Source organism: Apus apus, chromosome 1 (assembly GCF_020740795.1).
Source record: "Apus apus isolate bApuApu2 chromosome 1, bApuApu2.pri.cur, whole genome shotgun sequence".
In the NCBI taxonomy this organism is placed as follows: Eukaryota; Metazoa; Chordata; class Aves; order Apodiformes; family Apodidae; genus Apus; species Apus apus.
This window is the reverse complement of record NC_067282.1, coordinates 183,548,226-183,692,404: the sequence shown is the minus strand read 5'-3', so window position 1 is coordinate 183,692,404 and position 144,179 is coordinate 183,548,226. Positions and strand designations below refer to the sequence as shown.

Here is a 144,179-nt window from a genome sequence, read left to right as displayed (position 1 = left end):
CAAGTACACCAACCAAAATCAAAGAAGGGGAGAGATGGGAGTCCTTCTCTCCCTCTCTCACTAAAAATCTAGTTGTAGAAGACGTGCCTGTCTGAGACTGGTATCCCAGCTGTTGTCCTGAATTTCAACAGCTCAGCTGTCTGAGGAGAGCAAGGGAGATTGAGACAGGGAGGGCAGAAAGATAATAGTTTCCTATGAAAGTTGGCTAGTGTTTACTAGTATTTATGCTTCTAAGAGAAATGGGAGTGTTTGGGGTAAGGACAAATCCCTGTGCAATATTTATTGATGGTCTGCAGAAGCACATGAAGAGATAATGCAGTTCAGCTCTTGTCTCTTTGGTACAGACGCTTTCTTGCCTATCTTTTGAAACTGGTAAGGAAAATGTTAAGATTATGGTCTCTAGTAAAGCTGCATTTAGAGTCAGAACTAGGATGATGTTACTGTAATTGCAGCACTGCAGGCAAAAGAACTGATCAGCACAGACTAGAAGAAGCAATTATCCTTGCAAGGAGCAGCACCTATATGGATGGGAAGGGGGCTGGGGGAATTAAATACAGTAAACATAGTCTAAAAATTCTCCAAGATACATTACAGAGCTCACTGAAAGTGCCTGAACCTCATAGCTAGGTCTCAGCTTTAGATTTCTTGAAAACTTCCTGTGTGCTTCTGTAGTCACTGCAGGTCCCAGCCTGATCTCACATACTACTATCGCTGGAATTTATTTGAACATGAAGCAGGTGCAGCGAGGATGCAAAACTTATCTTCCATATTATGCAGGAATACATTACACCAATTTTCTAGCTTTAAATGAGAAGGAAGTTTAAACTATCTGTGTGATGAATAAAAGAAAATAATTCATCTGCAGTATCTTCCCATCTAATAAACCTGCATTCTTCCAGAAATGCAACTTTTCCTGCTCCACCTCCCAAGCAAGAACTGGTGGCCAAAATCACCAAAACTGTCACAGGTTTTGATTTTGCATATTTCCTTTCTTGTGGCTAATACTGGAAGAAAGGCAATAAAATTTGAATGCAACTTTAATTAAACTCCACTTTAAAAATAAATCTATTACTTGTAACAGTCCTAGAGATTAAATACAAAAGTAAAATAATCTTAAAGTACATCAAAGGATCCTACTCAAAGTAAGCCCTTTGGTGAACATCTATATTAACCTTTCAGATATATTCAGATTCAATATATTCAGATTAGTACTCAATCACAGTATGTACCCTTTGAGTTCTTCCAAACCAAAATTTTGTTCTGCAGTTTTTAGCGACACACTAGAAAGTACCTGGACACCTGATTTTATCAAATATTTAGGCAGACCCATTGAATTTAGAATTTGGTTTTGTATCTTGTTTTGCTAGAAGAATGATAGTTCTAACAGGTGCAAAAGGTTTTTCATTTCAAGACCACTGGACAGAGCTTAAATTTTCAGTTCAGACTCTGCTTCTCAAACAAAAGAGACTACACTACAGAAAAGGTAAAAGAGAAGAAGAGGTCCTGAAAATCAAAGTTGCTGCTCTTCATCTTGTGTGTGGGAGGACTGCCAAGTGAATGCAATTCAATAGTCCATTTGCATCAGTCTGGCTTATATATCCGCTGAGGGAGGCAGGAGTTTAGCAAGCTGTGTCAGCGGGTTACCTTGCCATTATGAAAAAGCAAAGCAACAACATGCTAGGCATAATGAGACAAATGTTGTGCATTCAGCTTTCTACAGCCTTTTCTTGCTAAAAGAGAAGAAAAGGATGGCCTGCATTAACAGTCTCGATACGCTTCTGGCTTACACAGTCTTGTCAGTTCAGTTCTTCTCATTGAGGTGTTAAAGGTGCATTTGTGAATGTGTTAAATCTGATCTATGAAAGAGACAAAGTCTTATTTCTTGCATAGTTTATGTCACAGAAAATAACATTTTAAGAGTGTGAGTGACCATTGCCTATGATTCATACAGTGGCTGGAGCAAAAGCAGCTTAGTTCACTGAATGGAAATCAGCTTGAACTTGCTGCCGATCTCATACTGCGAATATGAAGAGGCCAGGAAACAGAAGTGACATGGAGGCAGAGGTGAATGACACAGAAACACCTTGGTTGTGCAGCGCAAGCTATTCCACATCAAAAGAGGATCACCTGAGCAGGAAAAAAAAAAAAAAAAGGCAAATGGTGAATTCTGCAAACTATGAATCTGTGAGCCATCTTCCTAAAAGTCTGGAGCAGTCCCTAAGAGTTGCTACAGGCAGCAAAGCAGAGGCACAAGAGTGGCCTGAAGAGTACCTCAGAGAAGAGGACAAGGGTGTGACACAAGGAGGAAATACATTCAACCCCAACAGCCTCCTGCTGCTGCTGTCACCACTTATGAAGAGGGTTGGCATGGTGCACAGCAGCATCTGACAAGGCCAGGGAGGAGGAAAAGAAAGACAGTGGACAGAGTACATAGTGTGACACTACAGGTCTGTTTCAGTGAAATAATCTGAACCCTCTCCCTTCTAAAAGGGAGGTTCAGACTGTACTTTTGCACTGGTACATTGACAATAGCTGTCAGTGTCTGAAGGCAACTGACAGTAATCTCAGTATTTTATTTACCATTAGCACTGGTTTCTCCAACAGCTGTAAGTAGTCTTATGTCCCTTCCTCTGTTACAGCTGATAGAGTAGCCCTAAGGCTGATAAAAATTGCTGCTCTCCAGAGTTGTCATGGCAACAGGGACTGGCTGAGCAGCCCAGGCATTTTATCTTTTCCTTGAACATATTCTGAATGCTACATTCAGAACAGTGACTGCACTTAAGCCAGAGGCTTCCCTTCTCCTGTAAAGCATCCTCAGGTGCCCAGCTAAATTAGCCTCCTGCTTGCTCTACAGCACATGAGAGGCAGATCTCTGTCAAAATGGCTTCCAGAACCTGCTGCATGATTTTTGTGGTCAGAACTGTCATTCTACACTTGGTATATTGACACAAAGATTATATTTCAAAATATTGCTTCACTGCAACTTGCTAAATAACTTTTGGAATTTTAGAAGTACTCCCTCTGCTAAAACTTCAACTAATGTTTTGAATGACCATATTGTGTTTACCCTCCGGAAGTATTCAAATTACTCACTTACTAAAAGAAAGTTTTAAAGGATGAGGAATAATAAGCAACGGGCAGGAAAAGGAAACCTTCTGGCAAGAATAAAATAATAAAAAAAATCTTCAACCTCATTTCTGTAACCTCTTCTTCACACCACAGAGACATTCAACAACTTCAGTGTTGTTTCTTAATGTTGCACAACTTGTACGTTCCTTCACTTGGAATTTGTCTGCCCTGAAGGATACTCTGGTTACCCTGAAGGTACTCAGAGAGTAAGGAAAGATGAGCATAGTCATCCAGTTTTTTTAGATACCAGGTTTTGATCTTAGAATGGAACTAATCTTGACAAAGGGAGAACAGAGAGCTCTTTATCTTGGCCACCAGGTACTACTTAAAGAGTAAGGAGGTGCCAATGGCTTTGCCTTGTGTTCTTCATGTTGTAGCTCAAAAGGCATTAATGTTTTCTGGAAGAATTGCATGGATGAGGTTCTGCTGATATGTGCTGGATGTGTCTTTAGAGTCTGAATTGATCAATGAACAATTAATTTTTTGCCACTTAACAGGGTCAATGAGACAGATGGCACAGACCTAAATGGCACATGGCTGTCAGCTACTGGAGTATCACCTACACAGTCCTGCTCCACAATCAGATCTGGTAGCTAAGATACTTGATGCCTGAAGTGGATGAATGGAGAAGAGTCATACATGATGCTACCCAAATTACAATTTTTAAAGTGTCAAGGAGTTGGAGCTTATTATGGACAGGCTGCACAAGTCACTTTTACACAATAAACCTAATTCATTGAGAAACAGGTTTGGTTGCACAGTAGGATTTGCTTCTATCATCACGTACAGTATTTGTAATATTAGTTATTTCTTCATTCAGCTCCATGTTCAAGGATTTGAATATGCAAGTACTTTCAAATAAAAGAGTAATTATCTAAGGAAATCACCTCACAGGTTATTTTTCTCCCTTATACTACTATCAAGCATAGAATCATGGAATGGTTTGGGTTGGAAGAGACCTTAAAGATTATCTAGTTCAAACAGCCTGCTTGGGCAGGGACACCTCCTACTAGACCAGGTGGCTCAGAGTCCCATCCAACCTGGCCTTGAACACTTCCAGGGATGGGGCTTCCACAACTTTTCTGGGCAATCTGTTCCAGTGTCTCATTACCCTCACACTAAAGAATTTCCTCCTAATGTCTAACCTAAATCTCCCCTCTTTCAGTTTAAAACCATTGCCTCTTATCCTCTCACTACAAGACTTTGTAGAAAGCCCCTCCCCAGCTTTTCTGTAGGCCCCTTCAGGTACTGGAAGGCCACTATAAGGTCTCCCCGGAGCCTTCTTTTCTCCAGGCTGAACAGCCCCAACTCTCTCAGTCTGTCTTCATAGCAGAGGTGCTCCAGCCCTCGGATCATCTTCATGGCCCTCCTCTGGACACACTCATGGGAGTGGATTAAGGGTGGAGAATCACCTCCCTTGACCTGCCGGCCACACTTCTTTTGATGCAGCGCAGGATGCAGTTGGCTTTCGGGGCTGCAAACAGATATTGCTGGGTCATGTTGAGCTAATATAATAGCCTTTAGTTAAGTAACGAAGCCTTTGGTTAGTGTTCCAGCAATAGCTTTGTTTCAGAAGGACTCTCCTCACAACACATGGTCAACTATCATTGTTGCTATCAAAATCAAAATAGTCACAAAGATTCTCAGGGAAAATGAAGGAATATTAACATTCTTTATATTACTGGAGCACTAAGACTCATTTGTCAAGCATGTACCTAAAATAAACCCAGAATAGCCAGAAAACATTTGGAATTTAAGCACTAAGCAAATCAATTTAGTTAGGAACATCAAAGAGCAAGGATAAAATGCAGGTTTACAGTTTAGGGGCACAAACTTTGTCATTCTCATTCCTCTGTACTAAATATCTGAAAATATTTTAAGCTTACACATCAAGAATCGTCTGTAGAGAGTGCCAATGAATATTCTCCAAGGGAAAAAAAAAAAACCAAGAAAATTTCAAGCTCCTTGAAAAAAAACTGTTAAACCAAAATGCAAGTGATTAATATTATATGTATAGCCCTTCCAGAGGGAGGAGGTGGAGGAGGAATCACATAAACATATTTTCACCATCTAATCTCATAACTCTGGTAGCAGGAAAAGGAAATGTCATTACTCACACTTACTTTCCTTCAGAAAGCTCACTCTCCTAACTAAGCACGACAACCCTTTATTTTTGTGTGCACGAGGAATGGTATTGTCAGATCTCTGCTGTGCAGAAAGTTCTAGCAGTGTAGATGTTTTTACTGTTTTTTGGGGAGGCCAGTTTGATTAGTTGTGCAGTGATTTATTAAATGACAAAATCATGTCTTCCTAGGTTTTTTTCATAATGAAATAAAGAATAATTGTCACTTAAAGCCAACTTGTAAGTGGCTTACTTATAGACTGAAATGCAAATTCTAATTTGTTCATCCATCTGAAAGCTGTCCATTTTCTCTCTAGTCCTTTAATAAAGAAAATAGCAGGTTATCTATTGACCATGTGATGATTGCCATTTCTCTTGTTTTTCCTGTAATTTGAGACATCCAGGCTTTCTAATGCAGCAGTCTACAATGTAAAAAAGTCTTCTATAAAGTGCCATAAAAAACATGTCTTGTCACAGTCTGTTGGGGACTTACTTGAAGATCCTTCTGGTAAGAGACAAGAAGAGCTTCCAAGAGGGTACACAGCAGAAGGAGGAATCTTTTTTTTTCTTCTTTCCTGATCAGGAAAAGATATACACTAGGTGCTCATACAGCATGCAACATACTCATGCTCAAAGATACACATGTATTTGAATTCATATATTATTTACATATGTGTATATATATGCATACATATCAGGTCCTAATTTATCTTTACCCAAACTAAATTAGATGTGAGGGAAATTTTGGAGCAGTCTTCATTCTCATACTTAGTGAAGTGAAACACTTTGTAATACAGCAACCTGGAAGAGTTTCTGCTGATTATATTCTTCAACCTTGCAAATTTAAGAAAAAAGAAGCTTTATTTGCTCAATTCTAACATTGAAAAAATTAAATTGGTGTGTGTGTTCTTCCATGTAATTCTACAGTTAATTTTTCTGTGTGAGTATTTAGCATGTAAAGCTCTCCTGATTCCAAGTGGTTTTCTGGGGTTATTTGACATCTAAATGTTTATCTCTGCATCCCAGAGACCACAGGACTAAGGCCTGACACATCCTCAGGTGAGGTGACAGCTCCCAAAGACAGTTGTCTGATAGTCCATCAGTTTATTTTCCAACTTTTTTTTTTTTTTTTTTTTTTTTTTTAAGATGGTCTCTGAATCAATAGAGACAAGGCTTTGGGGTGGCAGCCTGTTACTGGAGATTTTCCTACTTGCCTATTTCAAAACTTTCTTTAGGTAGTAACTCGCAGGCCTGATTCATAATCCAGATACTTCTTTAACTTGGAAACAAAGATAAATGCTCCTGAAAGCCAATTTCAGTAGTTTCCAATTAGTGGGCTACTTTTTTATTTGATTTTTATTCTGTTTATAATTATGCTATGCTTGAAATTTGACAATGAGAAAAGGTTAAGCAATAACTTAAATGGCTGTTAGACTCATCTGTTTTTCTGTTCTTCTCTGAGAAATCCTCAAAGTTGGTGTTAAGAGTGTTTTACTCTGACCTCAGTAAGCTTTGAAACTTGTTTTTTCTGTAATCTCTTTAATATGTCTTGAATATTCTTGGAAACACAAACAAAATCTTCCAGTTCCTATCTCAGTACCCTACCTCCACTGTTGCAGAGGCAGTATATTGCCCAGTGAATAGTTGTACAAAAACTGGACAGGCTGAGCTACTAGGTCAGGATGATGAAGCATCTACATAATGTTTTGGATATTGGAGACATATGTTCAAATACTTAGTCTCAATGTCAAGCAAGAAGATAAATCTGGATCCTAATACTATGCTTGTGTCTGTGAACTAGTGTTCCCCACAGATTCCAGACTGGATTTTGAGAAACTTTTCTCAAATAATAAAAAAAAGATAAAAAGACCCCCAAAAAAATGTTTCTTTCAAATATTTTCAAAAGGATTCCGTAGCCAGGAACTATAATGACAAGAAAAACTATAGTCCACAGGGAAAAAATATAGCAAGATTTTCTATGCTGTTTCTGAAACCTCTCTTCTGCTTACACACATCTGACTTCTTCAACTCTGCTGGCTCTGTGACACACAGAATATTCAATTTCCTGCAATCTTACTAGTAGCTCTGCAGACTGGAAAGGTAGCTAGGCAATGGAGTTGAAGCAGAATTTTCTCCTACAGGTGTATTTACTGGATTTAGTTTCACGATACAGAGGAAAACTCAATATCATGATGGCTCTGCTTCCATTTGAAATCAAAAGAATTTATGCTACTAATTTTTGCTGGAGCACATTCTAAACCCAAAATTTACATTTTCCTTAAAATTATTTTATTTCTGACATATTTCAGTATCAGGATTGAAACCGACAGTTAACCAAAACTGCAGCTTCCTATGCCTCCTAGTCCACATGAATGCTCAGGTCTCAGCCTGAAAAAGTTCAGTGCACGCGTACAGACAGAGCTCTCATAACAGCTCAGTGGAAAGGAACTATCAATCTCCCAGAAAGCCTGTCACAGCTGTTCACTGCCCAGGAACATCAAGGACCTGGAAAGAACATCTTAATGCAGCAGCAGTAGAACAGCTACTTTTAAGTGTAGCTCTCCAACCATCTCCCCTTACCATACCAAATTTCTGTAACTGTTTGGGCTGGAGTAGCACAGAGCCAACAAATTAATTGTGAGGCTGGAAAGGAGGAATAAAAATAAGACTGTACGTAGAATATCCATCAACAAGGGTGAAACAACCACCCCTGATGGAGCCATTTGGATATCCTTTGAGCTAGCACTGCACGGAGGTAATTTTAAAAAAACAAACAATAGAATGACATTTCTTTATGAGTCTTCTGGGTACACTGGAGATACAAAATCTAAGCTCACTGGTACTTTAAGCATCAAAGCTGAAATACTTCTAATTATCAGAAGCCTCAATTAGTTATTTTTATTACACTGTTTTAATTCATAATAATTGTAACCCTATTTACATACAGAATATCAAAAGAAATAGGCCATTGTAAATCAACATGTATACTCTTTAATTGGCAAAATTCTTCTGAACTCTGAGTTTTAAAATGCAACTAGAGCTATTTTTTTAGATTATCTGTTTTCTTATTTTCTTATTTCTAGAATAGAATGGGAAATCTCTAGGATCAGTTATTTTAAGCAGCAGTTTCTGACAGGTTGTGAATTAATTTAGATAGTGAAGACACCTTGAAAAGCTCATCTCACTAGTTTATATCAAAAGAAATACAGAATTAAATACTCTGTGGGGGAAATGGTGCTTTCAGTAATTCTTTCATCAATATGGCCATTAGAAACCTCTGGATTTCTTACACCTTGTTGTATGGACATACCCTTCCTCTCCCATCCTCTTCAAAACCTCACGGAGCAGTATGGATTAACTGGGTAGGATTCTCCTGTATAAAGATCATTGTCTAGAGAACCTACACAGGGCTGGCAAATAGCTCCTGCAAGATGCACATCCCCCTGGTGAGCCATCTGGAATCCAGGCACAGTGCTTTGAGCTTTCTAAAATGTCACTAGATACTGTGTTCAGTCATCTGAATCCTGCCAATTTGTGTTGAAAATAGAGCTGACTGCACCATTCAAAAAATTTATTTGTACTTCACTTACAAGTTTAACTGCAAGGCTCAAGCAAACAATTTATTTGAATTGCACTCGCAGATGTAATACACCACTGTACACCTAGTGTGTAAGAACACACCACCATAGCCTATGAAGATTCATGGAACACACAATTATGATATAAGAAGATTCACAGAACACGCTATTACATCATATAAAGATTCACAAACTGTTACAACATATGGAGATTCACATACAAACTTACAGCATGCAAGATATTCTCTTCCTCCTTCAGGTAAAGGCTCTCATTCCTAGGGAAGTAACCTTGGCTGGTGTCCTGCTCAAGGAGAGAAGGGTCTCCACGCAGGCCAGGGGCACAGGTGGAGAAGCAGCTCCCCATTTCCAACCCAAACCTTAAGGTTTTTATCTCCTGATTTACATGACGGTGTGCAGGACTGAGCCTGAGTGGATTATACCATTATCTTTGGGCACCCTGGTGGTTTCCTCTTATTGTTCTTTATTCATCTACAGGGAGGTTCACTCCCTTCAGTTTGCTCTACTTTTTATTCCTGATTTTGTGATCATCTGGATACGCAAAGTTGTCAGCTGAAGCTGGAACAAAGACCCCCATATTCTCTTCACCTTACTTTCTCAGGCAACAGAATAGGGGTTTGGATTGAGATTCAGGGCATATTATAAAATGAAGGATTTCAAGGTTCAGTCAGGTTTTGAGTCTTTGAATGACGCAACACCACCCTGTTTGGTCTCTGGTGTATGGGCAACTCTGGACTGAGCTATCTACACAGCTCCCCATAGGTCATCTCCACAGAGATAGGGCCTCAAGGCAATCCAAAACTGGGTCACTTTTAGAACTCCCTGAGTCACCTGTGTACACTAGAAATACTGAAACTAGTCTACAGACAATGAGATGGACTACCCATACACCAGTATCTTGCTAAATAATGCTCTGTTCCTGCATACCTCTCACTACCTTCCAGATGCAGACTTTGGCAACAGTAGCTGTTATGATTGTGACATTGTGGGAAACTGTTCTTTTCTTCCCCACATAAGTCTACAGACATAGAGATGAAAATGAGAATGATGTGAAATTTCTGCAGCAGTTTCCCAAGCAAACTGAAGTGGCTAGATGTAACTTCCCTGCATGAAATCTTGGTGAGTAGAAGAGGTGACATAGAAAATAAAAGCCGACAAATGGAAAACAGTCACGTGTGTATATGTATATATACATGTAAATAAAACAAAATCTCCAAGTCACTTGAACAAAGTAGATGAATCACATCTTATCTGATGCATTCAGTCAACATTTAAGTTCAAATAGTTACTCCACTGTGTTCAGTATATGGAAAAAAATACAACGGTCAAATAGCTATCTCTTTTTAGAATACAGTCTCACAGAATCAGTTTAATACAGCAGTGAAAATTTTAAATCAACATAATATGTAAGACAAAACCAAATAAACATAAATTATTTGGTTTCACAAAAGTTCTCACCTTTAAGAAAATTTCCATATACATATAAATAATAATTAAAAAATCAGTCTGCAGTGCTGTATGCATTTAGTGGATGTAATACAAAAATAGAGATTGAGATAATGAAATTTCAAATTCAGCATCTAAAGTCTCTTTGATGTTCTGAAAGATACCGTTGTAACATACTTTTTGTATGTTACATACCCACATTGACTACTTTGTGTATAAATAAATACACTGAGTCAGCACATACTTATTGTATTCTGAAAATTCCAGTTAAAAGTATGCATATGCTGAATAAGTGTCAAAATAAATTTATTGAGAGAGTTTGAATTTAGGACAGAGGGGAGAAGTTGAGTGGGCAAAAGAAGAAAAAAGAGCTAGTTTTTGTTGGGGGATTTTTGAAAGCATTCCATTTTGAATGCACTCGTCTTGAAGTTGATGATAAAACTCTTATGGATTTTGATGACAAAAAGGCTAGTTCCCACACCTTTAGAAAATTTTTTCCCATTCATATAAGTTTCTTCCTACTGAAGTGTTGCTTCTGTGACTTCACACTTAACTGAACAGAAGAAAATGTTATTCTTCTGAAACTGCAAGAAAGGAGGATGAATGAGTGAAAGAATAATATCAGAGCAATAAATAAAGAGCTAGACTTTCTGTTACTGTGTAGCTGAAGCCAATGGAGCAATGCCTGAGATGTAAGGAGGAAACCTGGAAAGTTTGGTAATAATATATGGATTATCTACTAGGTAGTCTGGAAACACGTGCATCGTATTATTTTGTCGCTACTGCCCTCATTGTATAGTGGATCCAAAAGTATCATTAAAAAATAAGAAAAAAACCCATACACACAAAGAGGCACTCAGTTCTTTACGTTTTCTTGCTCAGGCTACAAGAAGAGTTGAATCATTGCTGTAGCTGCTGCTTTTAGATAAAAAAGGCTGATGCAGTTATTCCCAAAGAATGGTGTAGTGGGTTTGGGATACAAAAAGGTATCTTAGCTGTTTTTATCACTCTGCTATTACTGTGATACTAAAATGAATTGTAACTTTCTATTTTTTAATACAGTGTAGTGAAAATTACAGTCTGAAAATAAAGTCTTCTAATCATGTATACAGGATATAATTCTCACCAGTCCTACAGCTTCTGTAAGGACTTTTAAAGTAAATAGTCTTTTGCTTAAGCTTTCTAATTAACAGTTAAAAGGAAGATGGATGAATACAATATAAACTCAATTACTTGTATATCTCAACATGTAAGTATCTCTTTTCCAGAACTGTCTTATCCCTTGGGGTCTAAATGTCCCACTGGTGTTGATGCTTTCTGTGTCTTTCACACCTGTGCTGAAGGTTTTCTCTTTCCCTCAAACCTTAGCTACATCAAAACTAAGTAGCAAAAACTAGCAACACTTTTGGTGGGTCTTTGCAATTTTACAGTCTTTTTTGGTTCAAAAATAAGGAATCATGTCTAGGCACCATAGAATCAATAAATGTGGTCAGCAAATCCATAGGCAAACACAGATAACCAAACCCAGTTTTAGAGTGATGGAAGTCCCCTGGTCAATGTTGTTGTATGATGCCACAGTGGTTTAGACACCTTCATTGGCCTACTGCTCCCATTACACCATGACAAAACATTCAGTCACCTTAACAATTAAAGGTTAGACCAATGAGTCATTTGGAAAGTCCCATTATCAACTTACAGTTAATTTTTCAGCATGAGCACTGATCAAAACCTGGGGAATTTTATGAGAAAAACTAGAAAATTCAGCCTGGTGATGCATTTTTGTGGTGTCCTTTTTAAAAAAGTCCCTTTATCTATCTTTTAGGCTTAATATAATCTTATAGCCAAAAGAAAAACCAAAACCAACAACTACAATTTAGGCTTACTTCATGCTTGAATGTCACAGAAAATTTCTTTTAAAAATTTTAAAATTTTTACTTTTCTGTGTTGCTGTATTGTTTCCATTTTTCTGTATTTGAATGATCAAGTTCCTTTATCATGTACTAGTACAACTATTTCAAATTTGCACAGAATAACCCGGGAGATCTTAAGATTTTGCTTCTGGCTCTGTCCTTACCAGCACTAATGCAAGTTTTCAAATATTGTATTTATGCAATTATAACACAGCAGGGTTTTTTTGATAGACATCTGAGGTATGGCAACAATTCCCTATACTTAAAAACTCAAAATAATTACTCTCTTATACTTTTATAACTTCTAGCCCAGTGTACATTGATTTTAATAGCTACTATATAATAACTGCAATTTACAAAAGAAGTACTTACCACAAAATGGTATATATTAACAACTTTGAGTGCCAGAAATACAGCTGCATGTGGTTTTGTTTTGTAACAGAGAATGGCAATGTTAATATGAACACAGCTGTTGAAAACAACAGCCTTCCCAAGACAAAAATTACTTCACTATTACTATGTTCAGTAAGGCTGGCAGGGGTCTTTCAGTGTAAGTGCTTACATTTAATTAATAGCTGGAAATATTGCAAACTTGGACACTTTGTCTTTACTGAAATGCTGTTTCCCATCATCATCTCACCTGTCACAAAAGATCTTACTTTAGCAATGCAGGTCATCATTGTCCAGATTCTGTCACATAAAAGGGATATGCAGAATGAATTGGACATTCCCATTGGGAGTAACTTTAAAAAAAAAAAAAAAAGTCTGCAGTGTCATGTCTTTATTTCTGGAAGTCCCATCTTAAAACTGAGCAAAGTATATGCAGTGATTAGTCCAGAAACCAACAGGATAACCAACAGGACACAATAAACATGCAGACTACTTTTCTTGAAGGTTGCCCCAGCTGATGTGGGGAAACCTAAGGACCAATGTAGTTTCAATCAAGCAAGAAAGGATGACTGTGGGAGTCCTGGCAGATGCTGTGAATTCCTTGGGAGATTTGGAGTCCAACCTCATCTTGGGGTGACAGAATAGTGGTGCTTTCTCTTTTTCCTCAATGAGCATGCTTGTTCATTTGTGACAGCTGATTGTTAAACTATGGTGGTGATTCTTCTGTATCTCCAGCAGTTTTGGGAAAGCTAACCTAGAGCATGTTCAGACCATCTTACTATTGAGGAGTCAGATATTTACAGGGAGGTGCCTGCCATGTGGATAAAAGGAGATTCTGGGTAGTTGAACTGTGTGTACTAAATTAAGTTTTGTTCTCTCTGTGTGTTATGTTTGGGTTTTTTTTCTTGAAAAGCAGCTCTCTGAGAAGAACCATCCAAGCATTTACTCTTACAGTTAAAGGCAGATCGTAGATTTAAAAGCACAGTATATGCTAACTTTGACAGGAAGAAAAGTACAGATCAGTCAGCAATCAATAGAAGAGTCTAGTCTTCATTTGAATCCTGTAAGGCACTGTTGCCAGAAGCAGCTCCCTGGATTATTTTTAAAACACCTCCTTCCCTCTCTTCCTTCTTCCTTTGAAGTGAATTTCTTTCGCCTACCATTACTGCTGTCAGCGCTAAATTAAACATGTCCTTGTGTTTTAAAAATTGTGTATCAGCCACAGTATCCAGGTACCACTTTCTTCTGTGGCTTGCAGCTGTATCCAACTTGTGTTTTCAAAGCTATTCTGCCCCCTTGAGTGCTTCGCTGCCCTTCTACTACGTAACCTCCAAAAAAAAAAGGAATATCCTATATTCCATTCCAGCACTGCAGTATTAACCCCCTGTAAGTCTTCCACAATACAAAGATTTTCCATAGTCCAAGATCAGCTTTAGAAAAATCAATCAATGCATAGTTACACTGCAAAATTAGGCCTATCTCCTGGATCATTTGAATTTGCTGGAATATGGAGCTTCTCTCAGGCAGTCATAAGGTTCTTCACTAGCTGAGGTCCCAATCATATAAAACACTGGGGGGGGGGGAAATAAAAAAAAATAAAAAGAAAGAGTGAAGATTATGCTGAACTTGAAAGGAAGGGGCCTAAATATGATCTCAAAGTAACCAGCTAAAATCTATGGTAAATGCAGTGAAGTTTTGGCTTTATAAGATGGCAATGAACAGCCCCACAGTCTTAGAAAAATAAAAGTTTTTATATTCTCTAGTAGTTCACATCATAATGCAGTCAACACAACAATAAGATTTGGAAAAATTCAATGTTTGTTTGTCTATAATAATATAATTAAATCTTAAAACAAGATAAAGGAAATATGTTTCTCTTTTCTCCGAGAGGGTAATGGACTCAGTCTTATGCTGAAACCAACCAGAAAATTTTTTTAGCAATTCTTTCTATATTGTGGCAGTTTTCCTCTTCAAAGCTAAGCAACTAAATATAAAGGCACTTCAGGGTATAAGATGAGTCTGAAGCCCGTTAGAGGTGGATTATTGGAAACTAGGCAACTCAAAGTTCTTTGAAAAGAGGAGATTAAATGAGCACTGTCAATACCCATTTACAGATCTGGTACTAAGGACCCAAAAAGCCACTTTATTGCAAAAACGTAGCAATGCATCTTCTTACCAAATCCAGATTCCACCAAAATCAGTAAGAGTTTTTGTGTTGTCCTAAGTGGGCTTTATATCAGGCCCAAAGTTAAAGAAGAGGGCACTCAGAACAGCCATCAGTGCAAAATGTTCTTATGTTGAAGAAAGTGTTCTTTTGGGTCCACAGACTGTATTAGCATCCAGCAATACTGGCAAAATGGATGTAGCCATTTCTAAAAGACAGTCATAGTTCAGCTGAATAAAACTGGCTTTTTCTCTGCTGACTTCCCAGAGGAAAAGAGAAATACATCTTTCTTCACTTGCAAATTGTCAGTCATGCTGCAATGAACACAGACATCATGAGTCACTCTTCTTTGAGCTCTAATCTCTGCTTATAGTGACAAATGAACCTCAAGAATCAATCCCCTTCTGAATCCTCAAATCTTTTGGGAGTTATATTTTTAGGAAGGAAAAATGAAGTATATTGAGTATATTGCATGCATAAGGTACTGAATCAGAGGATGTAAAATTGTGAGTACATTTATAAGAAATGTCAAAGAGCCTTCTCCTGAAATGGTCTTGTAGTCTTGTAATGAAAATGAAAGCTAACTCCCAAACATTTGGAGCCTTTTTTAGGTTACCCTTGCAGGCTTACAGCAGCCTAGCTCTTGCCTTTTGTAGGCTACAACAAGCTGCAAAGGAGCACAGTGCATACTACAAGTCACCAGAAGATGTATTAACTATAAATGGCTTGAACTATAGAAAAAGTATCTACAATCAATAACCGGATGTGCAATTCCTTCCCAAAAGGGCTGCTGTCTTCCTACATTCATACTATTATCATTCAAGACGTGCTAAACAAAAATATTAGCTAACTTGTTTATCATCTGCATACCTGTTTCTCTAAGTACTTCCTTGGCCACGAGTTTTTGTGGTAATATTTAGCTATTCCACTAACTTTCTTGGTCTGAAGCTTTCCTCAAAAAGAGTAAAAAGTGGTCTGTCAGGATAGAACCTACCTTCCAGAGTGTGTGTCAGAAGCAGACATTTGAAAGAAATTAATATTTCACATTCTAACAGATTTCCTTGCTTAGTATCAGAAGAAATATTTTTTCTGTAGCTGCGTCTGTCATGCAATCCACCATACTTTGCAACAATATTATCCATTTTCAGTTTTGCTTATATTTTCAACAAAACCTTAAATCACTACCAACTGACAAACTTTCCTCCTGAAAATTTTCACTGATAATTTTACAAGTAACACTGGACAATGTTGTAACAGAAAAATACTAGTCTTACTTAACTTGCAGATTTGCTACTATTTTGGCTAAGGATAAAACTTCGCTTAACAATGCAAATAGTTACATCATCAAAATTGGCACAACTCCTTCTTTGTGAAAAGCTGTATCAGAAGAAGAGCATTCCTGTAAAAGAATTCCTCCTCTTGCTGCCTTTTACAGTGAGTTCAGTGTACACTTAGCAGATAAATTGCACAACTTTTGCCACTACAGTCACAGTGGTACAACTGGTATATGAAAAGATCTTAGAAAAAACAATGTGGTTTTTCTCGATTCTTGTCCTAGCCTTGCTACTTGAATTTGTTTATTTTATAGCATGGCTTTATTTCTCTTCCATATGGTCATTCACCTACATAGTAAGAAAGAATAATTAGTTCTAAAATAATATTTAATTGATGAAAAAGCATCAGTTTTCATCCAAAAGTACTACTGATATGTCCAGTACTAAAAGCTGTTTTCAAATTCCCTCTGGATTTGCCCAGCCTTCTATTGCATAACAATTATTTCAAACAAGCCATAGAAATTAAGAACAAGCTAGTGAAATCTAGCTGTTACAATGAGTGCAAGTGTGGGGTTTATATTTAAGAGAGGTAATAGCAGCATTCATTAACTGGAAGAGATGTGTGATGAGAATGCTACAACCCTTGTAATTACAAGGCTCGATACTGTAAAACCTGCCAAAAATCCCTCTACTTGTTAATTGCCCTGCAAGATATTTCTAGTTTGGGCAAAGGGAAGAAAGTGAGTAGGGAAAATAGTAAGGTGCTACAATGTGCTTGCATCAGGGCTTAAAATACAGGAGGTCATAACTTTGTCCTATGCTGAGAAGGCTCTTCAGAAAATCACAGGAAACTTCACTATCCAGTAGAATAAATTATATGGTTGTGCAATTACAAGGAGATTGATATAACATTGTTTAAGACACTGCAAGAGGATGTGTCAGCACAAATATGAAAACCATAAGTAATAAAAGCCTCAAATAATAATATATGCACTCTCTCTGTCATCATTATGCACCATCATTTATGGAGGGGGAGCACCTGCGTTCTTGCTGAATTCTCTGGCATGTGTCCATTGGGCCCATTTATTGTCAAGTAGGTATTCTCCTTTGCAGTAGATATGAGCCTTTCATTGCTACTCAGAGAAACCTACAGAAAGACCAAAGCTAATGAATTTTTTTGAAAATAACTGCAAAAATAATCCTAAGAAGAAAGACAATTAAAATTAAGTCTTTTTTAGCTTCTTCCTAAATTAATTTCAAAGTCTGGAATGCAAGCTTGGACTTTCATTTCACGATATCAGAAAACAGTAGCTGTGGGAAACTGTTCTTTTCTTCCCCACATAAGTCTAAACAAAATGCCTTTTAAGCCAGCAAAGGCCTCTCCTGATTAGCCCCAGCTAACGGACTAAAACAGACTTGCTTCTCAAAGACAACGGCACCCAAAACAACAGATGTGGTCCGGGACAGAAAGGATGGGTGACAAGTCATCCTGTGCCCTGGCAGTCACCGCCCTAACCTGGGGCTCATGGACGCTCATTGGCTCCGGACAGTGACACTGACTGGACCGGTGGGTCAGGGGGTATCAAAGGCGGCGAGTGCAGCAGGTGGGCCCTTCCCTCCTCCCTGAGGCCCATTCGGACGCTTTCTGCGTGGGACACCCCCCTGCTGCGGACACTGGTGCTGGGACCCTGCCTGCCTGCCTGCCCCGGGTCCAGCCTGAGCCTCAGCGCTGAGCAAACAGAGCAAAGCTGAAACCTATAATCACAGTACAGATTCAGGGTGTATGATAGTAAATTGGGGAAATACATGTGAGTGTGGGAGTGTTGTGAGAACATGGCTTGAATTGAGGTGGATAACCTCCTGTAAAATCAATACAGAGCATACAGTAGTTAAGTTCTTCATTCAGTGCTTTAACTTCCTCTCTAAACATGCCCAACTTTTAATGTTATGAGATACTTTTCTCTGTTCAGTTGCTTGAGAGGGAGCAAAAGTGCCAAAGTAGTGTGTGTGAATCTCCAGCCTTTGCCTCTAATATATAACACAGGTGTGAAAAGCTTCTAAGTACATCCACAGAAGCATAATACAAAGAGGAGAGGTTGTAGGACAAAACTGCTATTGTATACCACTGCTACACTCTTTGCAAAGTGAATAATCCACAGAGCAGAATTGCTATAAAATGACTGGTACTGGTTTAGAACACAAGAACATTTATAATTTTATAAATCTCCATTAAAAATAAACATGTTTCTGTATCAGAAGAGCACACACATGCAAACACACACATGCAATCACACACATACTTTCAATTTTGAAATTCAGACCTAAAGTGACTTTCAGTGTAATCCAAGCTGATTGACAAATTCAGTGAGAGCTATTGACAGGCTGATCACATGAACTAATTAATTTTCATACAGGCACAAGAAGTTTTCTTAAAATAGATGAAAAAAACAATCCTGTCATACCGAGCAATCTTTGGAGGTCTAAAGTTCTTCAAGCACTGTGTCAATGTGAGAATTCTCCAGTGTATTATTCATTCACTCTCAATAACATTATGATGAATGATATAAAGTAACATAATCTATATTTTATGATCCCTCCATCTAGGTTTGACCCGCATGTAAAGGTTATTTCTTTTTTAAGTGGAAAACTAAGATCCAGCATTAGATATAAAATAATTATTTTTTCAAATGCTTTCCAAGCTACATAACTGTCTCCTTAAAATTTGAACTTCATGTTTGTACACTGTTGTGGTCACAGCTTATACTAAAGAAGTGTGAATCAATGCTGTGCACAGAGATTCAGTCTCTTCACAAACTCTGCTAATAAGATTTCTGGATTCATTCTGCCTAACTTTGCCTGTCTTAAAGTTAGATGTCTAGTCTAACCTCATTATCCATCTTTCCTGCACAGTCAATACAGCAAGAGACAAAGGGATACCTTCACAGGCACATTTATCTCACTTGCCACCATCGGCTGTCTGAGGTGGCTTATGTCAGGAGAAGTGAAGCCCACCTGCTTAGCAGTTGTCAGGGGTGTCAGTGAAACACACTTGGTCTGACAGCCATGCAGCTCTGCAGAGCCCAGCTACACCGCCTCCCCCTCCAGCCTCATGCCACCGAACCTGGGAGCACAGAGAAAAAGGTTTGGAGTGAATTTTTTACTTGCTTTTCATCCTTGCAGCTCCATATAACCTAACTAAAGGGCAAATTCTAGCCTGTTCAGGAATGTTTGGAAAATCTAGAAGATGGAAGAAGAGAGTTTAAAATATAAGATTAGAACCAGCAAAATCTGAAACTATAGTTCATATACTAAACTGTTAGTCAGATTTACAGCAATAAAATACATATTTTTACCTGCTTTAAAAAATATTTAATAAGCCTTAGTAAAAAACAAATGGAAAACATTCTTAATGTTTTTTTCTAAGGCTTTCCTATGCAATTTTTTCAAATGCCAGCACCATGGTTTATTAAAACAGCTCCATCTTCTGGTAGCTGATAAGGAGCAGATCCTTCACAGATGTAGAAAAAAGGCTTAAAATAATTTGTAGAATTTAATGAAAAATTGATCCTGACTAGTCAACGTCTGCAGCTGCAATCAACAAAAATGTCATTACATTTTTATTTTAGTGTAATTGGCTACTTGTTAACCTTGATTTCTAACTTTTTTGGCAGGAATCTTAGTAGTTATAAAATTAAAAAACAAAGGCAACATACGAGAAAAATCCTGAAAAAGGTAAGTAAATGTATATGTTGATAGCAACATAATCACAGAAAGACAACATGCTACCTCATTCTGTGTCAGGTTAAAAAAAAAAAAAAGGCAGAAAAAAAAAAAAAAGGCACTGAAAATTTAGTTCAGATTTTCTGAAAGAGCAGAATAAGTATAAGAAGTACATGCTTTCACATTTTGTCTGCCTGCCCTCCCAGTACCTCAATATTTAAAAATGACAGTCAGTACCAAAGAAGAAAGATGATATCCTGCTTTTTATAATTTTAAGTACTTATATCTTCCATGAGTTTATTACTAAGGGGCTTAGCCTCACTTAGTTTGCTTTTTTTAAGGGGGAGTGTGGCACAAAATGTAAGCTGAATCCCCAGGCCCTTCTCCCATATTCTGCCAAAGATGGCACATCTGCTTGGTGTTACAGCATCACAGAACTGAGGAAAAAGCAACTCAGAAGATTCATCTCTCTTCTTTACTGTGTTTATAAACAGAATAGTAAGAGTCTGTTTCATTAAAAGGTGAACGTTTGCTATACTGAGAAGTCTTCACATAAAGAACAACTGAAATGGTGACTAAAGTAATAACTTCCATTTTTTTTAATCAGTCCTATGTGAAAAGAGAAAATTGAGAGAGGTCTGAGTGCAGAATCAGTTCTTCAGAGACCTCTGAAACACTGATCTTGCATAATGACTTCCAAATGAAAGGTTTTAAGCTTAAAATGGAATATATGGGTTATTTCACCTTGCAGGGAAATGCAAAAACAAGCAATGAATTAGAAATGCTCTTTGTCAGTTCATCATTAGTAATTACATGTGGTACCGACAAAACGTATGAAAATTGTGTTTCAGTGAAATAATTATTGAATATTGAACATGCAATAATATTAGAAAAACAGACAGGGAAAAAATATAATTAATCAGATTTTCTTGTTTATATTTTACTCGGATTTTATTAGTCTCTGAAGCTGTACTTAGAAGATTTATTTTTTTAAATCAGCCATTTTCCAGTGACACCTCTAAAATCATATTTAGACATATCACTTTATTGCCAATAAACTGACCATAAACAAAACTAAGTTGGAATTCAGAGGAAGGTTTTAAAAATCCAAGCAATAAAGTCTTTTAGTCATTGACGTGGTTAAAATATCTCACAATTTCTAATTTCTGCATTATTATATTTGCAGACCCACATGAAGGTTATTTAAAGTAGTCTTGCTGAAACTTATTTAGCAAAAAAACCACTTATTGCTACTGCTGAGAAGTGCTTTCCTTTTACACTGTTTGTAACAAGTTCATGGAAAGAACTGTAACACCTGAAGCCTCCAGGCTTTTTCTGCAGAGGTCATCTGCTCGTGGCTTGACCCAGACCATCCTTGTAAAATGTAACATTTTATCACTCAAACCTGATGGGACTGATAATAGGAGATTGCCTAAAAGTACAAACTGTTTTAAATCATCAATAATCAAAGTACATCCTTGTCACTATTATTATCTATACAGAGCTTTCCTGGCTACATATAGAATATTCATTAAAAGCTCTCTGAAGACTGAAGGAGCTCTTGTCATCCTGAGTTTTATCGAGAATACTGGATAAATCAGAAGCAATGAAATTCTGACCTCAATTTGGTTTGGGATTACAACTACCTTCAGGAGTCCACATTTATTCTGATCAGTTATCCTCACCCAGGGCTCATCTTAAGTCCATTTCCAGATATAGTGTGTCTACTGCATAGAAGAAAAAAAGCAGAAAACACGAATAGAGTCGCAAATTATTCATTGTAGCATTCTGTAGTAGCCAGTTATCTCTTCTTCTTCCTCTTTGTGCTGAAAAATTTCTTTTCACCCACCAGTGAACTTCATAAAAATGAATTTGAGTAAAAGTGACTTGGTCACTGTACTCATCGAAGATGGAGAGAAAAATAGACACATTCTTTCATATATTTAAAGTCTTGCAGGCAAAACAAGTGTGTTTAAGGAAAAGGGATATTATACAGGGGCATCTGTCTCAGATATTGGCTGTGTTCTTTTCCAAAATAAATTTATTTTGGTTTCAGGATGTTATGAAGGTCTGAAAACTGAGTATTAGTGAAGTATGTAATCATCTGGAAAATGCATGTGTAATGAAGAAAAGATACATGGTTCTAATAAAAACTTAGGGCCACAGCAGATACAGCATGTAAGAAAGATCATTTCAGGAAAGCTAGATTCCAGTCTCTGTTGGGTGATCATAGGCATGTATTTAATTTTCCTCCTCCAATTTCTCCCCCTGAAAAATGGTGATAACATAAATTCTGTCTCTAAAGAGACTTCTGCTTAAAAAAAAGTTAGAACTTTTTACTGCTTCAATGGAAAGCCAAGCCTGCAGGAAACACACCAGAGATAATGGCTCAACTTGATAACTAGGATATTTCGCAGACTATCTGAAATTTGACCATCATTCCTTTCTTGAACCTCTGCTGCTGTAGGGTTTCTACCTGCTCTCCTCCAGCCTGTTCACATTGCCCTTGACACAGACATTTTTAATTGTAATATTGAATGGTGGCTAATACTATGGAGCCACCTGGGTGTGGAGTGAGCTGCTTTATATTAATTGCAATTCAAATAATGGATCACAATTTAAAAAATCTCCCATGAAATATCAATTGTATAGACAGACAGAAGAATGGAGGAGTTTCAGTGTTCACAGGGGTAAAAATCAGAGAAGATTACATCTTACGCTACACCTAAAAATGCCAAATGCATGAGAAACCTAGTTTCAGGGAAAATTATGTTGTTACAGCATAAAGAAGTAAGAGATAAAGATACAAATTTTGGTCATAAATCACATTTCATTAGATGTGGTTTTAACTGTATATAAAAATACTTTCAGAGACAGAGAGAACAGCAAGGTCTCAATCTATTAAATACACTCATTTTTCACACAAATTATCTCTGTAAAATATTGTGCTGTGTCTTAACATCTCATATCAGTTCAAAATCAGCTTTGCTTCTAAATTGGAAAATTGCTGTGGAAATGTCTGTTCTCATTTTCCCATAATAGACTTGTTTAATCCATTTCTGCTACTGATTCCTCTGCATGGAGCTGTTAAGGTGTCAGGGCAGAGCTGATGAAGTGCCAGGACAGAGGAGACCTCTCCCAAGGCAATCCCATGAAGGTGAAGTTCTGCTCCACTGCTGTGCCCCAGCTAGAACCTGGGAACCATCGGGCCATCACACACAGAGATTAAACAGCTGGGGTTACATGTCCCTCAGATATGATCAACAAGGAATAACATAGAAAAATAATACAATCCTTCCATGACTCTACAGGTGCTTTCTCAAGCCTGCTGTGCCCAACATAGGGCAAGTTTCCCTATAGAATAAACAGGCTAAATGGGCAGTTAGGGTCAGTTTATAAAGATTCACAAATCTTTAAATCAAAACAGGTTTTTCCAGGTTTTTCTGTTGCACTTGGGTGTTACTCTGGCTACTTGAGAGTCTTAAAAAAACATATGTGAGTATCCTCAGCAGATGGGAAAAACTGTGTCACAAAGGATTAAGAATTGGAAGTTTAAAAAACTACCATATTTTCCAGAGCTGCAGTACTATGGCTTCCTACAGAAATAGCTTCTGATTTGTGTATCTTTGGTTAAATCAGTATGAAATCCTAGCAAGGGACTGATGTGGCTGTGGTTTACACTACTTCTCTGAAGCTTTCTGTCACCACATCCAATCTCCTTTTGCAAGGTGCTGCCAATAACATGTGTAGAGCTCTAAACATTCAGGATCAAAGCTGAAAGAGGACAAGAAAATGGTATGAAGAATGGAAAAAAATACAAAGGGAATAAATTGTACAGCAGAGGGAAGCCCCTCAGACAAATCATACAATACATAAAACCTGCTCTGAGAAAACCACCCCAGCCAAAAAGACAAAGAAACCATCACCCTCCATAGTCATTACAGAGCAACACCTCTCTGCATGACTGGAAGCACACATACTCCTGCATGCTTCAGAAACAATATCATAGGGCCACCTACCAAAATTCAGCACCTCTTTTCCATATTATTGATATGATTTCTATTACTAAAGCAGCATAATAAGGGCAGTTTAATCATAGAAGCTCCAGGGACTTATTTCACAGTATATCAAGCAATTATATATCGAAGGTGATGAAACAATGGTATCTTTGATGTAACTTTCCACATAGGACTTGCAAAAGAAACTACTAGAACCCAAAAATTAAGAGAGAAAAAATAATTATAAAGGAACAGCCAACACTACAATGCTCTAATGTTATTTTTTTTCATCAAGAGGTTAAAACGGTTTGAAAAAAAACTAACAAAGATCAGTCAGAAAGGAGGAATGAGGGCAAGAGGGTTATAATTTTTATAAAACAGGAAAGTCTTATTAACCCTACTGTTCATTATGCATATAAAAATATTCATGGATAATATAACTTAACTCATTTTAGATTTCCATTCTTTTTCTATCACTCTGAGACAGGGGCTATATACTGAAGATAAACTGATTAGAAGTACACAGATGTTGCAAATAAAATGTTTCATATCTGAACAAAATAAACATAAGGCTGATGACAAGAGAAAATATTAATTTCTCAGTAAATGTGTAATTTTAACTCGCCACAGATTTGGCGAGGAGACAAAAACACATTCACACAGAGGAATTCCATGCCAGAAAATAAAGAAACTAAACTGAAGAAGATAAATTACACCCCATCAACAAGCTGGCTAGCTGTAGCATCATCTTGTGCTCTCTGGCTAGCAGGAACTCAGGGCCAGACCACAGATTTGTTCTATTTTTGACAATGGCCCATCCCTCAAGGAAATAAGAATACAATAAATAAGTAAATAGATACGTAAATAACTAAACAAACAAACATATTAGAGTTACAGTCAGAAAACAAAGTTCTGGCATTTTTTTAAAAGGAATAACTTTTTCCTGGATCTGTAAAACATACTTAGCAGAAGATAGACCTGTCGCTGTCTTGCACAGCCTTGACAGATCTTTATAGTGCTTTAAATATCAAACAATTTCAGGGGAAAAAGATATTACTTATTTATCATGACAAAATTGCAGCCACACTGCCTCTTATCAATGGCTACACACGGGAGGCACAGTGAAGGATGGTACTGCTGTCTATCTATTGACTTTTGCGAGTTCTAAGATTTCAAGCCCACAGGGGACCAAGGGCGTTGCTTTCAAAATCCAGACAGCACTCAGTAGGAACACAGGTGTTACCCTCATCTCAGAGATGAGGGATCATGGCCCAAGAGGCAAGTATATCATCAGCTCTTGGTATTGAGACCAAAGTTTTGCAGGAAAAGCAAAATATAACTACAGGGATGCAAATTTTCTCTTAAGTATGGATGTCTTCCAATTACTTTCCTTCTCTATGTTGACAAGATTACCCCTAAAACCACACGGGCATTTTCTGCTTTGTTTGTGGTAGTATCTAATCTATCCTTAGTCATAGCTAGGTACTTTCTGTGTGGGACAAGGCTGACTTTTGTGCCATGCACATCCATACTCATCACTCAAAAGTGCAGAAAGCAAACAGAATGAAAAAAAAAAAAAGGTCAAAACAGGAGAATAATCACAACCACCCACAGTAAACTACTGAACCGTAGCTATCCAGTGTCATTACATGGGTTTCTGAGGGATATAGTGTGATGTGGTGCCCTACACTACCTTCTAAACTTCCATGTAATATTAGACGCAGGAACTCTCTGAAATACTAGGACATTCCATAAAAGAACTTTATTTTCTCTAACAGTGATCTAGGAAGTTAGCATTTATCTTGCCACCAGGCATCGTAACTGGTAAAAGGAAGCCTCAGGATCTTTTTAATGGATCAGTCCACTGCAAAACCAGTAATGAATGTTCTACTTTTAAGTGTGAAGAGTAATGTACAGTATTAGAATATGAGTTAATTTTTATAAAGATGCTGTGTTAACTTTGTCTAGCAATGTAGTTAACTTCTGCCACTGTTGTATTAGCAAAGCACAGGATTCATTCATAGTTTGCATTTTCACCAGAAATATCAAGCACAGTGCAGGTCAGAAAGGGTAAAACTGTTTGTATGGTGTATTGATACTGATTTTGTCTGGACAACTCAATAAGGGTTACTTCTGGTTTGTGACTATGATGGCCACAGGAGAGAGAGCCACTATCAAGCCTCAGGAGTCTACTGGCTCCTATCAGGATACACACTGCTGTGCACTGTAATATATGCTGAATACAGCCAAGTAAGACAGGAGACCTAGGTACTATGAGGAGGTATCAGAAGCCAAATGATCCTTCCTCTGTACCAGGAGAGAATGTTCGAATGATCTGCCTACAGGAAAATAAAAATGAACTTATATGAATTTTTAACATATTTTCCAGCTGCCTCAGACACAAGATCAAGTAAATTTACAGCAAGTGTAATGTGCCACATGGAAAATATTTGAGCTAAACCAGGTTAGTGATTGAATTTATTGGAAAAAAATTTCATTAAAGAAAAAAAATCCATAGCTGAAGTTGTTAATCCTGCAGTGAAACTATTTCAGCTTGCATATTTCATTGTAGAATTGAGGACAAAGTTATAACTTCATTTTGTACATACTCTAAATTTAGGGAACCATAGAAGATTTGAATTTTTTTCTTCACCACAAAACTTTCAACTATAACAATACATTAAAAGTAGCACAGTTTTCTCCAGTGTCTGATAAGAAAATGATACATAATCCACTGTTGTCTTCTGTACGTTAGACTATGCTAACTTTAAATAAAGTTTTTATTAGCTTTGTGAGTTATGATAGACATAAATCTGCCAGCTTCATTGTGGCTACCTTGGTTCAGTTCTTTCATTTTTTCCTCCTTAGAGTAAAACTACACATTTGAGTATGGTATTTTACACCAATATCCTCCTGATAAATGAAACCAATACAAACTGTTTCTTAGATAAAACTCTTTCAGTACAGGGATGATAAAGAAAATGGAGTAAAGATAGCAAAAATATTTGCCATTTACTTAACTGGAAGTAATATCTAGCAAGTCTGGTGACCTCCTCTTCCTGTAAGTCCCCTTTATTATTTCAACAAGTGGTTTAGTTTTTTACTTGGAGTAAAGTTATACTCTTGGAAATAATAATAAAACCATTCCAATTGGAAAAGACCTTTAAGATCAAGTCCAACCTTTAACCTAGCACACTGACAAATCATGCACACCACTAAATAATGCAAAATTTACATTGAAGTTTGTACAAGTATTAGTACCTGTTTTAAATCCTTCAAGTATTCCCAGAGCCTCCTCTCCAGAGTCTGCAAGGACCCGGTATGTCTTCAGGCATAGTAAAAGTGGGGGATCCAATTGTGTCTCTGTAAAAACAAGGCAGTTTGCCCCAGTGAAGACATGACAAGAAACTACTCATCATGCAAACATACAAATACAGGATTTACACTTTGGGAGAAGCAAGCTCCAGTGACCTTCTTGCAACAATTCTGCCCAGGTATTGGCTCTCAGTTCTAGTGTTGAGAAGCAGAGGCTGCTTGAGAGATGTGTTGAGCAAGGGCATACATGATTCTCTCCTACGATGGCCTCCATGACAGTATGAAATACACTCAGAAGCTCTGGGCCAATTTTCTGCCGGGAAGCAAGGACAATGTGCTTTGTGGCAGCTCTTTCCCTTCTTGGACCACAAGGCTGGCTTCTACTGCCACCAACAGTGTCTGAATCTGGCTTTCTATTTTCTACATTAACAATACATGAAAAAGTAAAAGGATTAAGATCTGCTCCTAAAGCATTTGCTATATATAGACTTCTCACTCACAGTTGTACTGATAGGTAGCATAGAGCCTTCCCTTCCAAATGTCTCTGGTGTCCCCTGTGCTTCCCACATGATTCATCAGGATCCCAGCCTACTCATGTTTAACATTTTCATCCAGTCATTGCCAAACTTCTCTTCATAGAAAATGCTTCCACTCTTCATTCACTGGTGTACTGATCTTCTTTCATGAATTTAAAATTCCCTTGCAGAACATAAATAATAGTTATCAGTCTCAGGAGTAGCTTTTAAGCAGCCTCTGCTCTGAGTCCTTCTGCTAGTTTTATCGTTTGATATTGCATGCTTACCAGATTGTACAGTGAACATTTAAAATGTCAGAAGTTAATCACAGTTACCATTAAATGATATAATTCCAGAAAGGCTAAATATTGGATAAAGGCCATTTGTATTCAACACACATTATTTAGTTCTAAAATTAAAAACTGAGGACTTGAGATACAAGAGGAACTGGGAGAGGAAAGGGTAACGTGTTTGAATGGGAACAGGAAAGGGGTTATACTGTTTTGCAGTTAGCTGGAATCTACTGGCATTTACAGTCAGTCTACCTAAATGTTTCAAACATAGATGCCATTTTTCATTTCGTAGCAGTCTAATTTGTTTTCATACTGTCTGGTTCCCCTCGCGACTGCTACTTGATATTAATTCAGAGCAAAATTGCATGTCACTCTACTGCCTATTCCTAGATGCTGTATGCCAGTCTGAATATGCTTGTATTCTTGTGGTGGGTGAATAAATCCTATTTACCTATATCTCCATGGATTTGTGATACCTAATTACTGCTTGAAAAGCTCTCTGAGATCACTGATTTTTTTAAAAAGCCCTTCAGCCATTCCAGGAATCATAATACAGTGCTTCTAATAATACCTTCAGTATGAAAGTGATGTAATGCATTTTGTCCAAAGAGAGAGAAGTTATCATGTCTGCTTTTGTTCCTTTTTGACATCTGATCAGTCAATTCAACCGTCATAGTAAAATATATCAGGTCAACTCCAAAAAAGTCCTAACACTCCAGAACCATTATCTTCCACACAAAGTATTCAGTCAGTTCCTCATGATACCAGTCTGTTACCATGATCAAAATAGGTCTTTGACAGAAAACGTGTTCTGAATATGAAGTCTACATATGGAATCTAGAAGCACTTAAGAGTCATTGCAGTTTGCCTCTTGACAAACAGAAGACAGGCATTGGTATTTAGTATTTTTCATTTTCCATACTGAAACATCTATGCAGCAGGGACTCAGAAAAGAAAATCCTAAATCAACTCAAGTGAATTAAGAAGAAATCCAAAATTAAATTTTGGTTCTAGAGCTTCTTCAGTGCTCTAATGCTGGACCTCATAGACAACTAATATGGTTAGGAAGGACTTATAAAATGAGAGATATCTAGTGGGCTGCTGGAGAAGGAGTGGAAGGAAAGACAGAAAAAATCCTCGGGACTTCCTAGGGACTATCAGAAATAGGTGTGCTGTCATAAGAAAAACAAATAATGCTGTGTATCTCTAGAACTCTCTGTATGGATGGAATGAAGCTAAGACACAAAGGTGCAATTTTGGCAATATTGACATCACAACTGCTACAGACACTGGTATGTTGAGGGAATCTTGAGCTGCTCTGTAAAAGATCTTTCCAGTCTTTCCATCAAGTCCTCAGCTGCTATTTTTGAGAAGCACACACAACTTCACTTTATACATTTCCAAATTCACCAACAGGAGATTTATTTTATGTATCTCCAGAACCATGAACAGTCGTTCAGCTTTTCTTTATTAAAAATTAAAATTAAAAATTAAAATTAAAAAATATTCTTTATTTTCTTTATTAAAAAATCAGTTTGTTCCTATAACTTGCAATCCTGTGTATTATTCTAGACTATTATGATTTATATTTTAATGTCTCACATTGGCAGAAACAGAATGCAGGCATTTACTAGCACATCTGCCATTTGTTCCTATTTAAAGGCATATTCCATGTCTTATTAAAGAAACTGGCTACTTACCTTCAAAAATTTGGAGCCAAAAATCCTAATATAAAGATATTTTTCCCCAAAAGTATTTAGAAAAAAGTAAAATCAGATTCTTTGTCCTAAATGAAAGCTGACTTCAATCAATAGCAATAAAAGTAGGATATTTCCTTTTTCAAAATCAATGTCTATGTCTTGTTCTCCTATATATACAGTCATATGTATAAAATAATTACAATTTTGACAATTCAGTTACGAAAGAGTTAATTTATTTTCTAGTCTGTCATTTCACTTTCTGCAGCACCTCTTTATCAGAAGCATTAAGTTGTTTTTTTCTTGACTACATCCCATGGTGACTTCCACAATCGGTGATTTCCCACACTTTCCAGTTTTCCTGGCTGCTAAAGTCTTTTTCTTAATGTCTAACCTATGCTTTTCCTTTCCTATTTCAGGCCATCACTTCTTGTCGTGCCATCTGAGACAGTGGAATTCCCTTAATTCATTTTTATTGTTACCTTGATGGTGTTTATAGACTGTGATCATGTTCCTCTTGAGTCTTCTCTTTCATAGACTGTAAAATGTTTTTATTTCCCTTATGCTTATCCTTGGACTGGATTATTCTTGTTTAATCTCATTGTATTTTCTGACTCCCTCCCTGCATGCTCCCATTCTTCAGTATCAGAGGTGCCCAGCGGCACATCAAGCTCTTTCGTGTCATTATGGAGCTTCATAACAATGCATGAGTATTTTGTTTTTTAAAAAAATAAATAAAATCTGTAGGAGTTTATAATATTCAGTTGTATTCTCACTTGCTATTCCCAGGGTGGGCAGGACAGGACATGGCAGCCAGAGTTCATTTGCAGGTAGGAGGGGCTCTGCCTTTGAGGGCTTCCTTGTCTGTCCCCAGCCAGGAGCAGGGCAAATCAGAGGGGCAGCAAGTGGCAGCCCCAGCCCCGGGCATTGGGCACCTCCCTTGGGACAGGGACAAGCCCTGACAGGCTATGGGCTTCTTACCTTCTTGCCCTAAAATTAACTTGTTTATAAGTCTTGGCAGTGCATTTTTTACTTTTTTAGTATGGTTATTTTGCAACCAGCTTTTGTGTCTCAGTAGCTTTCCCACCCAGTTAGTATTGTAATTCAGCAAATCCTTCCATTTTGCTGGAAAAAAATGTCAGGGGACTGTGGAAGGGACACAAAACTCAGACACTAAGTATTGAATTGTGCTAAGCTGGAAACCTTGGTCTCTCAAGTCAAAAGAAGCACTTCCAAAAACATTATTATGGAAGATGTAAACAGGAATTATGTATCAGATTATAATATATCCTCCAACAGATACATTAAAAAAATAACTTTTTACAAAAGCTCCACATCTATCAAATTATATTCTTCAAGTAAAAAGAGCTTAAGTTAAAAAAATTTATTCATTCTGCTTAAGAGTAGTAAACTAGTGGAAAAAAGACACAGCAAGCATCGCATAACTGTAAAACAAATTATGGCTTACTAGGTATTTCTGATGTCATAATCATTAGGACTACAGCATGATATGGTCATCTAAACTAATTTGAAGGAATGAGAAATTAATACTGAAGGTGAGCAAGAAGCGGGCATGTTTCTGAGCATTGTGCTATCATTCTACCAGAACAGATGCTATCTGTAGACATGATCATTATTTAAGTGACACTTTATTCTACAGAAGTGCAATTCTTTTCACTTCAGTAATCCTATTCCCCTTCCTACCCTATTAGGTTAGTATTTTGGTCCAGCTGCTATGCATCATACAATACGCTATTCTACAACTGGTAGATGGAATGTTTTTGCTGAATGCACTTTACAAGATAAATCAGGATATTGAGGGGAAGGCACTGATTTCATTTGGCAAAATCTCCTTAGTGGACCTATCTAGCTCATTAGCTGCCGTTTGCCAAATATGGTCTCTTTTCCAAGAAAGGTTAAGGTAAATGGTCATGTGCTGGGCCTTAATGCAGTGCTGGGGAGCCCAGTGCCTGTGTGCCATATAGTGCCGGTGGCACATTCGCAAAACCTTCCCCACCTACTCACCATGTCTCTTTTTTTTTTTTTTTTTTTTTTTTTTGTATAGTCAGTTGGTAAGGGGTTAACGCAGCTAACACAGAAAACGTGGATTTTTCTGAACAGAATAAACGATTAAGCTGGTAATCTTTTTGTATATTTGTCTGTGTGTGTGCCCTATCAAGGTGGATTTGCTGGGGGAAGGAGAAATAAGGATTACACAGTGCAACCACATAGCCCTGTGAAGAACAGGATCACATTCAGCAGTGTGTGTGTATGTATATGGCCGTTTACTTTTGGGTTTATTAAAACATATATATACACACACACAGACTTTTTAGTATATATATTTCAATTCTAATAATGGGAAGAAAGGAAAAGACACAATTCCATTCCATACCTGTCACTTCAGTAATACAACCAGCACATGCCTTTTCCTTCCCCCCATTGGAATATGGAACAAGGCAGAGGAAAACACATTTCCACACTGCCATCCACTGCTTAACTCACTAGGACAGTTATTAGCCAGACTGCATTTGCAACCCATGTGATGTGCTGCTGGGAGAGCTGACAGCCAGAAGAATAATGGTAAGGGGTCAAATACTGTTACCCAGGAGTAACCCTCAAAATAACTCCACAGACTTTGAAATCAAAGAGTAAGCAGGTTGCCACAAAATTCCAACATGCAGCAGAACACAATGTAATTACTGAACAGAACACTGAAAACATTTACGAAGATGCTCTCATCTCCAGTTGTCAGGCAAGCTCCGGTGTTTATTGAAGTCCACAATAAGAGTCCTCCAAGAGGCCAGCTTGAACTTTCTCAGCTATCTGTTCTTATGCTGAACACTTTCAAATGCTTCTCTCATTATCTCACTGACTTCAGTCTAGTTCTACAAATAGTTACCAGTCTTACTATGATAGCTGAAGAAGGAACAAAATTATGGCATTGTTGTTGTATAAAAGAAAGTGGGTCAAAAGAAGAAAACTGCAAGCCAGGGTCTGGATCAGTTCCACCAAAGCTGCTCTTAGCTCTGATCTTTTGAAGTTCTTTCCTCTGTTCATTCATTTTTTGCACCATTTCAAACATAAAAAAATAAAAATGAAAATTCTCTTTTTAGTAAAAATCTCATTTATAGAGTATCCGTGTATATGTTTGTGTCTCTACATTTTCTTTCCAATAATTTTTACTTATTCAGCCTAAGACTACCTGTTTTAATACTTTGGTTTAAAACAGCAGCAAAACCAGCCCACTTTGTTATCCTGCATTTCTAGTAGAGTGTTGGTTTTTTTTGCATTTATAGTCAATTTTTGTTCTATTCCAAGATTTATCTACAGTACTGCTTGCAACTTGTTATTATGAGCAAACATCAACATCCCTGGTGGGGTAGCGTTGTATTGAAGATCAAGAAATTCCATTTCAAGGATGAGTTAGGGGCGTGAAGGAATGGTATTAGCACCACATTTTACTTTTAAAACTCCTCCTCTGTCAGTCAAAGGAAATCAACCAATGTTACGTTTTGTTCCAAAACTGTATAAAAATTAACTGTAAGTAAAGCATATTTTTAACAAAAGAATACCCAGTGGATTTAAGTATGAGGAAAGACTGTGACACAGAATAAATATGACAATATATTCAGACTTTTTATGTATCTTTCATCCACCAGAGATTGCTGAGGTGACCCCACTACATCTGAGGAGTCAGAAATTTGACTTCTAATGTAATCACAGAAATTAGTACATAGTGTCTGAATTTTTACACACCAGGCAGAAGAGTTTGTAAAACAGTCTACTGAGGAAAAAAAAAAAAAAAACACACACAAAAAAAACCAAAAAAAAACAAACCCAGATAGAATTAGAGAAATCCTGCAGAGCTGATTCTGCACATGCAATGGACCATTGCCTCCAAGTGGCTCAGCTTCCTGACTTGTGGTAGGATCAGTAAATGCTGGGTGTCAAACCTAGGTTTAGTATTTTTTCAGAAAGAGTTGTTGAAACCCTGATTTATTTAATTTTCATCAAAATCAAAATACTGATTTGGAAGACAACATAAAATCACCCACAGTGTTTCTCTGTGGGAGAAAGAGTGCCATTAAGCACTCTTCGTTTGGATAGGAGGTGCTAGCAAGGGGTAAATGCCTTCTTACTGTCTCTTTGTTTTATTATTTCCTCCAACTTACAAGGTCAGTTTTCAGTTAGTGGAAAAAATATGACTGAATGTAACATTTATAATAGAATTTAAAAAAAAATAATCCCTTATTATCTGAATGTGATAACAAATCCTAGCATTCTGTTGTGTATTATGAGTGTGATCAGCCACTCCTACTCCGTGTTGCTATTTTGAATAAAAGAGCCTGGACAGGAGCAAGTGTGTATTATAAATACATTTTAAAGTCTTACAGTTTAAGGGAAATTGCAACAGATGTGGACATAAAAGAGCTATTCCACCTATTTTCTCACTATCATGTAATATATGACTTTATAGCCATCTCTTAATTTTTTTGTAGGCTACCTGCTTTATGTGGAGAGATGTTGGAATGCTACAATGCTAATGCCATTTCTGACTAATTAACAATCTCTTAAGTCTTATTATCAACTAGCATTGATAATTTCAGGCCCAAGGTTAAACTGTGCTGCACAAAATCTCGTACAGATCAGGCTCAGAAATCAGAGAGAGAAAACAGGATCCTCCTGTCTTCCCTCTTTATCTCCTTCTGAATGCAGTGGAGAGAAAGGATCAAGAGACCTAAACCAAAATGGTGTGTCATTAGCTAAGATTTCTTCTCTGTTCTCACCTGTTTCAAAGCATTGCTGTTCTTTCAGCTTCTGCTTCTCACTGGGAAAGGACTGAATGTGGCATCATTTAGGGTGTATTTTGATGGGTTTTTTTCTTCTGCAGTTGAAAGTGGGTATAATGAAATTATCTCCATGGCTAAAATGTTACCTGCTTTGAAGTTAATGGAATGGATTTCATCACCTGACTGCAAGTGGGGACATGCTGCTCAGTACTTGCCAGTGCAGAAATTCTGTATCTCTTCTCCATTATTAAGCAGATTCAATTCATAGCAGTTGTGGATCCTGTTTTCTGTTTAACATAAGACAGAATTTCATTTTCAGTGGTCTTTAAATAAATATTCATAAAACAATTTAAATAAAGTGTTGTGGTGAACAAATATCTCAGGACAATATATATATATGAATTCAAAGTCATTTTGGAATGTCAGTTAATGAAGTTAAAAATTCATCCTCTTCTTAGTTTAACCAAGTGTGAGTTTTGTTCATTTAGTGATAGGATTTATTTCACTTAACTATGTGTCTAGTCTGAGCTTGTCATTGTTCTGTAACCTGTGGAGAGAAATTAACACATCCAGAGAGAAAATAATCCCATTCTGTATTAGAAATCTATTTCTAGCTATAATGACCCACACTCTTAAAATCTCTCCCACTGACTAGAAGCCATCTAGGCAACACCTTAGGCTACACATGTAATTTTCATATAACTAAAGTTAGGTGAGATATATCCTATTAAACTGTCAATGAAGTTAGCTTCATACCATTTTGCAGGGTAATAGAAAATGGTTATCCACAAAATTCACATGCACAAATCTGTGTTATCAACAAATACCAGGTTTTTAATCAATGCTTTCACTATCTGTCAAGGAACTTTCAAGCCACCGACTTTCATGCAAGCATCCATTTTGAAATCATTCAGTCCTCCATCAACAATAGCCATTGCTTTGTAGCTATAGCAAATTTATAAAAAAGTACTGCTCTGGATTCTTAAAATGTAAGCTATAAAGTGAAGAATTCTGCTGAACAACATCTGAATTTCTGAAGGAGAGAAGGTTCCATATTCTGTTGTTAAAGGCAGACTGTAATTACATTCTTGTACCTCCTTTTGTACAGTCATTATGGATAAAGGCTAAAATACTTGATTTCAGAAATGTAAGCTGGGCAAAATTAAACTCTTAATTTTCCCTTTAGTTCACTTTAGTATTTGTAGAAGTACTAAATACAATACAAATATATTGACTATTAAATAAATTAATTTATTCTGCCACTAAATCTTCCAAGTACCATACAGTAATTTCTAGCTCTTAAGAAAATCCAGATTTTTATTTTTTTTTTCAAATGTCATGCAGTTTTGTATGCAAGCAGTGTGTGACAGTAGTTCAAGGTACTTTGTTCTTACTGCAAGACACAGAACAAGTTTCTTAAACTTCCTTCAACCTGATTTTATACAGAATATCCTCTTAAATGGGCCTAACAGTATCTGAGACACATTTACACTTATACTGAAAGATTAAAGAAGCAATTCATAAGCCAAAAGATTTTTTTGAAATTATCTTATATGGTGTTTTCCAAAACCATCCCAGAGAGACCATGATGATATTTTTACGCCAGTCCCTCTGTCAAATCGTTTGCACTGTCACTATGAGATTTGCTGCCAAAAAGAAAGGCAGCAAATACAGTACTTTTTTGTAGGAGACAGCCACATCACAAACCTGCTTCTTGGCTATGAAATGCAAAATGTGAAATGTTTGTTATGTTATTGGCATGAATGCAAAAGTCAACACAGTTCTGCAAAGATAATGACACATGCTATAAATAATTTCTTTTTTCTGTTATGTTTTCTTGTTACCCACTGGGCAATGTATATTAGGTATTGCTTTCTGTGCCTTATCTCCACAGTATTTAGATTTGTTACAGCAGACAGTTAAGATCAAGTTGTATCATGACCACAAGTCTGGAAATTCTCAGCTTGGTTTTCAGTGCATCAGAGTTATGGCTATAACAACACTGAGGAAGGAAAGGACCAAGAAGTGAGGTTTTGAAATGCTTGGGATGAGATTTTGCAACAAGATGGTACTTCTTAATATTTTGGAGCTGCAAATCCCACTGGTTGGATAGTTAGTGTTCCCTTCTGTGTCTACTTGCACACTGTATAAAAGGCTTACTGTTGTGAGAAAATAGACCAAGGGCTGAAAATCTCTTCTTGCTCTTATAACCTGATGTACCTCATAAAATACTTACTTTGTTAATTCCAGAAGGCTGAAGACTCAAAGGAATGCTCATGCATATTTCAAGCCTCATGCTGTCAAGAGATGCTTCCTACCTTCTGAAATTTTATTTGCCCTGAGCTACATAAGTGCAATTTCCATGTAGTTTGTCTGAGGCATGTCAAAATGGCATAAAACTTTGTAATGCAGAACTGGCATGCACCCTATTTCATAGATTCTTCCCTTTCATAGAAAACCAACAAACAGTAAATGTTTTTGTGTTGACTTGGGATAGTGGGAGCAAATTAGATGGCATAAATACAGACCTGAAAGAAGCTTCTTCAGTTATTTCCTTTTTCTTTTGTCTCCTGCTCATTATGCAACAAGCAAATATACCACACCAATGAGCACAGTGTGGATTCTTATATTAATAGGTTTTACTCAGAGTATATTTTGAAAACATTAATTTGCTCAAATTACCTGTGCATAGGGTAAATCAGTTCAACAAACTAAAATCTTACAGACTTTGACTCAAAATCCTATCACAAGTCATGTTCACAACAGTTTTAAAAGGGATACGAACATCTAATACCTGCTGAGGAATGAGAGGTCTTAAATTAGTTTTGATGGATATGGCATACCTATTCATTAACAAATAAGAACAGAAAGACACCCAAGTGGAAGTCCTTCTCTAGAGAGGATAAAGGAGACCGAAGATGCTTCATAAGTCTTTTTAATGGCTGCAATTAGAACAATGCCACCATTTTAAACACCTTTAGTGGAGGAGTCTCTGCTTATTAGAATGTTATGGCAGTAGCATTTTCTACAAAGTTGCATTGTTTATTTGTACCCATTTGATGCAGGTACCAAGGAGTCTGATACAGATTACAATTTACTATTTACAGTTTACAAACTACTATGTGTTGAAGTAAGGAGGGTCATCAGCAAAACCTCTACTCCAGAAGGCTGACTTTGGTCTCTTCAGGAGGCTGGTTGGGAGAGTCCCTTGGGAAGCAGCCCTCAAAAACAAAGGAGCTCAGGAAGGCTGGGCTTGCTTTAAGAATGAAATGATGAAGGTGCAGGAGCTGCTGTCCCTGTGTGCCAAAAAAGGAGCCGATGGGGAAGAAGACCAGCCTGGTTGAGTGGGGAACTATTACAAGAACTCAAAAATTAAAAAAGAGTGTATCAACTTTGCAAAAAGGGGCACATGAATCAGGAAGTATTTAAGGATATTACAAAGTCATGCAAGAAGAGAATCAGAGATGCAAAGGCTCAGCTAGAACTTAAACTAGCCATCTCTCTAAAGGATAATAAAGAACGCTTTTATAAATACATTAATAACAAAAGGAGGGTCAGGGAAAATCTTCATTCCTTATTGGATGAGGGGGGGAAACTTAGTAACAGAGGACAAGGAAAAGGCTGAGGTGCTTAACACCTTCTTTGCCTCATTCTTTAACAAAAAGAATAGCTACCTTCAGGACAACTGGGCTCCTGAGTTGGCAGACAGGGATGGGGAGCAAAAACCCCCTCCTGTAGCCCAGGTGGAAGTAGTTAGGGACCTGCAGTGCCACTTAGATCCCAACAAGTCCGTGGGTCTGGATGGGATTCATCCTGGGGTGCTGAGGGAGCTGTTGGAAGAACTGGCTAAGCCACTGTCAATCATTTATCACCAATCCTGGCTGACAGAGGAGGTCCCAGATGACGAGGTTGGCCAATGTGATGCCCATCCACAAGAAGGGCCAGAAGGAGGATCTGGGGAACTATAAGCTTGCCAGCCTGACCTCGGTGCCTGGCAAGATTATGGAACAGATCATCCTGAGTGCAATCAAGCAGCATGTAGAAGACAACCAGGGGATCAGGTCCAGCCAACATGGGTTTAGGAAAGGAAGGTCCTGCCTGACTAATCTCATCTCCTTCCATGACCGGGTGACCTGCCTACTGGATGAGGGGAAGGCTGTGGTCTACCTTGACTTCAGCAAGGCCTTTGACACAGTCTCCCACAGCATCCTCCTGGAGAAGCCAACAATCCACGGCTTCGACAGGTGCACCCTTCACTGGGTTAAAAACTGGTTGGATGATCAGGCCCAGAGATTGATGGTGAATGGAGCTGCATCCAGCTGGCGTCTGGTGACCAGCGGTCTCCCCCAGGGATCAGTACTGGGCCCAGTCCTATTTAACATCTTTAATGATGACCTGGATGTGGAGATTGAGTCCACCCTCAGTAAGTTTGCATATGACACAAGCTGTGGGGGGAGTGTGAATCTGCCAGAGGGTGGGAAGAAGCTGCAGGAGGACCTGGATAGGCTGGGTCAATGGGCCGAGGCCAAAGGCATGCAACTCAACAAGACCAAGTGCAGGGTCCTGCACTTTGGCCACAATAACCCCGGGCAGCGCTACAGACTCAGGGAAGAGTGGCTGGAGAGCAGCCCAGCAGAGAGGGACCTGGGAGTACTGGTTGACAACTGGTTGAACATGAGCCAGCAGTGAGCCTGGGTAGCCTGGAAGGCCAATGGCATCCTGGCTTGTATCAGGAATAGTGTGGCCAGCAGGAGCAGGGGTGTGATTCTCCCCCTGTACACAGCACTGGTGAGGCCTCATCTCGAGCACTGTGTCCAGTTCTGGGCCTCTCACTTCAAGAAAGATATTGAGGTGCTGGAGCTGGTCTAGAGGAGAAAACAAGGCTGGTGAAGGGACAAGAGGGAAAGTCTTTTGAGGAGAGGCTGAGGGAGCTGGGGTTGTTTAGCCTGGAGAAGAGGAGACTCAGGGGGGACCTTATCACTCTCTTCAACTACCCACAGGGAGGTTATAGTCAGGTTGGGGCTGGGCTCTTTTTCCAGGCAGCTAGCAACAAGATAAGAGGGCATAGCTGCTCCAGCTGCTCCAGGGGAGGTTTTGGTTGGATATTAGGAAGTACTTCATCTCAGAGAGGGTGATTAGACATCGGAATGGACTTCCCAGGGAAGTGGTAGAGGCACCGTCCCGGGATGTGTTCAAGGAAAGGCTGGATGTGGTACTTGGTGCCATGGTCTGGCTGATGTGGCGGTGTTAGGTTACAGGCTAGACTTGATGATCTTAAAGGTCTTTTCCAGCCTTGGTGATTCAGTGTGATTCTGTGATTTAAAGAACCATGCTTTCTTTTAGTGTTTACATGCCACATAAATTTTAGTCCATAGATATTATGAGTATCTGAATATGAAATGGTTTTGTCACTGTATCAGATCAGGTACATTTATAATGTGATGTGAGCTCCAGTCTTTTGCAGCAAACAGAGAAACTGATCATTGTAACAGAACCTAAAGAAAAGGTAAAGAAAGCTACAACCTCTGGGAAGCACTGAAACGTTTTTACTATGTGCCTTCATGTTAAAGCAGAGAAATGTACTAAAAAATAGCTTTTCTATTTGTTTTGAAGAAATTCCTGTAAGCTTTAGCTACTTTTCAGATATATTTTATTTAAAGATCAACACACTACTTAGAAGAGAAAAATGCAGATGTGGATGTAAAATGTTATCAACTTTTAAAATTAATTTTTACATTAATTTAGACATACCTTAAATATATTAAATACTTTAATGAAATGACTGTCAGTGAGAACAAGAACTTGGACTTGCCAGAGGGGAAGCCTGTATCTTGAAAGCGGAGAATGTGTATGAAACCTCCTAAATTTCACCATAGCTGATGGTCAGCTTGTCATTCCTAAATTACAGTCACAGCAATCTATACAAAAGGTAAAGAAAAAAGGCTTAAAAATAATCTCAATTGGACTCGATGATCTTCAGAGGTCTGTTCCAGCCCCTATGATTCTATGATCTGTAGACTGAAAGAAATCTAGATAGGAGATCAGGAAGCATCACATGCACTTCTGTTAATGCACTTGGAAGAAATGTATCTATGAGAGTGAATCTTCATATTTAGAAATAATTGATGAGCCTGTCACTCTAATGATTTTAAAATTGCTTGTTTCTTGCCATGACCGAGGTGTAGATGATGGGGCTGAAGAGAAAGGTAACTATAATAGGTATCCTGACTGTCCTTTACACTGCAGTGAAAGACTGACAGTGTCCCATGGGAAGAGTGCATGGAGGATTACACAGATCTGCAGAAGAGGCTTACAGAAGTGCAGACCAAGAAGTTTTTTCTGGAGAAGTGAGGACAGGATAATGTAAATGAAAAGGTGCTTCAACCATGCAAAAATCTGCAGATGTCTTAGCACTGGGAGAATTTATTTAAGGATTAATTCTCTCAGCTGATGAATTCTGCTTAAGTTGCTTGGAAAATACATAGATAAAACAGTCTATTGCTAAATTACTGAAGAAAGTTGTAAGATATAATTTAATGTTCATGCCTGATTCCAGTACAATGAAAAGAGAAATTCAGGCAATCAAAGACACAAGAAAGAGAAGGAGGAAAATGCTAAGATTTATAGGAAAAAAAGCCACTAGGAACACAACTGTTAATAGAATGAAACTTAATTTGTTTAGGAAATTCGGTGAGGGCAGTGAAAATCTCAGAAAGCTTGTGCACTGTTGCAAGGAACAGAACAGAAGAATCTGAATTACTGCCATAGGACACAAAAAAGCATATTTTACAAGCAGCAGACAAGGCAAGAATAATAAAAGGTAGTTCCTGAAAGATATCTGTTCTTACAGATAGCTAGAAATAAAAGTGCTGAGAAAACATGAAGTAAATAGTGTTACAGGGAGAAGTGATAGAACAGATAAAAGTGAGTAAAGCACTGGATAATAGTATGGAGGCAATTGTTTCAAGGTCCAGAATCAACTTTAAATACTGATGCACTCTCAAATCCTATGACTAGCTATTAATTTATATTATGCAGAAGATAGAAATAGTCCTGAGAACACAGGCTGGAACCCATTCTAGGTGCCAAAGAAACCTCTCTGATACTTACCTAGCCGCAGCAACATTTTTAAAACAGTTTGTTCAGACCTTCAGTTTCACAAATCTCTTTTGGTCACAGCAGAGACATTTCTTTTGGGTGACATTTTCTCTTACTGGTAGGTATGAAGAAAGCCAGAATTAATTTTACTTTCAGGTACTGTTCCTGTAAGGCAATCTGCACTGCTTGTGGAGAGGAAGAGTTCAAGGCAGAAGGAAAACAAAAGAAATCAAATGAGTAGTAGCACATTTTATTAGAAATAGTCAGACAGATTAAGGAACTGGGTCCTGCTCCCTAAATACCCAACCTTTCTACTCCTGGTTAATTGCTAATGGAACACTAATTATTTATTTTTCAAACCATAGATAAGGAAGACATACATTTATGAATGTCATGCTCCCTTCTAAATTCATTTACAAGTGTGTCTATACAAATTTGCAGATGTGTAAACAACTGCATGTTTACCTGAGATGAAGCTAATAATTGTTTAATGCATTCTAAAGCAAAATAACCTTTTCAAACCAGTGCCACAGCTGAGCCTAATGCTTGCTGACAGACTATTTTGGCAGTTTTTTTAAAGGTCTGTTTCTCTTCATTTTATTAGTGCATGATAAACTCAAGCCCTAAGGCATCCAATTTCTGAGTTAAATGATGAAATACAGAAGCTACTGAAGAGGACTAAATTAAAGAGACAGAAATTATGTTAAAAAAAAACCCCAAACGCAATAATCAACCAACCACACAAAAACCAAACACACAAACAAAAAACTAATGAAAGAATCTACATGCAGAGTGATTTTTTAGAAACTTGGGCTCTTATGAACTATTCAGTATAAAGTGACAGTATTTTATTTACACCCCATGCTTTATAGTTCAGTTTCTATGCCTTTCAGTTGTATGAGACAGTAAAGTACATGTTGTAACTGAATGCAAGACAGAACATTAACCCCTTTGACTTTGGGCTGTTTAGAGTCAGTTGGTTGTTAACAGACATGGTAGGAAAGGTAGCGACAAAACTCCTGAGAAAGGCAACTAGCTGCCAAAACAGCACTGGCTTCGTCAAGGTTGAGAGGACATATATTGTCAATTAAGAGCCTCCTCGTTTTGGATTTACAGTGATAGAGATAAAAATGTGAAGACAAGCTATTATTTCAAAACATACCTTTTTCTTCAACAAAAAAGCATAAAATAACTGAACTAATCTCAAAGCCATGTTTCACCAATTGTCCACACATTTCTAACACCAGGGGAAAAGGATTTAAAACAGAACACTGTTTCACCTTCTTAGGATTGGTTATTTACATTTTACGGAGAAGTCTTCAAATTGAATGTGTGTATAGATGTAAAGAAAATTTGACCTACATCTTTTTTTGGATACATGAAATACATTACAGTGTCATCAGGAAACTAGCAATCAGTACACGTAAAAATCTTCTGAATTGTGGATGTGAGAAACAGGCCTGAGACAGGAGCAATGACACTAGCTTACAAAAGCTATTTAAAACAGCACCTAGTAGCAGCATTGCAGCATGACTACTAAATGGCCTGTGAGTCAAATAAATGCTGCCTTTAGGGAAAAGTTTATTGATTACCTTGACCTTTATGGACAAGTATTATTGTTTGTTAGTGGTGTACTGGAAATAATGAGAAGCACAGGAGATGGGAAGCATCTGACCATGTGTAAATTCCTTCACTGTCCATACATAAGCTAGTAATTTAGACTCATTTTATAATCAGTGATGAAAAAATAGGAATTATAGATTGTGGTAGTAGTCATGTTAGAGAACATATCTTAAAATAAATCAGATTAATAATTCTTGTGTTTTCCTTTGATAGTAATGAGGTACTTGCTGTGGATATCTACATTACAAGTGTACCTAAAAGGAATGAGATAAATTCTAACTCAAAATACAAAAGCAAATAGTGGTATGAGCATATACATGTGTTGACAAAGCAAGAAATAGAAAACATAGGAAAAACATTTTCATCACATGAACACTGGCTCGTGCAGAGTGACTGATTTTCTGCAATTCCATTAACATGAATATATTTTTTAAAAGACATGCTACTTTGTTGTCAATTTCTAGCACCTCTTTTTTCAAGTAAACAGAAGTATTAACTTCCAAAACATGTGAATTAAGCCTTCCAGTTTGTTCAGTCATGAAAATAATTCAGCCATAGTGTGCTGTTCTGGTTTGAGCACTGTGCTTCAAAAAAAAGATGCAGGGCAGCCAAGAAATGAGAGGAGAATAATGAGAATGTCTAGAAACATGCCACATCTGAAGGACATAGGATTGCTTAGATTAAAAATAACTAAAGGGGTAAAAAAGGAAGACACATACTTGCAGTCTTTAAACATAAAACACTCTTGAGAAGAGTAAGGAAGTTTGTTTCTGTTACTACAGTGGATAGGAATAAAGGGCTTCAGTTGGATTATGAAGTACTGCCAATGTAAGCTAAGGTGTCTTTCTTCACTAGAGGTTTTTAAGTGGTCAGTAGCAAATAGATTACATGGCCTCAGTCCTGTCAGGTAAATTATCTATGAGGCATAGCTGCTGGACTCCACATACCACTTTGCAGAATCAAGAATAATTTACCACTCAGAAATAGCTCATTGTTTTTCATCTTCTGACAGTCCAGCAATTAAACTGTCATCAACAAGGACAGACTGTGAATGTACTTTAACAAAAATAAATAATCTGTTTGAAGAAGAAATAGAATTTGACTTATCAGTCATAGAATTGTAACATAATTTGGTTGGAAAGAACCCCTGGATATTATCTAGTCTCCTCCAAGCAGTTACGTATGTGCACCAGAAGGCTCTAACTGCCCTGATGACTTGGTACAAAAATGCACTGCTGGCTCATGGTCAGCTTGTTTGTCACCCAGACCCCAATGGCTTTATCTGCAGAACTGTTTTCCAGTTGGTCAATGCCTATGTGTACCAGTTCATGGTTATCCCTCTTCAGATACAGGTCTTTGTAACTCCCTTTTCTGAACTTCATGAGATACCTCTCAGCAAAATTCTCCAGCATGCCCAGGTCTCTCCGAATAGCAGTACAATCATCTGGTGTATCAGCCCTTCCTCCCAGTTTTGGAACATACTCAAACTTACTAAGAGTGCACTCTGTTCCATCATCCAAGTCATTAAAGAAGACATTAAACAGTATTGGTTCAATATCAACCCCTGAGGTACATCACTTGTGATTTTCCTCCAAATGGATCTTGTGCCACTGATCACAACCCTCTGGGCCAGGTTGTTCAGCAAGTTTTTAATCCACCTCACTTGCTCACTTAAACCATATTTTGTCAGCTAATCTATGAGGATGTTATGGAAGAAGGTGTCAAAAACTTTACTAAAGTCAAGATAAACAATACTCACTGCTCTTCCTCAACCACCAAAATAGTTTCCTCATTGTATAATGCTATCAAGTTGGTTAAGCATGATTTCCTTTTCATAAATCTATGTTGTCTACTCCTGATCACCTTCTTATCCTTCACCTTTGTAATTCTAGTGATTGAGCTCTTGTAGCTGCAACCCATCAGGAATAATGGATTTCAGTACATTCAGTTTGTTTAAGTTCTCCCTAACATGGTCCTCCTCCAACAATTCTTCCTTATTCCAGACTCCTCTGCTCTCTTCAATTCCTGAAGGCTGCTCTTATCAGTAAAGACAAGGCACTGAATACCTTGATCTTTTCCAGATCCTTTGTCAGCAGTTCCCCTTCCCTATTCAGCATTTGGGACAGGTTTTCCCCAGTCTTCCTTTTGTTGTTTATGCACTTGTATAATCCTTTCTTTTCGTCCTTCATATCCCTTGCCAGATTCAATTCCAGGTCAACCTTGGCTTTCTTAACCCCATCCCTGCATGATCAGACAGCAACTCTTGCAGAGCAGCCTGCTCATGCTGCTCTCTGGCACAGAGCTAGCTTCCAGGGCTCTAGCAGGTTGCTCAAGGACTTGCCCAATTGAGATTCTGGAGCCTTTCTGTGCAACCTGTGCTTAACTGCTCTTACTGCTCAGACATTTTAGTGCAACTCCAAGAATTGTCTAGCTTCATCTTCTCTAACCTCTCTTTAGTAGGGAAAGACCCTCTTAGCCTAAACAAATACAGCTTAGCAGCCCCTATTTGCATGTTATATGCTTCAGGTCTATAAAGACTTTTAAATCCCTCTACTGGATTCTCTCCTGTTTGTTGATGTTTCACTAGTACTCAGACCCCTATTGGGCAGTCATGACTATTTAATGACAAAACATTTAAATTTATGGTCAGCTTCAAAATTTTCTCCTCCTCTGAGTAATTATTTTTATTAAAGGAAGAAACTTTTGACATTATTATAGGAAAAATCATGCTGACATACAATAACAAAAAATTTAAAAATCTGATTTTTCTAAATAGCCATCCTCATCCCCATAGGGCTGGCATGAGATGGCTTGAGAAGGATATTTAAGGAACAACAGACTGAGGAAACTGAAACAACAGTTTTTAGAAACTGAAACCTGTTAATTGTATTAGGGCAAGGTTGAGAAATTCTCCTTTTTCAAACATCCTCTCTGTCCCCTCCGACTGTGAAATACTTGCACATCTGTTTTGTTCATTCTCTGCTTTTCAACTACCAAAGAAAGCAATAGACTGCAGTGATTTGATTTTTCAAGATGCCTTCAGTCAATGCTATAGGTTTCAGAGTAAGAGTTTCTATTTCTTTCAGAAAAAAAACCCCAATAATCTACCACAACCTTCTTTTTAAATGATCCCTCTGAAAATTCAGACTGAGAATTATAAGCTGATTGCTAAGCTCACAGAAAAGGATCAGTAACATAATTAAGGAAGCAAACCCACGTCATTTACTCATACAAAAATGGCTGACAACGTTATTGGTAATGTTCTAAGTTATAGAAGTAAAAATCAAATGAAGTCATAAAAATATATGTTTAAATAACATGTAAAGCTTTAGCTGACCCTCATAAGCCAGATGATGGCAGCTTTCACATATTTTCTTCTAATGTCTTTTTTTGTAGTAATGTTACTATTACATTCCCAAACAGGAGCTGCAATATTTTAAGCTGTAATAGTCAAAGTCTATAATAAAATGGTTAAAGAATGGAGTTTAAAATGTTAATTTTGTATTTTCATGCTTTGTGTGAAGTGGGCCCCTATGTGCAATATGCTTATGATGAGAGAGTTTCCTGACAAGAAATATTTGCCTTTTTTTTTTTCAGAGTTAATTAAGAGACAAAGCGACAATCTAACAACATTAGTACCATGCGGTATCTCCAGCTCCTAGTCTGATGAGAGCTACTTCTCTCAAAATATAATTATTAGTAATGATTAATCATTCTCCCATACAGCCTGACTAGGATCATTGATTCACTTCAGAACTTTTCAGTTTATTGTCTCAAAGGAAGATATTGAAGCTAACAGCAAGAGGTAATGATGCTGAGAAATTATGTTAAAATATTTAAACCTAGAGGGTTGAAACAGAAAAATATAACCAAAGCAAAAGGACAACATGCAAAATTTACATATTTGTTCTCACCTTGCAATGAAGAAATGTGATACAACACCTGAAAGTCTACTTGCTCCTTCCATTAGCTTTGCCCGTTATATTTTATCTTTTAAAAACAGCTCTGCTGAAGGATGACTCCATGCTTAGTTTTTATGCTGTGCAATTTTTGTCAAACTACAGAAATTATTGCACATAGACACTGTAGTTAAAGGATACATATATACATTCACCCTTGCACTTTTCCCATCCAAATTAAGGTCCTTCAGATCATGGGCAGATTATTCAGAACTCTGTTTCAGCCCCCCTCTGTGCTACCGCTGCCATCCGGTTGACCACCAGATCACATTACTACTAGTATAGATGAAGTCTTGAAAAGCAGACAGAACTTTAGCTTATGTTCCCATTGAAACAACAGGTATTTATCACTGATGATAGTGGGTGTTAACTTGATACTGAAGCTGCTTTTTTTGTGGTTAAGATAAATAATTTAGTAATGATAAATCACAGAACTAATAGGCCATTGGAACAGAATTCAGCAGGTTTTTCATCTTCAAATGAAATGACAGAAGTAGAACTTGGGAGGTGTTCTGTGTCCAAATCCCTCAGCCTTCATTATATGGTTGAACAGTGAACTGGCAACACAGCTGCTCTGGGAGCACGAGCAGGTCTTCTAGGGTGTTGTAGGCTGTGCAACCTGTTGAATTCAGCTTCATGAGATTGGAATAGCCACTGATTTTACAAAGGTCGCCAAGACTAAGTCCCATTTCTTGCCAAAACTATTGCTGGGGAGCAGCAAGAAACAGGCTGCTCCCCGGGGAGGGCAAACCACAGCTACGGTTAACCTCAGCACCAGTGTCCTCACCAGCAGGGTGCGGACCCACAGTATCTGAGGAGGATGAGCAGAGCAGGGATGCCCATCACAACAGGTCCCACGCACAGTCCAATGGACCAGGCAAAGCTGAGGTAATAAATCGTGTCTAATGTCAGTCCATCTAATCAACAGCTCTGGAAATACAGTAGGCTGCTGGAGAGAAGCAGATAAGGCATAGCCTAAGGGACCAGGCTTGAAGTGAAATGGGGCTGCTGGCCATGGACAGGGTGAGTGGCTGGAGGTCTAGGAAAGGCTTGTCAGGGCACTAGGGCTATTTCCCAAAGGGATTCAGGAGCCTCAGCAAAAGAGGTTTTCTCTGCTCACAAGAGGAATATGCTCTCAGCAGGCCCTCTATAAGCTGTCCTACTGCTGTAGCAAAACATCCCAGTCTCATTAGAGTTAGAATTACCTTGGGTAACCGAGTGTGAAGGAAAAGTAAATGACTGTAGACAGACCCATAAAAACTGAAGAAATAATTAAATGGGTCCTTGTGGGTAAGTAGCATTCCAGAGAACAGAGCAACGGTTGAGCTTATTTATTATTTTGTAGATGGTGTTCTGACTTTATGGGAAGAATTAAAGTTGCTTATTACTTCTCCTGTTTTCAGTATTGATCCCAGTATTGTAAAAAATAGTGCTTGGATTATTAAGCCAACTGGTTCCTGAGAAGATAGAAAGTACAGAAACCACATATTTCACATTTCCCTCCCAATGCAACAGCATCGCTCATCCTGCCTGTTTCACCCATGATTAGTGCTAGTTAAATTTAAAATGAATAAAAGTCTAGAATATATTAAAAAATACTTTCTTGCTTTTTGATTCTATCCCCTTGCTATACGGTCTATAATACAATATGTAAATGACTAAGCTTGGTGATTTTGCTGTCACTGTTATTTTTCAAAGGCTCCAAGCTATTTCTTTGCATACCCTGTAGTCAGGATGTGCAATTGTTAACACTAGTGTGCTTTTAATCATGTTCCTGACAGCTTTGAAGAAGAAATGGCTAGTTTTATGACTGACAGAATCAAGTTACTTATTCTATCAATAAAAGTTGATCAATTATTCTTCTTCACTGAATCCATAAGTGGAAGAAGAAAGACCATTAGATAACTGATAAGTAAACAAGGTCTCATCCTGCAAGGCAGGGATGGATCAGTGCTGTTTTCTCTGAAATATCACTGAGCCTCTTTCAAAAGCATTTATCAAACAAGTTGAATGAATGGTCTGATCAGAATTAACAGCTTCACTTGACATCCATATAGCACTGAAGTGTTGCAAATAGTTGTGGTAGAGGGAGTCTCCATCTGACAAAAAATCAAGATAGCTCAAGCTATGTGGTGAGATTTTTCTATCAGTTTTCTTCATTCTCTCTCTCCCTTCCCCCACCTTTCATAGTCTGTGGCAGAGACATGCTAATACTTGCCCAATATTGAAATAACATTAAATGAATCCTCTTTCCTCCAGCTGTGCTGATAATCTGATAATTGCCACTCTCTACCGTATATTTAATTCATTTTTATACTACTGTGGCTACAACAGTACTACTGATGTTGAAAGGTCACTAGATCAGCCTTAGTACTGGCAAAACAACAGTTTGAATGCTGAAGTAGCAGATTTGCTGTGTAAAATTGGACAAACTCAAGTTACTCTTATTCATAAGAAAAGCTGAAGTGGCTACTGGCTTACCAGGGTGACAGAAACAGAAATCTGGCTGTGAGCATAGTTCACCAGAACCCAAGGGAAGCTGTTTGGGCTCATACAATTACTCATTCATCTTATCTTACTGTCTGAGTGTTATTTAATACATCTATACAGAATTTTTAAAAAGTAAACATCCCAAGGAGAAAGGATAGGTTCTTCTATTTCAATTGCCAGCTTTCATTTCAGATGTTGTAAGCAGGATCCATATCTCTCTGAACACCTGCCAATTACTTTTCCATCAGGAAATCTGGTACAAAAAAAAAACAAAAACAAACAAACACTAGGCTGCCCAGAAGGGCTTGCAATAACTTACCTCTGCTCCTTAATAAAGGATTTCCCCTGGAGGGAAACCAAAATTTTACAGCACAAGAATCTATAAATTACATTTTTAAAACCTGAGGTAAATTTCTGAGGTGATGGTTCTTTCTTTCTCATATGAACTTCACTGGAAGAGAGAAGCCAAACTTGCAACTGCCTTTTAAGAAAGTCAACCCTCACTTTTTTTGTCTTGGTCATGACAATTTTTTTTTCTAAGTCTGCTTCATCTGACTATGGAAAGTTTTTTTAAAAAACATTTTATTTTACTTCTATGTAATGCTGTTGCAAATACTGCTAATTGTCCTTAATATCAGCAATTGTGAGATGTCCTATGATTTCACAAGGACTAGTTTTATCAGTAATATTAAATGCATATATCTATGACCACAGAGAGTTTAAAATAACGTAGTACATTAATTACTGCATGTCTTTCAGCAATTCTGCAGTTAATTTTATGTGTTTCTTGCATTTCATGAGGTTTTGTTGCATATTGAATGTACAGAAAAATCTACCAATTGCTTTTTCAAAGCTTCAGTATATGGACTGTTGTGGTTTGTGAAGGGCACAAGTATTAAATCCCTAGAACCAGACAGTTGCAGAAAAAAGTTTGAACATTCCTGCTGTCTAGATACACTCTGTTGGTATCCAGTTCGAAAAAAATGTATGCAAGGAAAACAGCTGGATTAGACAAATAAAACTCTTCCCATGCAGCTCCAACCAAATTCAAACTGCCTTGAAATATTTAGCTACATTTGCTACTTGCAGCTGAGCTGCTGTATCATGCCTAGCCTCTGGAAGGTATTTTGATGACCTCAGCCTCAGGAACCTTATTGCAGGAGACTACCAAAAACTCCTTCTTGGTAACAGAAAATAGAGAATGCTATAGCTCTTGTTGCCCCAAACCAGCCATGATCCCCTCCTGTAGCTTTTTTTCACATTATTATCAGAGTGAACACTGTCTCAAAGCACAAGAAGTTTTTGAAGGTTTTGTGAACAAACCACTTCACAAATTGCAGGCTGAAACAAATGTCTTGGGCCCAAAGGAAGTTAAAAACCATGCTCATCCTGAAGCATTTTTCATCTCAAGGACAGAGCATCAGCTTTTGGGAATTTACAAACCTGTCAGGTGAAACAGTCAGATTTATTTCCAGAAAAGTCTTTTGAGTAAGAGTGGTTCAATTTGTCAAATTTGGTAGCTCTCTCTGCTGATGGAGAATATGTCAGGTGTGGTTGCACAAATCAAAGTACCTCAAGTAATGTTTGCATGCAGGTAGGAAGAACAAAAGGATTTTGTTATTACCTTGAGCTCCCTGACATATAACTGCCACAGCAGAGCCCAACATGTGGGTTAGTGCTGAGACTGTGAGGCAGAAGCAATTGTATAAAAGATTGAAAGTCACATTTCCATCCCTGCTTGTGCCATAAATCCTCCAAGGACTTTTGTGATTTTGTGAGTATCAGGTACACATCTCTGCCTACACATTCAAGTAATCTTGAGCTCATACTTCTGCCAACAACTGAAAGAGTACTGCTGCTTTGGCTAGCACTGAAAGATCACTTCTTGTTCTCTGAAGCAATGCCATGTATGTTGCTCAGCTAAGCAACAAACCTGCTTTATCTTTGTTCAGAGTCTGCTGTTGTTACTAAGAAAAAGCCAATGCAGCTCCCAAAAAGCTGAACTAATTTCTCCAGTTCAAGCAAGAGATTAAAACAGAAAGCAGTACAAAAATCGAATCCCTCAAAATTTCTACATCACATCGTGCAATGCTACTGAGAACAGGCTATGTCATTTGATGCAGTACAATGAGAGGAATGAAACTTAATTCCAGCTTAGAACTCCATACAGTCAGAATTGTTTTTTAAATTTGTATTTTTATTTTTCATCCTCTCTCTGTTTTCTGCCAGTAATTGATATAGTTTTGCTTCTTTTAACTTGTGGCATCTGTTAAAACATGGCAAAAATCAATTTACCTTAAATAACACAAGTCACATGTGTGAAAAGGAAGCAGGAGAGAATGCTTTTAAGGACTAACTTACCTTTTCTTGTTTTACTGCCATATGTATTGTAACAGCCTAATACCCTGCTCTTCTTTTAAATAGGGAAATAAAAATAGCAAACACTGTTAAGTGAAAAAACTTCTTTGTAAACACAACTTTAAAAGGATAACAATGTTTGAGGAATGCAGGACTCAAGTTCTTTATTCAGCTAGCAAAATCAGTGGGATTTTTGCTTGTCCAAGTGTTTAAAGGTTGAGTCCTCATTTTTATAACACACACTCTAAAAAGCTTACAAATATGGACCAAATACTTCCTCAAGGGAAGCACTTTTTCCTAGACCAGTGAGATTTTTCTGAAATAAATCTTTGCTGCATGGCAGACTCTCAGATATTTTTACATTATTTTTAATTAAGCCCTCCTGCTACCTTACTAGCTCCTTTCTTTTCTTGAGATTTAAAATTATCTTAAACTATTTCTAAATTAGTCACACTTGAAGCAATCACCAAGGGTTTCTTTGCAGGTCTCTCAGAATTGGTTGAGTCACAGAAATGTTGACTTTGTGAACTGTGAAAAGATTGGAGAAACTGACAAATTTGTCAAGCCTGAACTGGAATGTAAAGATAGCTTGTTTGATGCAGTAAATCATGTGAAAGCTATTTCCGTGGAGCTTTTTGACAAGCTGTCAGGACGTTGGCTGGACAAGCAGTAGGTAGCACTACTCAAGAGTGAAAGTGACAGTGGAGGAGAAACTCATGTCATCTGAGCTCTGTATTTCACTTCTTGAGAACCAGTTGCCATATGATAGAAAACATCCTTCCTATAAGACTGATTTTATGTGCTAGAGCTCTACAAGCTGGCTGCTTAAAAGGTGCACAGTCACAAAATGCAACTTTGGGCACAAAAGCCCAAACTATGTAGGTTCCTCCTTTCTCAGCCAGTGGTGAGAGACAGGTTCTTCCACAGACTCCTTCAGAGATCATAGGTAAGGCTCCTTTCATGATTTCACTCTACAATGACTTACCTCCTGGGTTCTTTTTGGCCCACTTCTCTAGCCTGTTGAGGTCTTTCTGAAGGGTAAGTAGCAAAACCATTGGCTGCTCCTCCCAGTTTTGTATCATATTCAAACTTGCTGAGGGTGCACTTTGTCCCATTGTCCAGGCCATCAATGATGTGTTTGCCCCAGTATCAACTCCTGGGGCACTCCACTAGCAACTGTCCTCCAGCACAACTTTGTCCTGATGACTGCAACCCTATGAGTCCAGCTCTTCAGCCACTTTTTAGTCTACTTCAATATCCACTTATCTACCCTGTATTTAATCAGCTTGACCACAGAGACAAGCTGTTATAAGGAACAGAGTGAAGAGCCTCACTAAAGTTGAGATAAACTGCTCTCACCTACCTCATCCTCCAAGCCATCTGTCACAAAATAAAGGCTCACCCAGTACACAGATGTGTAGAGATAATGACCATGAGTCCTTAGGATTCCATAATTGACAAGGATATGGAGGCTTTATTCTTGACATTTCTTTACTGTATTACAGGTTACCACAAGTACCACAAAAATCACCACTGGCCAGTAAACCTATGATTAATAAAGGAAAAGAAATACATATATCAAGCTGTTACAAATCATTACCAGCAATCAGTAATACAGTGTTATGGCACCAATCGATAATAGCAGCAATCAATAGTATAGCCACAATCAATACAATAGCAACAATCAGTAACAGCAACAATCAATAACAGCAACATTAAGTAGGTATATAATATTCCAGGTTACTAGAAAAAACATTAGTGAAGCAAACATATCAACAATATAAAATTAATGTTCATATACTCATGAAAGATTACTTCTATGCATATGTAATGCCTGCATCAAGCAAATTTGACAGATTTAAGAAGGGGACAAACCAGCCCAGAGGTAGGAGGACAAGTGAACAAAAAGTGTGGGCCCAGAGGGGTACCAACTGAATAACAGAGTCTCACTGCAAAGATGATCCATGTCAGAGTCTGGAAGCAGCCAGGCACCTCCAGTGAGAGTCCAAGATCTTGTAGAAAAAAATGTAACTTTTTTAGGAAAGGAAAAATATGTGCAGCATGGGAAATTCTCAGAGGTAGAGACCATTTTGGGTAAACCTTCACTCATTTTTATATCATGAAACATAAGAGGACACAGTATAACTCCACTTCAAGCAGCCAATAGGTGCACTTAAATTTTATTTTTCACCTGGAAAACCAACTATGAATATGTTTTCTAGTCTCTCAGACTAGTTTTTATTTCTCCAGGCTGTTGTCCTGTTCTTACAGTTAGAACGGCCAATGCCAGTTACTGATTCTTACTTTCTGAGGATGTTTCCACTTCCTATGGAAAATTGTGAACCATTTTCAGCAGTATTTTTAAAAAGTACAATTGCTGCCTTGATTTAAAGGAAAAGCATTATGTCAGACTCAGCCTCACCTGATGACCTCTGATGTTTTGCAGGACTCACCAATAACTGACATCGCTTGGCTTTTATAAGAGCCTTATAAAATTTTAAAGTTTACTGTAGGGATACTTCTCCTTAGTTATCAATAAACCTAAGACCTAAATGTTAGTCTTTCCTTTCTTGGAGTTCTTAATTATAATAGTTTATGCCCTAAGGGAGATGGTATGGATTTACAGGAAGGTATTGATGTCTGGACAGATAGTAAAATGTTAAATGCATCTTTTATTGTTTTTATAGCCTTCTTTTTCTTGTCTTATTCCTTATCTATCTTGTTTTCCACTTCAGTTCTTCATATTACCTTCCTATGATTTTCTATGTAGATACACCTATGACAGTTAAAAAATCATATAATGATTGCTCATGACTTTCCATAAACACCCATTAATTTCTGGAATGTCTTTCTATATAGAGAGTTCACATCAATTCTCAGATGTTTACATGCACCACCTGTTGATATCAGTGGAAACTGTGCTCTTTCATAAGTTATCATTTGAAGCAATAGCGATAAAATTTCCATTTTACCAGTACCACCTGATAAACATTTCAAGAATGATTTGACTCTTGACATCTATATAAGAAAGGAAAACTTTTAATATTCAGAACATGAGTGATACTTTGTTTTGAAAGCACATAATATGAGAAATCACTCTGTATTTCATTGATGATTAGGTTTAGAGAGAGATTATAGTAGTAAACAGACTACCAATTAATCAATCTCTTATTGTCTTGCCTATGAACTTCATGATTGTCATCTCTACATCTTCTCATTTTTCAGGTGTGTCAAAATGCAGTTATCACTGTCCTAAGAAAACTGTAGAAAGCCCTCTCTGTAGAGGCCAGAGGTGCTGACCCAGAGAATACAGAAATCCTCATCTCTTTCTTTTCTTTTTCCGATCACAAGAGTTTCATGAAACTAGAAGAAGGGTAGACGAGAAAAAAGGCAGAGTTAATAGGTGGTGATAGCATTTTTGGAATTTAAGAGATGTAAAAAATAATTATCTTTAATCCCTACTGCAGCCCTTTTTTGTCCTTTTATTTTTAAGTATCTCTGTAATTTCTACAATAATTTAGCCAAATATATTAGCTGCTGGATTTTTTTTCCCTCTCAATCTTTTCTCACATGTGGAGACTGGCTTCAGACCAACAGGAAAATGGGCAGATGACTCACTAAAAAATTGGACTACGAACCTTAGCAACGCTGAATTTGCTGCTGTACTAAAACTACTTCTCATCAGGGTGACCTTATTAATCTCTCTGGCCTTCTCTTGTCTTCTGCTGGTTGAAAGCACTTAGTGTCAGCAGCTGTTGTTCTCTTCAGGACAATGTGATGTTAGCTCCTGATAAAGCTTCTATTTGCTACAGTAATAAATCTAATAAATAAAAATAAAATTTGCCCACCCTGAGGAAAATATAGAGCTGAATGTCAACACACATGAAAAATAATTTTTGACAATGCATAGCAGTATCTGTTGAATATCACATAAGTCAGACTAATAGATATAAAATGCCCTTTTTACATATTATTTCTTTCAAGTCATGAGGTGGTTAAGAAGAAAAGAATGATGATAGCTGATAAGAGCAAGCAGAACTTCAAATTTTGTATTATTCTGTTCAGTTCTTAAAAAGTGATGATGGGATACAGATTTTCTGTCTGAAAAAGCAATGTAGATAAAAGTTTTAATGCTTTTTTCTTGTTTTGGTTTGCGCTTGGGTTTTTTTGTTTGTTTGTTTTTGTTTCTTAATACCTGAAAAAGTAATTAAATATTTATATTAATTTGCAATAGGTTCATTTTCTGCCACATTTCTGCCTGCCACAATAATTGGTTACTGATCTGCTTGTCCTTATCTTGACCCACAAGCAGTCTCATTCCTATTGTTTTCTTCTCTGTCATGGTGAGGATGGGGAGAGTGAGTGAGCAGCTGGGAGGGTGTTTGGCTGCCAGCCAAGGCCAACCCACCACAGACTTTTGTGGTAATTACCTTTTTTCATAGTGTTGCTGACTTCTTCAGTAGTCTCAACCCTTAAAAAGACATTAACCTTGTTTAGAAGAATCCGTGTAAGCCACAGAGAATCTAAAACTCCTGCTGTCCTTGCTGTTGTAAATACTTCAAAGATAGCTTCATATTTAAGAAGACATATTCAGATAAGTAGCGTTAGATCAATTGCAATGTTGTCCTGTGAACAGAGTCACACAAAAGATTCACATGAAGCTTGTAAAGATACACTTATATTCAACAAGGTTGAGACAAACGTCATATACATTACTCTTCCCGAAGTGACTTCTTGGAAAAATGTCCTCTTTTCTTTGCCATCTTGGATATCCTCTCTACAGCTATTAATTATATCAACATTAACAACCATATGCAAATACATTGAACTTCTCCTCTAAGATAATGTTGTTTTAGCAAGAATTGCAAGCTCCAAATTTGGTGTGCCGTTATGCTTATTCATGCTTGAATGCTTTCTTAAAGATGCAGAAATCAGTACCAGGAACTCTTGTCCATATTCAGTGCAAATGCAGCATTCAACTGCAATTTTTAAAAATAATTAGATGCTTGGTTGAGCACCTAGTTCTAGTCAATTCAGTTGAATGCAAGTGTAATTAAGATATATCAGAAAACACTGTTTACAATGTTTATTGTTTTTTGCTACTAATAAAATTATCCAATAAATTGGAAAAAAAAATTAACCATTTAATACTGCTTCTTAGATTTTTATGAGTTATCTAAAAGCCAACAATTAAACCAATAACATTAAAAGACACAAACCACAAAACCAAAAGGCACTGTCAATATACAAAAAAGAATGAAGAACTAATGCGGCATGAAAATGAGTCAATGAACAATCATGCAAGAATGTGTAAAATAACTAAATTACAGCTTTTAGACACATATTAACCATATCCAAGCAAACATAATTAACATACACTAAGCCACAAAAACGTAACAAATTGTAAATATTTATTTCAAAGCCTGCCAATGAATGTCCATCCTTGGCTAGTGATTGCTTTGGGTCCATATAAACAGATTAGAATAATGTCAACTAATTGAGAAAAATACATCTTTAAAATGTAAATAAATGTAATGTAAGTAAAAATTTAATATAAAATCTTATAGAATGATAGAAAAACAGAGTTGAAATGACCTTCAGAATGTATCTTATCCATCCATTTACACTGAGACAGATCAGCTAGTTAAACTAAATATTTTATTAACCTGGTAAAAAAAATTCATTCAGTAATGCAGATTTCAGGGAGTCTGTTCTATCAGAATATGAATAATTTCAGAATTTAGCCTTATTACTTCCTTTCCTATGTACCACAGACACACAGAAACAATTATTTCTTCTTTGTTTCTATTTTTCATGTAACACGACTCCACATGAGAAAAACACACTCTTGAATTTAGGCTAAATAACTCCAGGTATTTCCATCCATCTTTGGAGGTCATTTCCTAAGCCTTTCATCATTCTTGCAAATGTCCTTCAGGATCTCTCTAACTGACCTATGTTTTTCTCAGAGTTTTATGACAGAAACTGAACACATTACTTCAGCTTACAAGAGCTCTTGAACAGAAAGGTTATTTTATGTATCTTACAGATTATTTATTATTTGTTATTTTGCAGGACAGAATGACATGGCTGACTCACAATCAGCTTGTGATTATTTTATTTTTTTCTCAAAAGAACTGCCACTTAGTCTGTTGTTTACCAGCACGTATTTACACAGTTGACTATTTTTGCTAAAGGGCAGTATCTTCTTGTCCCTGTTGATGGTATCTTATTTGTTAAAACCACTTTATTCAATTTGACAATATGCTGTTGCCATACAACAAAGAATCTACATCCTCGGTATCTGCTGTTATATAAGAGTTTCTTCAGATTACCATGCTTCCCAGGTGCCCTAGATTTTAGAGACAATGACAACTACATTGCCAAGATTGTAAGAATAAAACAGCATATCCTCATAACTCTGGAGGTCCTGAGTATCTGTTCTGACACTTTTATGGAAATTGAACACAGGCAGGACCTCCCAAGAGCTCTGTAGTCTGTTAAACAAGGTCTTAACACAACTGAAGAATTCTTATTTCCACAAAATTCCATGTAGCTTTAATTCCCTTTGAAGACTACAAGAAGGTAAGAGATTGAGTACCACACAGGTGCACTCGAAAAAACATGGCCAGTAAGGGAAGAAATCACAAGCACTCCTGAGTAAAGCAAACTCTAGAAGATGAGTGCAAAATCATCACTAAACTCTTGTATCAGATACAATCACAGAGGTCAGAATTTTTTCCTGCGTTTCCCACTTACTCTTTTGCTGAAAGACACTTTTACATTTTCATGTTTACCATGTTTTGAAAAAGGCTGTTTTCATCTAGCCTAAGAAAATAAACAAATGAAAATGTTTGGAACATTAAAATATATATACATATTCAAAGTTATGAAAGTTTTAAATTAAGGTGGTTTGTAATTCACAGTAGAACACCTTTTGTTCAGTTCTTCACAGAACACTGAAGTTAAAGAGGCTGAAAGAACTGGATGCCTGATGCTTTAGCTTTAGGGTACCCAAAAGCACTTAAAGCCCTTTAAGTTAAAACCTGGATTAAGGACCTCCTAGAAAACATTCAGGGTATCTCAAGACAGGAGGTGAACATGACTAGTGATAAAGTCGTTCTATTAAAGTGACAGTTTTTTTCCCTCCATTATTTACTTAATTTTGATTTTCATATTACTTCTACTGAAAGCCAAAACAAATACAAAGAAGAAATACATTGATATAAAGCCAAAGTGACAATCACATGTAAAAACGCAGGAAAAAATAGATACACGTATATTTTAAATAATCTCTCTACAGTCCACAAAGATAGACTTATCAGATTTGAGACATAAGAGCTAAAGATTTTTCAAGAAAAAAGAAATGCTTTTTGTGGTATTTGACTAAAAAGTCTGGATTTTCCTAAAATTCTAATTAATTGTATGTATTGAAGTTTTCTCCAGGCTGGAGAATGCAGTATCTAGACAACTGGCACCATTATCACTCTAGTGAAAGCTAAGTAATTTAATGGGAACAGACTTCCCAGTAATATCTCCTCCCAATTCTCTAGCATCCTGATGTATTTTTTGGTTTCAAAGTAAGTATCTCACTACATTATAAATTAACTCCAGTTCTAACTAACTTGGAGTATTTTGACTGTAAGCTTAGCAGGGTGGAGACTGGCTTTTTTGTTCATCATCGCATTGTTAGACACGAAAGGATTCTAGTTCACAACAGATTTCCACAGGGATGAAAATTACACCTGTGATAATAAACAGACTTTCATTTCTGAAACTGAAGAACTTGAATTTTCCAAATAAACTGGTTCATAAAGAATGCTATTCAAAAAATCAGAAAAAAGTATCTCAGGTTTTAGTATCTCAGAAAAAAACAATTGCTTCAGTTAATGAAAATAACAGACGAAGAAACACTTTAGTATGTCACAAGTAATACTTAAATAGTTCTTACAGAAATAATTCTATTTATCTGTGTTCACACCATTGCACCCTTTAATAAGCTCTTCTAATGACTTCCTTGTAAATATATGCCTGACTGCTGCTGTCTACTACTGAAGTATACTTATGAAAATTCACATGCAAGGCATGGACATACAAAAAAATGCTCTGGCATTAAGTATAAGCACTTACAAGATTAAGCACTTCAGTTATACCATTTCGGTTTTAATTACCTTGTACCTATGAATATTGCACTTTTCTTGCAGAAGTATCTTAAGAAATTCCCATTTTTATTTCTGTGTTTGCAATGAAAGAAAAGTTCCAGTGCTTCTGAAATGTTGAGATTTCTTTTAATTATATTACTCTCAGGACATGTATCACACTAATACATCAGCTCCTGGGGAAATTATATAAATTAAGATTTATTTTTGCAGTAGACTTGTTAGCCCTTATAAGTTTATAAGCATCAATGAAGGAAGAACTAACTTCTATAGCTAGTAAGACAGATGACATTTTAGAATAAAGAACAATATTTCAACATTCTTAGAGCTAGGTAGTATCTAAAATATAGAAAAACTACTGTGCAAAGAGATAACAAGTATTGATTATTGTTCATTGCTACAGAAGGTTTTTGGGTAGCTGTCTCATTAGAAAATAAAATCCTATTGCTAAGCAAATTAGCTAAGAACACAACAACAGAGCAAGCATACTTAAGAGTGTATTAAATTTAGAAAAGAAAAAATTATCTTTTTTAAACAAAGAAGCAGACTTAATACTGGCAAACAAAAATCTAATCTGCAGTATCTACGATTATTCAATGAATAGGAAACCCTTGAAACTAACAGAAAGACTAACATAGACTTCAAACAACTTTGAGTCAGATTCCAAAATTCACACAGACTATAATAGCTCTTTATATTCTATCAATATCTTATTAATGCTCAAAATGCCAGTAAGCTTTGAAGTAGCCAACACATACAATAACTATTCCTTTGTGATATCCTCCACTTTATTGTATATCACCTTCTTTTGCTAGAAAACTTGGAGATTTTCAGACATATTCTAGAGTCGCTGAACCACAGAACTGCCACAAGCACAGATGTCTCCAGAAAAACAATAGTGGAGACCTTCACACCCCTGCCTACATTGTCTCCTTTTTTCCCCTGGATCCTCTCCCTTTTCTTTTCCTCATCTTCTAAGTACAAGGGGAAATTGTCTAGAGCCCAGAACGAGCCTTTCTTCACCCACTACTTCATAAGCGAGTTATTTACAACTGGCTTCTTCTGGTCAGGGAACCAGTCATGAATCTGCTCTGAGTGAGCTACTGAAATATCAGCAATAGTCTGTGAAAGTGTTCCACTGCTATCATATAACAAGAACAATCTAAAACCTATAAAATCTAGTCTAATAAAAGGCTTATCCTGCTCTGCAATTTTTTTTCTTAAATTAGCATAATGTACTTATGAAATACCTATTAAATGTATGTTTTATTTATTTTTACATGCACACTGGCTATATCCATACAAGTGAACATCAGTTACACAGAACGCTGACATAATACAAATATTGAAGAATTACTTATTTCAGTACTTCATATAAACTTATTTCAAAAGACTAACTGTAGCCTCTATGTATCAGGCTTGCAAGCAGTGGTAACAAAAATTCATGGATCTGACTGTCCTTTACAGAAGAAAAATCACTGAAGCACAGCAGTTCATTTTGAAAAGCATGGTATAATAATATTTCTTATTGATTCATTCCACATGAACTATATTTATAAAGATGCAATTAGTTAAAATGCATTCTTGGAAATAATGTAGAAATTATTAAACATTCATACTGCAATCATTTCAGTAATTTTAATAAATTTGGATTTTTAACTTCTATTAGCCTATCAACTCTAATGAGGAACACAGAATTTCAGATGTACTGCAGAGGATCTCTGGCCTATGACTGACTGACGTTGGTCTGTATCCATAAAAGCGTACTACAAAATCAAGTACTGTCATCAAATCAAAGTTAAAGGAGTAGAAAAGGGCTGCCTTCAGCTGTGGAGGTATTTGGAAATAGTATTACAACAGCTCTCTAACAAAATGAAAGCTGATTCTTTTAGAGAGATGCCTTATTTGGAATCTGAGTATATACTTTAAACTTAACATTGTATCAGAAGCCTACTAAATGTCTCATGCTGAACTTTGAAGACATACTGAGACAACTGCTAATGGACATAGCCTGTATTCCTCTAGGACAATTCTCTTGCTATTTTTTACTAAGATACCTGAGGATAGTAAAGGCTACAATAAATTAAAAAACAAACACACATGAGTTTATGGCAAGTTTTCCAACTCCCGATTTAGTTTCCTGGCTCACTAAGGGAACAGTCTTCAGTGTCTAGGTATTGATATAATGGACAATTTATTTCTGAAAGCTTTGGTTCAGTGTCTTGTGTTACATGTATTTTCAAAGCATGGCGGGAAGTTTTAGTCTTGCTGAAGTGAATGAAAAGTTTTCATTATTTTCAGCAGGATCTGAATTTTCGTTGTTTTCAATAATTCCTATACTGGTTAGGAACCTGGGCACCCACATCCATGGACACACTTTGCAATGTCCCAATTCAAAACACAATTCAACAAATAAAGTTACCATGTTATCATTTATTTACAAACTTCCATTGAGTAGTGAAAGCTTTAAACATGATTTATTGAAAGTCACACAGCCCACCAAAGTCAGCGTCATAATTCTGGGTTTTTGGGGGGTTTGTGTTTTGGGGTATTTTTGGTTTCATTTTGTTTCTTTTTTCTCCAGAGGTAATATTTTCTACTATGATATATATAAATTGCAGCACATTCCAAGATTACTGCAAATAGCATGAGAATATATAGTACATACCTACTGGAACATTGAAAACTCACCTTCTGATGTAACATAATTCAATATATTGCTCATCTAACTTCTCATATTGATGGTAACATTCTACTGGTAGGAACTGAATAATTTCCTGAAGAAAAATTCATAACTCAAGAAGAAGATTACTATCATTAAAAAAACAGTATTAGAAAATAAAGAAAATAGTATTTCAGGCTAAATTTATGACAGCCCCAATAATTGTTCTGTCAAGACACAAAATCAGGACCTACCTTCTTTTTTCAAAATTCTGCTTATACAAAGCTTTCCTTCTTTTTTTATTATATACAGGACAGCACATACAAAACTTGGATTCCTCTAGGCTTTATAAAAGAATTCAATAGTAAATTTAGAAAAGGTAGCTGTGAACAGATATGCCAAAAGATGAGAAAATATGAGAAGATCAAGTAACGACTTAAATTACCCAGGAGTGCAACTTGCTGTTTCCAAATTATTTTAATTAAACTGTAATTTATAAGCTTTCCACTATTTCACTTCACCATAATTATAATTGCAAAGCAGGTATTTTGCAGATATATAAAAAAAAGAAACAGAAAAGAGAAGCGCATCAGTGGATTAAAGCAGAATTCCCTCACTTTGCACTCTTTCAAATATTAGGGGTTTTTTCTCAATGAAAAAGGCCTCTAAAAATGTTTAATTCCTGATCACATCCTTCATGGTGTTATCAAGTTTTTTGTTGATAATTTTGTAATTTTGATTAAAACCTGTTTTTTTTTCAAAAGATAGATTTAAAAGTAGAGGTTGTGAGAGAGGACACAATATTCCACCAGAAATTCTCCTTGATAGTCTTCCATAGTCTGAAAATAAAGTTGATTTCTCCAAGCCTTTTGATGGAAAAGAACGACATGGGCACATGACACCAATCTTCCCAGGCCATCTAACTCTCCTGAAGCTTGCTCTTCAGATGGTCAAATCATTACTCATCCAGGTAACCAAGTGTGCTTAAATTCCCAGGTTCATCTTAGCTCTGACTGTGGGCTATTTTTATCATGCCTGTGCAACAAGGTAATAATAATATTTTTGCTTATAACTAAGCATGCTATATTAATACCCAGTCATAGTACTGAGAACAGTGATTATCAAAGAAAAGAAGCCTGTTCCAGAAAAGGCTGTCAAAGACAAAGCATAAATATCAGTGAATCCCCCTTCAGAGTCTTCATGAACATGGATGGATTTAAGTTCCAATTATTAAACTGAAATAGAATTCAGTGTAACTAGAACACGTCTGAGATTCAAATAAAAGTTTAAAAATAGGTAGAGGGTTGTGCAGGAAGAGATTTTAAAGGTAAGGAAAGGAAAAAAGTATTTCCAGTGGGAGTCTTTAAAAGCCACTAAGTGATGAGAAACAAGAAAATGAAAGCTGTCCCAGATATCCAGAGATGAGAATCACAGAATCACTGATTTTTTTTATTTGGAAGGGACCTTAAAGATCATTGAGTTCCAACTCTCCTGCATGGGCAGGGACACCTTCCACTAGAACAGGCTGCTCAGAGCCCCATCCAACCTGCCCTTGAACACCTCCAGGGACAGCGCCCCCACAACATGTCTGGGCAGCCTGTTGTAGTGTCTCACCACCCTTACACTGAAGAATTTACACCTGATCTCTAACCTGAATCTCTTTTCTTTCAGCTTAAAACCATTATCCCTTGCCCTCTCACTGCAAGCCCCTGTAAAAAGACCCTCCCCAGCTTTCCTGTAGGCCCCTTCCAGGTACTGGAAGGCCATTTCCAGTGGTCCCCCCGGAGCCTTCTCTTTTTCAGGCTGAACAACCCCAACTCCCTCAGCCTGTCCTCATAAGAGAGGTGCTCCAGCCCTCGGATCTTTTTTGTGGCCCTTGTCTGGACACATTCCAACAAGTCCACATCTTTCTTGTGCTGGGGACACCAGAGCTGGGCGCAGTGTTCTAGGTGACGTCTCACCAGGGCAGCATAGAGGGAAAGAGTGCAGGCTGGCAGAAGGTGATTCTTAGAGGTACTGGAGAGCAAAAGCTCAGATCTCTGAAGAGTTAAGCCTTGCTGTTGCAGCGGTGACCCATGCGTGCTGCAATCGTGAATCAGGAAGTAATGCAAACAGGATCTTGGCGTACGTCAACTTGCAGCATCCAAACATCACCAAGCGTGAGGGACCCGGCGTCTCTCACAACTACAAATACTGGTTTTCAAAGCCTAGCCTGATGTCTCCTGCCATTTAACAAAACGAAAGACACAAGGTGAAGTAGTAGGATATTTTCCACCCGTATTTTTTAACCTCCTGCAGGTGACAGCGTTGAAGGGCGCCCGAACAGCGCCGCGGTACCAGGTTCCACCCAGCACTGGGCCGTTCCCTGCCGGCACAGCCGCTTCCAACACGGCTGGGAAACGGCGCTTCTCCGGGCCCCAGTCCCGCCGGCAGCCCGAGCGGAAGTGGAGGAAAGCCGGGAGAGGGCCGGGAGGAACCCGCCACCCTCTCTGCCGTCCCGGGCCTGCACCCACAGGCCCGCTGCCAGCCCGCGGGCCCCGCGCCAGCCCCCCGTACTCTTTGTTCATCGGCTGTCCTGCGACTGCTGCGGATCCCTCCGCCAGCCCTATCACCGCTACCCGCGTCCGCCTCCCCCCGCCAGCCCTGCCCGGCCTCTGCGCGCGCAGCGGTGAGGGCAGCGCCTTCCAGCCCCGCACTGCGCATGCTCGCACCGCCCGCTGGAGGGGTCACCGGCGGCCGGCGCCGGAGGGACGGCAGGTGCGCATGCGCAGTCCAGCCGGGCCTGCTCCATGGGGGCGGTGCGCGGTGCGGGCGGAAGTGGGGTCGGTGGCGGCTGCGGCAGGACAGGTACCGGCGGGAGCGGGCGGTGGGACGGGGGTGTCTCGGGGGTGTCTCGTAGCCCGGAGGCCCCGCCGCCCCGCCACGGCCTCTGGGTCACCGCCCCGACGGGGCAGAGTTCGTGCCCTTGTCTTGGGCCGTCCCGGCGATTTGCGAGGCCTGGCTTTCCGCTGTGAGAGCCGCAGTGCTCCTGCACCCTCCTTCCGTGCCTGAGCTATCCTGCGCTCCATCCCTGCTGTGGGAGTTGAGTCCCGCCCCCGGTCTGACAAAATGGTGCTTTAGGATTAGAAGTTCTTCTTTCCCTCCCCTCTCGCGTAGGCACTGAGTATACTGAAAAAAAGTTTTCGTTGTTTATGCGCCAGTGTTCATATGTCTAAGCTCTTGATATTAAGGATCTTAGCTTTCTGCAATTGCTGAATTGGCTCTGAAGTGATTACAGTTTGCATCCTGGAGTGATCTACTTTACAGCCCCGTCTTCCTGACGTCCGTTTTGCAGTGGGTGGCTGGTTTCTAGAGCTGAAGTGCTGTTGAGATAAATAGCAGTTTAAGAGTCCATTTTCTGCAAGTAGCATTTAATTGTGGCCCCTTTTGCCCAGTATCAGATTAGTACGTTTGAATCTGAAGTTAATAAAGGAGATTTTGTTTCAGGTTTTTGTTGTTGTGGTTTGGCTTTTATTATATGTTTATTTGTTTCTATTTGTATTCTACTGAAAGTTAGTGCCAACTGTGCTTAGTCTTAAGACTAACTTAGGACGTATTTCTAGAAGTTATGAAAATCTGCAGCAACAGGAATCTGAAGCCTTGCAGCTAAGGGACTAAGATGTGATACACTGCTGACTTGATTTCTCTTTCTGCTTTAGCTGGCTGATGTGGTTTTTTTCCTCCTCTTGAGAATTCCCAAGGAAATCACAAGTACAAAATTAGACTGTTAAAAAAATTTTAGACTACCAAATTTGTTCTTCATGAGTGATTGTCTTGATTTCATTAAGACTGCTCTATGACAAAAGATTTATCTTGGTACTGTTTGAAGGTTAAAATTATGGTAGTTCTGTATTGTCTGTTTTGTTCAATGATGGAAATATTCATTTTTAAGAGAAAATTTTGCATAAAGAGTGTATGGCTATGCCTACATGTGTGTGCACATTTAAAGTGAGGCATTACCTATTTCATGATTGTTTTAACTTTTGCACAATTAGCACAAATAGTACACTGAGTAGGATTTGTGTTTACAGGGGCTTCAGATATCTAGCATTTTGGCTGATGACATCAACAAGGTGCTGATGCTCTTGACTCTGCCTTCATTTCTCATGAAACTTTAGTGGGGTTTCCTCCAGAGGTCCACACAATCATGTGACTTATTCTCTGATTTGGAGAATGACTTTGTGTCTCTCTGCAAGTAGCATTTGCTCTGAGAGATAAGGAATCTTCTCATGCCTCTGACTGCTACATCTTTCTTTTCCTAAAAAGGCTTAAATCCCCTTTATGTCGTTCTCATGTATCACTGAAGTATTTCTTGATTATAGAGAAGGGGCTAATCTTCCAAGTTTACCTCTCACTACTAGTGTTTTCTTTGCTTTTCTACTCTAAAGCTAATCTCATTAATTCTTGAAGAAAAGCTGTGTTCCAGAGGAGGCTACAGAGTCCACTTATAGTAAGAGCTGGAGTCAGGACCCAATAGTATCAATTTCTGGCATGAGCAAAGCCTCAAATGTTGGGTGGATCTGAGTAATTCAGGCAGAGCTGTTAATTATTTGCTATCCTGTGCACTCGATTGATGTACTATGATGGTACGTTGTAACAGAAGAACAGGTCCAACTTTGACTTCTTCCTTCACAAAGTTAATTCTGCAGTCAAGATGAAGAATGTTAATTTGCTTATTTTCAGTCATGCTTTCTTTAAGGATTAAGGGCTTGCAGTTTTTTTACAATGGAGTTTTGATCCTATAATACTTATATTTTGAATTTGTGGCTGTATGAACTAAAAATGGTAAAGCTTGTCTTGTATCTTACTTAGAATTTAGGATGCTCTTGGGGGCAGTTTAACTCTGACTGTCATTACCCTATTTTCCTTTTATTACATGTTCCTCATGTTCTTAGGTATATGAGGACTATGAGACATTAAATTAGTGGTGAAATTAGTTTTCTTCTGATTTGTTACCATCTGTGAAAGTTCAGTTGATCTTCACTGAATCCTAGAAGTTCTCCATGCTCAAAGGAATTCACCAACTTAAATACTTGGAATGTACATGGAGTGATTCCCAATTCTAACAGGAATTTGACTTGATCTGCCTGTCATGGCTAGTAAGATGGTTTCCACTGCTAGAGTATTCCCTCGGGCTTTAGACTATTTTAAGGCATCTTCATACCTTTAGCTTAATATTGACAGTGTATGAGAATATTTTTTAATACTGAGCATGCTACCTACAGCTTTTAGTACTGAAATGTTTTAGAAACTTTGTACTGCTTTACAGTGTTAATTGTCATACAAAATTTGGCTATTTCATGTTGCTTACAGAAGCAGGGAGGAAGGCAAGGAACAGTTATGAGTTGTCTTGGTGATACCAACAAATTGGCCTTTCCTATGTGACTTATTTTTCTTTTTTTCCTGTCTTTCAGTCATGGTGCACTGGTGTTCATGTCAACACTTCTGTATTGTTTGTGGCTGTGTGGTGTTAACTTCACTTGGAGTTGCAGCTTGTGGTTTCTTAATGTTTTTCAGTGTGTACTGAAGGATGTCATAGGTAGTTTGATATTGTAAATTCTACTGGTTTTCCAAACATAATTTAAGGTGTTTTGGAAAGTTTAAAAAGCCTAGAGAGAAGATGTAAGGCTTTCACAAAAATATGTATGTTCAGGTTTTTTTTCTACCATCCTATTTTGCAGTGCAAAGCTTAGAAATTTCGGTCTCTAAACCTCTTGTAGAGCCACTGTCTGATTCTGTAAGTGAATAAGCCTTTGGCTGTACATTTTGTCTTAAACGCTAAAGTTACCAGGCTCTCAGAGCTTGTATCTGGGATGTGCTGTGCCTAAAATGAAATGCTAATTATTTTGCTTTCTTTGTGAACTGATGAAAAGACTGTGAACCTGAAAGATTTTCTTGCTTCTTGTACATGCACACCAGACCATACATAGCTGCCTAACAGAGGTCTGTGGATGTTTAAAATCTCACGCTGCTAGTGAGAAGGGTAGGGCAATGTTCTTCAGGTACAGGATTTTTTTTTTTCTCTTGCTCCTGGACCTAGAGGTAGAAGCATTCTGTTACTGCAATATTTGATGGATCTTACTTCAGAAGAAAATAAATACATCTAAAATTACTGCTAATTTCTGTTAAAAGTTAACTCTTGCTCAAAGCCATTTCTACTAGGCAATTGCTTTCTGGTGTACTGTGGTTTAAGATTTTTTTTTATGCTTTTGAAATACAGGGTAATATTCTGTAGGTAAATTAGGTTATAGTAGATTGTTCCAGCATCAAAATGTAAGTTCTAGAGAATTAGTAGGTAGAAAATCAAGGACAGGACAGAGCAGCACCTAAAAGTAAAGCCCAGAGCCATCCTCAGTGTTACATTTAAGTTGATTAATCAAGTGATACATATCTCTCTCTTTTCCAGGGTGTTACTTCTGGATTCTCATGAAGTGTACATACTTTAATAGAATTCTTTGCTTGTTAAAATGATTAAGCTTTTTGGTTGCTCTCTTTCTCCATGTATTCGCTTTCAACTATTGGAATACAAAAGGTGTTTGTAGTTCGCTACCTTCTTCCTTGTACTGTGTGCTGTGTGTTCCTCCTGTTCAAGGAGTGTCCCATGATGCTGTCTTTCTTGCATTCCCTTTTTTTTCTTTATTAACCACCCATCCTTGTGAATAGCTCCTTTTACGCCACGCACAGACTTCTTGGGCAGCAGACTCAAGGTGGAACGATTCTTGTCAGTGTTAGGATGTGAGGCTTTTGAGAACAACCTTAAAGAGGTCGCGTTGTTTGTGCAAGAATGGGGAGAGGAAGAGGGGGCTGTATGGAGTTGTTACCCTCCCGCGGGGAGGCGGTTCCACTGGGGCGGCTTCTTCCCCAGGGGCAGCAGCGACTGTGGGTGCCCCCCCGCCCCCCAACCCCCGCAGGCAGCTACGACAGGGTCCAGAAGTCCGTGGTTTCGGGGGACAGCCCCTCGCGGCTCGGCAGCGGTTTGGTTTTCCCGGCAAACCGGCAGCAAAACGGACCGGGGGGGGCTCCGGCCCCGACGGCTGCGGCGAGGACTCGGTGCTCCAGGGGTCAGAACCCGGCGCGCCCAGGTCACTGCTCAGGCAGGCAGGTCGGCAGGCAGGTCAGCAGGCCGGCAGAGTCCCGGCACCGGGCTCCGTATCAGGGCAAGTCCGAGGAACAGCAGGGGGGTGTCCCACGCAAGAAGCGTCCGAGCAGGCTGCCCTTTTCACCTGCTGAACTTGCCGCCTTTTATACCCCAGTGACCCCCCGTGTCCATTCAGTGTCACTGTCCAGAGAGAATTAGGATCCGTGAGCCCTAAATTAGGGCAGTAGCTTGTAGGGGCAATGCATAACTTGTTGCCCATCCTTCCTGCCTTCTATCACACCTGTTGTTTTGCTTTGATTGTCCTTGAGCAGCAGGCCTGGTTTTGGTTCGTTTCCTGGATATAATCAGCAGAAGGCCTTTGCTAACTTAAAAGGCATTTTGTTTAGACTTATGTGGGGATGAACTGTTTCCCACAGATGGCACTGATGATACCTTCATCTAGATTTGGGAAGCCAGTGCAGTTTGGTCTTGGCAGATTACTTGTATAGCTCTATTTTTTTTATACTTTAAAATAAATTTTATAGCTGGGTACTCATGTCTTTGTTTTTTAATTGCAGAGAACAGGAATCTGGGAGCTCAGTGGTTAGCAGTTAAAATATATTACCTTAGTTTTACATGTATAGACATTTAAGATCTGGGGGGAAAAAAAAAAATATATATATCTATATCTATATCTATATGTCTCTTTTCTACTTGAATATTACTTATATAAATGCCCTGAAGTGTGAAAGTATACAGTAAATGAATAATGTGGGCAAGTCCTGCTGCATCAGCCTACAAATGGCTCCTTTTTAGAAATTTTCCTTTGTAACCTTGAAGGCACATGTGGAATATTTGTCTCATTGAAGGCAAAGGCTCTTTTTAAATGAAAGCAATGGAGATGCAGAATTTGAGGGTAGTCATCAGAGAGAGATGAGGTTTTAAACCTCAGTTCTTTCTTTCTTTGGTTTTAACAATGATGTTTGAGTTGTAACAAAATGTATCTTGCTGTTAGATGTCTTTGTGGGAAAGAAAAACCAACAGAAAAGTCTATTTAATTGTTCAAGTACTGTAACAGAGAGAAATATGTATATATAAATAAAAAGAAGTGCTAATCCATTCTGTTGTACATCTCCCTAGCTCATTATAGTGTTGCTGGATGAAGATCGATATTGCTGATTAACTTTGAAGTTGGCCCTTTCTAGGTGAAATATATCAGCTTCTCAGCCTGCTAGAGTGTAGTGTGAAGCAGATGCTTTCAACTGAAAAGCTTTTTAAGACTTCAGTTGCTCTTTTCACTAGAGGCTTGAAATCCTTGTAAGCTAATGATAATGCTATCCTTGTCCATGTTTGAAAACGTACAGATAAAGGCATAATTTTTAGCATTAGTTAGTAATACCTTATGGAAGTTTTAACTCCTAATATTTCACTACTTCAGTCGTACTTCACTAGACAATCATACGTTTCTTAGCTTTTTTCCAGTGCATTGTGTTTAGCATGTCTAGATGCCCATCTTATTTTCTTTATTATACTTTCTTTGCTTGACAATCAAAATTTCTAATCTGCGCATGAACATTTTTTGTTCATTGTTAGTTAAAATCACAGATTTTTTTTACTTTCATGCAGTCAGATTGCCTTATGGGGAAAGAGCTGAATATAGAGATGATTTATCCATGACCTGTGCTGGAGAAGGAGTCATTCAGAGTCTCTGGTTTTTAATATGCATTTCTATACACAAAGTATTTGCTTTGTTTACATTGTCCTTTGCATTCATATCTAAAGCAATATTTTATTGCCATTTGCATTGTCTTGGAATGTTTGCAAAATGTAATTTGGATGGCTGTCTGTTGCCACGGAAATGTTACTCTTCCTGCTATTCATGGTACTGAGATGAGGCCACTCCTGAAGGTTTTAGTCTTATGTGATTAAACTTTCCTTTTATGAAACACATAGGTAAATGCCCCCCTTCTGAGTAAATTGCACTTTTTAGTAGCTCTTAATTTGAACAAGATTAGTACCTTCAGGAGCTTATTATTATCTTTTCTGTTTAGATAAAGCAGCTATGCCTGTTCGAGTGCTGAAGATCATTGAAGGAAAATTTGAGACTCCACTGCCAAGCCATTTGCAGAAGGAGGGTTTGAAACATTTGCAAGAAGGTTTTGATCCTACCAACAAATACATTCAGGTAACATACTAATAAAAGGATTTTGGCTTATTTTGAAATACCACCTAGTATATTTATAAGGGACTTCCATATTCCAGCTCAGCTGAATGACTTGCTTCAGCTTCATGTCTTCATGTGTATCTGCTGCAAATCTTTAAGCAGCACTAAATTATGACACTGGTGAACTTCATTGCATGTTGCTATTGACTTCATTGATTAACAGTTCTGCCCCTTTCTCTTACATTGTCATACTTCAATTTTATAAGTTTTCTTTTCTTCATTTCCAAACTGTGGGCCCATTTAAAAACACACTAATATGCAGAAGGTTGTGCTGAAAATTGAAGGATTGGAGGAGGTTAAATGGTATTTTTTTTTGTATAAAAATAGTAATAAGCACTGCCATCTTGTTAAAGATCAGATTGCAGAGCAATTACTTTTAAAGCAGTTTTCCTTTCTTGTATGAGGCAATGTAATACCCAGTTTTATGAAAAGATGACTCTGTAGCAATCAGCATCAAGATAGAATTAGAGGGTTTTTTATCGTTGTCAAGTGTGCATTTATACTTTTACAGAAGCCTTAAATGTATTTCAGATTGGAATTACAATCCTAGTGCACTAGTGAAATGCAGAAATTTTTTTTCATCCATAGTATAAGTCTCCTTTGCAAAACACAGTATCAGGTCTTGAGGGTTTTCTTTTTTAACATGTTTAACTTTTTTTGTGAATGATTCTGAAAATCCTTTCAATCATCCCTTATCCTTAAGTGGCAGGACATCAGCATCATCCCAGGTTTGTCTGCAGTCTGTTGCCAAAAAACAAAGGAGGTAAAAAAAAAAAAAAATAGGCAAGCTAATTCTTTATAAAACTTTAGGTGACTTGAGTCCTTTAAAAATGGCAAAAATATTTTAAAAATACAAGCTGAACTGCCCTAATAATTTTCTTTATCCAAAGAAACGTTTTTACTTCCCCAGCTGTATAGTCCCAGTTCCAGTTCCAGTGCTTGTCTGACCCTGTGGTTGAGTCCATTAATGATAAATAAACTGGCAGAAGACTATCCATATTGAAGGAGAGAGGGAATTTTTGTGCTGCTCTCACTCTCTGGACTGGTTCATTATGGTGTCGAAGAAATGCCAGGAGGAGTTCAGTTAGGTAAAGCAAAGGAGCAAATCTACCCTTTTTGGAAGCAGGCAGCAGTAGAGTGTGATGGGAGGCAATTTGATTGAGAATGATCCAGGCTCCCGTAGGTCTTGTGAAGAAACAAATGGAAACATCAATAACCAATGCTGCTAGTAAACAAGGTTCTTATTCCTCAGTGTAGTTTTCTGTCTCCATTCACCTGCGGGGCATAAAGGTTTTCCTGCTTTTAGGAACTAGTGTCTGCAAGCACCCCAGACATGGAAGAACAGGGGTTCTTTTTCACAAAGGAAATAGTGAAGCAGAAAAAATCGGATTATAAATTAGAAAGTGCTTCTGCCAAAATAAATGTTTCCATTAGGAAAGCAGTACAATTATTACCAGACTATGATTTAAAGCATAGAGGCAGTGTTAGATCTGATTGCTGAAAGTGTGTTGATTCTCTTTATCAGACTTCTGCCTTATGTTAAGAGAACTTCATGCTGCTGCATGGATTGTAGATGACTAAAACAGCTTAGCATAAAACAGTGCAACTGAAGAACTGATAAAGCTGGTGTTAATGCACCATTAAATATGTAGGAAGATCCAGTTCTGCAGGCTGAGCTTGCAGCAAACCTTAGAATGTATAATGTTAGGTTATCTTAGTGGTGGCACAGCATGTTGTCACTCTGAATCTGCCAAAATAGGGATCTAGTCCTGTTTGAGCAGGTTGGGAGGGGAGGATTTTTAGTGTCCCCTGAGAAAAAGCAACAAAAAACCATCCAGGATGCTTTTGCCTGACTTGTGTGCCTTAGTCCTCTCATTCTTTGGAAACTTTTCTGCTTTCTGGCATCCCTCTAAACAGTACAAATTTTAATATAAATGTGTGGGAACACAGCACAAGGAATGTCCATACATCCTCAGTCATGATGTCCCCTAACTGAACTTGATGCCTTCTCCTGTTAATTCGTCATCCTCTGGATTTTGCTTGGCAAAGCTGAAGCAAACCTGAAAATCAGCTGCCAGATCAGCTGTTGGGCCAGACTGAGGAATGAGGCTGCAGTAAGGAAGGAGACAGATTCCCTAGAGGAACTGCACGTAATTAGCTTGAGAGGGAGTCTAGTGGCGTATGGAATGGGGAGGATTATGGAAGAAATTTGTCTATGGACTTAATACACAGTGCAGGATTTGCAGGTAGGTTTTGTTGAAGTATGGAGCCCTGGAGTTTCAGGAATGTACAAAGCAGTGTATTTCTACTGAGGAAGCAAACTAGAGTGTAGGTGTTGGGGATACAAAGGAAGGCAGAGAGGCCAGGCTACTGTAGCAAAGAATGTGGTCCTAGAATTGGAAAACTCCCTGGAAGATACTGGGATGTAAAAGGAAAAATAAGAAGTAAAAATGGTCATAAAGCAGTCTCTATTTAATCAATGTATTCTGCATTTAAATAGCATGCTTGTGTGGATTGAAATTTCTTTAGTAAGAAAAAAAAATATATGGTAATTACAGAGCATTCCTGAGGTGACTTAATTTCAAACACTATTATGAGAAAAATTCTGTAGTATTTTATTTATCTGTGGGTACAGTTTAAGACAAAAAAACTCAACAGGAACGATTCTGTGTAATACCTGAAATTTTAAACAAAGTTGTAATTTTGAAAACAAGTGGCAAAATTTTCTGTAAGTATTTTTAGACAAATCTCTGAACTTTATTTTGCAGATGCTGGTTGTTAAAATAAGTATTTGATAGTTAAGTCTCCTGACAAAGCTCATTAGTCTTCCTTTTGAAAAGTAGGAACATACCTGTTAAAAACATGGTCATTGATGTTTTTATCTTAATTTTGGTCTTAAATGAAGCATTACTGCTGTCTCAAAAGCAATAATGCAATACGGCACATATTAATCCAATTTAACATGGCTATTTTTTTAGTATGATAAAATGAAAGTGTGCTTTGGTTTGGAAAAGGATGATTTGTGGAGTCTTAGTATTACTTTATAAAGCGTATACTAAAATAAATGGTTCAATTTGATTTGGATTCCTCCTCAGTTAACATGTTGTAGGAGTAATTTTATTCTGAGAAGCCTCTGGAGTAACAATTTGCTGCTGTGTATTTTAACGTAATTTGGTTTACAAAGTGTTTCCCAGCATTGAAGTTAAGCTTCTCACTGAATATGAGTACTGTAAAATCATCATGATTTACCTGACTGTCCTCTTAATGTTGCTTTTATGCATTTATAGACAGATTGCCCTTGCTGTCTATTTACAAGAAACCTTTTATTTTATTTCCTGTGCCATCTGCGTAGTTCTCTTAACCACTTTGCAGAATCTCTCCTCAAATTTTTCTGGTTTTCCTTACTGAACCAATTTTTTGTGTTTTTATCCTTGAGAAGGATACAGTGCTTTGCTTGCCATGCTATGGAAGAATATGTTTGATATTTTTGCTACTGTTCAAGGAGAAACTCTTTTCATGAGATATCATCTATCTAACAAAACATTTTTGTTGGAAAGAGATGTTAACGTCAGTGAAGTGGCTGGTCTGTGTTTTCTGCTTCATTGTAACTTCAACTTCACTATGAAGAGAGTATTTTTACATAATTAATACAACATTAACATCTTTCAGAGCATTTGTATTATTGACAAATTAATAGGTCACTACCATTTTAAAACTTTGTAATATTTTTCTCCCCACTGTACAGTTTTTTGCTTTTCACATATTTTATTTCTTGACTTTTTTTTTTTTACATTTGTGTTGTAATGCTTTGCCAATATTTTTTGAGAAATTGCTGTGTGTTTTAAGATTTTGATCACCCTACCTTTTAGCCAGCCACCTTTCAGGTTTTATACTAAAAATGTAGCCTTTGTGTTATTATTGTAACTAGTAAAAATTACTTCCATAGCTAGTATTTCATTTAGTCTAAGCTTTAGTGAGTAGCATCTAAATAGTATTGACATGTAATATTTCCTTTGTTACATCCTAAAAATACTGCTTTTCAGTGCTCTCTTTAACAGTTCTGGGTATTTTTTCCGAAGAATTCAGGTGGTAATTTTCACTTATTACTTCAATTCTACATTTTTTTAGCTCCCAGATGTTTCAGCTGTTATCAGTGTTTCAGTAGCTCAAAGATTTATTGTCTTCGTTAACTTGTTGTTGTTTTTTTTTTTTACTCTTTAGGGATTAGTTATTCTTTCTTATCCATTAACAAAACTTGGAGATGGGACAGACTTCTTCAAGGTTGTTCTTCAAGGTACTACGTTTAAGTATACATTTTAAATTTATATTGTTGAACTTCTCAAAACATTTTTATTGCATCATGCTATTGTACCACTAATACCTTCTTTCTTATTTCAGTAAAATGTTATATTTAAAATGCTCTCTAAAAGTGTTTGTTCTCTAAAAAAATACACTTTTTTAAACTTGTGCCAGGTAAGTTAATGGAAATAATATAGTCTTTATATTTCAGTAGGCTGCTTGTTGCAGGATCTTTTAAATACTGTCCTGGAAATGCATTAGCTATACATACAGCTTTAGTAGTGTATTTTTTAAACTGCTTATCTTAAAGAAGGAGAAAAAAATATTGTACCCTTAACAGTTACCACATAATACACGTTATAAACTACGTAAGTGCACATTTAATGGAGGTCAGTATGTTGATTAGCAGCAAAATATTTGCATCTCATTCTGTTTTAATCAAAGCAGTTAAAGAATGGAATTTTACCTGTTTACTCAGGTATTTGAATACCAGTGGATGCGTTAACACATTGAAAGGCTTAAGTTGTTCATCGTATAATAAATGATAGTAAAAAAAAAAAAAAATGTTCATTTTAAGTCCAACGTTTATAACCCTGTCTAGTCAGAAGGAGGAGAACGTAATTAGTCAGCGACTCTATCTTGGATTCAAGGAACTTGGAGTTTTCTTACATTCCCATCTCAGCTTCTTCCTTACATTGGTTAGAGGATCATCATGTGCTACCTCTGGGCCTTCCTGATTCTATGAATTCTGTGGCTGTGACCAAACAGCAGGCTGAGGGGTGCAGATTCCACTTGGTGATATTGCTTGTGACTGGTGTTTGCAGAGGTGAATAAAGTTGATGGAATCTGAGTCAGTTTCCTTGCTGGCTTCAGGATTCCTATAGAGAGACACAAAACTTCCTTGAGTCTTGCTAATTTCATGTAGCTGTTCAGGAGGACCAAGAGTTTCTGCACATTCTCCACACCCTCAAAAAGTAACTTTGTGCATCTAAATCATTAGTGTTATTTCTGAAACAGTAAAAGGTAGTTAACTCTCTTAAAATAACAGTATGATTTCTGCTTCAGTCCTCCTCGAAGGCGCTTGGTTGATATGTTTATGTCCTGGAATATCTCCAGTTTATATAGTTCTGTAATCTCTCTGTATTAATGTAAAACAAAAAATGTGATTGAATATTTCCTCTCTAACGCAAAACACTGAATTGTCCAAGTGGAAACCTTTGTCAATTCTGTTTAAAGTACACTGATGTCCAACATATGCACATTTTAAATGGTCCTCTTATGAAGAACGTTCTGCTTGATATATCTATAGTTAGCACACAGAAGCAGTTGTATCACTATTTGAAAGGATTTTCACTTTGTAGATTCATTGGAATGAGAAGTGTTCGACTGTAGATTAATTTATTTTGGAAAACTCTTCTGATTGCTGTTTTGTTTTGGAGAAGGTAAGGTAATCAGAGTTGCTTTTGCTTTTTTCCTCCAGATCTGGATGACTTTTGTTCACGGATCAACAGCATCAATATCTTAATATATGGAAAAATGGCAGAGGATTGTGCGAAAGTTATGCGCAATGGGGTAAAATATATGCATATATTCTTATTTTAGAAGTTACCTTCCACAGATGTATGTTGACTTCTTGTTTTGTATAGGTATCACCAAAATTAGAAATAGTCTATTCAGTCAGTTCAAATCTATATATGTGAACTAGAAAAACAAAAAAGTATTTGCTTATGTAAATTTTTTCTAGCAAAAATGCTGAAATCGCAGAATTGTAGAATGCTTTGGATTGGAAGGAAGCAAAGATCATCTAGTTCCAAATCCCCTGCAGGAACATTTTTCCCAAATCAGATTGCTCCAAAGCCCCATCCAGCCTGACTTTGAACACTTTCGTTTGATGAGGCAGCCACAGCTTCCCTGGGTAATTTGTTCCAGTGTCTCACCACCCTCATAGTAAAGAATTTCTTTCTTAAACCTGCCCTCTTCAGTTTCAAACCGTTACCCTGATCCTATCACTATGGGCCTTGGTAAAGTCTCCATCAAAAAGATGGAAAGTTATTTAGTGAAGAAAATAGGGCTTTGTTTTCACGTTTTTTGAAATATTTGTTAAGCACAAAAGTTAAGGGCTTTCTCAAATATGGAAATAGCAATGGCTTAGTTAGAATTTTGTTAGGGTTTTTCAGCTCAAATAGACTAGTACACCAGAACTCTGGTTGTTCCTATGTTGAAAAAGGGTAACAATTATAGCAGATCTTACGTCATGACATCAAAATATCACTTAATGTCCAAGTTGCTCTGAATTTTAATCCAGTTCAGACATGTAGTCATTTTATGTAATTCTACCTAAGGTTAAATTATGACTTTAGCTTAGTTCCCAGCTCTTTTGAGTTTTTTTTTTAAGGTCTATTTATATTCCTTGAGAGTGATCTTCTTGTATGTGGATAGTGGCTTACACCCTGAATTGTATCAGCTTCAAAGATGCATGCACCAGTTCATCACCAAAGCTGCTAATTTCAAGGATTACACCTATAATTAGAGCTGAGGCATTTATATACTATATAGTGACCTATATTATATAAGTATGTGCTTATAAATACTCAGACACTGTAAACTTTTTAATCCCTGTGTTTTCAACATTATTAATCTGTAATACAGATTTGATGAATATGTCTAGATTAGAGAGACAGAACTGAATGTTTTAATTACTGCTTTTAACATGTAGACAATCCAAACAGCGGGTGACATACACTGGCTACCTTTTCAGATGGGTAAAAAAAACTATCTTGCCCAAGAAAATTGTTTATTTTTTTTCTCTTTTTTCAAAAGAGATGTAACTGTTTTGAGATTTTTGTCACTTCACAAATTTTAGTTGAAGTCAGTAAAAAGGGTTGGAAGTTACAGAACATGTAGGACACAACAGTGAAATTTATCTCTGTAAAATCAAGGCTAAAAAATATACCAGTTTTATAAGTGTTTAGTGAATAGATTAATACATTTATTAGAAGTTATAGTTGTGACCTAGTGCAGCATTTAAAAAAATAGAAGTGGCAGGATGACAACTTCCCATGGAAGTTAAAGATGCTGGCATATGAATTTATTGACACTTCTCTCTCTTTGTCAGTCTTACCTTGCCTTATTTCCAATCACATCATTTGTTTTATTATATATTAAATTAATAATTATGATAAATAATATTAATAATAATAAGTAAATATTCAAATGCTTATTATATTTTAATGAATATGTAAAATACTTCAGAAGTCTTGCTTAGCAATGTGAGGATTTTGAGGATTTCTTCTGGCATCATGTACCACATGGCTTCTATCAGTAAGTAATTGAGCTTGTGTCATGAACTGAATGGGATAAAACTTGTTTTTTCTAAGAAACATTTTCCAGCAAAAGATGCTTGCTCTGACAGATACCATGGTGGCAGGTCTTGGAAAGTATACATTATCTGTAGTATGTAGTCTATTAAAGAAAAGTCTGGATAAGAGCAAAACCAAATTCTATAGGACATCTTCCTCTTATTTGCATCTAGTACCTCTCCTCCAACCAGCACAAGTTATGTGAGTGAGAAGTCAGTAATACCTAGTGATTGTGAATGAAGGATTTCATATAGGTAGAATTCTAAAGAATTTAGCCACAAGGGTTAAAAATTACCCGGATCCTTTTAGTAGAACTCGTGTAGGGATTGTGTTATTAATTTGATGTTGAAATTGATGCATGGCCCTTTTCAGCCCTTTTATGTGTGTGAGCTTGAGGGAACAGCACAGAGAAGCTTTGGGCTGAGTGATAAGGTGTGCGGGTCAGACAGTGTTCTGTTTCATGTTGGAGTCTGCTGTGAATCAAAGCCTTGTTGTAATGTTGGTCATATGCCAAGCTAAAGAGAGAAGCATGACTTGAACATCAGCTAAGTTCGCTCATTCTGTTTAGGGCAGAAAAATATTTTGCAGCTGTCAGATACGTACCAAATAAAAAGTGGCAGTCTTTCTTCAAATTTCTTGATATGACGGAATTTTGGCAGCAAGTCCAGGATGCGAAGTTCCTCAGATAATTTTCTAAATATACAAGCTGCAGAATAATTTTAAATGTGAAGAACAAATCAGCTTTACTGTCCTGATAAAAATACAAATCTTGAACATGGCCCTGAGCAGCAATTAGAGGAAACCACAACCCGCAGGCAGCCACCCCTAGACAGCCAGAGTGCACTGAAACCAGCATTCAGTCTTCTCTAGTAAACTGTACCTTCACAATACTTTTCACATATCTCAAATGACATTTTAATTTTGGCAGAATCTGTGTCTAAGGGAACAGAATGATTTCTGAATCTAGCAGAGCTGCAGTTCGGCAGTTATGAAATAGATTTATTTTTTTAAAAAAAACAAAGTTATAGCCATTAATAAATTACTTCAATAAGGTCCATTAGTTTTTGTTTGCTCCTTAGAATTTCAAACCTAATGGTTTTGTAGATTTCCATACTATACTTTCCATACTGTAAGAGCTTTACCTAATTAGCTTAGGAGGAGCAGAGGAGCAGGCTAGCTCCAAAACCAGTAATAACCATTTTGTTCTTGTCTGCTGAGAGCCTTACGGTTCTGTAACAGAATAACCATCAGGGAAAATACTGTCTTTCCTTTATTTCCCATTTCTTTTAAATGAGAAAAATAGGATCTCTTTTTGCTGTTTAAAAATATATGCTGAATCTTACAGTTTGTGCATATATATATACGTAACGTAATACTCCTGTTGACATGAAAAGCCACCAATTTATGTAAATGAATGTAATTCCCAAGCCAATTATAATACAAATTCTAATACTTACTCCTAGCTAACTGTGAAATGGATACTGCTCTACTTTGAAAACTAATACAGCATTACATTTCAAAGTACTGTGCAAACCTTTTGTAGGCTTTTAAAATGTGTATTAACTGCAAGGCTCAATGGGTCAAAGCTGACCATGAATTTGTTACAAATCTGAGAATATACCAGTTTTTTTAACCTGTAAAGCTAGATTTTGAGGATAATGCTGTCTTTTTCCTCATTGTAATTGCATAGTCCTTTCACAGGTGTTTTTTGATTGTCACGTTGCATATTACATGAGAGTAACCACTGGTGTTATAATACTATTCACAAAAAAGAAGTTTCTGTTTATTATCAGCCTGTCTAAAGGCTTGAGTCTGTGCAATTCTAAAGTTCCTTCTGACACAGCAGAACCAGACAAGTCAAGTCAGTGGTACAGAGTTCCCATCCTGACTCAGCAACCAGGTCGCAGAATCTTGCGCAGCCTGCAATCTAATAAAATGCTGAAATGGGAATAATGTATAGCAGGCATAGGTTTTTAGCTGAAGGCTGATTCCACTGTTGAAGGAGCACCATGAGTAGCATCAGCAATGGTGAAAGGCACATGCTAACACCTGGTTTCTGCAAAATAACTGCATTTCCTGAAGCTTGTGTTTGTATCTGGAAAGAATGAAACAACTTTAATATACCTTAGCAGGGCAGTGTGTTGCAGGTACAACGAATATTGAGTTGTGTAATTGTTTTGAGCCATTTTAACTTACTTAGCTCTGAGTGTGGCTTACACTTAGGTGACTTACATGTTATCTTTTAGTTGAAATATTCACTGTATTCTCATTTATGACACTACCTGGTGATCACCATGCTGTAAGAAGTGGTTTCGTTGTGTGTTAAACTGTCTGATTAAACATAAGTTTTCTGCAGTAATTTCTCTCAAGCACTTCAATAACTAGATACATCACTGTCACTTAAACTAGCAACCTTTCTTTTTCTTGCGAAAAACATTAAGGTTTTGAATCTTAAATCGTTTAGAGTAGCATTGTCAGATTGCTGAAATAACAAAAAAAAAAAAGCCATCATAGTGCAATGTTTGGCTAAGACTGCCAACTTTAATCAGAAAACTCTTTTATTGTTGCAATCAAATAAATACATGAACAAAAGTTATTCAGTAAAAGCTTATGGAAGTGCTTTTGGTAGAAGGTCAAACAGAAATGGAGTTCTGTGTCTGATATGTTCGTTGGCATGGATGGCACTGGTACAGCACCTGACTGTAGACAAGCTTTTCCGTAAGTTTTCTATTTGCGCTCTCTCTTTTTTTTTTCTTTTTTTTTTTTTCTTTTGGTAAGGCTGCTGCTAAAAAGATGAGCTGCTGCAGGGACTTAAATCATTATCCTTGAAATCATCCTTTTCTTGTACACAGTGTGGTGTCTGAGGAACTTTATACCAAGGTGAAAGTGCAGTTGCAAAATGCAATTGCTTCCTGTGCCAGAACCAAAGGGGTGATGCCAGATAAGATTGTAATGTCTCTCTTTCTACCAGAAGCCTATCTGTTGATTGACCTACTTATTTGACCCTTAAGGAAGAAATTGGCAGATGGTGATCCAACCAAAACAGAAAATACCTACAAGGAGGATCTCTTCAAAGTACAGCTGTAACCCAATAAGAAATAAGCTCAGAAAAGTGTTTTGTTACCGCTGATCTGATGGGTGATTCCTTTTCTAGCTTAGTTAAGCTTACCCAGAAAGGAGTTGGTCTTAACTATATTTGAAGGAGAAAGAATGTTTTGCTTTCTTCAGTGTGACTCTTCACAAAATGAGCACTCTGCTGGCTGGCATTGATTAAAATGTGAACTCTCTGGGAAGAACTAAACAGAGAAACTTAAAGGCAGGGTTTAGGATTGGTTCAGGATTTTTGTTTCTTGAATGTCTTTAGAGTTTAGGGTGAAATTTCACATCACATATTATTAAAAAAGAGTACATGATACAGCCTATGTAATCACGTGTTTTTCACCCTGTCCCCATAGGACACCTTAGTAGTTGCAGGATTTAAGTTGGCAAAATCACCTACAGCAAGAGAGGATGGTAGACATAATTGCCAACTGGAGATGTCAGAAGAAGCTGGATCAGTCATTTATGTACGTGGGTATCCAACCTTTCTATCTCTTTTTATTTTTTTTCCCTTTCCCCTAAATACCATCTTTTAAGATGTTGTTTTAAAGTAGAAGAAGCAGTAAAATCTGTTAGAATCTGAAGTACAACAGTTTATTTTAGCATGTCCATCAGGAAACAAACAGAACATGTTTGTGTGTGTTTGCATAGAATTTTATTATACCCCATCCATGCAAAACCCATTATCTCAAGCATCTGGGTAAATTTCTGTTTGTTGAGTGTTGACATTTGACCTTTGTTGGCTTTAGGTCGGTATCTAGAGCCCTTGAAGCCATTCTTGTGTAACACTGCAGTAATGCAGACAAGGTAGGGGGGAGGTGGTCTTAGGTCTATCATTTTTTATTTTCTCTGGGCTGTGAATTTTTTGGAATTTTTTAGCCTCTTGTTTGCATGTTTGTTAACTGCTTTAACTCGCATCATTACACTTTGCCTTTGAAATACATGAATTCCTAGATTCTTAACTTTTAAGAGAGAATTACACCCCTTTTTTCTGAGGAAAATACTTGTTCTTTTGTACTATTCTCTCATCCATACTGTTCATCTTAAATGCTTCCCATTATTAAGATACAGGAGTGGAAATAGGGAGTGTTCTGCTTCTGCTTTCATTTGTCTGTGGCAATACATCAGCAGGGCATGTTTATTGTGGACACTGTATTTACTTCAAGAAGCAACTGTAACCCTTTTAAAGCCTATGCATTAGTATTTTAGAAGTTACAGGACTCACAGAAGATTTAGGGTATTGTTCTACATTTGGAAACCTGTAGTTGGGGGACTGGGGAGAAGGACTGGATGTGGAATGAAACTAAGGTTTCAAAAACTTTGTTGGCCATTTCAGTGGACTGTTTGTAGTATTTTTTGTGAATGTTACGCCAACAGCTACAGGCATCTGGTGAGAAGGTGTTGCAGGTTTGGGATCACTGTAATTGTCTGTTATTGTTAAGAAGAATAACAGTAGCACTGAACTGAGCTCTTGGTGACAATGCTTCAAACTGTATTCTGTAGTCAGTGAAACGGAAATGGCACCTTTACTGGGGAACAATGTGGCATTATGCTGTATTGTGCTTCCTTTGAGAGATTTTGAAAGACCATACTCTGAAGTAAATCTGGCTGATAAGTGTGACTCTAAAAGGAACTAATTTTAGATAGAATTTATCCTATTCTGGTGAATTTGCCTGGACAATTTTTTTTTCATTTTTTTCCCTCCAAAGGAGAATAACAAGTCAGTGAAAGCAGACCTGCTCTAAGCAAAATCTAAACCCATATTGGTTTTCTGTTAAGCAAGTAAAGTTTTACATTTGTGGCCTCCAACTTTCAAACACTGACTTTACTAATGTGACCTGACTTACATTCAACTAAGTGCATTTCTACTTTAGAAAATGTATATGTTATTCAAAGTAGCTTTTGTCTGACTACAACTGGGGTAATTTTAATTTTTTTTTTCTGCAGGATAAAATTTTACTGTTTGCAGAGGTGATTCACATAGCAAAAGTTTTTACAGTGCTGTTTTATTTTGCGTACAGTGTTATATTTACTTAAGAGTTATCAAATATTGTTAGCTTTGCAATGCCTTCAATTCTGTAACCAGAGAGTTTGTTGTTATTTTTCCTCAGATTTATACTAAACCAAAAACAACTTCTGCTTCAGAAACTGCATCTATGGTGAGTTTATATTTGGGATATGAGACTAACTAAAAAGGTGTTAAATTGTTTTGTTTCCTTGCTCATCCAGCAGTAGTTTCTTTAGCTTTTAATTTTGCAAATAATATGCCTGGAAAACAGAATAAGATATGGAAAAGTAGTACTTCTGCTGTACTTGCAGTGTAGTTCCCATCTCAATCTCAAAATAGTCTTCATGTTGTTTAGGAAATACGAGCTAGAAAGGTAACTGTCCTTCTAAAGATTATCATATGCTTGTGTTTTCAAAAATGAAAATATAAATTTTCCTCTGATTTAAAATCAGACTTAATGTACTGGTCTTGAAATTGCTTTTGATTACTATTTGGAGCAAGCCTTTGTGTGTCTAAATTCAAATAGCAAGTAGGGAAATAGTAGGGAAAATAGTATATTAAATAGTATATTAGTAGGGAAACAGTATAATAAAGGGTTAGAAATTGAAGTATGAAATTTTATTGGTCTTTCTAATAAGGTTAAAGTTTTAGTACCGAAGGTGATACAGCTTGGCTTTGTGTTAATTTTATGAAGAGTTTCATTTTTGACCCGATATAGCAATTATAGAGTTTTCAATCAGTTTGGCAGAACTTGTATTCTTTAGAAGATAGTAATGAACATATAATGTAACCTTTAGACGAGACTATTCCTTAAATAGTAGAAGGTAGTCCTTTAATCTTTCAACAAGTGTGCTGTTAATAGAAGACTCACACAGTGGCTGTAATAGGTAAAGAAGACAGTGATTCTGTGTGGTGACACTGCCAGTAAAATTACAAAATTATTTCTGTACGTGCTTTAAAAAATGCTTTGGATGGACATATAAAAACCCATCACTAACAAATTACTGTCCATCGTTCTTTATTATCACTATTTTTATTAAACAATGTCGTGTACTGAAACTTACTTGAACTGACTAGCTTATTTTAAGGAGGATGAAATCACGAAAAGAAATAGTTTTGACTGCTTTATTGCCTGTGAATGTGTGTGTGTATATATATATTTAGAGACTCTAAAGTGAGTATGATAAGAGAAAAATAGATAACCTTTATGAAGGCAAAATAAAGCATATCAGAGGGTGGATGGTGTTCAATATAAAATTCTGGGTGAATAAATGTTTGAATATTTTTTCCTCCTGTTCTCTAATTTTATCATGCCTTTCCAGTCTGTTGCACCAAAATATGTGTATACTCCTCTGGATCATCTCAAAGATGGAACTATAGTGAATTTGTATGGCATTGTGAAGTTCTTCAAGCCTCCATATGTAAGCAAAGGAACTGGTATGTACTATAAAACTTAAAATCTCCTCCAAACAACTTTTCTTACTGTGATTGTTAAAAATCAACCAGAACGAAAAATTCATATGGTCCTTTAAAAATGGTTGTGAGCTAACATCAAGGACAACTGAACAACAAATAAGTAAGGGATATCAAAGTCAGTTTAGGCAGACTGGTGGATATAGCAAATGAAGAAAGTAATTCTCAAACTAATACTACCAGTACAAAACTCAACACGGAAAAGGACCTGTTAAAAAAAAGTACAAAAGTCCCACCCCTCTCCTTGAGGGAAGGGATTACTGTGTAACTGTGTGCAATTCTTCCTTGAGATTTTTGTCAGTAAGTGTTACGGTATGCTGTAAATGCAATGCCAGCATATTTATTACTTGTAGAAGCTGTGCAAACAACTCAATCATTTTTCCTGTCTATGCTGTGAACACTTACCAGTTGTGCTAGTTTTGTTAGAAGTTTGCACTAAGTACACAGATGGATAATATCCCTGCTGAAATTGATTAGGCAATAGAATTTCTTATTTGATTGAGAATTAATCAAAGTATTTTCTGCTTGTTACAAATTTAGTGTGCATTTTAAAAGTGGGGGGTTTTTCCCTTCTGAATGTATTTCTAATAGAAGAAAGAAAAAAATGGAGCGTGATAGTGACTGTTGATTTTTTTGGTCTTGATTATGCCTGCAACATTGAATAATGTTAACATTATTCAATAATTAACATTGATTAATGTTAATAGCCATAAATTTGGCTTCAAAATACAGAAATATAAGAATCACAGAATATCAGGGGTTGGAAGGGACCTCCGAAGATCATCAAGTCCAACCCCTCTGCTGTAGCAGGACCAAAAAACCAAACACAACTAGGGCAGATCACTCAGAAAGGCATCCAGACAGGTCTTGAGAGTCTCCAGAGAAGGAGACTCTACAACCTCTCTGGGGAGCCTGTTTCAGTGCTCTGTAACCCTCACAGTAAAGAAGTTCTTCCTCATGTTAAGGTGGAACTTCCTGTGCTCAAGTTCGAGTCCATTGCTCCTCGTCCTGTCACAGGGCACAAGTGAAAAGAGCTTGTCCCTGCCTTCTTGATTCCCAGCCCTCATGTATTTATAGACATTAGTTAGATTCCCCCCTCAGTCTTCTCTCTAGACTGAAAAGCCCCAGGTCTTTCAGCCTTTCCTCATAAGGCAGGTGTTCCAGTCCCTTAATCATCCTCATAGCCCTCCGTTGGACTCTCTCAAGTAGATCCCTATTCCTCTTGGAACAGGCATTAAATCAGAACCAAGACCTAGTGGCTTATCTGCAAAACCTTTTGCTAACTGATATGTGGGATCTTACTTGCTCGAAAGCTGCCAGCAGCAGTCTGAAGGTGATACACTCGTGATAAGCCAGTAAATGCTTTTGTGCTGTACCTGCAGTACCATGGTTTCCAGCATGAGGTTTGCTTATGGTGAGGTAAACTGAAACACCAGTGAGACAGCTGAAAGCTGTACACCCATGATGTCAATATCCTTTTTTTGGGAGCACCTCATCTCTGACATTCTTTCCTGCTTGGCCTGCCACTAAAATGAGTAACAGAATTCATTGTAAAAGTGCATGTATAATCTATACCTTTACAAATAAGAGAACAGTGTGTTGTTTTTAGTGTAAAAGGTTGATAAATTATTTCAATATTAATATGCTCTATTTGGGCTTTTCTGCACAGGCTGCCAAAAAAAATCTGTCACTGTAGTGAGTATCTCAAAGTATTCATTTTGTGGTGATGCCTGGTGATTATTTGCTTATTCTAGACCTACTCAAATGCTATCAGTTCTGTGATATCTATGCATTATATAGATATATAGAATATATATATTTATTTGTAGAGCTGGTCTCTCACTGATAGTCTCAGCCTGCAATTGTAATAGATTTCTTAGCTGTGTTTATAAGGAACTGATAAGATTAGCTTTATCGGTAATAATTCAGGATATTGCCAGTGGTGAATGGTGGTGCTCTTGAAAAATATTGTGAGTTTAAAACTCAGGCTTAATGGCAACGAAACAAACAAAACAAACCCACAACTCTTTTACAGGTTTTATTTCCTTTGTTCACATACCTGTCAACAAAAAGGGCAAGAAGGATATTAATCAAATATAGAAAGGACTACTTTTATTCTTTTACTAAATCATGAAAGGACAGTCCTTGAAGGATCGTGTGATCTAGAGTTATTTGTCCAGCTGCTTTAACAGGACTTTGTAGACCTGAGGACTTTGAACATCTTACTTAGACAAGCAGTGATTGCTGGAAATTGTTAAGACAGCCTTTCTCTGCAGATATGTAAAAAACAAAGGTAAATGCACTGGCTTTCAAGCTATTATGTCGCTGAAACAACTAGTACAAATAAGTGAGTTATTTGATAAGTTAAGTACTTCAGTTTCATAAATAATAGAAATTTAATAAGAAAAAATAATATTTATGTAACAACTAGTCCTTGCCTAGATCTTAGTCGTAACTTGCTAATATGTCTTCCCTGTATATTTTCAGTTGGTAACAACAGAAAAAAAAAAACAACAGTATCAGTGGATATCAGGGACAAAATTTGAAAAATTTCTTACTTAGGAAGATAGGTGTGGTTCACTTGACACTTGATAGAAAATCTATAAAACTGTTTTAATTTATTTGGACTTTACTTTAAAAGTATTCACTACACATTTAAATATTTCAGTGTTGGGTTTGGGTTTGTTGTTTTTTTTTTACACAATCCAGAGTTACTTCTTCTTGAGAGGGTACAAAAGGCTCAGTGATTGCCCTAAATTGCTAGGGCTTGAAATGGCTCTTGTCAGAAGATTCTGTAGTCGCATTACATCTGGTACCGTCCTGCACTAGTACATTCTCTTTCTGACACTGTGTTAATAAGAATCATAGCTTTAAGCTGGTACCTGCTGAAAGCATGGGCACTGGAGCCCATGGACTTAATCCATATGGGTCTGTATTCACTCTGTGGATGTGCCCCTACATAGGAAATATTGCTCCTTGCAAGTTAAAGCTTAAGGCTGAATCTTTGCACTGTGTTCCCACTGAAAGCAAGTGTTTCCTAATTTAGCCTTGTCAGTTTGCATAATCTATAATTAATTGTTCATCATTTCAATTACCATTACTGCATTAAATTAATTTTAAAACACTGATGAATTAAGTGAGTTTTCATTATGATTATGAACTATTATTTATTCCAGAGAAAGTTGATTTAACTGAGCATTCTTCAGCTCAGGGCATATAGTTTGGAATGTCTATACATGAGAATGTTATGTGTTCCAAAAACTGCCCAAGGAAGTGCTTCTGTGGTTGGTACAACAGACAGGTTTCTCTCTGCTGGAAGGTTTGTTGGAAGTGTTCAAACTTATATTCTAGCATTGCTTCCCAAATAGCTTAAGAGTCTTAGATATTTTACATTTTTTAGCAAGGGTGATTCTATCCTCTCTCCCCTCCCATAAGCCCAAGGACATCTCAGATGTTTAGCCTGAGTAAAACCAGTAACTATATGTAGGAAAAAGAGCCCCTGTCTTTGCAGCATCCAATTACAGAGATTATGTGCTTTACTGTGAAATTTTGGGGACATTACAATGTGATGCTATTGCTTCCCCAACTTCTTCTCTTTTTTTCCTGCAGGTATTAGTCAGTGTTTTCCATAATGCAGGGAAGAATTATTGCAAGAAGAATCCTTCCTGCTGGTTACCAATAAGTAATGAGTCACATCATGTTCCTGGGGAAACCTCCACATGTCGTGTTCTCTTAGATATATGCAATCTATTCATATCTCATGTGTTGAATTAAAATCTAATTTTAGCCTACCTAGACATGCATATGGACAGTAACTATTTTTATGAAATATTTCTTAGAATCAAAAAGGGCAGCATTTTCATAGAGTACACAGTGGAATAAATAGTTAATAGAAGCAATCTCAAGTGTTTACAAATGGTGGCATTAAAGCATCTTTTTAGCCAGATGCTTCTGGTAGTTACTGAGAGTATCTCAAGTGTATCCCCATGTTAGAAGTAACAAGGTGCAGTAAAGCATCCTCAGTTTGATTCTTTAGAAGTTTTATTTTGGGCTTCTGCAGTATCTGTGTGTGTATGTACATACACCCACATACAGGAGCTGTGTATATTTTAATTATTTTTCTTGCTGTGTTTTGTTGAATATATGTGATAAATTAGCTGATTCAACTGCTTGGTTTTAATACAAAGACATTGGTGTAATGAATAGCCTCAGTAACTCAAGAAAACAGCATTATGTTTGGTGTGGTTTTGAAGGGAGAATAGTCAGCTACAATAATCTCACTCTTTTTTGTTGTAACAGACTAAAGAAACAGAAGGCAGTCTCCAGTCCTTTGTTACAAACAACATCATTAACATCTTTTTATCTCTTTGCAGGGCAGAGTTATTGATCTAGGATAGCGGGTTGTCCACTTAAATGTTCCTCTGGAGTACATTTGTGATTGCCTGAAAAGGGGATTCATAATTAGATCAGTGCTTACTATCTTAATAGTTGTTGATACAAGCATATTTGCTGGGAACTACTGAAATCCTCAGTAAAACGAAAATGATGTAACAGTCCGCAAAAGAGCAGAAATGCAAAGGCATTATAAAAATAAAGCTATAATCTGAAGAATGAACCTAAACCATAATTAGAGGAGACTTTAGTTTTTAAATTACTGTTACAATTGTACACAGCTTAGAGATCAGTATTCTCCATGTAGCTACTGTAACCTTGCTCTGGTCTTGATTTGGAATTATATTGATTTAAGATAGTCTGTGTGATAGTAATGAATTCCTTTGTTGCCTAAATTTATTTTCTAAAAAACAGCTTCACCAAATAGTTGTGGGTTATTTAATGAGATGAAATAAAAACTGAATTAACAAATTAAAATAATTGTGTTTTTAAGGAACATTAAAGACATTTCTGAGAGGGTATAAGAAGCATGCAAGACAGAAGCATCTCTGTGTATTTCCTATTTAAAGCAGTTGTTGGAGAACTTAGTTTAAATGGAGGTCCACAATAATAAAAATAAAGCAGGAGCAAATGATTTCTGTACATAAACTGTTCCAGCTTCTAGAATGTCTGCATTTTATATGCAGGTCAGAAGTATGAATAAACTACCAGGAAAATTTGTATTCTTAAAACTGGCTTTTGAAAGCATCAGGGTGAGTTAAAGGAGATGGAATTGGGAAATTGGAGAATTGCCTTGGTGTCTTGGGTCATTCACATCTAGTGATTTTAACTTTTTTAGTCAGAATGAATAATAGCAGAATGATTTAATCCATTTTTCCAGTCTGAAAGCACTGTGTCTGCTGCAAACAGTTTAGATATACCCACTCTTAGATTACAGTAAAATACTAATAGAAATAGTAAATAAGTGTTACACCAGTGTGGAAAAATACAAATTTATTTATTTATTTATTTATTTTGCCAATCTTACTAATACTGCTCATTGAGTACAATTACCGTAATGACGAAAATTTTTGGGTTTTGCTTTCTAAAAACCAAAATTTTGTATACATAAATGTATCAAGGTTGTCATCAAAGTGAAAAGAATAGGTTATTATGTGATTGCTCCTCTGATCTGCTGAAAAAAAGTTGTAATTCAGGCCTAAACTGTTACATTTCAGTAAATGCTAGTATCCTAAACAAAAGCACTCTGTCTGCTTGATTAAAAGCAACTAGGACAAGATGTGCGGATGTTGAGGTTCTAAACATACAGGCAAGTTGATATTGGGTATTTGAAAAGTTCTTAGACAGATTAACTGGCTGCCATGCTTTGAAAGAGCAAATGTGTTAGTAACATATCTGAGCGCACACATACAGAATCACCCAGAATCATCACAGTTGGAAAAGGCCTCTAAGATCACTGAGTCCAACTGTTAACCCAGAAAAGAAAAAAAACACTATGCCCACAGGTATGTCCTGAAGTGCCACATCTACACGTTTTTTAAATATCTCCAGGGATGGTGACACACATGCTTCTTTAATCTGAAAATACAGGGTTTATTTATGTCATGGCAAATCCTGTCCTATTCTGGGCTGGTTTGCTCTGTCATATTTGTGTCTTGTTTTGAGTTTACTTTTTAGGTCATTAATAGAAGTGAAATTCTATTACTCAAGTTTAACTTCAAAAGAGCTCATTTCAGATTTTTACTGTATCTTTTAGCTACTACTATGTGACTGTATCCTTGCACTGTCTATCTTGCATATATCGATGAAAGATAAACGATACGTGCTTTAATTTGCTTTTATATCTTGTAGAACTCATTACCTCTTCAGAAGACAGTGCAAAAATAAATCTTAGAAAAGGATTGCACAAGATTGTACGTATCCTCCCTATTTTATAGAGGAAATAATTGAAACCTGAAAAAATAGCATGCCTGTTGCAGACAGAAAAAATTTTGTGTGTTCCTGGCTCACAGACCTGTGCTTATTATCCATTTCATTTTCACTTATTTGGACTAATAATCATCAAGATGGGCCACACTTCAGTTGTTATGTGACTGTAGGTAAATTGTCTTTGGAAGAGTTACACAGATCATAGCGGAAAAATAATGGCCATATGATTGTTCATCCCAAGTTTAATATATGTATATTAATAACTGCATAATGCCTATTATTCATTCAAACACTTTTATATTTACAGATTATTGCTCAGTTGTAACACTTGTGGACCCATCAAATGCCAAGTTAACATGCACTCTTTTTAATGGAAATCTAAATTCCCTACCAAAAATTTACAAAGTTGGAGATATTGTTCGATTTCATAGAATAAAGGTATGTACTAGGATGTGGGGGGTTTATATGCTTGATATTTTCCAGTGAGAGAACTGTAGGAAGAATTTAATTCTTCATGTATTGAAATTAACACGTGGAAACATTAGATAAAGCAATTGATGGAGAAAACAGCTATGGTTATGGTATGGACCAAAACTGGAAATAAACAATTTAATTTTTTAAATAACAGAGCACTAAGCTGATCTCTCTCTTTAAAAGTGTTAATGTGGTTATGACAACTCCAGAACAGCATTTTTAAAAAATATTTGTTAAACAAGTTGACAAAAATAATGTAATAATACTTCTAGATGAGCAAAATGTAACTGGCATAAATGTGCACAATTTGTCTTCAAACTGATAGAATTTATGGATTACTTTAGAGCTATTGTGGTGCATTTTAGATCAGCTGGAGAGTTACTCTAGTAAGTGTAATCTAAATTGATGTTTATCCTGCTTTACCCCATACCTATCTGTATCAAAGTCCATGAAGGAAACACTGTTCATAGCTTTGGTACTGCTTCTACTGGATGTTTTTCTTATGCCTGCTGCAATTGCATAGGGAAGCTGAACCACATTACAGAAACTGACTTTAAGTCTTGTAATGCTGGACCATACTTAAAAAGCTGCGGAGTAGTACCAAATACATGTTTTTACCATGTTACTTATTAATTTTCAATATAACCATACCTAATTATATATTTTATTTTTTCTAAAGATAATTAAATGAGTAAATGTCCTGAAAGAAACCAGATAGAAATTTGTAAAATAGAACATTCTTGAGAGATCTAAGAAATTTAGGATTGTACAAAGGGTGATGAAAGGGATAAAAATCAGTAGTGCTAAGCATGTATGGTTTGATATGCTATAGAAAAAAGAAAAAAAACAAACACCACAGTAAATGTAAAAAGTGGTAAGATTTATCCAGTAGCTGAGATTTGAAACAGTGAAATGAAGTAAGAACTTAAAATTCAGAAGCAGCTTCAGTTAGTCATGTGTATTGTAAATATTTACATTGAGAGAGAAATTAACTAAGGTGTTCTGGGTTAGTATAAAACTTCCTTAAGGTCATCTTTATGTATTATTAGAGTGGGATTAAGCTATATTTAGATTTTGAAGCTTGTGTTGCTGATCGGTACCTAAGATGTGTTGGTCTTGGAAGTTCATTGATTTTACTTCATATAAGAAAGCTATGCTAAATTTTAAATTCTCTCTGAATCCAGCAGGGTGAATGTTACGCAGATACACTAGTTTCTGAAATCCAGTGGAGTTGCAAACATGTTTATTGCTTCTGAAATCAAAATACGTATTGATTCATTTCACATAAGTGTGATAAAGGAGAAAGTAGAAAGAAGCTTGCTTAAATAATTGATAAGTTGCATGTCTGTGGAAGGTTAATAGTGGATTTTTTTGAGATGTAGGAAGTACAGGTTAAAAAACCAAGCAAGATCACTGTCAGCTAAGTTACATATGCATCCTCTTTAATACAAACCTAATAGTGTCTCAGCTCTACTATCTGTCTTTAATATAAACTTATTAAGGAAAAGTATTGATACATGTAAGGAAACTCACTGTTCTCTTAATTTGGCAGGAGATTTTTGAGGTGAGCATACTGAAATCCATATAAACTATTACTTCATAGTTCTCTAATATGATGTTTCAGAATTTAAAGGTAGAGTCTGTCAACTCCCCTCTCCATACACATTTTTTATTACAGCTGTGCTCTTTTACTTTTTTCCCAACCCTAACTGACCTCCAGCTGCTCACAACCCTTATCTCCCCAGATGCATAAGCTGACAGCTTGTTTAATTAATTCCTGACTTAGAAAGATCTGGAGTCATTTAGTTGTCTTTTTCTGCATGGGGTTGTTTTGACTACGCCAGGCTAACGAACAGTTACTTTGGAAATTTTCTTACATGCTCTGGGCCAGTAAAAATCCGACATAGAAGCTTGATGCTTGAGAGTGAACTGGGAGGGGGGTGACATCTTCCTCTCTTTCACCTACAACTGTTACAGTATGTGTGATTGCTGTGCAACACAGTTTTTAATTGAAAAAGAAATCTACTCTAATTATGTTTCTAATTATACTGTCTGCAGTTCCTCTTTCACTCTCTTCTTTTGTCTTCAGGCCTTATCACCTTCTCTTAACTCACTGAATGGAAAACAATAGAGGGTAGCAGAGGCCACAATCTATCAGAGCAGTGCTTACCAATGGGGACAGATATACATAGTCCTTTCAGTGTGTATTCACATTTCCCTGTCCCAGTTATGCTTTTGAGAGACTTCCAAGAAGTTCACACTGATAGCAAACACATTTTAAAAATGACTGCTCACTGTCAGCTGCTAATGAGCAGCTTCTCTTCAGAGTAACACAGGTGTTGGCAATGTCTGATGGTTCAGAGCTAAGAAGACCTTAACGGAGAGGATCATTTTAGGATAAAGAATAAGTTGCTTAGTACTTGTTGCAGACTGAAAATTTTAAATGCCTTAGTAGCAGAATTAAGATTATCCAGTTTTAATTACATTTCTATTAATGTTTCTTGAAGTGCATTTTTATTACTTCTTATGATGGTTTCTCATGAATTGTAGTACCTAGTGAATTGCAGTGCTGTATTTGAGCATTCAACCACAGTCAGTGCTCTTCAGAGATGACAGCATGGAGGATCCCCCAACACCACAACATCAAAGTTAAGCCGGTCATCTAACTGTCAAGCCTCCCTCTAGCTTCCTGGCAAAGGAGGAGTTATATTAAGTGGAGTTATCTTGGAACTATTTTTATAGCTCAGTATGGATGCTCTCAGTATCTTAGACTTCATGCCTAATGTTTAAGCTGTTAGAGGGGAAGAGGCAACCTGCTGGTACTGACTAAATCTCCAGTATTTTGTCCTTACTTGGGAGTTTTAGCATGTAATCTGCCTTTCTTGTATTACTCAAACCTTGCCATGATGATAAAATTGTTAATTTCCTCATTGGCTTTTCTCAAGTACTCCTTATTACCTCTGAGTAATTCACAAACAAGAGTTTATTTCCTCACTCTCAGTGGAGTGAATTTGTATTTTATTTCCATTTTAATGTTTGAGAATCGGAGAAAAGTGAAACACATTCATGCGTTGGTGTTCATCTTGTTCAACATACTCTAGTTTTTTTGACACAATCACTGTTTAGGATGTGTTTTGGTGGGTCTTTTTGCCAAATACACAGCATTATAGAGCTGTGTGACTCCTGTGGAACACTTGGAGAATGAAGACCAAAGGAACGACCCCTCATTATAAGCTTATATGACTTCCTCAGCATAATGCAACCTCTGTAGCAATTACAGTCGTGTAGCTTTTTGTCATAGTAATCTTGAGACTATTCTTCTCTCTTACTTTCGTGCCTTAACAACTTCTGTACACAGGCTGTAACAAATGAAGTAGGAGTCTTAAAGATGACAGCTGCCTTGTTACACAGCACTAATTCATCACCACTGCACTTCTCAAGTCATGCACTGCATAGGAAAAATGTCTTATAGAAAAATAGGATAATGGAATAACATAATATACATGCATCGTGAGCCGAACTGTTTGCACAGACAACTGCGTCATCTACTAACTTTGGAATAATTATGTTTTCTAAATCTAGTGTTTTATCTTTGTGGTTAAATGTGGCATCCTAGGTGTTTAGAAAAACAAAATGAGAAAAACAGAAAGAAAGAAACTAATTCCTTGTATGCAATCAATTACATATTCATCTCGATCAAACTCTTTACATTTACAATATAAATACATTGCTTCTTTGAGCAAAAGTACCTTATAGCCATGATCTAGGTGATTACTTCCTCTATAGGTCAGTCAGTTGACAAGTATAAGATTTATGTTTTGCTAGTGAGTTTCTAAGCTGCTTGACTGTCCACAGAGAAGTGGGAATCTGAATATCAACGTTACGTAGCACAGCTTTGTAAAACCATAGAAGAATCAGTCGTACTCCCTTTTTTTCTTATCCTTACTAGTTCTGTCCTGTCTCTCTCCTTGTGCATCACTGTCCTCAGTCTAGTAAAACTTAACATAGCGTTAGTTCCACTAAGTTATCTACTCTGATCTTTAAATCAGTTTGCCTTTACTTCTAAGATCAGCCTTACTTCTGCACTTTGCTAGCAGTTTCCTTGTCTCTGTGTATTCCCTCCTTTAGTTTAATCCAATTTGTCCTATGAAAGCTGATTCCTTTTCTTCCTCTCTACTTGATGCAATATGGAAAACACTAAGAGAGAGACAAAGAAATATCTGCTCACTCTAGGCAGCTCTGGACATAGCTGTCAAGATTGGTAAAAGGATGAGAGGAAAGTCTGGAGCTTAGATATAGAATATATGGAGTAAACATTAAACTTTAGCAGAACTTAGCTAGTTACTAAATTTGATCCAAATATATAAACTTGGCCGAAGTTAGTGTTCTGGTTTGGTTTGGTGGTTTTTTTGGTAACAGGGAAAGGGCCACAGGAGTGGCTCAGGTAAGAAGCTGAGAAGCTACCCCTGCTTCCAAAACCCAGCCAAAGAGCCATTAGAGGGACAATAGATGCATATGAAAGAACAGCTGTAACACCTGAGTAGAGAGGCACTTGGGTGGAGAAGAGCTGTGCTGGTGGGGGAGAAGAGCAGTGCTGGGGAAAGAGAGCAGTGTGGGTGGTTGGTGGGGAAGAAGGTGCCCAAGCAGAAGTTTACCTGCAACCCATGGCGAGATGGCAGCTGTCCCCCTGCACTTGTGGAGGAATGTGGTGGAACATTCCCTGAAGGTGCCAGGAGGGGTGAACTTGGCCACTGGACTTGGATTTTGTGGCCAGAGGATTTGCTGCCTGTGGACTCTGTGCAGCTTTGGAAGACCCCAGCGCCAGGGGAGTTTGTTCCTCTTTTTTGTGTTTGTGACTCTGTGGGAAGCCCAGGCTGGAGCAGCTCCGGACCTCGTGAGAAGGACTCATGAAGGAGAGGTTCATGGAGGACTCTCTCCCATGCGAGGGACCCCATGGGGAAATAGAGGAGGACTGTAAGGAATCCTTCTTCCTGAGGAGGAAGGAGCAGCAAGAACCACCAGCCTGTGAACTGACTAAACCCCATCCCCTGTCCCTCTGTGCCGCTGGGGGGAAGGCAGGAGAAAAACCGGGAACAAAGTGATTTGGGCCTGGGAATATGGGAGGGTTGGGCTAACGTATGCAAGCACTGCTCTTTGTGTTGTCTGTGTCCTGTTTGTATTTGATTAGTGTGAAGTTAAATTATTATTTTTTCCCCAAGTTGAGTCTATTTTGCCCAGGCCCTTAATTGGTGAAGAACCCTCCTTGTTCTTTGCCTCAACCCATGAGTTTTGTCCTTCTCATCCCAGCATGTGTGTGTGTGTGTGGGAGGGGGAGTTGAGTGAGTGGCCATGTGGCTGTTCCATTTGTCGTCATGTTGTCTCAAACCCCAACAGTTAGGTTTGAGACTTATTGCTAAAAAGAATGTCAGTGAACATGCCATCTATCGCACTGCGGCCCAGTTTTCATTTTTTTATCCATCTTCTAGAAGAAATCCTGTCATTTTATACAAAAGTCTTGATTAGCTCTTTTTTCCCCTAAGTTTAATTCAATTTCAAAATAATTTGTGGAGAGTGCTTCTGCTATGAGGACAGGCTGAGAGAGTTGGGGCTGTTCAGCCTGGAGAAGGCTCTGGGAAGACCTTATAGCAGCCTTCCAATACCTGACAGGGGCCTACAGGAAAGCTGAGGAGGGGCTTTTCACTAGGGTATGTAGTAATAGGACAAGGGGTAGTGGTTTTAAACTGAAAGAGGGTATAGTTAGGTTAGACATCAGGAAAAAAATCTTTGCCATGAGAGCACTAAGGTGCTGGAATAGGTTGCCTAGGGAGGTTGTGGAAGCCCCATCCCTGGAGTTAAGGCCAGGTTGGATGAGGCTTTGTACAGCCTGGTCTAGTGTGAGGTGTCCCTGCTCATAGCAGGAAGGTTACATTCTGATGATCTTTAAGGTCCTTTCCAATCTTAACAATTCTATGATTCTGTGAAATATAAACAGTTAACAGTATTACTGGTTAGCTTGAGCTGAGATCTACTTAAAATGCCATAACGAAAAATACATTTGCTCATGTTTTTTGTTCATTTTACACTCCAGTCATTCCTCATCACTTTAGCAATTATTTGTTTTTAAAGGACAAGCCCAGAGAACTTCTTTTGGCCATCATTTGTTCAGTGTGTCTGACTGGTAATTTTCCAGCTGTGAAGTGTTTTGTTCTGCAACCTATTCTATCTACATTTACTTTTCCTGTTTGTTCTGTTGTTCACTAAATAATGTTGTTGAGTGCTGTTTACCTTTGAGACCTCTCAGTGGCTTTTCCATATACCTATGCCTAAGGATATTTGGGTTTGCTTCAAGATTGTTTCTAATTTACTCATCATGAAGTTTCAGGTTTACCTTCTTACATATTTTATTTATTTTGTTATTTTGTAACTGCCTTTCCCTACATTAAGACTGATTTCTATGATTCTGTGATATCAAATCCACTAAAATGGAGGCATTAGGAGATGAGGGTATTTTTAAGTTCAAGCACAGCCTCCAGGACGCTCAAAAAATGATGTAAAGTATTTGGGAAATGGAAGAAACTGTCTATGGTGAAATACTAGCAAAAGCCCAGGGAGACAAAGAAGTTTCTTGAACTGGTTTCCTGGAAGATTTAGAGCCTTTGTAAATAGATTACAGGTTGAGGGAAGAATTTTTAGTAAGAAAGAAGTAGAGATATTTTGATGATGATTTAAAATAATTAGTGAATAAATAAATAAGTAGATAAGCTGGAAATTAGAACACTTTAAGAAACATTTGACGTGTCAGACAAGATATTTAAAAATATGCTTGACATATTTTTTGATAGTGGACAAATGAGTAAAAGTGATGAAAGATAGTTTTCCTCCCCTCTGAATAGTACCAATTTTGAGAAGCTGTGGAATATAATACCAGAGCCAGCAACTTCAGTAAATCTGTGTATTTATACTTAATAATGTCTTAGTTTTATAGTGGAACATTTTTTTTCCAGATCATGAGTAATGGGCATGAATTGATTATGAAACTATGCATTTTTCTGATTTGTCCATGTGTGAGGTGTTCCTGCTCATAGCCAGGAGGTTGGAACCTTATTTAATGTCCCTACCAACCTTAACTGTTCTATGATTCTGTTATTTTCAATATTTAAACCTAAAGGTTAAAAGACTAAAGCTTTTCAGTGTTCCAGTGAAGAAAAACTACATTATTGATTTATATGCTCCATTGGTCAAGTCTTAAGTAAATCAAACTTTATTCTAGAAATGTTTGTTAATGCATCTATACATTATGTCAATGCAGGGATTAAAGGAGTTAATCAAGTCACGAAGAGTAAACTGCTGTGTTTATGAATTTATAATACTTGTTCTGTGTGCTTTTTAAATTTCAGTGTGTTTATAAAATTTAGACCTAAATCATTGACAGTATTTCAGTACAAAATGTGGCTGTTTAGAACTTTTGTCACATCTTTCAGATTCTGTACTTTTAAATGAGTAGGATTTTCAACAATTTGAAAATTGAACACTGGGAATCCTAAATTAGCTTGTTTCACAGATGCTATATTCAGAAGTCTTGTTGCTTTTTTGGTAAGCAAATTCTAATGAAAAACGGATGGATCAAAACAGCTCTTTTGAGATTTCTGGATAAGGAGTCGTGCAGTGCTATGATATATTTATATATAAAGAGCAGTGCAGTGCTATGATATATTTATATATAAAGAGCAGGGAACAATAAAGTTAGACTAGATGCTTGAAGGAATGCTTAAGACTTTGAACACTAGCAGATACACAGCTAAATCGGCAGGATACAGGGGACCTGCCATGTGCAGGGCAGTAGACATAAGAGTAATTGTGAAAGTTGTATTCATAATTCAGGGGATGAAAGCTGGTCACTGTTTGCTTTTTAGAAAGAAAAATTGCATCTAGAACAGATATTTCCTTTTTCAGTTCCATAATACCAGAAATCAGGGCTATTGTGAGAGTCAGAAAATACAATTCCATGACAACTTTAGTCTGCCATCGTTCTGCCGTGTGACCCTTAAAAATTAATTTATCTCATACCTCAGTTTCCACATCTATAAAAACAATCCTGATGTGTTCCTCACATTAATGTTTTTGAGATTTGTGAAAAAATACTCTATACTGATGCTGTATAGTTGCAGGTGGGTATCAGTCTGCCTCTTTAAAAAGATGTTTGTGGTAGATTTTCTGCTTGTTCACTTTGTTTTCTTACTAATTTCCTTTTTTTACTTCATTGTTATTTTGGCTTTCTTCGTCCTAATAGCACCAGGAACAAAAATGATCAAGGGTCAATTCTTCATCCACATGATAAAACAGAAAGAAAGGTATTTTTTCACACAGTGGAACCTTCTATTTATTTTTTTTTTCTTCCTTCTTCATATGTTGTTACAGATCAGGGAATACAATGGTCAGATGCAGGGAGTTACCAGTGCAGGATTTGCATCCTTGACATTTGATGGAACTGTAGGAGCACCAGTAGTTCCTCGAACCTCTAGCAAAGTCTTCACTTTCATGGATGAAGAACAAAAAATAATAGAAGAATTACGTGTTTGGGCAGCCAGTAATCTTTCTATCTGTGGACCAGCAGCAAAATTGTCCGGTGTTCAACCAATGCTGTTCTTTGATCTCACCTGCCAGCTGATAGGAAAAGCAAAAGTGGATGGATCTTCTTTTCTTCTAAAGGTAGATTTTTTTTTTTAAATAATTTGTTAGATTTATTTATGAAAACATTGTGATTAAATTTTTTATAAAATATATTCCTTGATTTGAATAATGCTATATAGATAAGTATTTCCACATTAAGCAAATGTAAGATCCTTGACCATTTTATTTATGTAGAAACAAAACAAATGCTAGTTCTCTTTGAAGTTGTTCATCTGATTTATTTCAAAACATTGGTATGGATTGTAATTTCACAAACTTTTATAGATAAATATTGCAAAATTTAATAAAACTAACAAATAATCCTAGTTTTACATGTTAATGTTTTTTCACCTAAAATTTTTAATGGTTTTAGTTAGCAGCAATTATTGCTAATTTTTCTAGATCTGCTGGATATGATTAATTCATCAATAACTATCTAGAAAATCAACGGGTTCTGTTACCAGTCTTGATGGATTTTAAGTAGCTTATTTAAGCTATATGTAAGCACTTAAGGCATGAGTGATCACTGAAAAAAATGCAAAGTGCTACAGGAGAGTGTTTTCCAAGCTGATCCTTAACATCAGCTAAATAAAAAGGAGGTCTGTGTAGATTTCCTGAGTTTAGCTCTAAATGTGCCATTCTGCTGTTATTCTGAAACTCCTCTGTATTTCTTTTTCTTTCTTTTGTAAGTTGGATGTTAAAATGTGAGTAATGAACAGCATGTTACCTTCCATGTTACGACAGCATTAAATTATTATTATTATTGCTGTATTAAGCTGTATTGTTACATTTTTAGAAACAGCACACTGCATTAATCCTTCATTAAGGCAGCAAAGATTTTTCTCGTGCAGAACAATGCATGGACTACACAGATACAAATCTTAAGTGTCAATATATTTTGCAGCTGTTAGAAATATTTCCATTTAATTATCCCTTGTGAAATAGACATCAAATGAGATCCAGTAAAATTTCAGAATTTTGTGGACTCCAATTAAGTTGTTCAGTAATAAGCTCAGCATTGAAGGACCCTCTGCAAGGTCAGAGACAACTGCGTTCTTAAATGATTTATGTTTCTTTACATTCTTTACTGTATTATAAGATCTGAAGTCAATTTTGTAAATTTTGTATAGTAAAGATAATTATTTGGGGCGGGGAACTTAGGATAGATATAGGAAGATAGAAGTTTGAAATCAAATAATAGTAGATCAGTTTTTCTGACAGTCTGTTTGCTTAATAGTATAAAATATTGAATACTTAAATCCATTTAAAAATACATCAGACAAGCTTAAAAATGGTAGATTAACACTGATGTGCTGTTTCTAATTTCCGCCATTTTTCAAGTAGGGCAAAATCTCTTTCTCATATAAAATGTTGGGTTTGATAGGAGAGAAGCCTTTTTAAAAATCTGTAGACAGATCTCTGATTATTTTGTCAATACACAAAACAAAACCACCACATTCAATACCAGCTCAAGTGGTGTAATCGTTAAATATGATTATTTTGGGTACGGGTTTTATAGTAATGATTATCATGCCATTCCAAGTATATTATATTAATGGTTGATCATAGTATAAAATCTAATTATTATTTTAAGCATTGAGCTCACTAGACTAGTGGGAATTGTTTCAAAGAAAACTAAAATTAATTTCAATGATTTTTTTTCATCACCCATAGCATAACTTTTAACATTACACTTGATAAATTAATTGAGATATGCACAGCACCTGAGGCTGACATGTCATACAGACAGTATCATTGCAGTGCTTGCCTGTTTTCTGAGAATTCTATTATTCAAACTGATGGAGACTAAAAAATTCACACTAGAAATTATTCTGCCATTTATGCCTTTCAGAAGAGTTTTACTATTATTCTTTTCTTTCCCTCTGTCAGTTAAATTGTCTCTGTTAAGCTATGTCATACAATTAGCATGCTCTGCTGGAGAGACAAACAGGTTTCATTGTCTCTCTCCCATTTCAGTGTTTTATCAACCATGGTGATCAAAGGTTGCCACTAACTATTCCTTAGCTCCAATCTGTTCACAACTAGTAATGGGACCATTTGCTGTTTCTTACCCAGAATTAATTTAATCCATCTTGGTTTTTAGACCAGTGTTGCTTTTTGAAACCAGAGCTTCTGTATTTTATCTGTAATTTGAGTTAAGTGAAACTGGCAAGCTCCTGAGGTAAAGAGCTTGACCTGTTTCCATATTTGTGAAGGTAAAAACCAAAACCAACTAATTTTCCAAGGATTTTTTTTTTTTTCTTGTAAAGAAAGCTTACTGGCTTAAGATTCTCCCAGGTTGTTGCCCTGACACTAGCCCCATTAGTTCCTCTGACAAAGGACATTTTAAAGCTAAGTAGTCATCCTTGCATCTGACAGGGAACATTCAATTTATTTCAATACGTTTGTCAGATCCGTCTCCTAAGAGTACAACAACAAAAATGTCCCAGGTAAAGCCAGTTGAAAAATAATGGGAAACATGACAAACTTAAGGTTCTTTATTTTGTCAAAGTGACTACATTTGTAATATATATGCACTAAATCTGTGTTTCTCAAGCTCAGTTCTGGAGAAGGTTTGATAACTCAAACAGTGAGCAGCCTCTCCTTCAAAGGTGCTCTTCAGTATTTTATGGTACACAATCAGAAAATAATAGGCTTTTTGTTTGTTTGTTTGTAATTGTGACAAAACATGACACCTCATTACCTAGACCCTTCTGAATACACTTATTTGGAAACATGATTTTATGTTATGGGTCGTTTCCACTCTGAACAGTTATGCCTTTTATCTCTTAATTTGGGATGAGTATTTCAATCATAAGTTATTCTCAGAAACACATGGTTTTCCTGATTCTTAGGTCTTCTTCTGTGGATACGTTGATCCACAGCGGTTAAGCACAAGGGGCAGAAGCTCCATAAAAATTAAGCTTTGGTGTCTTTTTTTCTCCCCTTCTGCAGTGCCTGACTCATGGGACAAAATGCCTTGGTATCACAAATTGTCTGAAAATCAGCTTCTGTTCAACATATATGCATAGAATGAAATCCTGTGAAATGCAGCATCTCAGTCTTATAGTCCAAATGCCTTTTTTTTTCTGTTCCACTGCTTCAGAACATTATTTCTGTTGTCTTTGAGAAGAGTGCATCTTCAGGGACTCAGGAAACCGTAGTTTACAGAAAATATCGCAAACAGCTATTACTGAAATTTTAATGTTTTATTTAAGTACTAAAATTTTGATTCCAAAGTGCTAAGTGTGTTGGTAATCTTTTTCATAATAGCTTTGATAGTTCAAAAATAATTCTGTAGGTATTTCTGTACTTAAGTGTATAAAGGAATTACATTTAGGCTAATTTAGCTCTCTCCTGCACCTCGGGAGGTATAATCCCTGGCATCAGTGTAAGGTAGGGGTTGATCTGCTGAAAGCAGCTCTGGGGAGAAGAATTTGGGGGTCCTAGTGGTCAACAAGTTATCCATGGGTCAGCAATGTGTCCTTGTGGCCAAGAAGGCCAATGGCATCTTGGGGTACATTAAGAAGAGCGTGGCCAGCAGGTCCAGGAGATTGTTCTCCCCCTCTACTCTGCCTTGATGAGGCCACATATGAAGTGCTGTGTCCGGGTCTGGGTCCCCTGGTTCAATAAAGACAAAAGAATTACTAGAGAGAGTACAGTGAAGGACTACAAAGATGGTTAGGGGACTGGGATGCCTTTTTCGGGAGGAAAGGCTGAGAGACTTGAGTCCATTTAGCTTGGAGAAGAGAAGACTGTGAGGGGATCTTATTAATGCTTATAACTATCTACAGGGCAGGTGTTAGGAAGGTAGAGAGACTCTTCTCAACAGTGCTTAGTGACAGGACAAGGAGGACCAGGCAAAAACTGGAACACAGGAAGTTCCATCCATGAGGAAAAACTTCTTTACTGTAAGGCTGGCAGAGCAGTGGAACAGGCTGCCCAGAGAGGTTGTGGAGACTCTTCACAGACATTCAAAACCCACCTGGACATAATTCTGTACCACCTGCTGTAGGTGGACCTGCTTTAGCAAGGGGATGGACTAGATGGTCTCCACAGGTCCCTTCCAACCGATACCGTTCTGTGATTTTGTGAAAATATTTAGTCTCCATTAGTAAGTCTATGTTAAATATTGATGTTTTTCTAATATGTTCTGGATAACTGGCAAAGTATACTGATGTAGGAGAAGTATATGCTGTATACTCAATCTTCACATATATTTTATCTGGAGTGATTAAAAAAATACATGGCAGGATTAAAAAATTAAATGTAGACAGTTCTGCCTATGGTGATAGATGATGGTAGAGCGGTGGATGTGGTCTATCTTGATTTCAGTAAAGCATTTGACACCGTCTCCCACAGCATCCTTGTAGATAAGTTGATCAAGTATGGGTTTGATGATCAGGCAGTGAGGTGGATCAAGAACTGGTTGAAAGGAAGAAGTCAGAGAGTTGTAGTCAATGGGGCAGAATCTAGTTGGAGGCCTGTGACTAGTGGAGTCCCTCAGGGGTCGGTACTGGGACCGGTGTTGTTCAATATCTTCATCAACGACCTGGATGAGGGCACAGAATGTACCCTCAGCAAGTTTGCTGATGACACCAAGCTGGGAGGAGTGGCTGACACACCAGAAGGCTGTGCTGCCATTCAGAGAGACTTAGACAGGCTGGAGACTTGGGCGGGGAAAAACCTGATGAAGTTTAACAAGAGCAAGTGTAGAGTTTTGCATTTGGGGAAGAAAAACACCATGCACCAGTACAGGTTGGGGGCTGACCTGCTGGAGAGCAGTGTAGGTGAAAGGGACCTGGGGGTCATGGTAGACAGGAGGATGACCATGAGTCAGCAGTGTGCCCTTGTGGCTAAGAAGGCCAATGGCATCCTGGGGTGTATTAGAAAGGGTGTGGTTAGTAGGTCAAGAGAGGTTCTCCTCCCCCTCTATTCTGCATTGGTGAGGCCACATCTGGAATATTGTGTCCAGTTCTGGGCCCCTCAGTTCAAGAAGGACAGGGAAGTGCTTGAAAGAGTCCAGCGCAGAGCCACAAGGATGATTAAGGGAGTGGAACATCTCCCTTATGAGGAAAGGCTGAGGGAGCTGGGTCTCTTTAGTTTGGAGAAAAGGAGACTGAGGGGGGACCTCATCAATGTTTACAAATATGTAAAGGGTGAGTGTCAAGACGATGGAGTTAAGCTTTTTTCAGTGAAGACCAGTGATAGGACAAGGGGTAATGGATACAAGTTGGAGCATAGGAGGTTTAAGATGAATATCAGGAAAAATTTTTTTACTGTAAGAGTGACAGAGCACTGGAACAGGCTGCCCAGAGAGGTTGTGGAGTCTCCTTCACTGGAGACATTCAAAACCCGCCTGGATGCCTTCCTGTGTGATGTACTCTAGGTGACCCTGCTCTGGCAGGGGGGTTGGACTAGATGATCTTTCGAGGTCCCTTCCAACCCCTATGATTCTATGATTCTATGATTCTATGATTCTATGAATTCTAATTGTTATAACTGCTGGATAAACAGTTGAGGTTTTGCCAGCACAGATTTTTTTTTTTTTTTAATTAAACGTTAATAATTCCTAGGTCTTCATACTTGGTTGTATTCTCTACAGAGGCTGTTTTATGCTCTGTAAGGAATAATACTTTTTAAAAATCCCATAAATTCTAATTAAATTAAATTATGGTCTTTAAGACCAAGATTCAAATTAAGATTTCTTATTGTCACCAATTTATCAACAAAGAGGAAATTTATTAAGAAATAAGTTATTTAAAATCTCAATTTAAAGTATTCTGAGCATATTGAGATAGTTCATTTGCATTGCAGGTATGGGATGGCACGAAATGTCCCTACCCAACATGGAAGGTGCCAGTGGAAGCAAGAGAACTGGAGGGTGAAAAACTTCTTCTTCATCAGCTGCGAAATCTAACAGTGGACATTCTAGTCTATGATAACCATGTACAACTGGCAAAATCACTTAAGGTAATGCACAGTTTGGTGTTTCTAACTCTTGTTTTGTCACCTGTTTTCTGCTTAGAACTCACTTCAGAGAATGTAACAATTCAATTCTGCTATTAATTAGTTTTAAGTGTTCCTCTTCTACTGTATTTTCCATACCTTTTATTTGAACGCAAAACTCCTTCAACATGTGTAAAACAGCCGCATTACCCTAAAATTGATATGAAAATTCTTCCAATTAACAGTTCTTTCCAGGCACTGTAATATCACACATAATTCTGTGAAAACAATGCACTCAGAAAATGTATTCTGTGCTTTAGAATTATTTTTTTAATTATACAAAGGGACTAAACTTGTAGTGCCATTAAAGGCCTGTGATTCTAAAGTCAGTAAAAGAATTTCTGTTCTATAAACTGCAGTTTGCAGTGCAGTCTTCATTTAGTGGGTCAGTAATGTTGATTATGCTTAGATAGAGAGAACAGAAACATAATTAAACATTTCATCTTCAGCAATACTGCCATCTTGCTTCTGAATACAGTACATTAGCGAAGATTAGATTTTTCATTTTATGCCTTGCCCTCTATACCAAAGCATTGTTTTTAAGGAAGTGTTTACTAGAAAATAAAGTGATAGCCATTTGTTTGACTGGGCTATCAGCAGACAGGAAAATAATTAGATACATTAGTGGCCATTGATAAATAAATGTCAGATTGCAACATAACTTGCCTTTGTGTAAGAATTTGTAACAAAATTTATTCACAGGAGTATTTAATTACTTAGAGGTTCTCTTCCATAATTTTTCTCTTGCTAACTGGTGTAATCTATTGGTATAAGTAACTGCTAATGTTCCAGTCAAGCAATATGTTTGGAAAATTAAAGGAAAAATTAATAAAACATATTTTCTTGGGTAGTCAGTGATACTCCTTTTATTACTCTTTCCCATTTAAATTCAGGAATTCCTTTGAATATGTGGTACATGGGATATATCCCCATGTACCATTAGCTGTCCAATTTTTTTTCCTTTCTTTTCTATCTCTAAAGCATCTGTGCCCTTGCTGGATACTGCGCTGTGTAGCAGAAGTTCTAATGTCAAAGAAAACTGGTTTGAGCTAAAAAGGCTGTTTTTCTCCTTCTGGCTATATTCCAATGTTGCAGTAGCTTCAGTCATGCAAGCTGTAGAAGTTTTAAGTTAGATCACTTTTGAACACCATTTCCAGTGGATTGTGTTGGAAGAGTTCTTGAAGAAAAAGTGCTGACATCCTAACAATTAAACTTCAGGAAGATTAATTAAATTCATGTTTCAATATGTGCAAATAATTTTATTTCATAGAATAATCTAAAGATAATAAAATTTTGTGGGACTCTTCCTAAAATGGAAGATTTAATAAAAAGTTTGTTTCTAAATACTAGTGGAAATCATGTCATATCATAAGGAAGTATAATTGAAATACTCTGTATTAATCTGTATATCTTGCTTAGTTCAGGGTCTTGTTATGTAAAGATTTTTTAAAAAAACAACATTTATGTAGAAATATAAAACTGGAGAGTGTTTAGTGTATGCATGTGCACCTTCCTGAGTGTAAACAGGAGAACAGTGTGGACAGAAACTGTACTAGATGTTTTGCAAGTTTATGGTTTCAGAAACAACAGAAGTGCACTATTTTTCAGCCATCTCTTTTGTGTTTGATAGTAGCTTAGAATTGCCTTTTTAATATAAACTGTTATGGAATTGTTAGATTACAGTCTCCCATGTTGATGTGTACCATTTGCAAGGACAGTTGCAGCTCTGAAGTGATGTTTTATGTAGGAACAATCTGTTTAACGTAGCCTTTTTACCAAGAAGGGCAGACTGAAAAAAATACTCAACCATTCGTTCTTATTTTAAATTGGTTGCAAGAGTTTGTTAAAAGCTCCTTGTTTGGATTGTCTGCCCAGAGAACACTGAAGATAGGAGCATTTTATCTCATTTTCTGAGACAGTCAAATAACTTTTACAATTTTCAGTGGAGAGAACTTCAGTAATATTGAAGGTGTGCTAGAGCTGATACCTAAAGTAGTCTTCTTGTCCCCTGTATTTACTGGCATCCCTTTCGTTCTAGGTAAGATTGTGGCTTTTCAGCATTTACTGCCTTAGCAGAACACAGAATTTTCAGACATGTTATCTCTGAAGTAGAATATTTCCTGGGGCATGAAGGCACAGGCAAGAGCCACAGATAAGCAAAGACAATGTTATTCACTGTTTTTGTTCCAGATTTCCCCCTTCCTCTGGCTATATGGGGTGCACAAGCCTTTCTCCTTGGTCTAGAAACCCAGACCTGCAACTAACTCATCCATAGTACAGTTGCTCTGTGTAGGTTGTAGTTTGTTTTTCTTCAGCCTTTCTTATTCCAGTTTTTCCAGAATTTCTCAGGATTCAATGACCTTACCATACAACCCAGGAATAGATCTGTGACATTGGTTTCTTCATCAGGGGCATTTTGCTAGATGGTAAGCACCAGGGGTCAGTCAGTGCACCAGCTTTCCACTGATTGGAGACTTCCTTACATGCAGGAATCCATTGAATGTGTGCTACTGTGATTTCCTCTTATAGCTTGAATGCATCAGTGTCTCAGATGTGAACACAACCCTATGTGTTTTGAAATAATAGTGAGAACTTGCTATGCTAAGAAGTTGGTTTAGTTGACTAGTTACAGGGAATTGTGTATGTGACTTAATTCTTTTTAGGCTTAATATGTATTTTTAAAATAGTCATATTTGAATTAGACTGGAAATAGGGTGTTAGTATGTTTTATATTACTGCAAGAAATGTGGTCTTATTGCTTTAATTTTAAATAAAATTGCTCTACGGGAGGCAGGTAGTTTATCAACAACTGCTGTAGACAAGTAAGGAGTTGGTTTTGTACTAGATTTTAGTGATGGGTCTGTAAATCATGATGTTTAATTTAACGTAGATTATAATTTCTGCTCGGCCAATGATATTAAGCGTGCTCAGTCTGCAGGCATTCTGTAAACAACAGAAATACAATCCCGTTTATTAGCCACAACACCCACATGTGCTGGTCGCTGTTAACAGTGAGCAATGCTGCCTCTCAAAGGAATTCAGGGAAATTGCGCTCAGCCTCGCACAGTCAGATCTGGGGGTCTGTGTTGACATTCATCACCTTCCAGACTTCTCCAGTATTTGGCAGTGCTGATTATAATCTCTTTAATATAGTTCTAAGTTATATTAAGATATGTAAAATAATAACATTTTCAGAAAAGCGATCTAATAAAATCCATGCATAGAAACATTTTTATAGTGATCGTAAAACTTTGCACTAAAACACATAATTCGGTTGACTTTTTTATGAGTTTCAGCACCTGAGTTTAGAAGACAAAACCAGAATTTTGTGTGCTTGGCTCCTAGGCTTTCCTTTCCCATGTTCAATGTGTTACGTTTGTACAAACAGTAAATACTTAGTTTTTTGAGACATTGTTTTTGAAATAAATTATTCAATTGTTATTGACCTTTTTCTGCTTATATACAAATTACTTTTTGGGAAAAAAAAAAAAGTGGTTCGACACTGTTATATTGACATAAGGTTATTTGATAAGCAGAATTTAGCTATTTAAAGAAGCTTTCTCCGAAAGCATTTGTCATAGTCATTAGATTAGTTTTAGAATACAACTGTCGCTTGCATTTTTGAATATTCAGCATAACTCAGTGAAATGTAGCACCTGGGGAGAGCCTTCAGATAAGCCTCTTAATTGCCATCTAAACACACAAGCTCTCCAGGTGATATGCTTTGAATTAACAAAAGGAGCAGCCCTCTAAGATCAATTAAAACTCTGGTAAGAGCTCCATGCCAGAAGCAAAATAGGTGCAGGCTGAAGTGTTCTTTTCATGTCTCTGGTGCCTTCATGTGTGATTATTCTTTAAAAGAGAAGTTTGTATCAGCATTATATAGTCATAGTCTGTTCCTTGATTCAGAGATTTCCACCTTGATACAGGAAAAATCCTGCTCTGTCTGCTTTTATGCATACATACATACATTTATAGATCCAGTCTAATAGGAGTACTTTTTAGGTTTCTACTGTTTAAAGCAGGAGCCGAAGTAAGACTGAACTGAGTGGCTGTTATAATATTAATGTTAATTGAAGTAAATTTAAAATAATTTATCATTTATGTAGGGCTATTTAAAAGATACTTAGAGTGAACATAAATCCAGGTTATTGAATGTGTGTAGCTTGCCAACTATCAGCTGGATCTTAGGTTGCCCTTTAAAAAACATTTGGGTGCTAGTTATTTTGATTCAAAGGCCTTCAAAACACATCAGAGGGAAATTAACTGTGTAATTAAGTCTCCAGATTATCTACCTGTAGAGCCTTGGGTTTGGGTTGGGGTTTTTTTGGGGGCTTGGAGGGTGGGATGATGGGAATGGCTATTTTTTAAATGCAAGCGAAGTTCTGAAGATGTATTCAATGTTCAGCATTCCATAGCTTGCATAGACAAGGTATGTAGGTACTTGTCTAAGTTAGCCTAAGTCCATTTGTGTAACTTGACAAAACGGTTTCAAAGAACAGAAAATAATTCTAAGCAAAACATGAAGTATATTCTCCATGTACCTGAGGAGAAAATCTAACAGAGCTGGGAGCAGTGCCAAAATCTTTTGAATTTCTAACACATGTTGCCATTTGTCCTGATGCTGAAAAAATATTATCTGTAATGCAAGAGTAAGATACGATAAAGACATCTGGGTAAGAAGATGTGTTTCTGTGTGAACATAAACAGATGATATGTCATACATGATGATGGACATGAGGTCAACTGCTGAGTGTGATCATGCATGGACAAATGATAGCATGTCAGTCTCTGGGGGGCTGTGTTGTGAATATAGAAGACAAATTGTGCCCTCAGGAAAGGAATATATTGGCTCATTTGATCTGTCTTCTGAAGTCTGTTTGAGAATCAGATTAGAGTAAGAAGGCTTATGCTGGTTCTGAATCAGCCTTTGCTGCCAGTGATGTTGTCTGATAAAGCAAAACAAACAGGTCACCCAGAGAGGTTTTGGGGTGCCAGTCTTTGAAAATATTCAAAACCCTGCTGGAGACAGCCCTAAGAAACCTGCTCTTAACTCTGCATAACTAAAGCAGAGTTAACTTTGCTTTATGCAGGGGGTTGAACCAGACAATCTGCAGAGATCCCTGGCTACTTCTGCTATTCTGTGATTCAGTGAAAAAAGGGAAGAAGCATTTTGAGGGCTTGAATTTTTCCAAGTGAATAGCTAACTTTGTGTTGTCAAATTATGTTGTTTTTTTTTTCTTTAAGATTGGAAGTTTTCTGAGAATTTACAGTATTCATACAAAACAAGTAAGTTCTGACAAAGACGGCTCGCATATAGAATTTCATCTTCATGGTGGCACCTGTTACGGTCGAGGAATAGGAGTCTTACCAGAAAGTAACCCGGATGTTAAGGAACTGAAAGAGTAAGTTTTATATGTATAGATTTTTTCTAGATGATTCTGGAAACCTCTAGGCTAGAGTAAAAACTGTACAGTTTAGAATTGTAAACCATATGTAAGAACCAGAAGCTCCAAAATAGAATACATCTTCAGCAGTCAAGGATGAAGTATTTGGGAGCACAGGTAAATATAGACTAATTTTTCACATGTAAAGTGCAGTAAGGGTTCAGATTTCTATTTTTATAGTGCTGTAGTAAGGCCTGGCCACATTAACTTACTTGTTCTATTTTATAGTGGCATATAAACTTTTATCTTTAAAAGCAATGGTTAAGCATGTGCATGTGTGTTTCTTGGAAACAGACTTGAAAGATGTCAAAAATGAAGCATATAATATAAATGCTCTACTGAACTGCGTTGTATACATAAAGAATCATAGAATCATCTGGTTTGGGAAGAACCCTAAAGATTATTGAGTCTAATCATAAACCTAGCACTGCCAAGTCCTCCACTAAACCATGTTCCTAAGCACCACATCTACACATATTTTAAATACCTCCAGGGATGGTGACTCAACCACTTGCTTGGGCAGCCCGTTCCAGTGCCTAATAAACTTATTGATGAAGAAATATTTCTTAATATCCAATCTAAATCTCTCCTATTGCAACTTGAGGCCGTTTCTTCTCATCCTGACTTGTGACTTGGGAGACCAACAACCACCTCCTTTTGGGTAGCTGTAGAGAGCAATAATTCTCCAGTCAACTGATACCTCCCTGGATAGCCAGGACTGGTGGCAGATGATGGAAGGCAGCTTGGAGAGCACTTCCATCAGCTCACGCAGTACCCTTGGGTGGATCCCATCTGGCCCCATAGACTTAATGTATGTCTAAGTGGTGCAGCAGATCACTAACCATTTCCCCTTGGATTATGAGAGCATTCTTCCTGTCTTCCAGCTCGGTGCTGGGTACCTCCCAGAACAATTCTTACTATTAAAACTGAGGCAAAGAAGTCATTAAGTACCTCAGCCTTTTCCTTGTCCTTTATTGCTAGGTTTCCTCCCATATCCACAAAAGGATGGAGATTCTCCTTAGTCTTCCTTGTATTGCTAATGTATTTGTAGAAACATTTTTTATTGTCTTTTACAGCAGTAGCCAGATTAAGTTCTAGTTGAGCTTTGGCCCTTCAAGTTTTCTCCCTTGGTAAGCTCATGGCATCATTGTAGTCCTCCTGAGTGGCCTGCCCCTTCTTCCAAACACCATAAAATCTCTTTTTTCTTTTAAGAAAGGCTAAGTAACCAAAATGCACATTCCATTATCAGGAAATCTGTTTCCAGTAGTGTAGATTTCTTGTGGTGCTTTATTTTGTTTAAAATTGCAAAAGTTATTTGACAAGGAGTATCTCATCTGCACCATTAATATACACTCCTGCAACTTCTGGCTCAATCAAGTTTTATGTTGTAACTGGAAAATTTATGTTTAAACATTATACTTGTGTATTGATAAACAGTTGGTTTCATATAAGTGTGTGTGTAGTCCCATATATATCTGTGTGTATGTATATATATGAAAGAATTCTCTGGGTTATAAAATACTTTGTAATTTATTTTTAGCTTCTTAGAGTCTGTGGAACTGGCAGACAGTCAGAGTATGGAAAGTATGTCTTCAGTGGAATTAGACAGCACTTTTAACAATATTACAGGTAAGAGCACTTGAAAGCTGATTTGCTTTTTCTTTTCATATACATCCAGTCAAGGTCACATTTACTGCTTCTCTGAGTGTATAATATTACTTTCACATACAAAGCCTTTGAGAATTCTTATTAGGATTATTAGACTGAAAATTGACATTATCCTTTGTCCCCCAGCAGAAACCTTTCATATACATGGAAAAGGACTTTCACAGGAGGTAGTGAAGAAGTTATTAAACACAGATTATATCCTTAGTCATACTGTATTAGATCATAAGGCAGGGTGATATAACTCTCTCCCTCTAAAGGGAGATTGCTCAGAGACAGGCACTGAAAACAGTACTAAACAGTTGCTTGCTGAGGAGCTCTTCTAAAGCTGTTGGTGGAATGTTGTCAGTGACAATGTTGCAAGGTGCAGTGCCATGGAAAAGTAGTATCTTACATTCTACAGATCCTATATTATCTTTTTAATAATAGTAAGTAAAATAACTAGAAGTGAATTAAACTCTAAAGCTTGCTGGACATAGTCTGCATCTTTGCTTCTAACTTTTTTAATCCTGTATTGCTTAGCCATTATTAACATACTGTGACAGGATATTTTTAAAAGGATGCAAAAGTCAGGAATAAATAAATACTTCCAAGTCTAGACCATAAAACTGCAAATTTAGAAAGAATTTTGCACATATGAACTGCACTGTGTATGTGTAATAGAGATTGTTCAGAGGAGAGACCAGGCAGTCCATATTGTTTTTAGAATAATGTATTTTTACTCCTATCCAGAAGGAATAGAGGGTGATGAATACAGTTTATGTCAGCAGTATCATTCATGGTATAGATTTGAAAAGTGTTCGTTTTGCTAAACATTCCTATTTAATGTATACACTAATTTCTCCTCTAAAGTATTAACCATTGGTATCTAATATCTGTCTCTTGGTTACTTTGCATTTTCCTTAGTTCAGCTTTTTGGTTTTGTATATCTGCCTATTTTACCTATCTATCATGATAAAGAAGAAAATAAGAAAGAAAAATAATTAGGAAATTATTCTTTATTTTAGATCTTGAATTACACTTACAGAGATGTCAAGAGTTATCTGTTACAGGTAGGAAACCTTGTGACCTCAAGGTGAATGCTATTTTTACTAAAGACAAAAATCTTGTGAGACAACAGCTCAAAGGTTGACCTAGTATATCTTACTTATAATAGGAAGAGCTATTCAAAGAGTTTAAGTGTATGAATGTTACATTGGTTTTATTCTGCTTTTAAAGGAATACAGCACATTTATAGATTGTACTTTCGTTTGTTTTTTTCTTTATGTTTAGTGTTCTGAACCAAACGTTGAATTTCATTCTCCTACAGGCTGTTGTGATTTCTGTTAAAGACTGTACTAACACGTTGTATTGATAAAGCTGAGGCTGCAACTAAAAAGGGGAGAGAGAAGCTGGGAATTAAGATACAAACTTGCAGTAGCCATTTCCCATATTCCAGTATTATGGTGTTTAATAGGTATGCATGGCTTCTTTGTTTCGTGTTGCTATTTTGCAGTATTAACAGATCATCAGGATTTGAGTAACACAGAACTGAAAACCATTCTGAACAGCACGGCTCCTCAACAGTTTCGCATTAGAGCAAAGCTGAGAACTTACAAACCCCAGAAGCTACATCAGTCTATTAAACTTCATTGCTCCAAATGCAACTCTTTGTAAGTGTTTCACACAGTAAAGGAGTTGTTCTGTATGGTTTGTGATGCCTAGATTTTCAGTGATCAACGTGATTTAGGGTCTTCTTTTTCTCCTGCATGTTCTACTGTGGCAGAATAAGTTATTTCGTGCTCTAGCATATGCTGAAAAGCCTGCCTGAACAAAGTTCAATGCAAGTTTGATCCTTTAAAACTATGCAGTAAGATGCATGTAACACTTTGGGCATAAAATCCTTGTGAGGGATATATTTTTGTGTTTTGGGTTGTTTGGTGTTTTTTTTTTAATTCAACTGGAACCTTCTTTGTAAGCAAAATATCAATATACATGGTAGTAGTTTTATTCATGTATTCACATTACAGAAGTTTCAACCCTTGTGTAGCTTAGTTCAAAGCAAATTGATTCCATTCCTACCTGTGTGAGAAATCTACTGGCATGCCGCAGAGACTGGAAGAGTTTAATAGGTATATCTACAAAGATGACTTGTTATGTTAGGACGATTGCTTTTGCATTTAAATAGTAATCCGGGAACACAGGTGGAAATAGTACATGTCAATAGCACTGTGTTCATTAAATTAAAGTTCAGGTTCAGGAAGACCTCTTGTGTGCCAGTTCTACAGTCATAGCAGAATATCAAAGATTGGTTTGATAGGCAGGAATAGTAGTAATTCACTGGTGGAAGCAGCTGTCCTTGGTTTGAAAGTGAAATTGTCAGAACAATCTGCAGGAGCTGATGGTATTTTTTTCTTTAACTCCATTGTGAAGCTTAGCACCTACTTTGTTTTGTGTTTATGAAATGGCCCAAGCTCAAACTTTTTGCCATGTTTCATATTCCACCTGAAGCCAGCAGGTCTGTCTTGCTTAGGAAAAAACATTTTTAGTGTGTGAGGTAATACTGGTAAAATTTGAATGGCCTGCATTAATTCTCTTTGGATGACAAATGGAAATGCTCAAGTGGTGCTCTCTAGCAGGACAGTAAAGAAACTGTGTGGTGCAGAATTGCAGATTTTCCCTTTACAGTAGATATGTGAAGCTCTTCTGCTCCTGCCCTTTTTTCTTTTTTTTTTCCCTCTCCCCCATCAAAATATGCAAATTAAAATAGGCTAGAACATAAGACTTGAAATTATATGAGCTTATGTGTTCTTTTCACTCTACTGAAGTGGTATGCAATTGTGTGCCACTTTTAAGGCCCAACTGAAATAATATAAAGCTGATGTATTTGCTTTTCCATGGATATATATGTGGATGAAGCCACTAGGCTGCTCCTGGGTAAGATTAGATTACTTAGCATATTTATTAACATGGACATAAATTATCTTGTCATAAGTTGCTATACAGCTCTAAATCTTTAAACTGATATAACAACAGTTATTTTCCCTGTATATACTTTAACTCTCTTGTCTATATTCTAGTATTTATTCAGTGTACTGTCATTGTTGTTGCTAGATTGCCTAAGAAGCCGTTAGAATTCACTTATTCATTTTGAAAATGGTCTTAGGACAGAAGTTCCAGATGGAGATGACTTTGACTGTATTTTACAAGGCTCTGCCATGACCAGCCCAAACCCAGAGCTACACAATACCTCCTGGTATGATTCCGTAATGTGGACTACACAAGACCAGAAACAAAGGAAAATAGCCATCCATTTTGTGAAGCCTGATGAAATGCTTAAAGAGCCTGAAGATACTTTGCTTATGATAGAAGGTAAGGTAAATTGCAAATATACCTCTTCTATCAGCCCAGTGTCCACTCTGAGGATCTACAAAGTTAAGATGTGTATTCAGTGTAATTAGTGATTATCGTAAAGGCATCTTCAAAAAAAAAAAAAAAAAAAGCAACTCAGCTGGAACTTTAAGTTACCGTTGTGCAAACACGAAAAAGTTATCTGTGAAGGTCTTGTAAGGTATTTCTTTCTATTTTAAAACTATACCAATAAGCTTATTGTTGATTCTTCTAAAATTAACATCTGATTGTTTTTTTCTAGCTGTGCTCACTGATTTTTCAGTTCTGACTTGAAAACCCACTGCGTCATTTAAAAACACCCTATTTTTAGTCTTGATGTGCAAAAGTTTTGGAAGGCTTCTGATAATACAAGCCTACAATTAACTTTGCCAGCCTCTGGATGTCAGTGTTGTTTCAGATTAATAGAGCTTCTGGCAGTGTGAGGGGTTTTTTTGTTTTTTTTATTTGGTTTGTTTTTTATCAGATTATCTCACTAAAGAAAAATAGCCACAATTTTAAACAAAGCAATTTGGCAAGAATTCTAATGAGGAATGTTTTGAATAGAGTGGAAGTAATGAATAATTGCATATAGTACTATTCTGAACAAACAAAGTCTTCAATTGTGATCAAGTAGTGGTGTGAATAGCAAATTTAAGTCAGGTGATCCTTTGTGTAAGAGTCAGTGACAAAACCCCTTCTGTTTTCAGCTTTATTTTATATTCAATTGGTTCTGATAGCTGCTTTATTTCTGACATACCGCAAACTGCGTGTTTTTGTTTCTTTTCAATCTAATCTTATTTTTGTGAAAACAAAAAGAAAAAAGAATCTACTTCTACTCTGTTTTCCTAAAATAACGGAACATATCCTGATAAATCTTTTTATAAATATGTATTTTAAAGTGCCAGCAGCTAAATATGTGTGCATGTAGTTATATGTGCTTCTTGTTGGAGTACAAGAAAAAGGTATGATCAGTGGTTTAGCACTTTTTTTGCCCCAGAACTTTGATCATAAACCTTCCCAATACTACATGCTAATCTGGAAGCTTTTGGAGGTGGAGATTTTGAAGTTTCCCTGGAAATCTTCCCAGCACTTTTCCACATACAGACAGCCCTGAAAGACCAAGCACATTATGGCATTTATTAGACAGACACGGTCTACTCGTTTGTTAAAACACAAACAACTTGCTGTTCTACAAAACAATACTCTATTCTTCCCCATAATGATTATGCTGAAGCAAGGACTTCTTTTTGAGTGTTTGGCATCTATTGGGCTGGAATTGAGGAAATAATTGGATAATGAACAGAATTTTACGTGACCCTCCACAGAGAGTGAGGGGAGTCCATAATCATTGCTACAGATTAGCTGAACTGAAGAGTGAAATGTTATGGTTAACAAGTAGATTAGTGCTCCATGCATATCCTCATTATTTGTGCATTAAATCACTGTGATTCATATCATTGTCAAGCCCAAGTAATTCTCTGTGTTTTATGCCAGTCTCTTAGAAGCCGGAATACAATTGCTCAATGTAACTGTATTACAATAAGATGGATATTCTGGAGACCTTTTAGCAGTCACTTGAAACTACCCTGAATTTTGTATGTTATTCCCTTTAATGAGAGTTCAAATGTGCACGAGAGGCTTTATCTGTATCACTGTACTTGGAGGACCTTTTTAGAATAACCTTTTGGGAAGCCATTTCAAATACCTGCAACTCAGGATTTTTTGTTTTTCTCAATAGAAGTGAATTTCTGTGAGGAGGTTTCATGTGCATTTTTATTTCTTCTTGAGTTACCTCTGCAATATAAGTAAAAAATACGATAGAATAGAATCGTAGAATAGTTGGAGTTGGAAGGGACCTTTAAAAGCAATAAGCAAGGCCATTTTCAACTAGACCAGATCGGTCAGAACCCTATCCAACCTGACCTTGAATGTTTCCAGGGATGAAGCATCTACAGCCTCCCTGGGCAACCTGTTCCAGTGTTTCACCATCCTCATTGTAAAAAATGTCTTCCTTATATCTAGTCTAAATCTACCCTCTTTTAGTTTAAAACCGTCATCACTTGTCCTGGTGCTACAGGTCCTGCTAAAAAGTCTGTCCTCATCTTTCTTACAGGCCTCCTTTAAGTATTGAAATAGTATTTAAGTATTGAAATAGTATTTAAGTATTGAAAGTTCCCTCTCTCTGATAAGTTTTGTGATCATCTTCTGGTCTTTCCTGTGCTGAGGATGCCAGAGCTAGATACAGTATTCCAGGTGGGATCTCACCAGAGCAGAGTAGAGGGGCAGAACCACCTCCATTGACCTGCTGGCCATGCTTCTTTTGATGCAGCCCAGGATACGGTTGGCTTTCTGGGCTGCAAGCACACATTGTTGGCTCTTATCCAGGTTTTCATTCACCAAGGCCTCCTCCACAGGACTACTCTCAGAATCCCTTTGTCCCCAGCCTGTATTGATACCAGGGATCGCGCCAACACAGGTGCAGGACCTTACATTTGGCCTTATTGAACCTTATGAGGTTCACATGGCCCATTTCTCGAGCTTGTCCAGGTCTTTCTGGATGGCATCCCATCCCTCAAGTGTGTCAGCTACACCACTGAGCTTTGTGTTGTCTGCAAACTTGCTGAGGGTGCACTTGATCCACCGTCTGTGTCATTGATGAAGATACTAAACAGTGCTGGTCCGTAAGTAGTTGTAGGGACACTGCTTATCACTGATCTTGACACTGAGCCATTGACCACTACCCTCTGGATGCAACCATCCAACTAGTTCCTCATTCACAAAACAGTCCAACCATCAAATCTGTATTTCACTGATTTAGAGAGAAGAATGTTGTGGGGGTCAGAGGCCTTACAGAAATTCAGATAGATGAGATGCATAGCTCTTCCCTTGTCCACTGTTGGAGTCACTCCATCACAGAAGGCCACTAGGTTGGCTAGGCAGGACTTGCCCTTGGTGAAGCCATGCTTGCTTTCTCAAATCACCTCCAGGTGTTTTCTTCCATGTGGAGGTGTCCCTGTCCTCCATGTGCTTTAGCAAAGCTTCTAGGAGGATCTGTTCCATGATCTTCCCAGGCACAGAGGTGAGGCTGGCAGGTCGGTAGTTCCTAGGGTCCTCCTTTCTACCCTTTTTAAAAATGGTGCAATATTACCATTTTTCTAATAATGCAATAATTATTTTACAATCCAGTGTCATAATTACTTGTCATGAAGTCTTTGAAACATTTGGTTCTAGGTAGTAGTAGCCAACAGAATTGTAGAATATATTTAGTTTGAAACAGTTTACTCACTTTTTTCATTGTTGTTCTCAAGCTGATTAAATCATATATATTTTATTGAGCTATTTCCAGATAGCTGTTCTTTGTGTGTTATATTAATAAATTTATCACATTTCCACTGAATTGGTGAAATGTTAGAAAGATTCTACAATCAGTTCTGCAGTCCATACTACAGAGACTGAAGGCAGGTTATCCTGTGATTTATAATAAATTTGAAATAACTTTTCCATATCACTGGAATTGGAAAGTCTACAGGTTCCAGCAGTAATACATTAAATTTCTGCTGTGCTCCTGTCATGGCCTATATTTAGTAGCACTTAAATTAGCATGAAGTTTGGTGATTCTGCATTTCCCACCTCATGTCAATTATGACATGGTTGAATGACTATGTTTTCATTAGCTACTGGTTAAAAATTAATAGACTTTTGGCACTTAAAGGCTGAAGAGTTACTTAAGAACAACTGCAAAAGTCAGGGTTTTGTTTTGTTTTTTTCAATAAAATTGCTAGTAAGATAATAGGAGAAATAATATGAAATAATTCTAACTAAATACAACTTCTTGGTTACATTGATAACTATGAAGAAAATATTAAGGTATCTGCTCTGATAAGTGTCCATCTTTGATTCTTTACTGAGTCTTTGCAGTGAGAAGGTTATGGACCATTTTTCAGTTTTCCATAGTGTGTCTCAATTTTTGTTAAAGGTCCTGAAATCAACACCTAATCAACCCCAAAAATGCAAGTTGTTCAATTATTCTTGCATTATGGTTTAAAAAAAAATGTTTTTCTGTTTTTGATAGGAGGAACACTAAAAGAACTCTGGAGGCTTACAAAAAGATTTAAATGTGTTATTCCAGTGAGATCCACAGAAGATGACCTTGAATTATTAGATCTCTCAGCTCCTTTTCTTTTACAAGGGAACACAAAATATTATGGGTATGTTAAAACTATTTGTTGATATTTTTAGTAGTTGCAATAATCAATAGGTACAATTTTCTTCAGTAGTTGAAGCCACAGTGCTCAAGGGGTAACTCACCCAAAGGTTCCTTAATGCACAATACATTAGATAATCAGCAGTACTGACATCAGGGATGAAATGCCATACTACTACCTCATATCAAAGGACTCAACTGCAGTTGGGCTCTATCTTGCTCTATAAATCTTACCCTCTTAATTACCTAGCAGCCCAGGTTATCTTGCCTGTGGTGTGGTGGTAGGGCAGTGTGCTGCGAAGGTGGAAAAGCACACACAAGTCTCTTTAGGATGCAAAATGCCTAAATCTTCTCCTTCTATTCCAGATCTTCCAGTTTCTGACCAGAAAAATACCATTCTCTGACCATACTCTTTGTGCTAAAGTCAAAATATGTTGCTTTAAACCTGCATGCTTTTTTTTTGTACAGAAATAATACTTAGAGATCCAGAAAAAAATTTTAGGCTGTCAATCCTCACCTTGTTCTCGCTCTCATTCCTAGTGTTAGGAAACGTTAGCTTTTGAAAGAAATAAGGGATTTTTTACAGCCTTTCCTCACCATTTGCCATTTATTGAGATCCTCAACACTGCAAAATGCCTTTCCTATTTCTAGATGTCAGTCAATGTAGAGACAACTTCAACTGCTTTCTGAATTCCACAGTTCTAAGTCTGTGGAATATGGTACTCATATCTAGGACTAGTATCTGTGCTGTGCCATGAAATACTGTGTTCCCACTCCATGAGAGCTAGCAGCAGTATGTGCTCTTAGCACTGCACAGCAGCACGCAGTTACTGAGCTCAGAAATACCAGTGTACTTCATGCAAGCTACTGAGTCCTCACTCTCAGCAGTCGTAGTGAGTTCAAGTGGAGCGCTGTGTTGTGCTGCTTCAGTCCTGTAGGCAATAAAAAAATTCCAAGCAGAAATATTGCACATTTCACATGACCCCTAAAGTTTCCCATAAGGGCCTGATAAAATGAATACAGATAATGATTTCTGTTTGTCATATCGTTTTGACCTTTGCAGATACGGCTGCCCACAGCTTTTTTAAATAAAGGTAATATTTGGGTATTCCTGCTGGGACTGGAACTTCACCGGTACAAAGTATTTCCCCTTGCACTTTCATAATCCGTGTATTTCCTCACCTACGCACAACTCGCCTTCAGACATCATCCCCTGTTTAAATGGCAGTATTGTAGAAGCTAACTTTCTATGAGATAATCCATGATTGCTTATAGGATATTTAGGAAGGAATTTCACAAGGCTGTTGACATTTCAGAACTTCGTTTCATGTGCTTTTTTTATCAGTAGCATATATTTAGCAAAGCCTAAAAAAGATTCTGCATAGTGGATGAAAAGCAGTTATTTTTGCTGCAGGAATGAGTTTGAATAATCGTATAAATATTTATGTGTCTGTGCATATGCATGTATATTCATATATATATATATACACACAAGTAAACACATACACACTTGCATGTAAAAAACAATATTTACAGCTAAGTTACTTTATTGGAGTTTGGGAGCTTGACTTTATGTCACTTAAGCAGAACTGGTGCTATTGATTTTATGACATGTTTTGCATGTCGTTCTAAAAGATAATAAATGTCTAACTGTAATATACTAGCACAAAAGCTTAATTTGGAAAAAAATAGTTCTTCCGTAATTTTATTTCTTGAGTCAAATGGGAACAACTTTGAAAACAGCTCTTTACTATTTTTGTTCATTGGCAGCATTTGCATGCTATGTCACACATACAATTTATAATTACTCGTGTAAATACACCAGTAATAAGAGACTTCTGATAACTCGTAATTAAATTTTATTAACATGGGAAAAGCCAAATTTCTCTTCTAACTGTTGTGTTTTTAGAGTATGCTACAAGTTCAGATTCATTCTTACTTTTCCGAAGTGAGGTGTTGTTTGTGTTGCTAAACAACAAAGTAGTGACTTATAGAAATATATGCTTAGCAGTGACGTGTGTTTAACAATACAGTGATCTTAGAATCATAGAATGGTTTGGGTGGAAGGGACCTTTGAAGATCATCTCGTTCAACACCCCTGCCATGGGCAGGGACATCTTTCACTAGATCAAGTTACTCAAAGCCCCATCTAACCTGTCCTTGAACAGTTCCCATGACTAGACATCCATAACTTCTCTTGGCAACCTGTTCCAGTGTTTCACCACCCTCATCATAAAGAATTTCTTCCTTTTGTGCAATCTAAATTGTCCCATTGCCCTTTGTCCTGTCACTACTGGCCTGGGTAAAAAGTCTCTCTCTGTCTTTCTTACAAGCCTCCTTTATATATTGAAAGGCTGCAATAAGGTCTCCTTGGAGCCTTCTCTTCTGGAGGCTGAACAACCCCAACTTTCTCAGCGTTGATGTACAGTTTTCCTCCTTTCTATTCACTGAAGTGGTCTTTTCCAGACCAAACAGATGTAATTCTTGAGGATATTTCAAAAGGAGCTTTAAGGGGTTTGATGTGGTCTAAAGCTTGTATGTCTGGTAAAATAGTTACTTTAGACAGCAATGGAAATACTATTGCACTCCCACTGATTAAGGAAATCAGATTTTTTTATCTTTTTTTTCTGTGAAGAAAGCTTCTACTATAAATAAATCTGTATTTGGTTAATCTCAGTATCTTGTTTTTAATGCTAGGTGCAAGCAGTGTTCAACTCCAAAGCCTATCCAGCATCTCAGTTCCATTGCAGCAGAAGAGCAACCATCGTGGGAACCAACTGAAATAGCACAAGGTCAGCTGACATGATACGGTTCTGAAAAAAATAGTTACTTCTGAAATCATTACTGTATGAATTAAAGGATATTTGATGTTTAATAGTTTCTTCTACCACAAATGTCACTAGTAACACCTATATAGTACAAATGTGATTAATTTTTTCGTTACAGGTGTCCTTTTTAAACTGTGTATGTGCTTGCAGTCCTAGAAGTTAGTCTTGCTTTTCCTTTTGAAGATAGTGTTTTTCTGACCTGATCTAAAGGCACTCTTAATGACTTGTACAAGTTAGACTTCTATATTCTGTAAGCCTTATTAATGCTAAGCATATCATCAAATGGTTAAGGTTGGAAGGGACCTTAAAGATCATCAGGTTCCAACCCCCCTGCAGCAAGCCAGGGATACCTCACGCTAGACCAGGCTGCACAAAGCCTCATCCAACCTGGCCCTAAACAGCTCCAGGGAGGGGGCTTCCAACAACCTATTCCACTACCTTACTACCCTCATGGTGAGGAATTTCTTCCAGATGTATATATTCCAGAGTCTGCAAGAAATAGTATTAAAATCAAAGGAATTATACCATAACATTGGAACGGGCTGCCCAGGGAGGTCATGGAGTCACTGTCCCTGGAGTTGTTCAAGAGGTGTTGTGGCACTTCAGGATATAGTTTAGTGGTTGTGGTAGTTGGATTACAGTTGGACTCAGTGATCTTGAAAGTCTCTTCCAACCTTAATGATTCTATGATGTGTGTGTTCCATGCTTTGTGTCTTTTTTGTGTTACTTTATGTATTCAACACAGTATTTTAATGTTTATAAATTCATGTTATAACATATTAAGTTGGAATATCTAAGCTTGGTAAAGATCTTATAAAAGAAAATATTTGAGCAATAGAGTGTGGTTCTCATGAATAAACATAATTGTATTATATTAAATACATGTGAAGTAATATATAACTGTTAGTGTTACAGAACCTGCAGTTGACGTTTAATTCTAAAAATGAAAACTATTCATTAAATGCTTTCTGGCATTTATTTTATTTATATTTTTCTTTTGTTGTCTGTATTTTCAGACTAAATTATAATCTGCAAGTTTATCAGATCAGTTGAACATGAAATGTCTAGCCAATTTAAGTCGATGTACCCAGAAAAGACTGATGCAGAGCTGCAGTAACTTATGTTTGCAGCATAACAGTTACTGCTGCCAGTGATAAAATGACAATAGTAAACTATTTATGCTAGAATATTTTCAGAACTGTCAGCGAAGTTTTTCAGAATAAGACTATGCCTGGTAGTTTTTATTACATCACGTGAAATAGATTGGTTTCTGTAGAAAAAGTTTTCAGGTGGAATGCTATTTTGTTGTCACTGAATTAAAAGCAAGTCTCCTTTAGTCTCCCATGGATAAAATAACAGGAGTAGGGGGATCCTATCAAGGTAGGATCTAAGATCTAAGCAAACATTAGCATTTGATTTACTAGGATGAGAATAAGTACTTTAAAAAAAAGTCTTTCTGCGTTTTTATACGTTCATCTCGTATAGTGTTTCTAGGGAAGCTGCGATATCCTCTGAAAATATAAACCATGTTTTGCTATTCAGAGCCTCTATTTTTTGGCCTGTCAGTTTATACTTTTTAATGACAGTATTCAGTATTCAGTTAGTTACTATTAAAGCACAGATATTGTCAGCTTGAGGTATTATAGTTTGTCTTGTATATTCACTTTAAGAAACAGAGGGGTTTTTTCTACAGTTTTAGGTATTGAGCTTCTCCAGTATGTTTTTATTATGAAGTTTACACTGGTTGATGGAACAGGAGCACTGAATGCATACCTCTTTGATTATGTAAGTAAATCTAGCTGTAAGTAGACTCTACAAATTAGTGTCAAATTCTTTACTCCTGTATACTTGTAGTTCCCCCAGCTTGGTTTTCTCTGTAAACATAGTGAGTCTATTTGCTATTCCATAAAGCATGTCACTAATGAATTTTCTGTAACTCACCCAACTTAGGACAATCCCCTGCAGAATCCACTTTGGACATCTCCCATTTTAACAGCAAACTACCAGATTACTTTCCAGGATTTTTTTTTTTATTTCTTTCCTTTTTACTTTTAATTTGTAAGCATTATTATTAAGTTAGCAGTTCGATGCACAAAGATGGTTTGAGTAAGAATTTTTTGGTATGATGAAGGTGGAGGATTTCCAACTGACAAGAGCTGGTTGTTGCTTCCTACATCTCTAGTTTTGGGCTGAAGATGAATTGTGTTTGTCTAGCATCCTCCTTAGTGAAGTTACTCCTCTACATGTATTTTTATGTGCAGTATAGTATCTGCTGCTACACACTTTCTGCTAGCAGTCCTGCTGATGGCACTTCAAAGACAAGCCAATACCTTCTGAGCCTAAACTCAGGCTCTTCAGCATCACCAGAGAAGCAACCAGGCTACTTTGAAGTGCAACTTCACACTGCCTGCCAATTGTACTTCTGTAGGAATGCTCTCAGTTATTTTTTTTCCTCTCCTATTTTTGGGAAAAGTCATGAAGGAAAAAATGGAAAAGTTGTACAGTTAGAAGAGTTGGATGAGAGAGAGGAAAAAGTAGTTACCTGTGTCAGTTTTGCTGCTGGGTTATCCACTGACTTCTGATCGCTTCCCTTAACGTGTCATACAAAAATTTATACAAAGGCAGATTATTCTGTATTTGTATCTTTTAACAAAAAAGAGAAATTGCTATAAAAAACTTTAACTCACTTTGAGAAGGTATGAAATGATGAGCCTGTAGAGACAGAAAATCAGGTAACAAACTTGGAAATAATAAAATAGGATTTTTGTCAGTCATGCTTACTGAATATGGTTTTAATATATACAGAAAACATTTATTTAATGTGTCAGTGTTCCATTCTTTATTTTACTCCTCCATTCAGGAACGTATCCCACAGTACACACCTTTCTCTATAATAGTTGCTAAAAGTATCAAAATGAAACTCAAACTAAAGGTGTTCCACTTGTACAAAGCCAGGTTGCAGTGCCCCCTTCTTTTCAAGTGACTTCGTTCGGCTCACTGTATGACAGACTGTTGAGGAGGACTGACCATTGTCTCTGGCCATAACGTTGTCAGTTTATGGAGGTTTATGAGGAATATCTGCCAGTTACATATACAGACCTACGTATGTGCTTTCTGGGTAGCTGTAATCCCAGAATACTCAGGGTACTGAATTACAGACTGCTAATATTTTCAGAAAGTTTGGCGGTTTTTTTGTATCTGAACAGTTCTAGAAATAATACTGTTCTTCTGTTTTGTTATTTAAATGGATACTTTTAGATTCCTTAAATGATAAAGGAACATGCAATCATGGTTCTAGCTAATGATTTCTTACCCCTCTTCTAACACCTCATACTTTTCTGTTCTCTTCCAGGAAAAGTTTTTCCAAATTCCTGCCTCTGAAATCTTAACTAATAGTTTTCTTCAACAAAAGATGCAGATGACCATGAATACGCTCTGTCCTCCAGGAAGAAAATTAGGTCAGCTTGCCATTATTTTAAAAGGGAGATGGGAAGGGAAAAGGGTCTTTCAATCTGCTGTTGCATATGCAGTGTCTTAGAATTCAACTTATGCATGGCAAATCTCAGAACAGAGAAATGCAGAAGTGTAAAGAGAGTTCCAAATAATTTGTTTTGATACATTTCTTTAATGAAATCCCTTTTGAGAAGGAAAAGTCATGGTTCAGTACATTCTCATGTAGCATGCAGTGATGTGTGAATAGAGTCACATCTATGCAGGCACTAAAATATCATTTGTGTTAATAGGGAATTTAACCAGAACACTCTTGTACTGAATGTCACAGCACGTTAGGGAAAACTGAAAGGGAATTCAGTGTATGGTACATGACTGGGGTAAGATTCTATTTTTCAATGCACATGCTAATTTAGAGCATCCATTGCTACATAAAATCTGTAGAAATTAGTCAAAAATTTAACCCAAATCCAGTCACAGAGGGTTTTGTCAAGTATTTCTGTTGTGGTAGAGAGTAGCTCTGCCCAAACCACACACATGCAAGGTAGCTATATGTCTATGCCACAGCTCCAGCCTCCGGAGCATACCCCCTCTAAGTACGTGGCTGTCAGTGACCACTGCAACCACGGTAGAGTCTTCACAATAAAAAGCAGCCCTACTGTAAGGGGTGCAAAGGATGTTCCCTTTGAGACCAATGAAATTGTCTCATTGAGACACATGGAAATTAGTTTTGTTACTGGAAAGTCATTATATGGGCTATACTGTGGTAGAACTACACGTACCAAGTGTTCGGGAGGATGCAGGGGCAGGGAGGGTGAGGCTTGGAGGGGTGTCGCTGAACAGCATTTTATATGGTCTGGGAGATTTTAAGTTACAAATTGGAATTTCAATATTAATAATTCATTTTTCTTCCTATTACTGTTGTATATACTTAGATACCCGACTTAAAGTCCTGCTCAAGTTATACTTCTCTCCTTAGAAAAAACTTAGAAATGCATATTAACCAATAATTTGGGTTTTTTTTTGTAGATGACTTGCCATGGCTGGAATGCTTCATCAAGTCTTATCATGTCAGAGATGAAATGAAACATCGAGTTTGTTACCAAATTTTTGACACTACAGTTGCTGAAGATGTTGTATAGTGATGTGTTGCTAACAGGAAGTGATTCAGTAAGAATCCAATTTTGGGTTTTTTGCATTAGAGACTGCATAAACAAATCTTTGTTTCTTTCTTAGGAAGCCAACCTGTACATATGAAATTCTAGTTTGTATATTGATGTGAATGGGAATTATGCTCTGATGTAATTACCACTTTCCTAGCGTACAGCCTTATGATCTGACTCCAAGTGCAGGTGCTAAACCATTCACTGAAGGCTGCCTGGCTCCGGCTGATGGAAGCAATCTAGTATCTATATGTCCTTCAAAAAGGCAGTGATAAGGTTACTATAAGCTGGTGAGTTTTATTTAGAAGTATAGTCAGAATTATGTTGCTTTCTTCGTTTCAGTATTAAAATAAATGATGTCAGCAGAGACAGGGAAAAGGAGCTGTCTTGTCCCATTCACTGGGTTTCAAAGAAGGTGAATCTTTTTATGCCCCAAAATTGCCACTTTACAATAAACTACAGGTTTAGTTACTACACTCTTAATACAGATCACACCCATTCACCTGGCTCCCAGGAGAGCAGCAGTTGCTCCTGAATAACTTCAGTCATCATTAACAACAATCCAAATATATGAAACTTTACCCAACAATTAGTTCCCATTGCAGCAACAACTGCTTTGAGTCTCTGGCCACCATCTTCATCTTGCTTCTGAAGCGGCACCGATGTTTTCGCAATGTGGACACACCAGTCATCTATTAAAAAGTTCCAGAGCATTACTGTTCCAATGAACACTGTATTCAACAGTAAAGTGCCCTTTCAGTGCCACCCTGTGACACCATCAGCAGGTAGTGGATGCCCTTTCCAGTCCCCACCTTGTGACTCCATCACCAGGTAGTGGGTGCCCTTCCAGTCCTGATCGTCGCTACCATTGGCAGGAGTACCAAGGCTTCTACTTTAACTGTAAGGAGGCACAGAACTGGCCTTGGCTTAGAAGCTGGGCTTCAAGGTTGGAAATCAGGGACTATCCACTGAGCACTGAGAAGGTGGGTTTTTCCATTCCTGTCCAGGGCTTCCCAGTCATAAAAACCTCTGGGTTTTACTGTTGTCATAGACACAATCCCAGTGGAGGGCAGCTTCACCATTACAGGTTGGCCCACCAGTGGCCTTGATAAAGACTGATTATTTTTATCATCTGGTACAGGGTCAGTGCCTGCTGCTGATTCCTCAGGAAAGAATGCTAGAATTTTGGGGTTTCCATAACTTCCCCAGCAGTTGTTAATCGTAAAGGCTGTGGTAACCATGTGTCCCAGTCATAGTGGGACATCAGCATGTTTCTTAATCAGGTGCAGTGGGCCTAGCCTCTGCTAAGTCTTGAGTTTGTCCTTTAGGATATTAAGCACTTCTGTGTGTTGCAGACTCCAAGCCCATGCCCTACCAGTGCCAGTCAGTCTGACCCAACAAAAGTGGGCCTATCAGGGATTCTTTTGCTAGGTCCAGAGAGCTTAACAGATAAAATAACAACACCCAGCACTGGTGGCAGGGGAAGCACAAGTGCTCTGCCACACCTGGTGTTGACCAGTTTTCCTTCACTAAATCTTCTGCCTGCTCTGCCACGATTGCTGGGGAGCACCAGTTATCTTCAGCCCAGCATTGCTTCTTTGGAGGGGGCAAGCTTTATAGCTCTTCAGCAGCTCTAACAAAGGGGAGCAGTCACAGCCTGGCTGTACCCAGGAAGCCATGGTCACTGCTGAAAAGCTGAGGCTCAGCCCAATTATTGCTCTCCATTCTCAGCTCAGCCAATATCCCTACACTATTTGTCACCGTACTTCTGGGATGCCCTGATCGCTATACGAAAATGTCTCATCCCACTTGGTGGGTTCTGAGAAAAATGGATCTTTTTGTATCACAAAAAATGCATGAGTCCCACATTGGAGGCAGTGCAGTGAAAGGAGCCACAGCAAATGGCTTAGAGGAACCACATAATAAATGCTTAGAGCTCAGTACTTAGGCACTATTGGTGGGTAGTCATGAAGATGTCAACTCACAGTAACAACTGCTTTAACTGGTGAATGAAGCGAGCTAGAGAGATGGCTAGGGTTTTGTAGCGCTCTGACTCATAGCAGAAAAGGAGAGGAGGAAAGAAAGGAAAAATGTAGAGACAGATGAGAAGATAGGACAAATCACCATCCTTTCATTCCAGCAAGGTCTTTTCAGGGTGTCATCCTGCTCTGCAAGCCTCTAGCCTTGGGTCCTGGTGCACAGGTGGGTCGACAAGGTTGTGATGTACTTTCAGCCCTTTTATAACATTCTATCCCGCAGGGACCGCCCTCAGGTTGTCAACATGTGGCTGAGCTTTGTACCTGAGTAGTTCTTGTTCTGGGAGGTCCTGGGGTCTGCTGTCTGACATTCCAGAGAGTTCTGGAATGGGGTTAGGGGCAGCTTCTTCTAGGGGTCCAAGGTGAGCCCTGGTGTTTGGCACATGCATAGAGCAGCTGCTGGAAATCTACCAAGGGAGGCAAGCTGGAGAGGGTTGGGGAGTGAAAGGGGGAAAGAGGTCCCTGTGCACAGCCGGAGGGGCTGGACTAGCAGACTTTTAAGTGTTCCTTCCAACCCCACACATTCAGTGATTCTGTGACTTTTCAGTAAGCTTTCAATCAGACAACTTTGTGCAATCATATATTGCTGTTCTCAGTAAGCCAGTTTGACAGGGAGGTTGTCCACTTTCAGAGATATCTTTGATTTTGCACTGATACTTACATATAGACAGAACTCTTCCTGGAAATCATTCTAAAATACCTGCTATGTATACCAGTTACTTTAGATTTTGACGGAATTATGAATATGACCATGTAATGATTATCACTAAAATTAAAGTCAAACCATGAAAATAAGGTAGTGTAAAATTAATGTTGCCGTTCGTTAGAACATAATTAATTTTAAGGTGACCCTATTGAGTACCAGAGTTGTTATCATGCTTATTAGCTGGGTCTGTTTTTTCAAAGGCTTTCACATATCTAGCTAAATTTACTGTCAGATTATACTGCCCAGATCTGCCTTGTGTCTCTTACATAATCAGATTGTATGACTAACTTTAGAGATAAAGAACTGATCTAGTGATATCATGGCTTGATAGTACTGCTGGATAAGAAAAATTACGTTGTGGTTTTACTTTGCATTCAGAAGTCCAGAGGACAAATTCAGGACATGTTTTTCCAATGATAATTAATATAGTCAGAGCAAAATTACTTTGTATTTGCAACAGCTGTTTTTTAAGGAAGTTCAGAAGCAAGATGGAATACTTGTAAGCAGGTTATTTAAATAGTAGATGACATTTTTAATTTTTCAGGGCTCTTTAGTAGATTATGCAATTTCTCATTTAAAATTTCATCTAAATATCTTCTGATAATTTTCTGGTACTCTGAAAAATTATCCTGGGTTTATAAGTCATAAACCAGGAAATTGTTTTTTATTGATTGATGTATAGGAAGAACCAATATTAAAAGTGGTTTGTGGATATTTCCTTTTAAAAGTAGGGAAAAAAAACAACTTCGTAATTGAACAAGCAGTTTACCAAAGAGCAGGACTGGCTTATGAAAGCTTGCCTGAATCTATTAATAAACACATAAGTGCAAAATAGTTATAACAAGTAATTAGATTGATATTATAAAATTTTAGACACTGGTCATATCCCAATTATTTCAGAAGTGAAGGGTTAAAATGAAGACAGTCTTTTTTACTTTTCTTGTATATAGTGTATGAAAAGAGTAGAAGGAAATGCTTTTATTTTTAGGTTTTTATTTGCAACTCTGGTAGATCATGATATTGTACATTTTTTTTCTGAGTCTTTGTAAAGTAATAAGAATGTTTTGAACTTTGGTGTAAACAAAATCCATTTCTCCACATCCCTTGTCTAAGATCCCTGCCAGAAAACTCTACATGTACATGACTTTATTTTTTTACTGTTGAACATTGTATTTAAATATTTAATAAAGATTTTTTCCAAATAATTTCTGGTACTTTTAGTTTACTTTTTCATAAGACTGTGAAAACTTTGTCCTCAGTAGCCTTCATCCAAAAAAATGCTCCAAATGAATGTTTGTATAGTTTCTTACATTGAAGCATACATGTGTAATTCTTTCTAAATATGATTCATAAAGTATTTTTTGAATTAAAAATCATGTATTTGACAGTGCTTAAGATCACTATATAGAAAATGTTGAAAATCTTCGTGTCTCATTGATAGTCTCTATATACAGCAGTGGAAGTTATTGAGATGAGGCTTGAACCTTTAGTTATTTAATCTTGGTCAGCACTGAGGCCTCCGAGTAGCTCACTGATGGATGGAAGTCTTTGGATTGCTGTGTCCTGAGCTTGCAGCACCAACAGACACCGGTTTCTGAAAGCTGATCTTCTCAGGCAGCAACCACTTCTAGCCATTACTAATAACTTCCTTAATAGAAACAAAAGTCACATTTCTCTTGGTCAGTTTCTTAATGAGGTATGTGATTGAAGTTCCTAAAGCATTAACAAAAGATCAAATGTCTATTTTAATAGTTAAAAAATATTACTGAAATAGATCATAATGTGTTTAATGACAGTCAAAAGTTAAACAATAGTAGATCAGGTTAACGTTGGTACTCCAGGCATGTCTACTTGGTGTCTTTTTCCTCCATCCACACATCACAGTATACAGGGTAACTACATCAAAACATCAGCTTCTTACTAGAAATGTGGGCTTAAAAAGCAAATATGGGTGGAATGTGAAGTACATAGTGCTCAGCAATATCTCCACAGGCATGGGCAAAGAATATCTGATTATAAAAGAGAAGCAGTGAGGGGAAAATAATAAAACTATGAAAGAGCAAATGAAGGAACATGAACCTATTTACTCCTCCAGGTACACAAGTTTCGTGTGTGAAAGTGGTAAAATTGAAATGAAAAAAAAAAAACACCTCAGAGTTTGTTAAAAAAAAAAAAAAGCAAACGTGGAATAGTGTTTTCAGGGATGCCTGTATGATTGAGCTCCTTGAAGTCCCTGCTTTAAGGGAGTTTAGAAACTTAAGATTTGAAATCTCTCTGAAGTCAGTTGAATGTAAACTGCTGGATGCCTCAAACCCTTGAAACTCCTGTTAGAAAGACAGAATGTAAATGAATAGCACATATTGCAGAAACGAGGAGGCATTTCTGGTAGGTGACCTGCTGTTCAGTGGTGATTGAACTTTCTCATCAGCTTTTGCTGTTACAGGATCCAGAGATTTACAGACAAGACTTTGAAATGCTTTGTTCAATACTAATCCTTTGGCTACTGAGCAGCAGGAAGTGGGATTGCAAAAAAAAATAGTGGAGTGCACAGGCTACCAAGCTGAGGTTTGCAGCAGAAGAGAGAGAGTTGATTCTGTTAACAGGGATGAGTGCTTAGCTCCTCAATAGTCTAGTATTTTACATCACAAGAACAAAGCCATTGCATTAATACATGAAACTGGCAAAAACGGGCACTGCAATACCAGGCAAGGCCAAATACTGAAATGGAGTTGTGAAAAAATGTGTCTGCTCGTGTTCATTGGAGCAGAATGGGAGAACTGCAAATAATTTTCTTAAATGGAGGAGAGATAAAATTTCAAACCAATTTATTTCAAATAAGCGTTATTTCAGGTGTTCTGAACACTGGATATTAAGAGTTGGAAAAAAGGAAAATCATCAGAACATGGAAAGAGAAAGGAAGAATGGTTTCAGAGGACATAAGCAAAGGCAAGAAGTAGAGTCTTAATTAGTCAGTTTGCTGCAGCTCCTGTCCACAGCATTTTCTAAACAGGCAATTCCCAGGAAGAACTATGGTCTGTGGAAATACCCACCTGATGAAGGATTACCAGATCCAAAGTGCTTGAAATGTAGAGTAGAATTACATTGTAATTCATGAGTTCATATTTGTGAAGCTATGGAGGGACTTCACCCAAGAGCAGCGCTACAATGCACTTTTCCTTCTTGTTTTCTGCTACAACTTGGATACATGCATACAGAAGAACCTCTATAGAAATTATGTAGTGTTATCATCTGGCTGCATAAACTGAGCAAATTGAAAGTCTGGGAGTAAATCTACACTTAGTAGATACTTGTTGTTTTAATTGTAATTGTTTACAGGTAAACTAGGAGGAAACATGTTTAATGTGGAAATATTTGCCAGAGTGGGAAAAAAAATAATTGAAAATTCTCATTCTATTATACACAAAGCTTTGAACATAAATTTGTTCTGTACCTTCTGAGCTTGTACAGCCTATGGACTATCACTGTAAAAAATACAGTTTTATGAAGTATAAGCTGAAGCTTTATGATTGAGCCGATATTTAACTGTAATCTTGAAGACTGGCTATCAGGTAGCTTTGAATTATGGAAGTGTTACTTCTCTGAAAGGAATTCTGTAAAATTACAGAATTTTAGAAGTGCTTCCTGAATTTTGTAACTAAAAGAGCAGCAAAACTGAATACTGAAATCTGCTGATCAGACAGATTTAAGTATAGACTTTATTTCTTTATTCTTCTGTCTACAAATTAGCTCCATAAGCTACTCAAAGCCCCTCTGAAACAATGTTTCAAGTGACGCATAGGATCAGTCATGGGTGGGATATGTGTTACCAGAAGTGTTTTATTGTTTTTAACAGAGGGTTGGGTAAGGGGGTTGCACCAGCCAGCAGTGTTTAATGCTATTATACTTACATATATTATTGTGATACTGTATCTTGAAGGATACTTTTTTCCTACCATCATTTACTATGCTAAAGTGTGAAATCTCATAAAAAAAAGTGAAGTGATTGCACTGATTGAGTTTGATATAAACCCACAGTATAAAAAGATTATGAAGGTCATTTTGACATGCTACCTTTCCATTTCTCCTTGTGCACAGGTACCCTGGTACATACAGGGATGTGCATAAGGACTCACTGCTCTTAAAGCTACAGTTGTCCTGAAGGGAGATGACTTCCCCTACACTATTTGCTGGGTTTTGTGAAGAGTAAACCAACTTGCATTAGGAGAAAGGTGGAAAAAGATGGAGAGCTGCTTTTCCCCTAGAGGTCAGTCAATGCATTTGTTAACGGTGTGCTGCTGCTGGGGTCCTTCTTACAGGTAAAAGCAGGAAAAAAAGAAAGCTTGAAAAGCTTCCATTGAAGGGATGGGAGAGGTCAGAAGGTGTGAAAGGACAATTAGGAATATCTAACAGAGCACTTCTAAAAATCAGATACTGTAGCTTGAAAATCTTGATGCAAATCTATTGACTGCTTCGATCTTTATTATTTGATAACAATCAACCTTTTGAATATTATTCCAATTGGTGTGCAAGTGAGTAACAACGACTACTAATTCACAATTATGTTTCTAAACAAGTTTAATTCCTCTGGATCCAGTTACTGGAATTTATTTCTATTTGATCTGAGAGAGGCCAGTTTGTTTTTCCTTTAAAAAGCCTTGGCAAAGGGACAATATTCGTCATTAGCCAGATGCATTCTTGCACCTCATCAGCTGCCAAGGCCTACTCACATCAGATCATTTTTTCTGGCAAGGACTATGTTACACAATGATACCTTGTAAGTGTACCTTTTCACAGCTACCTTACCAAAGCATTGTAAAAACAGCACATTTTCAAAACCCATTCAGTTCTCCTGTAAGGTCTGGAAAAATGTGAGTATCTCAGGCTTACTTTTCAGCGTGGGTAAAGAGGTGGGTGATCTGATGTGATTGGGCAGGGAATTCTTAACTCATTTCTTAGAGGCTATGGCAAAGGCACACAAGCCTCATTTTAAATATTGAGGTCATTGGCTAATATGTGTCAGGAAAGCACAGAGCCGTACCAAATACCCCTGTCAAGAGCACGTGCAGCAAAGCAAATCAGAAATGGAAGTAAATTCTGATGGAAACTGACACAAGGAAAAAGGTGACAGTAAGATATTCTGCTTTTGGTAATTCAGTGTTTGTAAAGAATTCTGGTCTGAAACTTAAACAGAAAGTAAAAACAGGCACTCTATTGAGAAGCATATTTCTTATTGAAAATCAACTTGTCTTCCTTGCATGTTTCATTCTTGGATAAGGAACTGGCTAGGTAGTCACGTCGAGAGGGTAGTGGTCAATGGCTTTAAGTCCAGATGGAAAACAGTGACAAGTGGTGTCCCTCTGGGGTCAGTGCTGGGCCCAGTGTTGTTTAGTATCTTCATTAACGATATTGACAGTGGCATTGAGAGCACTCTCAGTAAGTTTGCTGATGACACCAAGCTGGATAGTGTGGTCGATATGCCAGAGGGACGGGATGCCGTCCAGAGGGACCTGGACAAGCTGGAGAAGTGGGCCCAGGTGAACCTCATAAGGTTCAACAAGAGCAAGTGCAGGGTAACCCAAGATATGAATACAGGCTGGGGGGGGTCAAGCTTGAGAGCAGCCCTGTGGAAAAGGACCTGGGGGTACTAGTGGATCAAAAGCTGGACATGAGCAACCAGTGTGCACTTGCAGCCCAGAAGGCCAACTGCATCCTGGACTGTATCAAAAGAAGTGTGGCCAGCAGATCAAGAGAGGTGATTCTGCCCCTCTACGCTGCCCTGGTGAGACCGCACCTAGAATACTGCGTCCAGTTCTGGTTCCCCCAGCACAAGAAAGATGTGGACCTGTTGGAACGTGTCCAATATGGTCCCATGAATCCTTGGATTTTCCAGCTTATTTTACTGGAACTGAAGTCTAGCCATCTATTTCAGCATAGAAACACCATTACTTGGAGATTATCATTGCTTTGGGATCTGGGAGGCAACCCTGGACATATCAAGTGATAAGGAACGTCACTAACATTCATTAACAACTCCATGCAATCTTTCCTATCTGTAGTGAGGTATCTAGAGGTCTTATACAAGGAGATAGATCTGTGTGCTTGCTGTCTTCTAGAGGTGCATCCTGAGTAGCCTGTGAGCACTACCAACAGGGTAATCTATGACTACTCATATGTATGCCTCTGTACCACAGGTACCATGCAACTGCTTTATACAACAGCGTGATTGATCAAGGTATACATAATGACTGCATAAGTAACCAATTTGCATGTATTCAATATGTATTCAATCATAATTATATGTATAGGGCCTTACCTCGTGCAGTTCAAATAATACATACATCACTTTGGGAATCATACCTTTACCGAGGGAAGAGTATTGGAGTGCACTGTCCAAGGAACTCATCAAAGCTGAGTCCAGACTCCAAACCTGACAGCTGTCGGTTCCTGATGAGTCTGTACCTGAGTGCCAGGAGCACAGTGGGCACACTCCACCATGGTCCAAAATGCTGCGAGCATGCCATGATGCAGAGGAGGGCCTTGGGGCTGGTTGGGTGACAGCTGCACTGCCAGCTCCAAGAGGCACATAGCATTGCTGTCACCTTATCTGTCATTTCCATTCTGGTGCTCACAGTGCTGATTCTCTGACTGTTTTTCCTCACTCCTCATTGTTGCACCACCTTGCCCTGCAGTGACTGGTTGGAGCTGGATGTAACTGTCTGTGTCCAGCCCGGGGCAGCTCTGCCCCCTCCTCACAGAGACCCAGCCCCACTGCCAGCTCCAGAGCACTAACACACAATGTGGTTTCTGAGTCTGTAGGCACAGGAGTAGGCTGACTTCCACTAAGATGCTGACGTTTTGCCATCAGTAGCTGAGGTGTCCTGATTTTAGTTAAACAGAACAGCTTGAAAATTGACAGCATAATAAACAACGTGGAAAGTTCTTAATCCAGCAATTCTAGCCTGTTCACTGATGGAGCAGAGCCAGGCTTTTGATGAGATGTGAGGTTTTGGTAAACACAAATATATTTGGTTAAGGTCCATAAATAGTGTGATTTCCCAAATTAAAAGCAGAAATAATGTGGGATGGAAATGTGCAGTGTTCTGCCCTTCTTCCCCCAGTTATCTGAAAAACGTATTATTAAATACTTAAGGGTATACCCTTCCCTGTAATAGATGCACAAAACTTAAGTGGTAGTTGGCAATAGAGGACTTGGGCATTTTAATCAAGAAAATAACTTAACACTTAAGGCCTAATTGTACAAATAACCCATCTGTCTTGTGCAGAACCAGAGTGATATTTTTAAGGCTAAATCAAGCCCTTAGAAATTGGACAATCTGTTGTCACTTCTACCCAGCTGTACGTCAGGCAGAGGCACTATTATCCATTAACTCATCTAACACTAAGCCATGTGCAAGTGGAAGGGCTTCAAATAATTGAGCAAATTATCATCACATTTTCTCTTCTAATGATACTGGAACTATCACAGCTCCAAATGTGTATGTACACACTGAAAGAAAATGTTGTTTCATTTATAAATATGTACAAGAAGAAATTGGGAAATTCTTCACAGATTTCTCTAAATCTGGATTTTATTATTATTTGCAGGTATTGTATAATTAGTGCTTTTCATGTAAACAAGCTCTTCATTACAAACCCCCTGTCATAAGCCTTTTACTCTTCCCTTTATTCTGTAATGGAATCTCTTTGCTCTTTGGCATGTATCTTAAGGATGTTTAAGCTTTTCTTGTTTACCCTTATCGTTCTGGTAACACCAAGATGTTTTCAAAGGGAAACCTACTTTAAAGGTACACAGATTGATGACAATGACAGAAAGTTGGCTCTAGAGAAAAGCACAGGTACAATCCCAGTAAGCCTTTTGTGAATCCTTCTGCAGTACAGTCCAACAAGACTATGACTGTTTTAAGTTTTACTATAGGCTCAGTAATTTGGTTAGCTATGTGTCCACTTAGGTAAAATCCAAAGTCAGTTTCTACGTAATATTTCTTAAGGCAGTGGCTATCAACTGGGCAGTCCAGTCCATTTATTCAGCTATTATCTTTTGCAGCCACTTGAGATACCAAGAACATTGTGAACCTGAACAAGAAGCACCAGGGTATACCAGGAAATTCAGATAGTCGTTCAGGACAGGAACAAGCAGTCAGGTGAAACTGTCCCTTAGTATCTGAGGAAATTACTAATATCTGAAGTAAACAACAACATATCTGATTGAAAAATGTGTTACATACTATTTGGGAATATATATAATATACAATGTACAATGTACAATATACAATATAATACATAATTTATTTATCTTTAACCTGCATCAGCATAGTGATAGGGAACATTCAAATTCACTGTGGTCATAGTTCAAACTTAGCTGAGACCATCAAGTGAGATTCAAACACAGAAGAGGAATGAAAAAATTAAATCTGACACAACAAACTGAAATAAAATAAGGATTAGTCAGAAAAATTGCCTTTAGACAATCACAGTAAAAACAATATTTCATTGTAATTTACTTAGAAGAGTAAGACCTCTGTCTGAGCAATCGTTATCTTGTTAGAAGTGCATCTGAATTATTTGCTATTTGATCTTCTTGGACAGAAAACATCTGACTAATACACATAATTTTTAAGCCAGTCAAGGCAGAGACCACAGCCAGAGATGGGAATCCTGTGTATTATGTCCCTCACAGACAAGCATATGGAGACAGTCCTTGTGGTAGATTGTGCATGTTTATGATCAGATGCAATACATAAATGAAACAGATGAATAGGGGAAGGGGGGAGGGGGGTAGTGTGTGAAAGAAAGGCTGTCAGGATAACAGTATAATTAACAAACTTGCATAACAAATACAGGCCAGATCATCTTGCCCATTTTCCCTGAAAGGGGATCATTCCATTTCTAGTCTCATGAGTACAAGACTTGACTTCCTTTCTTAGCTTTGCTACAGGTCAAGGTTTCAGATATTGCTCATTTCCCATTTGATAAAGTAGCTAAGTTTTCAAAAGCACTTTTTTGAGAGCTATTCAGCTTGTCTTTTGAAAAGCTGGCAAGGGTTTTCCCCAATGATTTTGTTAGAAGGGTTCATTCAGAGCTCTGAAACACTGGTGAATTAGTCCTTTTCCTAAGGAAACAGACCCAAAGCCACGGGGTAACATGTATGAAGTAAGAAATAGATCTTTCCTCTGTGTTAAACCTATAGCAGACAAACTGTTTTATACAGAGAAAAGCAAGTCTAATTAAAGTTCATCTTGAATTTAATAATTCAGAAAGCAATAGAAAAAGCTCCTATCTTCTGGTTTTATACATCAGAGTCTTGATAACATGCAAAATGCTGTGTGGGTGTGAAAAAGTAGCTAAGGACTGGACCTTCACAACTTCATGATCATTTTTTGTGCACATTCAGTTGAGGTAGGAATAATTTTTAAATGTTTGTCCACTTTATCCAGTGCTTGTTTTCATTTTCAAGCAAGTTAAATGCCTTTTTATGCCAGTGGTCTTAGAATTTGAGTTGTGATTAACATAGTCTGTCTTTGAATGCTGATGAGTGATCATTATCTTTAACATTTCATCTTTGAAAATATGGAGATGAGTACCCTTGTTGTTTCCTTAAACTCAATGAGCCTTGTTAAACCCCTGTGTAATTATGGCAGTTTCAAAGCAGTTACACTCCAGATAGGTTGGGCCACTCCTGTAAATCAGATTCCTCAATGTATGGCTCTTTCTAGATAATGAAATTAAGACCTAAACATATTGCACTTTATAGCAAAGACTTACTTTTGGCTTCAAAGTCCTCCAGCTGATTGCTAATTAGACATTTGGCCTTAAAAGCTAAACTTTATGCAAACACACATAAAAGCTTTCATGATTATGATAATTAATCATGTTAGAGTAGCACAGCTACCAAAACCATCATAGAATCATATAACAGATTCATAGAATTGTTTCAGTTGGAAAGGACCTTAAAGATCATCTAATTCCAACCCCCCTGCATGGGCCTGGACACCTCCCACTAGACCAGGTTGCTCAGAGCCCTATCCAACCTGCCCTTGAACACTTCCGGGGAGGGAGCATCCACAACCTCCCTGGGCAATCTGTCCCAGTGTCTCACCACTCTCACAGTGAAGAATTTCTTCCAGATGCCTAGCCTAAATCCCCTCTCTTCCAGTTTAAAACCATTAGCCCTTGTCCTATCACTGCATGCCCTTGTGAAAAGTCCCTCCCCAGCTTTCCTGTAGGCCCCATCATGGGAAAGTAAGTATCATTATTATATCAGTACAGGCAAAAGAACTTTGAAATTTATATCATTGGCAAAATGCTCAAGCTCAGTTTTTTCCAATATAGAAAGCAATCATTATATCTCAAACCTTCTTGTTTATTATATGTTGGTTTAGTACACAGAAAAAGGATACCTCTAACAGATTTATCCCTTTAACAGATAAGCTACCCATTACAGTCTACCCTTTAGAGAAAAAGGACCTTTTGTGTATATATTTAATAGGTTTAGTGCTCCTGCAGAAATTCATTTAGAATTATTTTATCTGTAACAAAGACCATGGATGGAATTGAGGCACCTGAATGCAAGAGGAGCTGACGGACCTGGCTTGATACCAAGCTCTGTGGAGCTGCCTGTGTGCCTAATTTACCTGACTGCATTCTGAAATGCTACCCTGCTCTGACAACTGATTTTGTTGAAGTGTAGCAGTCACTTCCCAGTTTGGGTTAGGACAGGGTGGATACAGGAATCCCACACTGATAGTCCTTAGTTGATACTTAGTATTAGATACTTAATATTAGATGATACTTAATAGAAGATTAGATTAATTTTTTCTGAGTTCAGTGAATCCAACTTGCTGCTTTGCTTTCAAACACCACCAGTGATATCCTGAAATATCACCACTGGATCCTGAAAACAATTGCTGCCTTCTCTAAAACCTCTGTGGAAGGCCCTTTGTGTCAGCAGGCTTTGCATAGACACAAGTGTTTTCTTCATAAATCACTTAAGACCAGCAAGTCCATGATGCCACCAAAAAGGATGAGTCCTGTATTTGTCTCTGGTCACAAGCTCCCAAGCCACCCTTCATACAGGCAGCACGATCTTGCTCATCATCTCCCTGATGTAGCTCAAAATTAATCTTTGCTGGCAGAGAGAAAAGGAAGGAAAAGATGTAGAAACTATATACATAGATGCAGGGAGCAACCATCCATTTTGGCAGCATCACTGTTTTAGGTCTTAAGCAATTAAGAAGCCTATGAAACTGTGTCCAGCCAGAAGCCATTATAGGAAAAATACTACTAACGGTTGGCTCTCCAGAAAAAAAGAAAAAAAAAAAGCAGCTCAGATTTGTCTCCTCTTGCTGTTGGAAAGATTTGCCATTTACAGTGGACTGTGCAAATCTTTGCAATATGATTTCTTCTTTTAGTGTGATTTGGTCAACAATGAAGTCATTAAGATGGTGAACATAAATTGCTCTCATTAACTTATCATAGACAGGATGAGTGTAGCTTATGTGTCTCAAGACTGTTATTTCAAGTTGCCTC

The 144,179-nt window shown here is 37.4% G+C and overlaps 1 protein-coding gene across 4 annotated transcripts; it reads left to right on the top strand.

Annotated features, from left to right (window-relative positions):
* The first annotated feature begins 65,499 nt into the window (after positions 1–65,499).
* POT1 (protection of telomeres 1) lies at positions 65,500–133,837 on the top strand. 4 transcript variants are annotated; one of them, XM_051609046.1, is made up of 20 exons: positions 65,500–65,558; positions 71,880–72,013; positions 76,274–76,346; positions 77,832–77,923; positions 83,166–83,276; positions 84,921–84,968; positions 86,140–86,254; positions 92,919–93,049; positions 101,504–101,794; positions 107,573–107,728; positions 113,012–113,169; positions 114,752–114,840; positions 115,884–115,928; positions 116,372–116,528; positions 118,022–118,227; positions 122,318–122,453; positions 125,147–125,241; positions 126,971–127,062; positions 128,630–128,735; positions 129,757–133,837. In XM_051609046.1, the coding sequence occupies exons 1-20, from the start codon at positions 65,501–65,503 to the stop codon at positions 129,867–129,869; spliced, it is 2,406 nt and encodes an 801-aa protein (XP_051465006.1). In that variant the 5' UTR covers position 65,500; the 3' UTR covers positions 129,870–133,837. The 4 variants fall into 4 exon arrangements, with proteins under 4 accessions (XP_051465006.1, XP_051465007.1, XP_051465008.1 ...); XM_051609047.1 differs by lacking the exon at positions 115,884–115,928; XM_051609048.1 differs by lacking the exons at positions 122,318–122,453; positions 128,630–128,735; positions 129,757–133,837 and having other exon boundaries at positions 126,971–127,059.
* Positions 133,838–144,179: the final 10,342 nt, after the last annotated feature.

Excerpts from the sequence above, each read along its gene's own strand:
- POT1 (XM_051609046.1), top strand. The coding sequence starts at position 65,501 with ATGGGGGCGGTGCGCGGTGCGGGCGGAAGTGGGGTCGGTGGCGGCTGC. Across the intron at positions 84,969-86,139 it reads CTTCAGAAACTGCATCTATG|TCTGTTGCACCAAAATATGT; the intron begins GTGAGTTTATAT and ends ATGCCTTTCCAG. Across the intron at positions 122,454-125,146 it reads GGGAACACAAAATATTATGG|GTGCAAGCAGTGTTCAACTC; the intron begins GTATGTTAAAAC and ends TTTTAATGCTAG.